Source organism: Candoia aspera, chromosome 8, assembly GCF_035149785.1.
Source record: "Candoia aspera isolate rCanAsp1 chromosome 8, rCanAsp1.hap2, whole genome shotgun sequence".
Taxonomy (NCBI): Eukaryota; Metazoa; Chordata; class Lepidosauria; order Squamata; family Boidae; genus Candoia; species Candoia aspera.
This window is the reverse complement of record NC_086160.1, coordinates 68,326,640-68,470,818: the sequence shown is the minus strand read 5'-3', so window position 1 is coordinate 68,470,818 and position 144,179 is coordinate 68,326,640. Positions and strand designations below refer to the sequence as shown.

The following is a 144,179-nucleotide window of genomic DNA, read 5'->3' as shown; positions in this document are numbered from 1 at the left end:
AGCTGGCTTTAGGCAGCCAAGTTGGTTCTGACCCCTCCAGAGAAAGGAACCACGCACTGAAATGACTCAGTTCCACTTGCAGCTTTCAAGGCAAACATCTGTGGGTTTCTTCCTACTTGTCCATCACATATCAACTTCCTGTATTTTTGCTTTCTGTGGTCTGCCTTACTCTGGCTTTTCCCCTTTTTGCTTTCCCTTCCCATTATTCATCTGCAGATGGGTGGTTTTTGCACTCTTTCTGCTAACTTCTAGGAGGGGGGAGGGGAGAAACCATAATCTTGAAGACACAGAAACCTTAGCCCTTCTGGTGTGTTCTTCAGCTGAGGAGGAGGAGGAGGAGGAGGAGGAGGAGGAGGAGGGACAGTACAGTAGTAATATCAACTGCCTTTCATAATCTCACACCAACTCTGTATGTGTATACATACTGCTTCTCCCCATGCACAAAATTTAAATAAAATGACTGGGCTTCTGATATACAATGGAAAACTGAAATAAAACAGTTATGGTTCAGTCCTGGAACACAAAATAGAATGAAAAATGGCATCTTGGCAATAGATTTGGCTTTCAAATATTTGAATTGGTTGTAGTAGGTATAAAGCCGGCTTATTGGACCAAATCTAGATGTAATACAAGCTACTGGAGTCTGTGGTGGGGAAGGGGGTTAAAAAAGGCAAGATAGCAATCATGGCAGCATCATCAAGGCTCCATGCCTTTGTGGTTGCATGTGACATCAACCCATGTTCAAAAAGGGTAGGGCTTTTAATGCCATCTTGCCTTTTTTTGGCCCCTCTGCCAATGTGGATGTGGCAACATTTCTTTGTTCATCAAAGAGAAAAGTGCCCTTTGAGGCTCGCCCTCTTCCAAAGCGAGAATCTTAAATGCCTTCCCTAACACCAAGGCAGAATTGTACCTTGATTTAATTTCCTCATTCTTCTGATTTTGGCTATTGATAGACACAGCTACTATGCAGGATGGAAAACTGATTTCTTCTTCCCCAAGCCCTACAGCAGTCTCCAGAAATGATGGACCACAACTTCCAGCATTCTCAGCCAGCATGCTAGCTAGGAATCCTGGAAACTGTAGTCCCTAAGGTGCTAGGCTGACAGAAGCTGTCCCAGAGTTTTCATAAATCATGAACTGTGCATAGCAGAGTGCCAACTGTTTCTGTTTTGAAGTGTTTTGAATTCAAATCACTCCCTGTTAAGTTTCAACCAGATATTTCAGGTGCACCCTCATCCCCCCTCAGGACAATATTTCTGGCTCCAGGTCTGGATTCCTCCTCAAGTCCCCTTGCATTTGGTATCCCATTGACCTCAGAGCTATTGATCGGGGCAGCTAAAAACAAAGGGATGTTCAGGAAAGCATAAGAAGTTAGCCAAGAAGCCCTTCCTGTTCTGTCACGTCAAGAGTTTAGCAAACAAAATAGGGACATTTTATTTGCTACTCAGGACAAAAAAAAAAATGTATTGTCTTCTTTTTCTCTGCAAAATAAGATGCTTCTTTTTCTGATTCTACGCAGATAGAATGAGCAGCGGGTGAACTGTAATCTCCTAGCTTGTAGGAGGTCTTGTAGGACCTTCTTCAAGAATTCCTGACTTCCAGTACTGTAAACTTTAAACTTGAGGGAGAATACCTTAAATTGCAAGGAAAAACGAAATCCCTCTCCCTAATTGCTTCGGATAGCTACTTATTTTTCAAGCTTAGTGTGGCTCATTTATAAAATAAAAGTATTAAATAGTTTCCTGCCCGCAACTCTGCTCCAGGGCTGCAACTAGGGGGGGGGCAATTAGGGCATGTGCCCTGGGCACCGTGTTGGGGGGGGCAAAATGGGCGTGGAATCCATGTTTGCCCCAGGTGACACAGACCCTAGTTGCGGCCCTGCTCTGCTCACCAGAGATCTAGAATCTATTTAGCTGGCCTCTGGTCTCTGGTTTTCTACACATCGATTTGTATTTTCAACTGTTTAAAATCCTGCTCTTCAGCCAAATATTTTCCGAGAGCAACTTGCAGAGAATCGCAAAAACAATACAGTTCCTGTCCAAGAGATTACAGTCAAAAAGTTTCGCAGCAAAGGAAAAACAGAATGGGAGGACAGCAAATAGGGATGGGAGGAAAGCCAACTCAGGAACCAGCTCATAAAACTAAACAGGAGTTCTCCAAATAGCCCATTAGAATAGAAATGTTTAAAGGAAAAGAAAAACATGATGAAACTGGTTTTTTTGGCAAAGATGATGGGCTGGAACTAATGCATATCTCAGCAGAAAGTTCATCATGGACTCCACCCTGAAGCACGATTTTGTGTCTGCCTCTCACTCAAATTGCCTTGCTCTTGACTTAGCACATTTGGGTGGGTGGGTGGGTGGGGGTTGCTCTTCTCTGGGTATTTGTTTTTTAATCTCTTTAACCGGTTTGTTGAGAGGAAAGCATTGGGAAGGAAAAGAACTGCAGGTCAATGCTGAAGCAGACAATCTGCTGTCCTTCAAATGCTTTGAACTTTGAATCCTGCTAGCTTTACAAGCCAAAGATTAGGGGGGAGGAGTCAAAAAAGTCAAGATGATGCCCATGCCTATGCAATCCAAGCCCCTGACCCTTTTTATGTGTGTTGTATGTGTGATGTACCTTAAAAAATGGATGGGCTTCAATCACACTGATACACTCTTGGCTTTTTTGACTTCCCACTGTGGACAACCCTGTGGACCACCCTGTCATGCTCACAGTTTTTACAAACTCAAAGTCTTCCCCATCTATACTACAGCTTCTTATATGTAGTGAAATTATACATCAGTCTTTTCTGATTTGCCTCCCATCACCCCTTAACTGGACCTACAGAGGATACGACTTTAAAAGTATACCATCATGATATTATTGCGGACCCCTATCCCATCTCTATTGTCTCTGCTCCCAGACACTGCCAGTCACCTGACTTCCATCCAAGGTAATAGAAGACAAACAGATTTTATATGCCTTGAAGCTGCCCTTGGATGGCGTCAGAATAAAGGGAAAACACAACATTGGTACAGCTAAGAATTGGAAGGAAAAAGAAGAAGATGACCAGCAGCAAGGTGGGATGGACTCAGTTACGGTGACAATGAGTGCACCATTGGAAAATCTGAAGGACCAGGTTGTGGACAAATTGTCGTTGAGAAAATCTATCTTTGTGGTTGCTAAGAGTCACTGCTGACTTGATGGAACATAATCAATCCATCAGTCACAGCAAAGAATGACTTGAGGCTGTCTCAGTCCTAGGGTGGGGACAGGACGAAAGCAATTCCTTGGTAAAACACCAAAAAGAGAGATGTGGTGAAAATCAGGTTCAAGTGGAGATGTGATCTATACTCACCCAACTGTACAAATTCAGGGCATTTATTTATGTATTCACATTTGTATGCTGCCCTTTAAGACAGAAGACATTTAGCCCCAGTATATTTGGAAGATGACTCTTATATGCATATTCAGACTTGACATTTGGCTTGTGGTTAGGGGGAAAAAGTGCATAAATTCTATGACTTCCCATTCCTTTTTAACCCAAATAGTATCAGCCGTGCAAAAGAGGCAGGCGTTGTCATGCCTGGGTGAACTCTGAGATGTGTGGTTTACAAAAGAATCTTCAGGAGAAACAAATGAAACAAACTGAAAAGTTGGACCCAACCCCTCCCCAATTATTCCATAAGGATGGAATATGCTCAGCTTTGCAAATAAATAAATGCAGGAAATAGGGGAAGAAGGAATAGAATGGAGCAGAGGAGGGTAGGGTAGGCTGGCATAGGATAGGGTAGCGAACTTGGTTAAAAACACTCATATTATGACATTTTGCTGCAGAACTCAACTGTATGCATGAATGGTGATCTTAGTTCTCTATGTGTAGTTGGTGTATAACTAGCCAGTTCTGATTTTGAACACCTGTGCATTTGCGGCTGAACATTGACACTCAGCTTGACTTGCCATCCTTGTAAGCAGGGAGGAAAATAGTTGTATGTGCTGCCTGTGCTTCTCACCTTACCTCCTGCAGCTATTCAAGAATCTGGCCACCCTGAAGGATGACCACACAGCCATAGTCCCCTTGTACCTTCTCTTAGAGAGCACGTAGGTTGCTACTGCAGAAGTAACCACATTTGCTGCATTGGCACTGGATCTCCAACTGCTGCCCTGCTTTCTTGTGCATCTTCCACCTTTCAGGTCTGCTGACACTCTTCTTTAGGACCCCTTTTCTTCCTGGCCAATTCCTTCTGATGGAAGGGCTGCTTTTTGCCCCATCACAAATGTGTCGGCATCAATGTCTCCAACAGCCAGCCAACATGATCACTGATTGGGACTATGAAATGCTGCCCTGGTTCTAGCTACCAGCACTATCTTCTATCCTGATGCTGCTGGGTTGCTTCAAGAACTCCAGAGTCTTCTCATGTTCCTGCTCAGGGTGATAGATCCCGATGGAGCCCACACCAAGGACAGCTGCTGTTCAGTAACAAGGGATGGCAGAATAGAAAAAGTCATCAGTTGTGGCAACAGGGAGCAACATTGTGACACACATACACACACATTGGACAGGGCAGCACCCCATTCTTGTTCAGGACTGAGGCTTTCCATCATAATCTCTGCAATTCAGTGTTGGGCAGCAGGAAAGCTGGTAACAAAGAGTCCAACAACCCAGCCTGGAGGAGGAACATCTAGGAGGTAAATTAAGAAGGGTTTTTTGTGCCTTCAAGTCAGCATTGACTTCTGATGACTGCCCAGACAAGTCCCTGCAGTTTTCTTGGCAAGGATTTTTTGAAGTGGTTTGCCCTTGCCTGCTTCCTAGGGCTAAGAGAGAGGGACTGGCCCAAGGTCGCCCATTTGGCTTGTGTTGAACTGCTGAGACTCTGTTTCGAAGTACAGGAAAAATATCCCATGATTGGAAATTATTTGATATCTGTGCCCTGCAAGGTAGAAAGACCTTGCTGAGTCTCATATGCCATTACCAATTTACAACTCATAATCCCTGCACTCATAGTTTGCATTCATCTTTTTGGTCAATCCGAGGAAAGATAGCCAGAAAATCATTTGGTAGAAATACTGCTGCTGAAATTATGCCTAATGTATCTGTACAAGGCATAGGGCTTTCTTCAGATTGCATCTACGATAACAATTGTGCAGCCAGAACGCTTCCATTATAGTTCCTGTTAGTACTGTGTACAGGCAGTGTTAACAGATACTTTTTAAAATATAGAAGAAAGAGAGAAAGAGAGAGGGAGGGAAGGAAAAGAAAGGACAGGAAAGGAAGGCAGAAACAGTCTCTTTTATACAGCTTCTAAAAGTTCAGCTGGTATACCTAAAAAAACAAAGTCCAAAACAACTGAAAAACACAAGATGGAGAAGGCTGAGCCACCCTGTGATCTTAAGCAGAACTGTTATTTTAAAAAGAGCACAAACTAAGCAATGCAGCAAAGGATGAAAGAAACGAGAAGTGTGCAGAACAATAACTATCCTGCCTGAGATTTGTGCACTTTATGAAGTTTGGGCCTCCTCGGTGACTTTTTGGTATTTTAAAAAGATTTTTCCATTCGCAGCATATTTCAGAATGATTTATACAGATGGTCTAAAGTCCTGGAGGCTGGCAGAGAATGCAATATTCTCCAGCCTTTGGAGATACTCAAGCACTTCCCTGGGCTGCATTAACTCAGACCTGCTTCTGGTTTGATGTTTCAAAGCTACTGAGCCCTTGTGATGCCAGAAGAAATCCAGGCTGCCAGAATTCACGAAAGATTGGGAAAAAACAAAATGCTCCGTTAGTCCTTTGCTTTTTGCTTTTTCTTGTTGGCATTACCGTGATAAGGTAAGGCCACATCAGTCACCCTTCAGCTTAGAGGAGAAACAGCATAGCCCACAGATAACAGGAAGGCTTTTGCATCTGTTTGGGTTCGCTCAACGGAAAGTACCGTGGGAGATAGGAAAAGAAAGGAAATTCATTGGAACAGCCCTGGGCGAATCATGTCCAGCATAACAGAATGTAAAAAACAGGCCTTTGTTCATTTTCTTTGGTTTTCCTTTGTTAACTCACTGTAGATCAGAACAGCCACACCACAAAAGAAGTGCTTGATAGAGGGAACCTGATCTCGCCAGCCCAATCTTCAAGGGCACAGACTCATGGTTTCCAAAAGCAATAATCAGAAAAGTAAGTGCTTGATTAAAACTGAAGCCAAATCACAGCCTGACTCTGAGAAGGACTGACTACTCTCATTTTACCACCCTTTCTGCTTCTGTATAAAGCTCTCGAGGGGACTGGCTGTGAGAAGGTGCTATGTGCACTAATCCATAGACTGAATTTGTACCTCACACAACCAGGGTTTCTCAACCAGGGTTCCGTGGCACCCTCGGGTTCCACGAGAGGTCACTAGGGGTTCCCTGGGAGATCACGATTTATTTAATAAATTACTTCAAATTCACATTCAAGAGGTAAGATTCATTCTTTATTTTGACTCTAAGAACACTGTGAATGCATATATACAGGCCTACCCATGAAATGAATATAATGATTTTGTAACTTCCAGCCTATATTTGAGCCTGAATGTGCAGGGATTCCCTGAGGCCTGAAAAATATTTCAAGGGTTCGTCCAGGGTCAAAAAGTGGAGAAAGGCTGCACTAAGCTATTATATAATTTGTTTGGTTCAGGCATAGAGTGTCATGAGAATCCAGCCATGGTAACTTATTAACCTAGTTGATGGCAGCCTTCTTCAACTTGGATACATTCCAAATGTGTGATGTTCAACCAGCCATTGTGGCCCTCACTACGAATCTCAGGAGTTGAAGACTATGCTCCTAGACAAAAGATGGTTTGGGGTAAACCCAACCATGGTTGCTTATCCAGCAAACTATGGCAAATCCCCAAAAAGATTAAATATAGTGCATGAACCAGGTCAGTGAAAGCTATGAGCCTGCAACTTTATTTTGATGTGATGGAAATCCTGTGGATGATATTTAATCTGTTCAGAAATGTGGTTTTAAAGTCAGTTCTTAATTTGGCTGTTGTTGTTTATTCATTTAGTCACTTCCAACTCTTTGTGACTTCATGGACCAGCCCACACCAGAGCTTCCTGTCGGTCATCAACACCCCCAGCTCCCCCAGGGACGAGTCCGTCACCTCTAGAATATCATCCATCCATCTTGCCCTTGGTCGGCCCCTCTTCCTTTTGCCTTCCACTCTCCCTAGCATCAGCATCTTCTCCAGGGTGTCCTGTCTTCTCATTATGTGGCCAAAGTATTTCAGTTTTGCCTTTAATATCATTCCCTCAAGTGAGCAGTCTGGCTTTATTTCCTGGAGGATGGACTGGTTTGACCTTCTTGCAGTCCAAGGCACTCTCAGAATTTTCCTCCAGCACCACAGTTCAAAAGCATCGATCTTCCTTCGCTCAGCCTGCCTTACGGTCCAGCTCTCGCAGCCATATGTTACTACGGGGAACACCATTGCTTTAACTATGCGGACCTTTGTTGTCAGTGTGATGTCTCTGCTCTTAACTATTTTATCGAGATTTGTCATTGCTCTTCTCCCAAGGATTAAGCGTCTTCTGATTTCCTGACTGCAGTCAGCATCTGCAGTAATCTTCCCACCTAGAAATACAACGTCTTTCACTGCTTCTACATTTTCTCCCTCTCTTTGCCAGTTATCAATCAAGCTGGTTGCCGTAATCTTGGTTTTTTTGAGGTTTAGCTGCAAGCCAGCTTTTGCACTTTCTTCTTTCACCTTCATCATAAGGCTCCTCAGTTCCTCTTCGCTTTCAGCCATCAAAGTGGTATCATCTGCATATCTGAGATTGTTAATGTTTCTTCCAGAGATTTTAACTCCAGCCTTGGATTCCTCAAGCCCAGCTTGTCGCATGATGTGTTCTGCATACAAGTTGAATAGGTAGGGTGAGAGTATACAGCCCTGCCGTACTCCTTTCCCAATCTTAAACCAGTCCGTTGTTCCATGGTCTGTTCTTACTGTTGGTACTTGGTCGTTATACAGATTCTTCAGGAGGCAGACAAGATGACTTGGTATCCCCATACCACTAAGAACTTGCCACAATTTGTTATGGTCTACACAGTCAAAGGCTTTAGAATAGTCAATAAAACAGAAATAGATGTTTTTCTGAAACTCCCTGGCCTTTTCCATTATCCATTGGATATTGGCAATTTGGTCCCTAGTTCCTCTGCCTTTTCTAAACCCAGCTTGTACATCTGGCAATTCTCGCTCCATGAATTGCTGAAGTCTGCCTTGCAGGATCTTGAGCATTACCTTACTGGCATGTGAAATGAGTGCCACTGTTCGATAGTTTGAACATTCTTTAGTGTTTCCCTTTTTTGGTATGGGGATATATGTTGATTTTTTCCAGTCTGATGGCCATTCTTGTGTTTTCCAAATTTGCTGGCATATAACATGCATTACCTTGACAGCATCATCTTGCAAGATTTTGAACAGTTCAGCTGGGATGCCGTCGTCTCCTGCTGCCTTGTTATTAGTGATGCTTCTTAAGGCCCATTCAACCTCACTCTTCAGGATGTCTGGCTCTAGCTCACTGACCACACCGTCAAAGCTATCCCCGATATTGTTATCCTTCCTATGCAGGTCTTCCGTATATTCTTGCCACCTTTTCTTGATCTCTTCTTCTTCTGTTAGGTCCTTGCCATCTTTGTTTTTGATCATACCCATTTTTGCCTGGAATTTACCTCTGATGTTTCTAATTTTCTGGAAGAGGTCTCTTGTCCTTCCTATTCTATTGTCTTCTTCCACTTCCATGCATTGCTTGTTTAAAAATAATTCCTTATCTCTTCTGGCTAACTTCTGGAATTTTGCATTTAACTGGGCATATCTCCCCCTATCACTGTTGTCTTTTGCTTTCCTTCTTTCTTGGGCTACTTCTAGTGTCTCAGCAGACAGCCATTTTGCCTTCTTGGTTTTCTCTTTCTTTGGGATGTATTTTGTTGCCGCCTCCTGAACAATGTTGCGAACTTCTGTCCAGAGTTCTTCCGGGACCCTATCTACTAAGTCCAGTCCCTTAAATCTATTCTTCACCTCCACTGCATATTCCTTAGGAATATTAGTGAGCTCATATCTAGCTGATCTGTGGGTCTTCCCTAATCTCTTTAGTCTGATCCTAAATTGTGCAAGAAGAAGTTCGTGATCGGAACTACAGTCAGCTCCGGGTCTTGTTTTTACTGATTGTATAGATGTCCGCCACCTTTGGCTGCAAGGGATGTAGTCAGTCTGATTTCAGTGTTGTCCATCTGGTGAAGTCCATGTATAAAGCCATCTCTTAGGTTGTTGGAAGAGAGTGTTTGTTATGCAGAGTGAGTTGTCTTGGCAAAATTCTATCAGTCTATGTCCTGCTTCGTTTTGTTCTCCCAGGCCATGCTTACCTGTAATTCCAGCTATCAGTTGACTGCCCACCTTAGCATTCCAGTCTCCCGTGATGAAAATAACATCTCTTTTAGGCGTGTTGTCCAGTAGGTGCTGCAGATCCTCATAGAACTGCTCTACTTCAGCTTCTTCAGCATCTGTGGTTGGGGCGTATATTTGGATCACTGTGATGTTAGATGGCTTGCCCTGAATTCAAATTGAGATCATTCTATCGTTTTTTGGATTGTATCCAAACACTGCTTTAGCCACTTTACTATTAATTATGAAGGCTACTCCATTTCTTCTGTGGTCCTCTTGTCCACAGTAGTAGATCTGGGGGTCATTTGATGTGAAGTGGCCCATTCCAGTCCATTTCAGTTCACTGACGCCCAAAATGTCTATCTTTAATCTTGACATCTCACCAATAACCACATCCAATTTGCCCTGGCTCATAGATCTTAAATTCCAGGTTCCAATGGTGTGTTGATCCTTAGAACATCGGATTCACTGTTCACCACCAGCACCGTCGGCCGCTAGCCATCCTTTCGGCTTTGAGCTAGCTGCGTTATCACGTCTGGGGCTAGTTGAACTCATCCTCTGTTCCTCCCCAGTAGCGTTTTGACCATCTTCCGACCTGGGGGTCTCATCTTCCAATGGTATACCGACATACCTCTGGTTGTACTGATCCATTTCATTTTCACGGCAAGAATACTGGGGAGGGTTGCCATTACCTTCCCCAGGGATCACATTTAGTCTGACCTCTCTGTCATGACCTTCCCGTCTTGGGTGGCCCTTCACGGTTTAGCTCATGGCATCAATGAGGTGCTGAAGCTCCAGCACCACGACAAGGTAATGATCCTTTGCTGACGAATCTGGCTGTACTTCTTCTATAATAGGGAAGAAGGTTCTATGGCCCAACAGATATTTCCAAACTGCATATCCCATGTTGTCTTGCCACTGGACCATCAGGTGGGAATTGTAGTTCATATGGAGGGAGAGCCAGTTTGGTGTAGTGGTTAAGGCACCAGGCTACAAACTGGGGCACTGTAAGTTCTAGTCCTGCCTTAGCCATGGAGCCATCTGGGTAATGGTCACTCTTTCTCAGCCTTAGAAAGAAGACAATGGGAAACCACTTCTGAAAATCTTGCCAAGAAAACTGCAGGGACTAGTCCAGACAATCTCCAGGAGTCAGGGCTGACTCAAAGGCCTGCACACACACAACATTTGGAGGACTGAACCAATATGTTCATCATCTGCATACTATCACTGATCTTGCTTTGTCCCTAGATACCCAAGCATTGTGCAAATCTCACCACTGTGGATTATAAACCATATTTTGAAGCCAGATGGTTGTGTGAACCAGCCAATTGTGTCTTAAGTAAATCATGGTTTGATGTGCATGAATGAGCTGGTGATGGCCTGCCTAATCCAAGTCCAATGTAAAGCTGAAGAACCAACTGCAGGGACAGAAGATGGCTTAAAGTGTCCATCAGCAGTGTTGCAATGGTCACAGTTTTCCCTGGAAAGTTGTATCATATTTAGCACCTGTTATTGTTTCTAAGTACCTGTATGTATAATTTAGCTTCTGCAAGGGATAGACGAATTGCATTCTTTAAGGATGTGGTTTCCTTCTTTCATGATGTGGTGAAGGCAGTGATTGGGCTATAACCTGCAGTGATATTGCAGGAAGTCTAACCCCCAGTGCCTCCACTTTCTTTCCAGCATTCCACAGTTCTCCTCTCCAAAACACCAGGAAGGACGCTGTAGCTGCCAGGTTAGTGCTTTAAACTCCAGTTCTAAGCTTCTGCAATATTCTCCAGAGGAACAGGATTTAGAATTTATTCTCTGAGCTGAGAATTGAAGAACCAGCTCTCTTCTTGGGAAGATGTTCTGGGAAAGAGTTTGTGTTGTTAAAAAGAAAGAAAACAAGAATCAGCATTCTTCTGTAATTTAGCTCAAAATAGCTGGCAGAGAGCAACCAGTTCAAAGCAAACTCCGAAACTGTTCTTTTTCTGCACATGAGAAATCCAGCAGCAGCAGAAAAGCAGAATAGATGGTTCCTAAAGATTTTTGCAAAAATGGGTCTCAAGTCGCCTAATTAAAAAGGGCAGGGAGGAAACCTGAGGGAGGGTTTTTAAAAGGAGAATTAAATTCATTTAAAAATGATTTTGTTATCCCTTAAAGTAACTCAGGAATAATAGTTTATTTGCAGCTGCAGGACACAAAAGGTGGGTTGCTCGTCATGCCACAATGTGATTTGTTTATTGCTTAGCATGTCACATGAACCCAATCATTGTGGTTTGTAAAACCTGGCTGATAACAGTGTGTTTGATCTGAACTATCCATCTGTGGTTTAGTCAAAACACCATGATGAATAAAACTATGATTTATTGGTAGACCCAGCAAAATAATTAATTTTTCACAGTTGGGGAATTCCTTCCTTCCTGCCTGCCTGCCTGCCTGCCTGCCTGCCTGCCTTCCTGTGTTTCTTTAGATTAAAATGACAGGGTATTGTCTAGTCCTGAATTTTTAATGGTAGATTCATTGGCTGGTTTGTATTTAAGTTAATAAACTGGATTAAGTCTACTTGAAAACATAAAAACATAAATGCAGCATTAAAGCAGGGAGAGGTAAATAGCAAGAGGAAAGCCAAATTATGAGGGAAAATACTATAAATTGAGTGAGGGAATGGAAAAACAATAACTTCACAGGGGCAGGAAAAAATGGTGCAATTCATTGAACCCTATTCAGAATAGTAGGTGAATGTTCTAGCCTAGATTTCTCTCTGTGTTGATTTAAAAACCTAAGAGACCCCAAATTAATGGTTCGTATTGGGGCTGATGGAACCTTCGACAGAATTCAAAGTTTCATGGGGAGGAGTTAATTGAATTCTGTGATTCGGAATTATTGAGGCTCCCATCTTGTCACACCTCTCTAATCTGCCAGAACAGTATACTGAATCTCACCAACCTGGTGCTCCCTAAGTATGTTGGACTATCTCCCAGAATTCCCAGGTAGCAGGCACATCAGGAATTCTGGGAGTTGAAACTCAGCACATCTAGAAGGCAGCTGTTGGGAGAAGTTGAGGATGTCACTGGTGGACATCAGATTTATAGTCTCTGGACCTCCTGTGGACTTTATAGCTGGACTGAACCTTGTCCACTAATAGTGGACTGAGCCAATCCTATCCGCCAGAGCCGCTCCAGGGGTCTACATTCTTGGCAACAAACATGCTCAGAGTCACTGAAAAAGTATCTGAAAATATCCTAGTTATTTCATGACATTCTTGGCTCTGTCAAGTTGACAAGATCATTTCCTTCTTCTGCAATTTCCTTCCTCCTTCACAAGAAATCACCATGTTTCAATCTAGAATTAGGACTTGGAGATTAGGTTGTTGGCTTTATTTTAAAGAGAGTTGAAAACGTTTTGATACTGAGGCTTTTGTGGTCTCATTCACACTACACTGTGGTCCTACAGCTGGACAAAGATCACCAGGCTTTAGTAGGCCTTCAAAATCTTACATAACCTTCTTGACAGGAGATAATGGTGCATCAAGGGAAGTCCTTGTGACTGGCACTGCTTTAGCATGCTATTGTATGAAGCATGCAAACAACAAGGACACAACCCTGTTCAGTATTTTATATTTTAATGTTCCTGCAAGATTTCCAGCCTGAGAAGGATCTCATTACACTGTCCATGCTTTAGTAACATCATAGCTGTATTGCTGCACTGCACACTGCACACTGCATCCATAGGGATGGGGAAGCACATCTAACTGACCCACACCATATAAGACCAACAGGTAGAAGACAAACAGAACATACCCACAAGTACCAACTACTAATCAAAAGACACAATGCTACATCACTAATCTCTCTCAACACAGACAACCTTTGCCTTCACTTCTACAATAGAAGTTTAAGAACAAGCCAGGCTGAAAATGCAAGAACATTCTTAGAATAACTTAGCTGTAAGCAATGGACATACAGACTTAACCCCTATCAATGGACCTATTAAAAGTTATAACCAGAAGGTAAATGGCATTCACATATAAATTAATGGGTACCCATGGAACACCCCCAGCCAAGGCTTCACGTAACTGACCTGAGAGATGATGCATCCCTTGCCAATCAACAGACCTTACTTCCTGTGAAGGAATGGAGACCTGGCCATGGGAATACATTAGGAATGAGTAAATTGTTAAGGGGGGACTTTCAGGAAAGACAATTCAGTCCTGAGAAAGCGGAAAGTGTGAGAAAGAAACTCAAAATAACCCCACCTTGATTTTGTTTGGTGCAAGATGGACAAAGAGAAACTCATACAGGTTTTTGAGATGCCTTTATTCTACTCTCCAACAATAAAGAGCATTTCTAGAATCCTTGCCATCCCTTTTTCTTCATCTGGCCAACCTGGAAAGGCTGACACTTCTCCCATCTCCTGCACCGATGATGTTCACTTGTATGATAATAAAAAGTTTGTAAACCACAAACTTAGCTCTGAGAACTCTAACAACACAATGCAACAACCCTGAGCTACACATATTCTCTATTAGTACATAATTTTTGATCTCTCAGTATGAGTGTCCTGGGGCATGTCCTTGTTCAAATGTTATAGGTACCTACTGAATAGCACCTGTGCCTTCACAAACAGCTGATATTCGGCTTCTTTCACACTTCCATCCCAGTGCTGGGATCATTTTTCCCTACATTTGAAAAGGAACTCCTAGTTTCTTTACTTCAAACAGACATGATTTTCCCAGATGGGTCTAGGAGGACAAAACACACAGAGGGCAAAGGAGAAAGTCTTCTGTTGTCATTGCATCTCAGTGATTGGTCAGTGGCATAAAGCTCTCCATAACGCTTTGGAGATTTCATTCTTTGCTAAAAATAGCACTGAGAAATGTGTCTCTCTGTGTGTGAGCAGCTGGTAGGTGGTTGTACACATATGTGGAGAATTCACATATGGGTTACACACAGAAGTGGGGAAGTAGAAAACCTATTTAAGCCGCTTGTTCCTCTTATTTTTCAGTACCCTTTAGGACTATTGGCTCAGAAAGCAACACAGATTTCTGAACTAACTCTGCCCGGAAAGCAGAACAAAGTTTATACCCAAATCCCTGCTTGTGCAAGAGGTAAACAGCCAAGCTTTACGTCATCCTTTGACACGGCCTTTTGCTGAATCAGCAGGCAAAGTCAATCTACCCAGATGATGATTCTTGCTCTGCAGTTGTTTTCCAACTATGAAAGTTCTGGCCAGCTGCCTCCTGATAATTAAATCTTGGGATTGGCATGGGTTGCTTATGGGCTCTTCTTGGTAGGGGCAGCAAGTAAGAAGAAGCAAGGGGTGGGGGAAGTTGCTCCCACACGTCATTCATGAGGAAGGGCATTGTGAAATGCGGAGATGGGAATCTTCCTGCAGAAAGTGCAGGGTGTAAACATATTTGGCCAACAGATGAAATCAAAGCTGGTGAAACAAGGGCTCTGGCAAAAAGGGACATTTGCAGAGGGGTATTGTAGGGGAAGAGCTGTGTTGGTCTATGGAGACAAAAACCAGTCTGGATAAACACGTTTCATTAAAAGGCACAAGCTCACAAAAGCTTATGCCTTTTAATAAAATGTATTCATTAGGAAAGGTGTCACCGAACTCCTTCAAATTTTTTTTTTGTCACGGAGTGGTGAACACCCTCATTTGCCAATATTCCAGCTAGTTTCGAAGTGATTTGTGGGTTGGCACTTTTAAAAAGAAGGCTGTGTTAAAATACAACAAGGAAGCAAAAAACACTAAAAGAAATGAAACACAACAACCAACGTTGTCCCCAGACTTAGACACTCAGCATGGTAGAGTGGTGAAGGTGTTGGACTAGGAGCAGGGAGAGCCCTCAGGCACAGAAATTCTTGAGTGACTGGGCCACTCACTTTCTCCTAGACCCACCTACCTCACAGGGCTGTTGCTGTGGGAAAAAATAGGAGGAAGGAGCAGTGCTTTGAGCTCCTGAAGGAAAGATATGATATAAATCGAAGAGAGGAAGGAAGGAAGGAAGGAAGGAAGGAAGGAAGGAAGGAAGGAAGGAAGGAAGGAAGGAAGGAAGGAAGGAAGGAAGGAAGGAAGGAGCTCAGCAGCCTAACTCCTTGGGTCTCCTTATCCTGAGTTGAATAAATGGCCTGAAATCATCTATCGTGCTGATGTTTTGCTTATCACAGGGATGTAGGTAGTTCATAATTCATACCACGAATGTCCCCTGAGCCCTCCCAGATTAGGCAAAGAGTTGAAAACAGTTGGCTTTTTCATTTGGAGGGATGGGGGGTGGGAATGAATGCTTTAAGCCTTGCTGAGCACCTTGAAAAATGGAGCCCTACCCATTAAGTGGAGGGAGCGGGAATTTCAGGCTGAAGAGAACCAGTGTGGTAAGGTGATGGAAGCACTGGGACTAGGACCAGGGAGACACCAATTCAAGACCATCCTTAACTCTAGAAACTCACTGAGTAACTTGATTCAGCCACTGTCTTAGCTCGAGTTTCCTCTCAGGATTTTCACTACAGCTTCATGTCAAAGACATGAATTGCACCTGGATTTCATCTGTCTTTTGAGCTGGGTCTCTCACTCCCTCCCTCCCTCCATATAGGAAAACCTTCCTACCCCTAAGGTTCTCCAGATGTATTGGGAGCATCACCCCAAGATTCCAAGCCAGGATGTTTGCAAGCCCAATGTGTCTGGAGGCTTTCAAATTGGGAAAAGCTAGTATAGAGACAGAGAGGAAAAAGGAATGTAAGGCACATCAGAACACAAAGCAAGAATTTAATAATTTACTTGCTACCATGAGATGGGTTGATTTGGGTTTTCCATCTCAGGTACCCATATTCTTAAGGCTAGGAGTCACCCAGAAACCTGAGCAAAGCACCATTTTTGTTGGCTTGGGATCATAGCACAAAGCTAGAAAAAGCAGAATTGTTGGCAATAGGGTAGGTTTGGTTATATAACAACTTCCTTGGAGGTGGAGCCCAATGGGTGGGAACATTTGGGACAATCTTTAATGATACTGCCATGGGCATAGATTAAAAACAAAACTTTTCCAAGGCTCTGGGACTGGCATTTGGAGTGATGTGGTAGCTGACGAAGATTGATCAGTCGGCCCAGGGATGGCTCCACTTAAACTGGTGTGACCTGTTAGTCAGCATGAATTTACAAGCCAAGCTGTCTGACCTTGTCTCAATTTGTAATGGCAACTCTGTCTGCCTTGGGCAGTCACTGGGGTAACCCTGACAATCCTTTTTGTGCCTTTTGTTGAGCCTGTTCTCAGCTCTCCAATTGTTAAATATATAAAGAATGCTGACAATTTACCTGCACCTGAACCTTTTATGTACTCAACAGCACCCTTCCTATCATTCTGTCTGCTTTCCACTTCCACTCCCACGGTGTTAAGTTCACACTTGGAGGATCAGCAGCCTCATAGCTCTTTGGTGGGTGGACAATTACAATGTGCCTTTACAACCAGGAACAAAGTGTAATTGTTGCTTTTGAAGTAAACACAAGGAGAACAAAGACTCTGCTGATGTGTGTGTGTGTTTCCAAGCAGCCCTAAACTTGGTGTACTTTATTGCCTCTTTGTATGGTGCATAATGGTTGTACTTGGTGCAAACAAACAGAAACAAAACAGGTCTGCACAGCTTGGAGAAGTGAAGGTGGTAGATGATCTTGTGATGGTGTGTCAGGAATTGCCCTCCCAAATGTAGGCAAGACCAGGAGAAAAATTGCATGTCCTTGACAGTAAGTTAAAATTAATTTAGGGTCTCCAATTACTCAATAAACTGAATACCTGATTTTACTTGTGACTTACAAATGGGTTGCTTGCAGGCAAAGACTACAATGATTATAATAAAACATGGTCATGAGATGCCAGCTCCCTCTCTTTCTCTTCACTCCATATATCTCTATCATTGTCTTTCCATTACAGGCTCTATAATGTCATGAATATCTATGCTAATATATGTGTTTTTTTCAGTTGGTAAACTGGAAAAAGTTGGAAAAGTGTGAATTTAAAATGATGATTAAACTTTGGTTGATGTGTTGGTTCAGAACTGCAAAATTTGGTAAGTTTTCATTCCTACAAGTTTCTTCTCCCGTTCCTATGACAAAATATCAAAATGGAAATTGCTTTTGTAGTTATGGCTAATGACGGATCTGTTTAGTGCGACAAACCTGGTTTTCCCCACCTGTACATGGCATGAAATGATTGTGAGGTGACCTCCTGGAACCCTAGCAGCAAGATTGGGGTTGTTTGTGGTCTGGGGGAACGTGCTCAGAGTTGTCTACTTCCACCAGCAGAAGTAACTTTGCAGAATTAATATCTTTGGAGGATATTAATCTTTGGAGTAGCACTATTCATGGGACCTGTTCTTCCTGTAGGCAGCTGCTGCTGCTGCTGCTGGAATATAGGCTTCCCTCCCACCCCACCACACCCCACCCCACCCCTCCCCTCCCCTGTTCTCCAGCCTTAAAGCCTGCAGAAAACTATATCAGCATGAACTTTCCTGTCCACAACTATATCAGCATGAACCATATCCTGCCTCTAGTTCTTTTGTTTCAGGTCCCTGCAAGGTCCCTTCCAAGTTAATGGGAGAGAAAGCCCAGCAGACCTGACACACCTTGGGGCTGCCCTGGGCTGCTGTTGGTGTAAGGGGAAGAGTACTACTTCAGTATAGCTAAGAAAGACTGATGGGCTTGGGGTGAGTGGACAGCAACATCATAGGGATGTGGTAGAAAAGAGAATTTTCCATGGCAAGCTGGTGCCCTGGCTGGGGACAATTATGCCACTGAAAGGCACAAATGCTCAGTGCAGTTTTGAGCCACTGCTGGTCTTGGCTGGCCATAGGAACACTGTGTCCTGAACCCGAGGGGCATTATGAACCTGGGGTGGGTGGAAAGGAGGAATCAGTTATTTGTAGACCAAGAGGGAGCATTTTCAAGTCAGCAGCTATTTTGCTGCACCCTTTTAGAAACATAAGGGAGAGTTTTCTTCAGGAAAGAAATTGCTTTAGGCAATCTGGAAAACAACTTGTTAAAATTTAATTGGGTAGAACTAAGGAAGTATCTGAAGAAGTAAAAGTTCCAACAAAAGCTGATAGGAGAACAGAGACCAATTAAAGAGGGGGGATGTGATGGCACTGTACAAGCACAAAGCCATCATGTGCAAGAAGGGGTGGATCTATTCTCCGTTAAGACTGAGGCAGGACAAGGGCTAATAGGATGAAATTAACATAAAAGAGATTAAAGCTAGATGGTAGGAAGAATGTGTCTGGTGGTAACAACTTTTAAGCAGTGGACAGCCTGATTTCCCCTCCCTAAGGTTTTCAAACTGGAAATATTTGGCCATGGATATCTGTAGGGGAGGCAAGTGACATCACCCGCATCACGATGTCATCACGCAAATGATACAAACTCCTATCCACAAAATGCACAAGTATGTAATTTGTGTGATGACATCACAATGCAAGCAATGTCCTTTATGAGATCCCTGTGCGGGTGGCCACCTGTCAGAGATGGGCTAGTGGGTTCCTGCAAAAGAGGGTTGGATTTATGTTCTTAAGATTCATTTCAACTCCTACATGTTTAGTCGAAAGAAAAGTCTTTCAGTGACAACTACTTTCTTAGGTGCCAATAAAGTAGAACTGCATAAGGATTTTTACTGTCTTCCAAAACTTGACAGAGCCAGTTTGGTGTAGTGGTTAAAGCATCAAGCTAGAAACCGGGAGACCATGAGTTCTAGTCCCACCTTGGGCACAAAGCCAGCTGGCTGACCCTGGGCCAGTCACTTTCTCTCAGCCCTAGGAAGGAGGCAATGGCAAACCACTTCTGAAAAACCTTGCCAAGAAAACTGCAGGGACTTGTCCAGGCAATCTCTGAGAATCAGACATGATTGAACAGATTTTTTTTAAAAACTTTTAAGAAGAAGGCTACATTAAAAAAATAAGAAAGCAAAAAACTCTAAAAGAAATGAAATGCAACAACAGGGTGGTCCCTAAACTTAGACCCTCAACGTGGTGGAGTAGTGAACATGTTGGACTAGGAGTGGGGAGACCGTTTCTAGTCCACCCTCAGGCACAGAAACTTGATTGAATGGATTAAAAAAAAACTTGACAGTTGCAAATTGCAAGTCTGTCTGTCTCTCCATCCATCCATCCATCCATTTATCCTGCTTGGAGTTCAAGGTTAGCAGTCATTGCACTCTTCCCTGTAACATCTTACCTGTGGGTAGGGTTGTACTGAGAGAGAGATTGACCCAAATTCATCCAGTAAGCTTCTGTGGCTGAAGATGAACTTGGACCAGGGTCTCCCCAGTATTGGTCTAGCAGCTTAAAACTCATCGACCACACTGACTGTCTCCTTCATCTCTGCATTCCCCTATGTCAGACTCTAAACACCTGGTCCTTAGTCACCAGGGCTACATTTTAGGGCCATAAGTTAAATTATTCTTTAGTAGTCATTCCTCCTACCTTTCCAGAAAACAGTGCCAATTATTACTCTGTGACTGGGGCAAGGGATCTCTTTCTTAAGTGGAGTTCTTGGTGTTCTCTGAGCTTGGCTGTTTTCTTGCAGATGCTTTGTTACCTGACCAGGTGACATCTTCATTGCTGCAGCTACAGATATTCTCTTCTATTGGTCTTTCTTAAGTTTTCAGCATGTTTGCTAAACTAACAACAATTTCCAGGGTTCTTTCTTTTTCAGTAGTGACAATTTTGCAGCCTGAGACGAAGATGAGCCATCCTTAGTTCTACATATGTCATGGACCAGACTGATATTTGAATTTTCTTCCAACCCTGGCCATGGGATAGAACACTCCATTATTACCCTGATCAGGAGCTATAAGTGTATATCCATTTATTTGGAATGCCCTTAACAGCCCTGCACGCTCTGCAAGGTATAGTAAATGTATCAGTAAAAATAACCATAAACACAGAAAGGATAAAGATTAGCATTAAAAGGCCTGGCAAGATAAATATATTTTCAGCCTCTTCCTGAACTGTATAACAGATGGGTTTGCTTCACTTCCTGTGAATTTATTGGAGAAAGTCAAATTAGTGATTGATGTGACACATAAACTGATACAGAACAAACATAAATTTGCAGCCTAGAAATGCCGTGCAATCACAACCAACACATAAACTGCCTTTCCGAATCACATCAGATCAGTTTCATTTCAGGGAGTGTTTTTCAACCTTGGCAACTTTAAGATGTGTGGACTTCAACTCCCAGAATTCTTCATGCTGGCTGGGAAATTCTGAGAACTGAAGTCCACACATCTTAAAGTTGCCAAGGTTGAGAAACACTGATTTAACACTAAGTGATCCTTTATTAACTTGAACCACTTCCAGAGAGGGTTTTCCCTCCCAACTGTCATTTCTCTGACTTCTGTTTTTCCTTCATATCTTTTTACATATCTGGGTTGAATGCCATAGTGAATGTTCATATCGCAAGTTCAAGAAGACAGGAAGGAGAATCTCTGGATTTTTTCCTCTTCCCCCAGCCCTTAGAAAAGGGCTTTTGCATCAAGGAAGATGTAAAGAAATTAAGGGCTTCATGAGAAAAATTAGAATGGACAGCAGAAAAGGAAGAAAGGGAGGTGGGGAGGAAAGCAGGATTTGGAGTTAATGGCAAACTAGTTTTCATTGTTTCCTAGCAACCTCTCACAAGTGTGCAAAAAAGCACAAAGGAGCTTGCTTGGAAGAGAATGCCCGTGTCCATTCCAAGGGGCAAAGGGGACATTTGTTATACATTTGCTGCAGATCTACCAGCTTATTAATAATGCTTCCTTCAAGCCCTTCTCTGCTGAGTCCAAAGTGCCGAAGTGCCAAAAGCAAAGGGGGTGTACTGGTGCCCCACAGAACTGCTGAATAAAAGCAGGCTGGTCTCCTTTCTCTTCAACATTTGCTGGCTGCCGCAGTTGCTGGAGAGAAAACAGGAACACTTCATTTAAGCTTCTAGTCCAATTGTCTATAGCCCTGACTTTCAAACTTTGCAGGAATGAAGCCCTCTAAAATGATACATGTGTGTGACTCTTGCCAGAGATAAAACTAATGATTTAATTGGCATGAGTTGGTCAAGAAATAAATATGCCATTTCTAATAATTACACACACACACACACACACACACACACACACACACTCTTATAGATAACTTTGCAGGACCATGACTGTCTATCATGGGCTTGTGCAGAGCATATGAGGAGCCTGGAGTGTTTGCAAGTTATGGTCAAAAAGGTTGGTGGCCACCAAGGAGTTATGAAGCTCTGCTGTTTTTTATGTGAATCACACAGAAAAAGAAGTTGAACATTGATTATACCATCATGGCCACCATCTTGACTTTTTTGACTATACCCTGTAGACCACTGTGTGAGGAGCTAAGCCCACAGGGTATTTTAACAAGCGTTTCCATTTTTTTAAAAAAAATATTTATTTACATTGGACTGGCAAGACAAATGAACAAATGTGAGATATTCTATGAGAACTTAGAAACTAGGAACTAAGAAAAGGAAGAAACTTGAAGATGTGCAGACTTCAACTCCCAGAATTCCCCAGCCAGCATGGGGAGCCAGCATGCTGGCTGGGGAATTCTGGATGTTGAAGTCCACACATCTTCAAGTTGCCAGGTTTGAAAAATACTGTCTTAGACTGTTTCCCTTCCAGACTGCTGACCCTGGGCTAAGAATTTTATTGGCTAGTCCACCACTATCTCACTTCAGCAATAATCAGGTATGATTCTTAAACTAAAAGGAACTGCTTTATATTGATTCAAATCCTGTTCTTGTCTGTACAGTAGTAGCTCTGGTTGAAAATAATTCTGCTGGATTTGAAGTAAAACCATTTTTATTACATACAACTTTTTTTTAACAAGGCACAAGAGATGTCATAAATCAAACCAATGATTGATTGATTATATGCCATCAAGTCATTTTTGACTCCTAGTGACCACATAGATAGATTTTCTCCATGATGATCTATCTGCAACCTTTTCTTTCAGGACTCCCAAGGATGCACTTATGGCCACTGTAACTGAGTCCCTCCACCTTGCTTCTGGTCACCCTCTTCTTCTCTTCCCTTCCACTTTTCCCAGCACTACAGCCTTCTCTAGGGAGCCAAGTCTTCAGATAATGTGTCTGAAGTAGGATAATTTGAGCCTGGTCATTTGTTCCTTGAGTGAGAACTTTGGGTTGATTTGTTCAGTGATCCATCAGTTTGTTTCCTTGGCTGTCCACAGTATTATCAGGAGCCTTCTCCAACACCAAAGTTCAAAGGCATCAATGCTCTTCCTATCCTGCTTCTTCAAAGTCTAACTTTAGGCTTACCAGAACTGAGCTGCAAAAATCTGGATAATCATTAAATGCCAGCAAAGAGATACTTTCTTTGAAACTGGTAGACAGTTCTTTGTTTACTGGTAGCCCTGTTTGTACCCAATCATCTCCCTTTGCTATGGGAGAGGTAGATGGTTTGATTATGTATATATATTTTATTGTGCCTTTCCCACCTCTAGGAATGCTCTTGTTCATGACTCCAGCCTAGAGTTGACACTTGTCAATCCAACCCCCATTTTTTTAAAAAAATGGGCCACCCAAAAGGAGACAAAATTTTGCAACTTGGCGGATTGCATTGTTCATTTATTTACACAACTGATATAGCAAGTTTCGTTTTTAAAAATGAAGGCAGTTCATTTTACAACATAAATGTAAATTTTAAGTTATTTTGGCTTTTACTTATTTAATTAAGCAAAGACAGAAAAGAAAGAAAAAGAGAAAAAATGTGAAAAAAGAGAGCAAAAGAACAAAAAATATATACTGTATACAAAGTGTGTGTATGTATATACGCTTTATATATAAACTGTGACCATATTTCATTATAATTGTGCATAATCTATATCTGTAAGCAAGTCAGAAGTAAATATGATAAAATACAAAAGTATAAAAATGGTAAAAATAATAAAACCAAGAATTAATCGATGAACATACGAGGGCATGTGGTGAAACAGTAGATGGGAAATCAAGGGAAGGTCTGGGCAAACAGATAGCTTTCATCTTTATGGTGGAAATATTCCACTGGAGGGAATCAGCTGCAGGGCATCCACAGGGGAGGGGGCAGGATAGCAGCTGTGATTCTGTGATTGAAGGCCTCTATCTGTTCTGTGATAAGCCAGGGCTTTGATCATGCAGTTGCAGCCTCCATCTTTACTGTTTTGGACCCCTGAGGACACCCCAATCATCCCTATGTGGAATGTCCATTCCATGAGGTGGGGTTCACAGCAGAAGACCGTGACCCATGCATGTTAGCTAAAGAAATATCAAAAGATTATGATATGGTCCAGAACACTGACATTGAACAGTTTCATAAAGGAACAGGCTGTTCCTCTAACTCAGTGTTTCTCAACCTCGGCAACTCTAAGATATGTGGACTTCAATTCCCAGAATTCCCCAGCCAGCATGACTGGCTGGGGAATACTGGGAGTTGAAGTCCACATATCTTAAAGTTGCCGAGGTTGAGAAACACTGCTGTTACTGAACCAAGAACCTGTTTTTTAAAAAGTTTATGACTCAGGTTTGTAGGATGGAAGATATATGGAGGGTCCTGGAGATGTAAAGGTGTCTCTCCTTCATCACTGACTAACTGAAACAAGCCCAGAGAGTTGTAAGGAAATGAGTAAAGTTTGGGTTTCTTTCTTTCTTTCTTTGGTAGAATGCCATCCCAAGCAGTGTTTCTCCTTGCATAAAGGAAACTCTGCTTTTTTCCTTTCTTTTTGCCCATGTCCCATTTTGATATTTCCTTATGAAAAGATTCATTTGGACTGCTTTAAATGCAGCCTTACAGCTTATTCTGTTCCTGCCCTGGTTCTTGCTTGTGTTCGGCTCTGCATCTAAGTAGTTACTGTCAGAAATTAGATCCCAAAACAGAACTTTTTTACTGTGGATTTTGGTTTTCTTAGCACCATTTCCAGTAAGTGCTGCATGTTCTGGCCTAGCCACCACAGTGGGATACAATTAGGCGGTATCTGTGAGTCAAGAACTATTTGGGAAATGATGGGAAACCCAGTGGCCTGGACAGGATGCAGTCCAGCAAACAGGATGAAGTGAAAGAAATGTGGCAGGAGAAACCTCACAAAGCTACTGAAATTTCACTTGAACAGCAATCACATACAGTAAAGGGGAATTCCATAAACAACACTGTCTGACAAATACAGGTAGTCCTCACTTAACAACCATTCGTTTAGTAATGGTTTGGACTTATGAAGGTGCTGAAAAACTGACTTATGACTGGTCCTCACACTTATGACCATTGTGGTGTCCCAGCAGTCACATGCTCACAATTTGGGTGCTTGGCAACCAGCTTGCATTTATGACCATTGCAGCATCCCGTGGTCACATGATTGCCATTTTTTTACCTTCCTGGCTGGCTTCTGGCAAGCAAAATCAATGGGGAACTGCATGATTCACTTAACAACCACATGGTTTACTTAATACCCATGGTGATTTGCTTAATGACCACTGCAAAAAAGGTCATGAGATTGGGTCAGATTTGCTTAATGACTGCTTTGCTTAGCAACTGAAATTCTGGTCCCAATTGTGTTTGTTAAGTACAGTTACCTGTACTGCAGGAAATTTCTCCCTTCAGTGTGGAGATTGGCAATGCCCAAGCCCCTTGCAATTTTTACTTAATGGTCACTAGACCATTTTCAAGGACCAAATTTAGTAATGTAAACTAGATTTGACAGAGGTGGATATTTGTTTCTTCTTACACTTCTGCCCAGTGATATAAAATTGGGTGGGTGGGGATTTCTGACAATAAAGAATCAGATAAGAAATGGGTGTTGCATTATCTCTTTTTCACACTTTGTTATTTGTTTACATGGGTGTCTCCTCTATATTTTCATCCCCCCGAAAACAACCCTGGGATATAAGTGGAATTGAGAGAGAATGACTGCCCAAGTCAGTCAGTAAATTCCATAGTCACCTGGGGACTTGTTGTCAGCCCTTTGAGGTAGTCCAGACAAGAAGCACCAACCATGAGTACTAACACTACTTTTATTGTAAGGTTACACTAACAGAATCTTGCAAACCTGAAAGTACCTCTCCCTCTCTTACTTTTACTCTCCTGAGTAATTAGGGGGGGTCCCTTCTCCACCCCCACCTCTCCTTCGGACTCAGATTTCATTTATCAGACCATTGTCTAGACTGCAGCTCTTCCTCCTGACTCCCAAGGTCATTCCCACATACCATTGCACTTGTATCTGGGTTCAAGTCCAACACTTTCCCTTTTCGATAATCTCTCCCTTCCTGTAACCAGAATTAAGGAAATGGTTGGAATGATAGATTGCTAAGCAGAAAAATGTGCTGAGTATAGTAGCAGAGTCTTGAAAGCCTGGCAGAGATTCTCTCTCCCTACTCTCATACCTAAGAGCATCAAGGCGGGACAATCTTGACTTTCTTTCTCACTTCTTCCTCCATTCCAGGGATAAGCTGGTGTTTATACTGTATAATGACCAAATATCTTCTTCAAGGTCATATTTGTACCCCTCTACAGGCACACAAGTAACTTCTGAAGTTGTGAAACTTTACAGAACTGGGGAGTAACATGTAGTGATGATTAAAAAATATATGAATATTTAATGTGTGGCAATAAAAATGAAAGACATTATGAGGCAGAGGGTTACAGAAGATAGGGTGGGCCTCTCCAAAAAGGGAAGTATGAGTATGGTACAAGGATGCCTGATGTTCATGCATGACCAAAAGTCATAGGTCAAGAGTGACATAATTTTGCTGGCCAAGAGTCAAACTTGGCCTTTAAATCAAGGGACTGTGTCCACCTTCCCTCGTGACTATTGAATTTACTGGCTGACTGGGGCAGTCGTTCTCTCTCAGACCATCTTGAGAGACGATTGTTTTTTATGAGGATGAAAATGTTTTTGTGAGGATGAAAACAGATGCCACCAACTACATTTGATTTGATGTCTTGGTCTAAATGTGGCCTTAGGGCTTCAAATTGCCCATTTCTAACACAAATTCACACTTAACATGTGTGAACCAGCTCAGGCTGTGCCAGAAGTGGGCATTACAAAGACATGCAACGGCCCACGCTTTCTGCCTGTGTCTTCACCCTTGTAATTTGCAGTCCTGAAGTGAAGGTGTTGTGACCCTTTTGCAGTTTTGTTCAACACATTGCACATGTGAAAAAGCTGAACTAAGAATCTAGGTGGGGGAGTAAAGGGTTATGGAGCACAGCAACCATAAAATGTAATTTTAGCAGAGAGAGTAAACCAAGACTTATATTTTGGAAACGTTCATTCCTCTCAGAGTGGAACTGATTCTCCCAGCTTTCTGATTAACAGCTGTCCCTGCCCACAATTTAAATTTTCAAGGGTGTTATTTTCAGAGCATGTTTTTCCCCCCTCCCTCCATGTCATGATGACAACTGACAGATACCTCAGACTATGAGGCCAGGAAAGGGTTGGTTTCCAGAACAGAAGAAAAGTAATATTTGAAACCATTAGCTGACTGCAACATTCTGGCTGGGGAAGAGGAAAAATGACTTCTGTTTTGCACTTTCTTTTGGTTTTTAGCGATGGCTAATGAAAGGGTATTGCTTAAACCACAACTACACACCAGCTGGTGCTTTCATGAGAATGCACATTCTGTTTCTGATGTGCTTATCTAAAGCATTTAAATATCATTAATGCAGCATGCTATGAAATAAGTGGCTCTTTTAAATTCAGATCTTCATCCCTAAAATTGCAGACAAAGAGCAGATAGTTTGTTTGGGTCTATGAAGCCTGGGGCATGAGCTGGGTCAGGAAAATAAGGCTTTCATTAGGGGTGTCTAATGCTTACAAAACTGCATGTGAAATTCAGAGAGGTGTTTAAAATTTGCATATGGGTTTGTGAACGTTGCTGGGCTCTACGAAATTAAGACGCTTAGTAACTTTATAAATTAAGGTTTTGAATTCAAATAGTATTTCTTTTGTAGAGGAATTTCAGGGATTCTGTGGATAGATATAAGATTCTGAAGATAAGCTTTTCTGGCTGCAATTTGGCTCTTCCTGCCATTAAAAAAAATGCAAAACAAGTTTTCCTCCATTAGCTAATGTTTAAAATGAAATTGAGAGTGTAGTCAAAGTTTGTAACTTCAGAAGAAAAAAGTTTAACTGTGTACAAACGTAATGAGAGACAATATGATGTCAAAATGCAGATGCAGAAGTTGCAAAATCTAATTAAGATAAGACATAAAAACTCTGGAATTTATAAGGGTTGGAAATCCCACAATTTCTGCTTTTAAAGCTCTGGTGCTGTCCTTGGATGTACACCCCCACGAGCATAAAGGGCTTAACTTTTTAATAAATTTGCACATGATTGTTCTAGACAAGATGATTCAGGTGCCTTATGCTAGAATCAAAAGTTCTGGAAGAAACTACACTTTTGTTAGTTTGTTTTGCAAATGATGGCTTGGTCCAGACTTTTTCTACTTTAAGTAGATCATCTAGATGATAGAAAAAGGTGGGCAGCGCTTGGTCCCACATGCCACACAGAGAGTGTCCAGGATCTGCTTGTCACCCATGGCTAATGGTTTGCTCACAGGTTTGCAAACAGCAGCCCTCCCCTCAAGAAGAGCCTGGATAGTAGGAAAGGCAGAGCCTTTTAATAGGATATCCATGATTTCAGAATGCCTGCCTGAGCAAAACTATATTAAAAGGTATTGGGGGGGGTCTGCAGGGGGGGGTCAAAAAAATCAAGATGGCAGCCCCCCCATGCAATCAAAGCCTGTCATTTGTGGACATCCCTGAAAGGCATCTTAAGAGTCATGATGGAAATGAATCACCTAAGGATTACGTATACAGGTAGTCCTCACTTAACAACCATTCATTTAGTGATGGTTCAGACTTACAGTGGTACTGAAAAAACTGACTTACAACCAGTGCTCACACTTACAACCACCACAGTGTCCCCACAGTCATGTGATCAGATTTGGGCACTTGGCAACCTGTTCACATTTATGACCGTCGCAGCATCCCATGGTCACGTGATTACCATTTTCAACTTTCCTGGCTGGCTTCTGGCAAGAAAAATCAATGGGGAACCATGTGATTCACTTAAAGACCATGTGATTCGCTTAATGCCAGTGGTGGTTCGCTTAATGACTGCTGCAAAAAAGCTTGTATAATTGGGTCAGATTTGCTTAATGACCGCTTCGCCTAGCAACCGAAATTCTGGTCCCAGTTGTGGTCATTAAGCAAGGACTACCTGTACTGCATAAGAAGGTAGAACAAAAGACTTCCCCCCCCTTTTCTAAGGAATGCTGAAATTGAAAACATAAAAACACTTAAAAAATATCCATTTGGTGCGTTGCATCATGTCTGATCTGCAAGCGCACCATCCCATTCTGCTGGGGACCCTCCTTCCTCAGCCTCCATCTTCTAGTCGGCTTCTTCTGAATGGCCCATATGGCTTTGAGAAATACTGCACCTTGTTGGCCTGTGGGGAGAAGCCCCATGCCAGCTCTGCCACATTGATGGATTTTGGCAAAGGAGCCCACAGGAGTTCTCTTGCCAAGAAACAAATCAGGGAGATTTCCAGAAACAAGGGGAAGTTTCCTTGTCCGTAGAATGAAAATCTCCACCCACAGGGCAAACTGCCAATGGATCTTTCGCCCTTACAGGGGGAGACAAATGGGAATCTATCATATTCAGAAGTCAGACAGCATCTGCCTGGAAAATGAAGCAGGAATGTCAGATGCTGGGCTCTGTGAAGTGTGAGATGATGAAATATATTCAGCTGTCCTTCTACATCAGGAGTGTTAAACCGACTTAGGCCAAAAGACACATTTTGTTGTGGAGGACCACGCGGAAGACCGCAATCCAGAGAGAACACTGAGCCAAGACAAAGAGGTGCAGGGAGCCATTTCAAAATCTAAACATGGATTTATATGCAATACAATTCCGATGATTATTCCCCATGCATTTAATAATTTCCCTATGCACTTTTTTTTTTAAATTACCCCATGGCACTATTAGGATTATGCCTTCTATTTCTCATCTGCCCAGGATTACCCACTGCAAAGTTACTTCAAACATTGAGCATACCTAAAAACGTGTTTTATTTTTTTAAAGAAATCAATATAAAATATAGTAAGATATTTAGGTAACTGTAGACTCTGGAAGAGTTTCAGTCCAGGAAAACATGCTGACAGATTTTGGGTACTATGTTGGCAACATTTTACCATGGTCTGACAGCTGTAGATTTGGCTAATGATGGGCACCATTGCTGTTGTTATTTTAAAAATCAGAATTTTATAGATCTTGGAGGAATGACAGTCAGAGGTTGTTTTCATAAGCAAGAATCAGTCGCATACCCTTGAGAACTGGAGTTCCAAGGCAGGACACATTGCAACGGAGTGGAAGGTGCTTCCCTTGGCTGGGTCCCGGTGTATGATCAAAGGAAAACACTGAATGGGCAGAGAATACAGCTTGCAAATATCTCTGTGTGGATGTCAGATTGAGAAGTAATAAGTCAAATTATAGCTGAAAGGTGCTGTAACATCTACTCAACGTGTACATTTGCAAGCAAGCAGTCTATGGGAAGGTCAAAATAAAGCTGGTCTTTATGCACATATCACTTTCCTGCAATTATAATACATCAGAGGTTTCTATTTCCTTGAATGGCAGAAGGCGGCATCTTACAATGCTCCATTCCTTGGAAAAATAAACTGTTGGAAGCTGTACGATCATAAATCTCTCCCTTTCCCTCCCATAGACTGCTTGCTTGCAAATGTACACGTTGAGTAGATGGGAGGCATTGTTGGAAATAGGGGTGCTGTAGTCTCAAAGCACCTTAGTCCAGTAGCCCAGCGTTTGGACAGGTTGCTTCTACAACCAGGAACATCACAGCATAGGGAAGCCTTAACGTACCCACCCGTCAGCTTTATATCTAGACAATACAGGAATTGATGATGCCCATCTGTTGATGGGAGCTATTTTTGATCCTGACACTCAAGTGGCTAGGTTCAGACATCCTACTAAGCTATCATGTGATTCCTTCGGTTCTGGTTTAATGTGCAGAAATTAATAGACCCAGAAGTTTATAAACTGTTGATTCACAGTGAGATTTGTCTTCAGATTGTTCAGCTCTATACTGGAATTTGGGAGGGAGTGGAAGGGAGATAAAGGGTCTTTGTTTCTTATTATCACAAACTTTTATGTAACTTTATTACATTTGGGGGCTTAAGGATCTTTCCTCCTTGCATAAAACCATGGCACAAACATGACATGGCAGCATCTATTTTTAGCCATGTCCCCATGACATTGCTTTCATCTTATCCTCAATCCCAAAATGAGACAGCCTTAAGTCATCCTCCACTGTAGTTTCCCCCTTTATTCCAGGACATCAAGATATATAAAATCTATTAGGCTTTTTCACCTGTTACCTTGAAAACAAATCAGGTGACTGTAATGATCTGAAACAGAACAATAGAACCAGGATAAACCTGGTAGATGCCCTTGACCCTTTGCAATAATTCTCCTTCTGGAACATGGCCCTTTCACAGGAAAACTAGACTTGATTTAGATATGAATATTTTATTACAATCAGACAACCTCAGAAAGATGAAGAGCTGTTTCTAATACACCAGGAATCTGATGATATTTATAATCATGCTCCCAAATTAAAATTCTTAGCTTCTTTCTCCTCTTCTTTTGTAAATATTTTTTTCTCATGCTGATCCTCCCTCTGGCATTTGTTCCATTCCCAGGATCCTTGTTTTCTGTCTGTCCAGCTCCATCTATTGCAGGATAGGGACTGGCAATGGGGACAGAACATTTAATGCTGGTATAGTTCTCTGCCAAGTTGGATAGAGAATACCAACTCTGAAGTGGGGACATCTCAGAGTTTGTGGTCACAGGGACTTCATTTTCATCTGCCCTATTCATCTCAACTCCAAACAATTCCGGTAATAAAGGCTAGAAACACAAATTGCAGGTTAAGAATTCAAGATGAGTCCACATGGGTTAGGTGAAAGGATCACCCAAACCAGCATTCAGAAAGGAAAGAGAAATTAATTTTTGCATGCTATTGATACCCTGGCATGGGAATGGGATATTGGAGAATCTTTTCATGATGTAAAGTTATTTATTTTAAAAAAGAATAGGTCAACAGCTGGAGAAAACTGCAGTTTTAGATCTACTTACTAGAAAGTAAATCTCACTGAACATGGTGAGATGTTTGAGTAAATATTCAAGGATTTTTATGGATATTTGCAATCTGATGCATATTTATTGGGGTGTAAACAACATTCAGTGCTAATCTTAATTCCAGATAATGACAAGACCCTTTAGCCAAATACAACTCAAGGTCAAAGATTTGTTCATGGGCAAGCTAAAAATGAAACACACGTACAGATAATAATTTTATTTTGTTTGCATGATATTCCTCAAATTCAAGGCCACAGTTTAAGAGTGAATGAGTTTTACAGCATTGTTTGACCTAGGTGCTGGCATCAGAAGAGTTTTGAAAGCCACATTTTCTTCTGCCCACTCTCAGTCAAAAATCAAATCTTGTTTGCTACAGAAAAAAGGAATGTGATAAGACCAAGAAAAGAACCAAAATCTTTGCTATTGCTACGGGGTATTTAAAGGGCCTTTTCAAGTGATTAGAAACTGTAGGTTATATGACATACATAGCGGATGGAAGTGGCTTCCTCTGCTCTCAGGTTTGATCTGAACAGAGTATATAAATATTTCCCTTGGCATCCATCAGCTGCCTGCCCTTCAGCTTTTAAAAAGTGCTTCTTTGGTTACAGTACTGCAAAACAAAGAGCCAACCTCCAATAGTATATTTATTTCTGATAATGCCTTAATGGGTAGTCTTAGAAAATAAGAATAATGGACAGCTACAATACAATACTTAGTTTGGAAATGTGCCTCCTACCAAGAATAAGATTAGTTGGTAAATGAGAGTTTTGTAACATGGCCGTGCCCATGATGCACCCACGTCACGCTCTCCAAATGTCAGAGTTATTCATTGATCAAAAAATATTGATGTTTACATCTGGATATGGATGTTGGAACAGTAGATATGACCTTGTTTCCCTTTTCACACATGGATTATCACACTTTTTAAAATGTTTCGGATTAATGACCATAGACATGATTTCTGGGTTGAAGTCTGGACATGCAACCTTCAGCTCCTAAGAGTAGAACTGTGCTGTCCTGTGTCAGGGTAGGAACGGGCTTAGGAACAGAAAAAGCATACTTGGTACAATGTTTTGAGGTCTAATTCCAAAAAAAGTTAGCAATAGCCAGAGATGGTAGCGTCACTCATGTGCTCCCAGGTTTGGCTTATGATCACTCGCTCACATGCTCACAGCCTGTTGAGGCACACGGATCTTGTCAGCTCCCCCTGCTTTCTACTTGGATTTTCCAGATAGGTGTGGCTTAAGCAGAGAAGACACACAGCCCTGGTCAACAGCGGGGAAATAATTAGGGACACACACAAATAACTTCCAACCAAACACTGAGGCACAACAGGTTCTTTGAAATACACGGAGACCCAGTGAATTTAAAGCAACAGCAAAACTTTACTGGTTACAAGGTACATTTGCTCTTTCTCTCAGACACACAGACACGCTCATCCACACCTACCCACGTCCTTCCCAACTAGGCTGCCAGGCACTAGCTAGAGGGATGGAAACCGCCAAGTCTGGATCCAAAGATGACTCAAGGAGTGGGTGGGCTTTGGGACACCTTTTATCCCCCAAATTCCTTGCTCTGTTGATTCACAAGACTGGCAGCTACTCTGGCCTTGTTAGTTTACAAGTCTGGTAGCTGTTGATGGGATTGGGGTGGGGGTTTCCATAACAAGACAATTTCCACATTAACCAGAGAGTTTCCACATTAAAAATAGAAAAAGGGAACTTGGATCACCAGAGACCAGAAAGAAAGCCTGTCAGGATGAGCAGTGGGTGATCCACCTTGTATGAGCTGGTGTGTGGAAAACAACTTCTGCATTTACACTTGTTGCTACCGTAACTGGACTGCAACAATCCAGATTACCACCAGAGAGGAGCAATGGGTTAGTGTTTGTATCTCTTTGTTGCCACTCAGTGGTCATCTGGGTTTTTGGTAGCCCTCTCTTGAGTACCTAAGTTAGAGTGGCCAGCAGTAGCACAGGAAACCATACTCATAGAAATGGGATCAGGTGATCAGGTTGTTTTGAAATATATGGGCTTCCTATCATTTGTAAAGTTTGGGGATACCCCCTGGTAGAGGGAAGATGAGGATGAAGGAAAGCTCTGTTCAGTTCTCCATTTCCTCACAGATAGAGAGACTGGTCTATCTTGGATCCTTCCAAATGTTAACTTCCAGCCTTTTTGGGGGGGATTGGTGGTGGGTGGGAGTAATTTTTGCCTGGAACTCTCGGGAAACTGAGATTGGATGGATTAACATCTATACAAATTAATATGTGTCCGTTTTTATTCTTAGACATCTCAGAACTTCCATCTTGAGAGAGAGGGTGTCTAGATCTATATGGCAGAACCTAGAATAGATACTACTCTACTGTAGTTTTATCCACTTTGATCTGCCTAAGGATAAGTTCTTCTCAGACTTGCATTTAACAAAGACTTAAGTAGCTACTGCTAAAATAAATATGCTTAGTTGTTAAGATCATATCATTAGGAAGCTCATTAGGATTTGTTATACAACAGATTCCAACACTTACTGTTAATTGCAGGGACTTGCCAATAAGACTCCTTGTTCTCTTGTTTTGTCTCCTTGTCTCTCCCTTTCCCATTTATCAGAAGCAGCAGAAATGATTTATTAGCCTCTCTCTTTCTTTTAGTTTTCTTATCATCTGAAGCCTGAGGTTTAGCTGGTAACATATCCCCCCCTCCAGCAGTGTTTTGGTCCCAAAATGACTTTGGAAGCAGAATGCCACATGACGCTGAATGTACAGCATATATGTCATGGAAATGATGTCTGCTTCAAGCTGAGTGGACCTTCTGGTGGCATAGCCATGCAGTGTTCTTGGCAATAGAAGTGCGATTTGCCATGGCCTTCTTCAAGATTTCTTGAAGTTTTCCAGTTTCCCAGACTCCCTTCCAAGTACTAGCCAGACCTAATCCTGGTTTGTTCAGAGTCCAGAAACAAACCAGGCTCCATCATCTTCCGAGAGAGGTTAAACACATAAGATAGGCTGGCAGTTATCAACCCTTTCCCCATTCCTTCTAAGTCACCATTACATAATCTAATATGAATACTCCCAAAGAAACAAAAAAGGTTTTCCAAATTTCTTTGAAAAAAAAAATTCATTTTATTTGGGGGATTGGAACTATGTCAATCCCTGGCAATCTAACTGATGCCAGGGTATTTTTGGGAGCTGTATTATCGACCTCTGTTGTATGTTATGAAATATTTAGAAATATTTTTCCAGTCAGACCTATAGCCTAGAGGTAAACCAAACTATTTTTCAGGAATTCAGAGGAATGAGATATAAAGAATGTAACTATCTCCATCACACAGAGAGCCCTGACATGCAAGTCTACATGTACAAACCATTGGCACATAAGGATAGTCTTTGGTGTAGTCAGATTGTGCCATGATGTGATTGGGCTTTATACTGTATAACACAATGGTGAACAATGTTTGAATAAAAGAGTTAAAAAATAAGCGTTGCATCTGTAAGCTTGTCATAGAACAAATCGATCTAGACTCAAGGTACGAATTATCATATTTTGAATGCATTGTGTGAAGATCTAGCTCTCTTGAGAAATCTATAAAGCTGGGAAAGGTGGAAGGAAAGAGAAGAAAAGGGTGACCAGCAGCAAGGTGGGTTGTCTCAATTACAGCAGTGATGGGTGCACATTTGAAAAATCTGAAGGATCAGGATAAGGACAGATTGCCATGGAGAAAATCCCTATGCAGTCACTAAGAGTTGACACTGACTGATGGCACATAATCCATCAGTTTCTAAGCTTGAATGAAAAGCACTAGTTTTATAAAACCAGAATATACTGTTTGTATTCCAGTCAAGATATAGTTGTAACACGAGATGAAAATCTTGATTAGAAAGATGGGCTTTAACCAGCAACTAATACTGTACATGCTGGATATTTAGGTGTACAAAGTAGAAATTGAAGGAGGTAACAATCAGTGGACCAAACCAGTTTGATGACTTCAGGTCAAATCACCTTCTTCCCAAACCCAGACTTTACCTCCCGCAAATCGGTCTTACATAATGTCTTGCCTAATGAAGAAATCTTGAACACTTACAAATCTTCAAATTGCCCGAGTTAAAGAGTACCTTATAATAGATTTTGAATTGTTTTTCCTTATAGCCAACATATCTTTTAATGACCATTAGCATATTTTTAGATAGCGATCAGACCTCAAGGAGGGAGTAACTCTTCCTTCTGGGCTCTGGATTGATCAGCGTGTAAGGGATCACAATTCAGCAGATAGAACCTTTCCCCAAACATATGAGTTAATGTCAGTGAAGTATGTGAGTATGTTACATTATTGATGTAGACGGGGGCCAAATGGGCATGATCAAATATGACTTCACCTCTGCCCAAAGTAGTGTGAGGAAATCAAACATTCCTCACTGGTTGAAGATATTGCCTTTTTAAATATATGTGTCCATTTATTCTTCTGTGCATAGAATGGCCAGGTTGTCCAATGTACTGCAAAGGGTAGGGAGATGTTGCTAAAGGCGTACACTGCATAGGAGGATGAGCAGATGAATGGTTTCCTGGTCCTGCAGAAGGATGTTGAGGAATCAACAGGTATGAGGCAAATGTCAATCATTGCAATGAAGTCTTGTTCCTCCATTACAACAGGTTTGACTGTTAATTAAGAGTTAAAGCTTGCTTTAATGAGCTTTTTACAAGAACAATATAACTTTCATGGGAATTATAACCATAGTTCCTTTGCATTCACATGCCCATTGCATTTTATCCTCATGAGAACCTTGTGAATAGGCAAGAATATCCCAGTTCTTTTATTACTGAAGAGGGAAATTAAATTTGTTACATTCTCTAGCCTAGTCTGGTGTGCTCTGGTTATGTTGGAGGGGATAATGGGAGGGGCTGAATAACACATCTGGAGGTCAGTAAATTGGGGAAGCCTCAATGATGTGAGGTTTATGTTCTCTCTGGTCTTTTTGATTAATAGACTTCTGTGAGTGCAAGTGTGCTGTGTGTGTGTACGTGAGAGTTACATGTTTTAAGCATCTTGTTATTTTCCCAGTACCTTCCAGATGACTTATTCTTTATTCTCTTCCCTTTCTATCTGCTTGAGGCCACAGCCAAAATATTTGCTTAACTGCAAATAAATCCCAGTGAAATCAGTGCAGCTCCCTTAAGAAATCACCTTGTGTTTCTTTCTACTCTTCTCAAACCCACCCATGCACCCAGATGTTCTGCATTTCCAGATGTGATCAAAGCATCATTCCACCCCTATGTTGCTACATATCTTCCCATGTGAGGCATAGGTAAGTTGGCTTTTGAGTAGCAAAAAGTAGGCAGGGTGAGAACATGGAAGAATGTGGGAGCTAGGACAAAAATTACTTTTCAAGTACTTGAATTTACAATTCATTAAATTAAGGACTGTTTATACCATTATTTCCAATGTATGTAATAATGGTCCCCTTCTGTTGTGCTAAGCATTACAATTTGATGGTAACCTTTGGAGGGAATTCAAAGGACTGGATTCAAATGTTTGTGAAAATTTGGTTCTAAGCTTAGTGCCTATCATTTACCTTTCTTTATTTTAGTTTAATAAACATAAAACAGTCATATCCAGATGAATTTTTCCCAATGCCCCACATCTTCAGATAAAAACACAAACCCTTAAGAATTTTGCCTAACACTCAACCTACTTTACACTTAACTTACTGTGTTCGGTTTCTTAAAATAGTTTTTAAAATAAAGTAGTAGGATAGAAGGCAGATTCTAGGTTTGTAAAATCTACTTTTTTTTTTTTTACTGCAACCCTGGGATCCATTAAGTAGAGCAAGACATTTGGGATGTGGATCCATAGTAGAGCACAAGGAAAACACTTTACCTGAGCTATAGAGAAGAACCCCTAAAGGGAAGACTTATGTTCTGCCTATACCAAAATGCCAGGCTGTTTTTTTTAATACTTCCTGTTTTGTGATATTTGTTTGTTTATAGATGAGTTGCCATTCTAGCTTTACTGTCTTCAAAGCTTACTCATAGTGATAATAGCTTCATTTCCTTGTCACGAAGACACCTTTAGTTTCCAAACATTACTGTATATACAAATTGTTTTTTTTTTAAATAATCTTTTTTAAAGTGGATATTTTTGGCAGGGTGAGATGCCCTGATGGACATGGGATGATGTCATGGTCTCAAGGTTAGGGTTTTTCTCTGTGCCAGTATCAGGACTAATGTCCCAGAGCACTGAGAAGCTTTGTGGCTAATTAAAATGCCTGGATGTAGGCATGTTAACCTTATATGAAAATATATAAAAGGCAGTGGTGTTAAGCAATGGAGAGGGAGGTTGTTGGACAGTCATGAAGTTGGTTTTGCGTGGTGTGACTTGGAGACACCTGTGTATCAAGGTGGAGGGAGAATCTGAGTTGAAGACCATGCAGGACCCAAGGGAGGGAGCCTCTGAGCAGAGAGGGCTCCAACACTGGGAGGGTATTGAAGATACCCTGACAGAGGTGCAGAATCCAAAATGCCCAGGAAAGAGTTATTTTTCCCTCTTCCTATCCCTTCCCCCAGCTCTGAGTGACCCCAAAAATGAGAGAACTGAGAGAAGCTGCATGAGTCAAGGAGGGAGGAAGTGACACAGATAAAAAGACTCTAAAAAGCTTCATTTGGAATTGTCTATGTAGAACTCTCTATGTATAGTTCGTTAAGCCACTCTATCTATTGGAAATAGGTTGCATTATTTACCTAAAAGCACCTCATCAATAATCATTGTAATCTCAAGGGCAGCATGCATGTGTCTGGCCAGTTTCTGTCCTCACCCCCCAACCCCAACAATATTGCTTTTTTTTGGTTAATGCCTCCATTAGGTCCACCACAGAAAGAAAGGAAGGAAGGAAGGGGGAAGGGGGAAGGGGGAAGGAAGGTTCTTTCCAAATATTCAGTTTCTATATTAAGTGGGCAGCATTCCTGATGTGTCACCTTTCAACATTTCAAGTGCCCACAGATTAATAATAGTGATACAACTCTTCCAGTTCAGACTCTTCATTCTGATTAGAAAAAAACCCCACAGCAATCCGCAGAATCCTCAGTTCACACGCTTTCTCTGATTGGTGAGACCTGTTTTAGCAGGATGTACAGGGGCCTGGAAAGCCCAGATGTTTACACAATCACCTATTCTGTTTATCGTTTCTAAGGAGACAATCATGAAGTTAATGGGCTAAGTAAGAAGAAATTCTCAGGTGGCCTTTGGCCAAGGTTGCTGTATAAAGATAGAAACAGTGTGAGAATTGCAAATTAAACAAGTTTGTGAATGCAATTCAGTCCGCTCTGTGCAAGGCAGAAGCAAGCAACCTTTCAGCTATTGAGGGCCCTCAAGGGTGATCTGTTGGGGGCTGCATGGTGGATACTGTTAAAGCAAAGAGTGGACCAGACCCATTCTCTTTCTGGCCATTTCCTTACTAGTGATTTATGGCATCTTTTGGCATCACCCAGCCATCTTAGAAGCAAAATACTGTAAAGCCTGTCCTTCTTAAAGCTCAGTTGGAATAATTATGGTTGGGTGATGCTAGAAGATGCTATCAATCACCAGGGAAGAGATGGCCACAGAGATCCTTTTCTCTTTTTCTCTCTTTCTCAAGAAACAAGTCGAGAAAAGAGAAAGAGGCTTATAGCAAAGATCTGAATGGATCTCATGAAGGCACGAATTAAGCAGAGGCGATGTGCAGTTAGAAGCTGAGGGCTTCATGTACCCGTAGGAACCACTATGCCCGCTTCTGAGTATGAACTCTTCTGGGGGACCCAATGCATTCATGTCCTCTGCCAGGTCTCTACACAGACTACTCACAACATTTTGCTGCCTAAGGCAAAGGGCAAAGTTATTTTCTTTCTCTTCCATGGACAGATCTGAATTGGACGGGCAGTTGAATTCTCTGAATTTATCCAGGTGAGGCAGAAGACTAATTGAGGAGATGCCAAGGAGGAACTAGAGAAACAGGGAGGCAGCCACTGCTGTCTTCTACCAATTATCAACCAAGAATTTGCACCACTTTTCCTAGTGGTAGGCTATCCCATCTACAAAAATGAAAACTTTCCACATTTTTGAAGTTGGTGCACAGGGCACTGAAGTATTCTGCTTTATCTGGGAAGTGCATGGATATACCTGTGCATGCATCATCTTATTCTTCCTTTTTCAAGGACACAGCTGAAACTACTACATTTGATGACTATAGATGGCTTTAAAGATAAATGGGGCTGTGTGATGTGTTTGGTAGCATTATTTAGCTGATACTTGTTTTAACCAGCGGTGACGTGGGCCACAGATGACTTCTTGGGAGCCGCTGAAAGCTGATGACTCGGGAAAGGATAGCAAAATTGCTGCCATTTTAAAGAAAAACGGGGCAAATTGATGATGAAATCCTTTGTATATTTATATTGGTGATGACCTTTCTGGATGGCTTTCAAATGCAAGCGCAGAACTAATTCTTCAAGTTAAGTACATCTAGACAGTATCTGAAACTGAACTGAATTCTCTACGCAGACTTTAATACCTGGACTTTGAGCATTTCCACTAGTTTGCTCAGATTTCCCTGGATAATTATCTAGCCTAGAAGTGTTTTCACTGATTCCCTCAAATCTCTCTTACGATTGTTTGAACCCACGATGGCTTAGATTTTAGTTTTTATATAAATCTGATTTCCTACTGTGGCAGAGAAGATACATGTGCCAACTGGTGGATTATGGGAGCTGAAGTCCAATGCATCTGGAGGGAACTGGAATGCAGAATTAGCTATCTTGGTTAATGGTTGCTCTCACAGATTTCAAAGAAGGGCCTCCCTCAGACAGCTAATCATGATTTGTTTGACTAGAGATGACAACAACATTGGAGCTTAGGATTTTCTTGGTACAATACATGTGTTTTACTCTGCTTGATTTTTTTCTCAGACTTAACTCTTGGTCTGCAAATTCTTTTCAAATTTGACTTACCTTCAGTGCTGCTAGGTCATCCTTTCTAAAAAACTATTAGAAGATTTTTTTTTTCTAGAAAAACTGTTGCTAGAACTAAGTTGGTTCTGATCTCATCCTACCTAGTACTGGCCCTCTGACTTTGTTTCCAACATAATAGGTGGTGAAGAATTTATATACCTTGTGGCTGTCATTGGATGCTCTTAAGGAGAAAAAAATCCCTCTACTGTCGTATTCTTACACTAAAAGATGACTTAAGCATTCGTGGGCTGGAGCAGGGAAAAGGCCCTTTAGTTTGCCAACAGTGAAGAAGCTGCATTGTGTAGAGACAGTACAGATAGTCCTTGTTTAGTGATCACAGTTGGGACTGGCAACCCAGTTGTTAAGTGAAGTGGGTGCTAAGTGAAACCGTTACTGTTCTTATGATCTGACTTCAGCTTTCCTTTGCTTTACAGACCTGTGAGGGTTGTCAGTGTGAGGATTGGTTGCAAAGTTACTTCTTCATCGCCATTGTAACTCCAAATCGTCGCTGTACGAGGCAGTCACTAAACAAGGACTACCTGTAAGGGCAATTCCACACTGCAGCCTAAGATGCATGCCTCCCGTATTGCTTTTGGCTTTTTCTTCAGCCAACTTCAGAAATTCCAGATTGCAGTGGGTTGGCAGCAAGACTAGGCTGGAGCTCAGTCCAGATCAGTGTTGGCTGGGGAATTCTGGGAGTTGAAGTCCACCCTTCTTCAAGCTGTCAAGACTGTGAAACCCTGGTCCAGATTATGGTCATGGCAAGACCTGACTGTTTGTTCCCCTGCTTCTTGCCTTTCCCATCTGTGCAGGGAGGGCAAGCCGGTTCCAACTGGATCTATTTCCACAGATAGATGCCTTCACCCCACCACATCCTTCCCGCATTATCTCCTCTGACACTACCAGAGACCCTTAAAATGAGGCATACGTACCAATATCTGGCAACATGTATTGTTTCCTCCTACGGCAGTGACTCCAAGGGTTCTGCTAACCGTCAGTCCCTAAGCAAGCATCCACTTTGAGTCTCTATCCTCCTACAGGAATGAGGCTGAGAAATGGCACTGTCCTGTCCTTACTGCGGGCCAAATTCAGGCAAGGAGATAATGGATTTCCTGGCTTGTTCCCCTTCCCACCACATGCCCACAGCTGCTCTCCTTAGAAAGATGTTTAGGATGATGGATTTAGGCATCTGTCAAGTAACCACTTGGATTTTATTCTTATTTGTTTTTATATTTATTTATTAAGAGTAAAGATCTATTTATGTATTGTATTTATCTTTTATGCTCACTGTTTTAATTGATTATTTTATTGTAAACCATCCAGAGTCCCCCGATGGGAGGAGATGGGCGGGGACATATTTAATAAACAAACAAACAAACCTGGCCAACATGGCCTGAGAAACGTGGCTTGAGAAACCATGAGGTGATGCTCATGCAACTCTTCCCTACACCCATTAAGGCTATTTCTGAACATGATAATTGTCTTCTGAAAGAGTGTGATGCCTGTGTTTGAAAACAGCTCAGCTGACAGATAACAGGGACAGCGGGGAGGACTGGGGAAGCAGATGGGAGTTCTCCTGAGGCTCCGGGCAACCCTTCCGCTATCTGCCCATCAGGCTGTTCTGAAAAGTGGCATAGCATTGCCTTGAAACATGGGTGGCGGGGTGAATCCTTATTGCTACTTTCCTTGCTGGTTCATATTTAGGAAAACGCTAGAACTGTCTTCTGCCAAGGAATGGAGAAGGAAGGTGCTCCAAAGACATAGCTGATAACAAACACCATCTCAACTAGTGCTGCAACGGAAGGGAAGAATGCTAAAGCCGTGTTTATAAGACATCACGTAATAACTAACAAGCCCTATCAGAACCTCTAACAAGCCCCATTCAGAACCTCTCCCTACTTGCTCCTAAGCACAGCATGAAGATGTGATGGCAACCTGTTCTTTGGCCACGTTTTCTTTGGCATCAGGCAATATGCAGGCAGATGCTTCTGTGGAAAGTAAGGGTCCACTCCCTTTTGAAGCCCAGGGAAAAATGGCCATAGGGGGCAGTGCCCAGTGACTATTTGTGTGGGAAGGACGTGCCTCCAGCAGCCTAAAGTAGACAATAAGATTTGGGAGGATTCCAGCTGTTGACTATATCAGCAGCCCAAAGGTCAGCGAGGCATCCCAGATCATATCCGCAGCAAAAATAGCGTTGGGGTAAGAGGGAAACACTATTTTAAAATGAAACAGCTAAGAATATATTCAAGTGGCCTCAGGGCCGGAGATGAGAGGACGGCGACAGCATGAAAACGTGGCCAAAGAACAGGTTGCCATCACATCTTCATGCTGTGCTTAGGAGCAAGTAGGGAGAGGTTCTGAATGACCTTCCCTTGGTTTCAATTTGTTTGCCAGGACAAATTGGGGGGGAGATGTCTGTCTTTTTAGGCTTGTACATTTGGAAACCAGAGACTGAAGCTGGAGCAGACCGATTTGGAACACCGTTTTTAAAAGAAGTGTTGATCTTATTGCTATTTTTCAGTCCAGATACCTTAACATCCAAACAGCTTTATATTATATACACCATGGGATCTCTCTGCATTCTTAAATTAATTAGATAACCTCTAATAACTAAGAAGTGTTTTTAAATGGCAATCTCAAGCTGAGTTAAAGAGGTAAAAATAGTTAAGAATATAGCTTTTAATAGTCCAAATCTACTCTTATAGGTTATCAACACAGGACTAGATAAGTGATAGACATTGACTGATCCATAGAGTATGAAAAATGTGTAAAAATCTGAGTGGCTATTCAACGCCTAGTTTTGAATGAAAATTAATGTGGATCAACTCCTTGTGACTTCATGTTCATCTCTATCTTCAATAAATTGATTATTTTACCTAGAATTTTTTTAATAGGGCCTCCAGGATGTGTTTTAACTCAGCTCATGTTTACCAAACTCTGTAAGTATTTTGCCTTGGTTTTAATTCCCTGACCATTAGTATTATTCTGTATGCTTATTTCAAAGAATGAAATGGACCCAGGTTCTGAAATAATGTAGGGATAGAAATGAATAAAACTTACAACCTCAATTAAAGGAGTAGCTGCAATGGCATCAAAACTCAAACTTCTTCCATGTATTAAAACTCCTGATAACTTTTGCTAAAACGAAGTGGTTTCAGTTAGCTAAATATGTTTCTCTGAGCATATGCTAGCCTCCAGATGACAGAACTGCACTTTGCTTTTTCTGGGAAGTATGAGCAGATGAATTTTCAGTATCTTTAACACCTATATCATTCACCTTTTGTTTCCTGAGTTACAGGAAACATCCTCCAGTTAACTCATCATTCACAGAAAGCCAGCAAACTGGACTGAGTTAACCAGAGTTAAGTATCAAATAGGGTATTGGACAAGCACTGAATGTCATTTTGGTAATTAAGACATGCATTGACCCACACACTTAACAGTTTTTCAGTCTGAATCACAAATGTTAGGTTCACGCAATAAGGTGGTTTCAAAGGACTTCTATAATACCATGAATCACCCTTGTATTATTGGATATTATCTATAAAATCCTCTTTCCTGCTATTCCAACTTTTATGAGAGACTTTTGAAGCAACTTAGCGTTTGCCTGGGATCATAAAGATGCAGGTAACAGGTTCAGATAACATGGCTCTAGTTTATTTATGGCAAGGATGCCCAACATTTCAGTGGGCTAAATTAAAATATTTAAATTTGATGGTTTATCCAAAATGTCATGTCAGAGAAAATCTGCACAGAAACAGGCCTTTCTGATTGGCTATTCCATGTTTTGTATGTACCTCTGCCTAGTTCTGTATGATTCATGCATGAAGTTTTTTTGAAAAAGAATCCTTGGGCCAGTGAGTTCTGCAAATCTACTTTGCATGCACATAAAGTGTAGCTTAATCAACAATTTGGCACTAAAACCCAAACAGATGTTGCACAAATCCTGCCTCAAGAAAGCCAGAGTCTTTTCCAACTTGATGCTTGCAGAAGCATGGAGCATCCGTGCTTTATTAATTTAGTGTCTTGAGCCAAGGCAACACGTATAAATCTCGTCTTCGTCTTGTCCCCTCAAGAGCCCTGAGAGGCAGGTTGGACTCAGGGTCCCACACCACGCAGTAACCCAAGGATAGACTTGAACCGGGTTTCCCCCAGGAAACAGCCCAACACTTCAAGGCATTACATCCCAGTGGGGAAGATGATGGGAACTGAAGTGGGAGAGCTCCAGCCGACATCGAGATAAACCCCAACCCCCAGAAGCGCAACAACCGCGCGCAACTCCCGCAGTAACGGAGGGAGCGTCTCTGGGCACGCCAACCTCACTTCCGGCAGCGGGAGGAGGAGGAGGAGGAGGAGGAGGGGGCGACGAGGGAGGTTGGCGGGGAGGGAGAGTCAGCAGCGCGCTTGCGCGAGCCATGCCCCCCTCTCTCTCACACCCCTCCTCACACAAAGACACGCCCCTCCCTCCTGGCCCCACCCCCTAGCCTCTCCGGAGAGCGTGCCAGTCTGAGACCCGAGGCGAAGCTCCGCTCTCGCGCTGTGCAGTGCGCACGCGCTCAGCGGAACGCCGAAGCCCCGTCCGCTGTGGCGCGGCTGTGCGGGTGGGGGAGGAGCCTCTTTCCCTCAGCGCCGCGAGCGACCGTGAGGCGGCCCGGGCGGGAGGCGGCGCTGCTGCTGCTGCGAGCGGGGGCGGCCGCCGCCGAGCTTGGCTCGGCTTCCCTCCCAGGGACCTTCCGCTCGGAATGTGAGGCAAGGGGGAGCTGGGCGGCTCCAGGCTGCAAGAGGGGCGGCGGTCGCCTCGGGCTTCCCAGCGCGGGGACGGGCGCGCGAACCCCGCCGCGCTCCCAGCCCCTCGGGGAAGGGCGGGCGGCCCCTTGGGCGGCGCCTCCTCCCCTCCGTCGCTTCCTCCCGAGTCGACACGCTTCTCGCCCGCCATGAAGAAGTTTTCTCGGATGCCCAAGTCTGACGGCACCGGCGGTGGCAACGGCGGCATCGGCGGCGCGGCATCGGCGGCGGCGGGCGGCGCGGGCTCCCTGGCGGTGGGCAGCAGCAGGGTCTTCGCCGTGGGGCGCTTCCAGGTCACGGTGGAGGAGGTGCTGGCGGAAGGTGAGCGGGTAGCGGGATGAGGAGGACCGCCCTGGCCACGGGCACCCCCGCGGGGCCTGGACCCGCCTGGCGCCGCTCCCCGTCTTTGCTGGAGCGACCCCGCGTTTCTGCAGACCCGAATGAACTCCTGCTCCTGAGAAACGGGGCGGGGTCCTTGTCCTTACCCCGTTTCTAGAGCGGTGCTTGGTCTCCGTGAACGAAACGCAGAAGTTGCCGACGTGGGCTTCCCGTCCGACTTCTGCTTTTCTCCCCGGCGCTGCTCTGGGAAAACCCGGGGCTGCCGTGCACGAGCCTTGGTTTCCCCCAAAGCGTTGGCCAGAGGAGGGTGGCTCCCCGGGAATCGAGCAAGCCAGCCCATGCATTGGGGGTCGATGTGGGTTGTGGGTTAAAGGACCGTTGGGGTCATTCCCAAAGGGGAGATGTCAGCTGAATCAAATCAAATCTTTATTACGGTCCTAGAGCAGCATAGATGTAAACTGAAATATTGGTTATTGTAGTAATACTGAGGTCTCTGGGCTTACTGCAGCAATATTGGTTGGTGATGGGACTCCAAAACATCCTGAGAATGTGAGAGTAAAGATGCTCATTTGGAGGGGAGGAAGGGTAAAGGAGAAGAAAAATTTACTATTATTATATTTTATACCACTTTTTATATATATAACACAAGGTGGTGAACATACCTAATACTCCTGCCTCCTATTTTTCCCACAACAAAAACCCTGTCTGGTGGGTTGGGCTGAGAGGGACTGGCCCAAAGTCACCCTAGTCATCCTGTATGCCTGTCAATCAAATAAAAGCTTGTCAGGGTCCACTTTAATGATTTCCATTGGTCATGTGAGCCTGTGTACATTAGGGTTAGGGATGTTGTAAATCTATTTGTAATCAGCTCAAGACTCTGGATGCATAATTATTGTTGAGGGTGGTTATAAGTGAGTATAGGGTTTGTCTCCCAGAATGGCATACAGAGATGGAGATACAAGGTAGCAAATTAAGCACTTAAGATAGGTGCATGAAAATATAGTGAGAAAAATGACTGTGAATCTTGTCAGTTGTTTGCATTCTACAGTTAAGAAATTCATTTTCAGCATTCTTTTAAAGGCCGGTCATTAAGTAGTCAAACATGGAATAACAGCAGAAAGATTAGGGTTATGGGCCTATCGCTTCCAAAAATGTCCCTGTCATATTTATATGTATAAACAATTTTATTTAGAGGCAAGCAGAGTCAGTGTAAAGGTCTCTACAGGGATGGTATCATAGGCACAAACCATTTACTAACAACACTATGAACTTGGCCTGAAAGCAGGTTTGTAACTAATAGGATTAGTACAGAAGAAGTGTTACATGTTCAGATTTCCCAGCCTCTGGGTGGTCACATGTTGCACCAATTTAAATTTCCAAGCCATCTTCAAAGGCAAATGTACATAAAGTACATTATAATTGTCCTGTTTGGCTGAAAGTGATTCCTACTGTTAAACTTTTGGTAAGCATGTTTAAAATAAAATTACATATTCGGGGGAAGGGGGACCCCTGCAGTAAGTTAAAGTGGTATTCAAAACAAATATTCACAGTATTTTTTTTAAAGGAACAGCAAGACTATATATGGTGTAGTTTAAGTACTTGAATGCAAAGGAGAAATATATTCCATATTTATGAGTTTCACTCATGAATGTTTTCTAGTCACATTTGTAATTAAAATAACGAAAGGATTTACCCTGGAAGAATGGCTTACCAGAGTGTTCCTATGAATAAAAACACGATAGAATGCCTTCAATTTGTAGCATGACTGTTATAAATGTAAAATAAATCAGGAGTGTTAAGGCATTGTAAAGACTTAACAGCTCCAAATTTGATACTCTTCAGTGTCTCAAAATACCTGTATTTTTGTTTTTGCTGAAACAGACTAAGGTAGCTATCACTTTGGAAACTTTTGCATATGTGATTTCAGACGTAAAATTGGCAGTGTGATTTTTTGGGGAAAAAGGTGTACTAGCTGGTTTGTGGGCATAGGTTATTAGAGAGAGAGAGAATGTGTCCTGTAGTCAGAAACAGTGTGCTTGGATTTGTTTCTCCTATTTAGAAGTTTACAGATGTATTTGATTAGATTATTGTTAGAACTCATTGGTTAGTTTATGCATGCTGAAAACCTGTGTGTTTTTGTTTTTCTTCTGAAGATTTAGGAATATATTATGATTCTTATGGAACTGGTATCCCCCCTTCCCCATGACTGGGTTATAAGGTAAATTATAAGTATGATCCTTTTCTCCTTAACTGTGTAAAATAACCAAAATAATGCTGTCATTAAAAATCGCATCTTGCAGAGATTTATCTTATTGTATCCTCCCTTAGATGTTCAAGGCTCTTTATAAACACTCATTTATCTGGAGCATAAATTCATTATTAGATAACTTCTAATACTTACTATGATCTAGAGGTCATACTTAGAATTTTGAAGTGATACTGAAATTGCTGTTGCAAAATGGTTGCTGGGAGGCATTGCCTATTCATAATGTAGATGCCATGGAGGTCAGAATGGGATACGAAGCACTAATTTACTAGAATGTTATTGCCACCTTTTTTCTACTCCTCTTGTTTACTCTTGTCCCTTTTCAGAGGAAGGGGGTATAATAAAAAGAAATAACTAGGTTATAGCCATCCCATAAACTTACGTGGGTCCATGAGGGGACTAGAGGCATTCTTGGGAATAAAGATGATGTTGGAGGCTAGCACTTCACTTGGCAGCATGGCAAACCCTTCTATAATTTAAATAATTATACTGTACATACATACTCATCCTGCTATTCCCTTTCAGGGTAAGAGGTGTTATGCAAAGTGTAGAATATGAGTGAGAAGTCATGGTTTTGGTTAATCAGGGCTTTCACATAGCACTTTTGTGTAAGATAAAGAATGGACTAGATGACAAGCTTAGTTCTGCTCAGTCTGAATGCAGCATTCCATGCTGCTAGTAGGAGCCCAATACCAATCAGTTTTTGGTATAGTTTAGCCAGTATGCCACAAGCAGAACCAAAACCCAGTTTACCCCAAGCATGCTTGCAGTATTTGAGACAAGCTAGGTGTTGCCTACATCCTGCTAACAAGGAGGTATGTGCAGTGTACCTGATACACCTGAATATTCATTTAGAAAGTCTGATAGAGGCTGTCTGTGAGGCCCTTGGTGTGCTTGGACTTGTTGAAATTTCATAATCTTAATTTTTTTTTAATGAATATGTCATCTTAGGTAGCCTGCTCCAACTTTGAACTGTGTGTGTGTGTGTGTCCGTCCGTCCGTCCGTCCCCTTTGAGTCAGTATTGACTCCTGGCGACTGCCTGGAGAAGTCCCTGCAGTTTTCTTGGTAAGATTTTAGAAGTGGTTTGCCCTGGCCTCCTCCTTCCTAGAGCTGGGAGAGAGGGACTGACCCAAGGTCACCCAGTTGGCTTCATGCCTAAGGTGGGACTAGAACTCACAGTCTCCCAGTTTCTAGGCTGATGCCTTAACCACTACACCACACTGGCTGAAGAACGCTTTGGAAGTGCTGAATTAATGTTGGGCCAATCCCATTCTCTCAGCCCTACCTATCCCAAGGGTGGTAGTTGTGGGAAAAAAAATGAAAGAGGGAACACAGTACATAGTGTCATGAGCTCCTGGAGGAAAGGCAAGATATAAATTTCTGCAATCTGTAAGTAGTCATCCAGTACATTTGAAAAGGCATATGTTTAGAAAAGGTCTGTAGGTGCTCATTTAGGGATACAAGAAGGCAGTTGTTGCTAGAGAATGGTCTTTAAGCTAATGGCCTCCTCAGCTTTCTCAGGCTTGCTGTTTGGGAAAAAAAACATGTATTACTGACCTGAGCTACAGGGAATTGAATGACTGAGAAGCATAGCATTAGTGCCTTTTAGAGCATGTATTTGCCAAGTTGGAATGTAATAGGCCAGGCTAAACTGATTCAGCATATGTATGAATTTAGTTATCTAAATGATAAGACAAATTTTCAAGTAAATATGCTGGATGGAAGAAGTTTAGCTATATGTGACAGTAAATACCCAGTTGAGACAACTTTGCAAACCCTTAAGTGACAAATATCATTTGCACAGAAGAAAGTACTTCCATGTAAGTACACATCAATGATTTCCCTATTTCACGCTACACAGTTTTGTTGTTGCATTAGTGAGTTTATTGTTATCAGTCATGGGAAACAGAAAGCTGCCCATAACTACTGTATGTGGCTTTCAGTCCTAAAGGCAGGGGTTCTCAAGCTTTATGGTATTGTGTCTCCCTAAAATAATACATTTGTGTGACCCATGAACAGTGCTGCTGCTGATACAATAATAATAGTTGTTGAAAGAAAGAATGAACATTTCTCCTATTGTGTGGGACTTTTTTGCTCTGCACTCTTGAAGCTCAAGTTGCTGCCTCCAATCATCCCTAATCAGCTGGTTAGGATTATGGGATTTCTGCTCTTCCCTGCCCCTGGAAGCAAATTGATTGGGAGAACTGCTGCTGCTGAAACCTGGGTCTTGTGGAGACCAGTTTGAGGCTGCCCCGGAGAAATGGTGTACTTCATGTTCTTGTGCCTCACTGAGTGAAAATGCCCTGAGGGGCAGTTGGCTGGCTCCCCATCTTCCTGGGCTCAGTTCCCTTTCACCAAGTTTCTGCTAAGCAACTTTGGGATTACTGTAGCAAGACTCTTTGAAGCAGGGAGGGGAAGGCAGGAGGATGGGGCAAGCATCTTGAAGGGAAAGAGATGAAGGAGTGAGAGAAAAGTCAAAAGAAGACAGGGGGAAGAGGCTACTCTGGAAGGTGAGAATTTGCCACTTGCTTTCCTGTGGGATTTTCTTGCAATATAGATCCCCTAGTTAGTCCTACTAGTTTCAGTTTATGGTGACCAGTGGCTTTGGCAATCCTCCTAATATAAAATGAATTTTAGGATAGCCCTTCTAATCCTGGGGGGCAAGTTTATGGAGTCTGCCATGGTGGGGGGGGAAGTACCTCTTGAATCAGGGTTTCGATGCCCTTTGCCATAGGAAGAAAGTAGCGGTGTCAGTTGTTGGTGCTTCAAAGCCACTTGAAGAGTGTGATAACTTGTACGGCTAGCAGAGGGAAATGACAGAGCAGTGCCTGACTGTAGACAGCCACAGAGATGACTTTGGAGAAACTATGTGGCAACAGTTAATAGAAATATAATAGAGTCCAGCATTCTGGTAGAATCTGTTTCCTGACCTGCCTACCTCAAAGGGCTGTCACTCATTGGAAGAAGAGATTGAGGTGCCATGGCAGGAGGGAAGTGCAGTGGCTCTGTAGCAGGTGCTTCCAGGTGCCATGAGCCCTTTTGTTGGCAGCATTAGCTGCCAAGCAGTAGTGGTAGTAACAGCCAAATGAACATGCCATTTTTACCAGTAGCTATCCATAGTGATGTGCTTGGCACCATGCTTCTCAGGTGCCTTTGAGAAGGCACACTTGCCTGGACCCAGTTCTGGGCCTCTCTAGCTTGTCACATGTCTTCCTTCCTGGGTTCTCTGCGAGTTAGAACTCCTGTGCTCCCTGCCCACTCATCCTTGAACCTTCTGGCCCCCCAGAAATTTTGCTACAACACCCAGGATGTGATGACCCATTGTTCTCAGCATGAAACTGAATATAAATGTGACCCATCTAAAAAGGATTTTTAGCGGTATCAGTAAAAGAGAATAAAAGCAATAGCAATAAATGGCCTTTCCTAAAATAATAGTGTATTTGAATTTCAGTTTTTTTTTCTCACATTGCTCTGTGCTTATAAAAGGGAATTTTTGGATCCAAAACATTGCACCACGCATACCTTCTGTTTGGATGAATTAAGTGGTCAGGCTGTGCATTCCTTTATGTGAGCAAAGGAAGTTTGTCATTTTGGATGGGATTTAATCTTTGCAAAAATCACAGATATGGATACGTTTCTTGGTCATTCCAGGAACTAAACATAAATCCTGGAATGAAAAAATTCCTAAGTGGTAGATAGGAAACTCAGATATGAAGGGTAGAAGTAGACTGACAAAATCAGGAATTCAGGGATTATGGGGATTGAAGTTCAGTGCTTCTGGAAGACAGTGCTGCCAGGCCTGCTGTAGCTTTTCAGCCTGCATAAGGAGGAATTCTGCTAATGTTGGCTGCTACTGTCACTGCAGTTTCTTTAACCTGTCAGTAACATGACCTGATACAAATAGTGAAAGCTAAGCAGCACTGCATTTCATATTGATCTGGCTGGAAGCTGATACTCATAGATATTTAGACAAAATATTTAGACAGGCTTATTGATATGTTGATGATATTTGCATACTGCAGTTGAGTAAGTTATTTGGGGTATAAAGGGTAGGTAAGGATTAGTTTCATATTCTAAAAATTAACACTCAAAATACAGTATGGATGTAAATGCAACATTGGATATATGTACTTCTTTAAGATCAAAGCAGCTCTTTGTATGTATTTAGTTGGGGAAAGAGGTTTAAAACTTCCCCAGGGTGCTGTACCTTTTAAATTTGCTTCATGGTCTACTACTTTTAGGAGGGCATTACAGGCATAATACCTATTTTCCCTGTCACGTGATAGATAAATTTATGTAGGGCAATTTTAAATTTGAAAAGAAATGGCATCCCTAATGCATTTACCCCTATCCCTTGCAATTGTTTATTTGAAAAAAGAAAATGACGGTTTCGCAATATAAAATATTACATTTATCAAGGAAAAAATAGTTCTTAATGGAAAGTGTCTATTTGACATGACTGTATTATTCCAAGGCATTAGCTCTGTTTGATATTGTTTCTCATGATTTAAAAAAAAAAAAGACTGGGATAATTTTGGCTTATTTGCTCAATCTCCTTTCCTCCCTGGGAAATGTATTTATTTGTTTTACAATATTTACATGCTGTCCATACTTTGGGCAACTCAAAATAATAAAACGTCACTAACATAATATGAATAAAAATTATTGTACCAATTAAATTTTTAGTCCTGTCTGGATGATTTAGCATTAAGCATGAATTAAACAGTTAATCCCAACTGTGGTTTGCTTCAGTGGCGCCAATGTCGTAGTCTTTGCTTGAAAGTTGATTTCCACATTTGAGCTTAGGTGAAATGACTGTCTGGAGCTAATGAAAAGCAGCCCACAGCTGAATTCTCTGCAGTGTGACGGAGGAGGATAGGGATGGGGAGTTCAAGGCTGTGGCTGTCTTATATTTGTGCCCATCTCATGGCTTGTTCTGATGATTTGCATATTATTTATTTATTAATCACATTTATATGGTTGCCCATCTCACAAAAAGCAACTCTGGGCAGCATACAGCTATCAATAAAACAAGAAATATATAAAAACAGTTATAAAAATATAAAAATGAAAAACATAATAAAAATTAAATATACAAACCACATGGAAATGCAGATCATGCAGACAGGGCATGTTGCGGACCCCGTCTGTAAGAGTATTCCATTTGGCGGGGTCCAGGAAGCGGGCCTTCTCTGCAGCAGCTCTCGCCCTCTGGAACATTCTCCTCCCGAGGTGAGGCCAGCTGAATCAGTCATGACCTTTCAGAAGAACCTGAAGACCTGGCTCTGCCACCGTGCTTGGGGTGGGGAGGAGAGTCGTCATTCCGGGGGATGGCTGGCGCCTCAGAGTGCTCCTCACATACATACGAATTGAACTCAATCTTTTACTGCCATCTGGATTTTATTTTTTTATATTATATTTATATGTTGTATTTGTATCTAGATTTTATATACTATTTATGACTGATGTTTTTAACTTGTTAGCTTTATTGTAAACCGCCCAGAGTCCCTCTTCTGGGGGGAGATGGACAGTGGCAAAAATTTGAAAAATAAACGAACAAATAAATAATAAAAAAAGATCAGCCACAGTGGAGCCATCCAAGAATGCCTCCGGTTCTCTGGGACCCCCAGGCCTGGTGACATAACCAGGTCTTGAGGGACTTCTGGAATGATAGCAGGGATGGAGCTAACCTGACTTCGGGGGTGGGGGGGAATGTTCCATGGGGCGGGTGCCACAGCAGAGAAGGCCCGCCTCCTGGGACCCACCAAATGTTGGTCCCTGGCAGATGGTATCCACAACATGCCTTCTCTGCCAGATCTAATGGGACGGTAATCGGGGAGGGTGATTTACTATTATGGTTCAGATATTGATATAATGAAACACTTTCCAGTTGTGAGTCATTGCAATCAGTTTGCCTCAATTGGCTGGTTAACTTAATTAAGCAATGTACTCTGTGTTCATGAATATGCTATGGCCTGTCACTTATTTATTACTGATTTAATATATTTTTATAACAGAACCTGTGTTAAACTATTTATATTTTTAAAATTTATTCAATTTTTGATGCTGCCCCACTCAAACTGAGCCTGGGTTGCTCACAGAATAAACAACACAAAACAAGTAAATAAGAGTACAATAAACAATCCAAAAAGAATTACAAAACAGTTACAACACACCAATCTGAATTGGCGAGGATCTGTTTACCGTATCCCAAGGCCAGAGAGAATAGTTTGGAATGCCGTCAGGGTAGGAGCCACCTAAATCTCGGGGGACGAGACCTCATTCCAGAGGCTAGTGCCTTTGTAGTGACAAAGAAGGCATGCTTCCTGGGTACTGATAGATTACACTGTTTAATCAAGGGGCCTTGAAGCATGCCCACTCTTCTGGCTGGGCATATCTTGAATCAGTGTGTCTAAAATAGAATTTAAAGGAGGAAAAACCATTGCATTAGTCAATATTAAAACATTATGTATAAATTAAAAGGCAGGTGGAAGAAGACCCCCCCCCCCATCATGCAGGGAAGGCTTAGGTGAAGACATCATAATATTGATTGTATCAAAGTATCACTCTAATTTTGTTTTAACTTGTTTGGGCTTAAGAGGGCATGTTTGCACTGAATAGCTGAGTAAACATCTGCAGGTGTCTTTGGTGCGTCGTTTCCTTGAGTGGCCTGGCTGGAAACCACAGTATGTTAAAGGTTGACTTGCCATAGTGATCTTTTCTAGCCAGAAAAAGAACAGGAGGAATTGACAACCACCCCTCTAAAATTTAACTACCTTTCTGGCTTCTTCAGGCTAGAAGAAGACATCGCACTGACTTTATGTGCTTTCCAGGGAAGAGCTGCTACTGTGCATGTGGAAAGGACATGTTAATACTCCTACTATATATGTTCTATCTATGTAAGTACTTGTTCTTTTAGTGCAGTGTTTCTCAATTGCCAAGGTTGAGAAACACTGTTCTAGTGAATCAAATATAGATTCAGTTCAAAGCAGTAATTGAGATTTACAGACTTGTTATTGTATCTAATTCATTCATATGAGTGCTTTAATGAAAATGCTTCTTAGCCTTGAAGTAAATTAAAGTTGATTTTTACTTGGATTCTATACAATGTTTTGAAAATTTACAAAAACTTAATTTAGGAAATTGTGAGCAGTTGTTTTCTTAGATACTTGTAGAGGAAAGGCAATTGCTGACTGTTATTAGGCATCAGGAAAACTATCCTGAAAATGATAACATGATTCTTTTGGATGCACTGCTTACTTCAAGGAGGTTATCTTATAAAACATGGAGGAAATAATTTATTCTACTAAATGATTTTTATGCTCTGGAAAGGATGACCCAATGAGGATGTTGGGAGATTTATGAAATAAAAGATGGAGGAGTTAAGGAGGGGCTGTTCTTGAGAATGGTAAAGAGGAATCTCCTAGAAGTGAGATAAATCTTTGGAAATTGGTTGAATTCATAACATAACTTTATTACTATATTTGTGCAGAACCAAGCCATTTGAAATATAAGAGTATTTTGGAACTGTCAAGGAATTTTGCAGTACAGTACTCCTTGCTTAACAACCACAATTGAGACCACAATTTTGGTTGCTAAGTGAAGCAGTCATTAAGCAAATCTAACTCGATTTTACCACCTTTTTTGCAGTGGTCATTAAGTGAATCACTGCAGTCATTAGGTGAACTATGTCATTAAGCAAATTATGTAGTTCCCCATTGATTTTGCTTGCCAGAAGCTGGCTGAGAAGGTTGAAAATGGCGATCATGTAACCACGGGATGCTGTGATGGTCATAAATGTGGACCAGTTGCCAAGCGCCCAAATTGTGATCATGTAACCGTGGGGATACTGCAATGGTCATAAGTGTGAGAACTGGTCGTAAGTAATTTTTTCCAGCACCGTTGTAAGACTGAACCATCACTAAATGAATGGTTGTTAAGCAAGGACTACTTGTAAAGAGCATTTTTAGAATCCTTGTCAGTATTAATAAGATTTGTGGACTTCAACTCCCAGAATTCTGGGAATTGAAGTCCACACATCTTAAAGTTGCCAAGGTTGAGAAATGCTGATCTATGAGGTACCACTCTGTATGTCCTCATGCCCTCTCCTTAAGATCTGTGGTGCTTTTAGAATATGAATACTATACCCTGAAACAACCTTTCTATGTCATGGTGAAATACTAATTACCAGGGTTCAAATTAAGTGATCTTTACTGAAAAGTCAAACTGAGAGTCATGTGGTTGTGGTGGGATAAAAATTGAATTAATAAATCTGTGAGACAAAGAACACACAGACTTAATTTGAAATATACTGCTTAATATACTGAACGCTCTGTTCAGTTACAAAACAAAATGCTTTGTTATAGAAATCAGTGGACATGCTTGTTCAGTAAATTTGTGAATTAAAGAAAGGAAAACTTGTTTTATGTTAGTATTTTTTGGGGTGGTGATTTTGAATCAGTTCTCCTATGCTGATTTCACATAGCCAGGACTTGTTATGTCCTTTTTACATTATACATTATTAATTGCTCTAGGAAATTAAACATTTATGCAGTTTTGTGAATCAAGTAATAGTTTAAATTATATTTTCTTTTTAAAAAATCTATAGAAGCCTAATTTACTCAAATATTTTGCCCTGCCTCTTGACAGTTGTTTTCAAAACTGCTGTATTAGTGAAACTTACGCATGGTGTTTTAGTACCTAAAATCTTTTTCAGTCTGACAAAATAATACTTGAATAAAATACCTGTACACAGGCTGTTGTTTATTCAAACAAACTGATTTTTGCTTGGAGAAATGAATGGTTTTTCAGACTGCTTTGTTTAATGATATACCTGTGGTTTCTTCTTGCCTCTTTGTTATGGATACATTTCTGTTTACGTAGTTTGAGATTGTTGACAGGATTCTTAGTTGTTTGAGACCAATGTGTCCATGTATCATCCGTGCTGTTTCTGACTGATAAGGTAGGAGAGGCCTGACTGAGAGGGTATATGGAGGCAGGAATTTAAGTCACATAATAACAATGCAAGGACTGGGAAACTTTTAATGAAAAAGATAATGAGATCCAAAAATATTGGAAAGTTTTTCAGCAGCCTTCAATTTATTATTCTTGGGCAAAGTGCTTTAGCTTTTGATGGCATCTCAGCTCAGATTCTTGGATGAGGTTATCTGGATTCATTTTAATTTAGCTTCAGACTTGGATTTGGATCAGAAATAGTTTTTATTGTAGTGGTTAATTATTTATGCAGGAAATTGGGAGTGTTCCTTGAAGATCAACAATGCTGGTGACCTCCTTTTAGACTAGTATAGATCATTCATGTTTCGCATGCTATTTTACACTTAAGTGGAATCAATGAAAGAGCTATTCATGGGATTTGTAGTATGTTATCGTAACTATAATTTCTCTTTTTCATCTATGATCAGGGTGTTGAAAATGTTGTGAATTGGTAGAACACTTTCCAGCAGTAGTGGCATGGATGAGTGCTAACCTAAAACTTCATCCAGACAAGACAGAATTGCTTGTGGTTAAAAAGTAGGCAAACTCCGAAATTTGGTTTCTTCAAAATTATTCTTCCTGAAACAAGTTCACAATCCAGGATGCTTCTGGATTCAGTTTTGCACTTGGAAGCTTTAATGGTAATGGTAGCCAGCAGTGCTTTTGCTCAATTTAAGCTGATGTTCCTGTTCCACCTATACTTATTAAAACTGTTCTGGCCATATTGACTCATTTCTTCATTATGTCTAAATTGGATTGTTTCAACACATGCTACTTGGGAGTATCTTTGAAGAGTCTTTGGAAATTATAATTAGTTCAGACTGTAGCAATGAGAATGTTGATGGATTCTCAGTGGCAGGACCACTGTTATGGAGATTGCGGTGAGGAAGGAGGGGGCACCTTCCAGGGGGAAAAACGCACTCACAGTGTAGAAGACCTTGGGCGCCCGGCCAAGAAGGTCAGGGAGGACCCGCCTTAGAGTTTCTGGAGTTTTTCCCTTAGAGCCTGCTAGTTTTGCTCGGTTTGACAAGATTTTGTTTGTATGGTAGAAACAATAAAAGACTAGAGCTTCATTCCTGGCTTAGTGTAGATTCTTCGCTTTAACCCTGACAGCCACTCTGCACTGGGCCTGCAAGGATTGTATTTGTTACCAGTTTGTTTCCAGCACAGTTCAGAGGGTTGTTGATGACCAAGATATTGTAGAGTGTCAAGGTAGTCCAGATCAAGAAACAGATACTGCTTAGGCCTAAAACTACTTTTATTAGAATGGCTATACAGCAGTAACAGAATCTTGCAAGTCTGAATGTGCTTCCCTTTGTCCCTCTTTTGTCTTTATGTGAATTACGGAGGTGTCTGTCTTAGGCATTTTTGTGAATCTCTATCTTTGTATGGAGTTAATCTAAGTTTATCTGATCATTGCCTTGGTAGCGGATCTTCACTCTCTCCATTAAGGCCGTCTTCTGTACTCTATACTCCAGCCTTTTCAACTTTTTGACCCTGTAGGAACCTTTGAAATATTTTTCAGGCCTCAGGAAACCCTGTACATTCAGGCTCAACTATGGACCAGAAGTTACAAAATTACTATCTTCGTTTCATAGGTAGGCCTGTCTATATGCATTAACAGTGTTCTTAAACTAAAAAATAAAGAATGAAACTTATCTCTTTAATGTGAAGTTGCCTGAATTTGAAATAATGTTTTAAATAAATTGTGATCTCCCAGGGAACCCCTAGTCTCGTTCCAAGGGTTCCTCCAGGGTGAAAAGGTAGAGAAAGGCTGCTCTAAATATACTGTACTGTATAGTAGGATCTAGTTTGGATTCCAAAAAATGTTTTGAAATACATGAATATAACTTCTATCTGCAACTCTTTAAAGCTGCATTGTTTCTAGGATTGCATGATAGTTGTGCCATTTCAGAAGGAGATGCATCTGCTTTGAAGGGTTGCAGATAGGTGCTTCATTCACATTCCAGTCTGCTCCAGAGCAATCTTTTGGAATCTCGTCTGAAGTATTATACAACCTTACCGTGAAGAGCAGGTGTTCAAACCATTTTAGGCTGTGGAAACTGCTTGTTAAAAAAAAAATCCAGAACCCCTGCTTAAGAGGGATGGCATTTCTGACAAGCCGTGCCCTTCCTGCTGTATCTAAGAAAAATTGCTATGGCTGTCCTTGGAGAGCAGTGTTGAGGTGGGAACAGACGGCTGAATGCATTCAAGAAAATGCAGAGAAACTCTCTGAAGGGACTAAGAGAAGAAGAATACAGTATAAAACTCAATACACTCAGACACCTTCAATCTTCACTAAGGGTGTCCTTAACAATTTTATTATGCAAAGATTTTTTCCCCTTAGTTTTAAAAAAACTCTCTGCAAGGGACTAAAGGTGGGTGGATGGGGGGACCTCTCCACAAGGTAGTATGGGGAAAAAAAATCCTCTCTGCAAGGGAGTATGGGGGAAAATTCCTCTCTGCAAGGGACTAAGGGAAGAAAATAACTGTCCACAAGGGACTATGGCTTTTTTCCCCCTCTTAGTTCCTTACAGAGAGTTTTTCCCCCCCTTAGTTCTTTCTGTAGAACCCAGAAAGTCCTTGCAGAATCCTAGGTTTCTGTGGAATGCAGTTTCAAAACTCAGCTGCAGAGGATGTGGTTTTTAAAATTTGTTTGCTAGGGCCACTCTAACTGGACCAGTTTTAGTTATCCCCCTGAAGCTTCCTTTAATTGGAATAGGAATAAAACTTACAGGTCTTTGGTACTTTGTTTTTGTCCATTTGTAGGGCTGTGCAGCACAAAATACTCCTTGGATTGACTGGAATGTAGCATCAGTCTGCAACTCTTTAAAGCAGATGATTCCCTGCCCCCCGCCCCAGGATCACACTTCTACTTGTACATGATTATAGAAAAACATGAATTTGATTTAAGGAGTTTCAGAGAGGTGGAACGTTTGAATCCCCAGATGCACTGAAGCACCCTTTTGCCTCTAAAGCTGAAGTTCTGCAAAGCCCTATTTGTTACTGGAAATATATTTAACAAAAAAAATCTTTAAGAGCTTTAAATAGCATAGCACTACCGTCTTGTGTCTCAGAATTTGTTATGGATGAAGCAGTACTTCGAAATTTGTAGCTTGGGACAGGGCTGCATACTCTGTGCGTACAATATTTGGACCAATGTTTTAAGTGGACAAAGGGTGGATATGTGGTTTCTACATAAAACATGGCATTTGTCAAGTTCTATAGTGAGAAAGGATTTAGGGATATGAACATGCCCACAGATACTTAGTGAGGATTTTTGTTGACTAGAAGACTTTCAAGTCTTATTCTCACATTTTGCTTTATAATTATCCAGTCAACAACTTTTTTTATATAATTCTATAAATAGTTGGTCTGTTAATAATAATAAAAATATCTTGAGCAAACAAGATGTTGGAAGTAATCGAGAGTCAATACACTGACACATTTCAGGGTACTACAGTTTTCTATCTAAAATTGTGATAGGTTTAAAAAGTGTTGGTGTTAGGATATGTTGCCACCTTATGGCAGAAGAATGCTTGTTTGGACCTGTGCTTCAGTAGTTTCAGACTTTGTTTGGTAGAATCTTGCTGGTTTCTCAGTGATGGTGAAAATAGTGATCCCTAGCTTTGCTCTGGTTTTGATTCTAGCTGTCATCTCTTCCAGTCCATTAAAAAAAATATACAGTATTGGCTGTTTAAATTGAACAGTTATGGGGAGAATATGCATCCTTGTCTCATTCAATTCTCTGTTCTGGACTACTCTTTTTTACAGAGTCAGCTATTGCTTATTGTAAAGGTTCTTTTGAAGAATAATTTGGTATTTTAGCATATATATTAGCGTTAATATAGTCTGCATTCTGACATGTTCCACAAAATGAGAGCCAGTTTGCTGTAGCGGTTAAGGTGCTGGCCTAGAAACCAGACCAGGCTTCCCTTAGGCATGAAAGCCGGCTGGGTGACTTTGGGCCAGTCGCTCTCTCTCAGCCCAACCCACCTCACAGGGTTGTTGTTGTGGGGAAAATAGGAGGAGGAAGGAGTATTAGGTATGTTTGCTGCCTTGAGTTGTATATAAAAAAGGCGAGATAAAAATATAACAACAACAACAATGTATAGTCAGTAAAGCAAAGGTGAGCTGCCACCTTAGATACTTTTTCAGTCCTTGTTACCTGTCTTAGGTTAGTCAGCTGATCGTTCATTCCTTTGCCTTTTGTTAAACCTGCCTGTTCATATCTTGTTTCTCTCTCCTTGTATGGCTATATTCTTCTTTGTACAGACTTAAGCAATACTTTGCTTGCATGAGGAATTAGGGTAATGGTTTGGGAATTTGCACATTTTATTATATCTTTGTTCAGTAGAACTATGTGCACCAGTTGTTTCCAATCTATGCAGCACCTCTTTTGTATTAATTATTGCATTAATGCCTTTTTTAGGCTTCTGTGTGAGCCTGAAAAAAAAGATGCTGTAGCTTTAATGAACCACATCATTAGTGCATCTGTGTTTGTATGAAGTCAAAAAGATTTCCTCCAAAATAAGGCTTTCTTTTTCAGCAAGGGTTTTGGAGCTGTGCTAATAATAATTCTAGTTGTTCTTATTATTTAAAATTATTTAGATTTATTTTAAATTGCTCGCTGGCCTAAATCCTGTGAGTAGAAAGGTACATACACATGAAATATAAATAATAACTAAGCCATGATAAGCCAAGGGTTGTTAACCATGATATATTAAATAAACCTCAAGAGGCTGGCTTCACATACCATGTTCAGCCACAAACTGTTTTATCAATCATGTACCTAAGATGTGTCTCTGATCGCAGACTGTTTTGTTTGTGGAACTTCTTAATCATTTAGACTTTGATAGTAGGAAGGAAGTCCATGAGGCAAGTCAGTGCAGAGAAGATATTTAAATTATGAATAGTTACACTCCGCTTTTTATGGACAGTTCCTCAACTACTGGGTATAGACATAAACTATTCATTTTTAGTATATGTATTGCTTCACATTTTGATTTGCTGAACTTGTGATACGGTACCTCAGGAACATATATTCAGAAAATGTTTTGTTCTTGATGGCGAGAAAACCAAATGAAAGATTTAAAAGGCAGTTTACAAGGCAATACTGAACTTGATAAATATCAAAACGGGTACTTGTATAAAAGCTGTGCGATGGAACAAAACTTTGAAACTTGCAGTGTTCGGGTGTGTGGCATTAGGATTTCAGACTGAAGTTTGAGACTGTTCTTCTCGTTTGTACTAACTTCAACTGTGTTATTAAATGTTTCTAAAACTAGAAACATTTTATTGTAAACTGCCCAGAGTCCCCCCTGTTGGGAGAGATGGGCGGTAATAGAAATTCGAAAAATAAAATAAAATAAATAAACTATTTTCAAGAATTTCTGTTTGCCTATCTATAAATCTTTCTGTGAAGCAAAGATTTGACATTTCATAGGATGTGTGCAAAAGTTTCTTTTGGGCTTCAGAGTTATTGGGTGCCCACAAATATTAGCTGGTTTAGTAGTTGCTTTCTGAATAAAATTTCCTTCTTCCCCGATTATTCTGATATACCGGCTTCCCAGGTTTGGATTCAATAGACTGTTTGAATCTAATTCCTTCTCCCCCAATAAATGAATTTCTGAAATGTGAAAATAATAGGCATTTGTCCTTTACTGCATAATTCCTAGCAGATTTTCACATAACTCAGATGATTAAATGGAAACATTCAAGAGTATTAAGTCATTTAATTATTTTTTAAGAAATAAAACTTTTGTTTCTTAAATTAAAAAGATGAATTTGTTCATAGCTCTGTTGTTCTTGTAGGTGGCTTTTCCACAGTACTCCTGGTGCGTACTCATGGTGGAGTCCGGTGTGCATTGAAAAGAATGTATGTAAACAATTTGCCTGACCTCAATATCTGCAAAAGGGAAATAACAATAATGGTAAGTATATATAATATAAATATATAATATAAAATATAAATTTTGTGTTGTGTGTGTGTGTGTGTGTATGTGAGTGTGTGTATAGTTTAGGAAGCATGCATTAGTTTGTGATATAACGTTTGAATCTGGTTTCATTGTTTGTGAATGGTTAAATATGGTTCTTTGAGATGAGGAAATCTCTGTGGATAAATTGTGAAAAATGTATTGTGAAAAAATACAGTTTATTTGTGGGTTGTAGGTATTCCTCATTTCAGTTCAACAGTTATTTCTGTCTAAGAGGGTTGAACAATTTGCAGATATGGATGCTCCAAGTGCTTTCTAAGCTGTGTAATAAATAGTTAAGTTGTGTTAATAGAAGCAAGAATTAAAAATGGTCATAGTATTCACAGACATAAAGTTCCCAGCTTCTATTCCAAAAGGCTACTTCATGGAAGCACAGGGGAAAAAAGTGCTAATGTAACATCTGCAACTCTTTAAAGCACCTGCACCTTTTCCTGGGATTTCATGGCTGCACTCTACTGATGCTGCACTGTCCTGGGACAAGATGCAACTGGTTTAATGAGTTGAAGATAGGTGCTCTGTTTCTGCTTGCATGTACTTTGAAACACCTTATTGGAGTCAATTTTGAAATGCTGTACATTCCTTATTCTCAGAGTGCTTTCAGAGAGAATATAGGAAATACAGTTTAATGTGTATAAAATTGTAAAAATTTACATATTTATGCAGCTTGTTCCCCCTTCAACCTGGCTTTCTATTTAAAATCTCAAATTCAAGTTTTGTTGAGTTGCTAGAACATCTTGGATAAGCTTCAAGTAATTTGATGATTCTTAGCCAATGATAGAGAGCCAGTTTGGTGTAGCGGTTAAGGAGGCCATGAGTTCTAGTCCAGCCTTAGGCACAAAGCCAACTGGGTGACTTTGGGCCAGTCATTCTCTCTCAGCCCTAGGAAAAAGGCAGTGGCGAACCCCTTCTGAAAATCTTGCCAAGAAAACTGCAGGGATTTGTCTAGGCAGTCTCAGAGAATTGGACATGATTGAACGGATAAAAAAAAAGCCGATAATAAATAACACAGAGAGAGTTTGACAGATTCATTTAGGAGAGATAATCTATTAGCTTAGTTTTAGATGGTCACATTTGTCAGATTCTGTATTCACGGTGATAACAAGAAACATGCTTATATAATGTCCAATACATCATCAGATAATTAACTGATGATTGATAGTTTGTACTGTAGTTATTTTTGTTTTTGATCTTAAAACTTAACATACTCTTTTTTTCTTTAAACTTAAGAATGTTTCTCTTTTTATAGAAAGAACTGTCTGGGCACAAGAACATTGTAGGGTATTTGGATTGTGCTGTCAACTCCGTTAGTGATAATGTGTGGGAGGTGCTCATCTTAATGGAATACTGCCGTGGTAATCACATTTTTTTGGTCATTTTTTAATGAAAAATAAATTGTTGGCTAGCATGCAGTTTTTTGTGCAGAACTACAACAGCTTTGGATATAAATATTCCAGGGTGAAACAGACTTTCCACAGCCTATGTTACTTGTTATTGTTCCTCCATTGTGTTGCTTCTTCTTGTCAAAAAGCAAAAAGGGTACAAAAATGACAGTGATCCCTTATATGTAGGCTGACCATACATCCCATTTTGAACGGGACAGTCCTGTTTATTTAATATTTCCAGACCATCCCGTCATTTTAATATAAATGTCCATTTGGTCCCATTTTCTTAAAAATGTGAAAGTTCCTGTGAACCTGTCAGAATGCGGTCTGACTTTGAGTGGAAGGAGGGGGAGCTCAGCAGAGATGGCGGGAAAAAAGCCGCAGAGTTCAACCCAGCGGGGAACCTAAAGAGAAAAAAACAGGATCAGCTGATAGGCGGTGATCAAAGGGTGAGCCGATTGGCTCCTGCCTTGAAACGGTGGGAAGAAAACGTAGACGCACAGTCAGAGGAGGAACGGCTTGTTGGGGACAACCGTTCACTGGACTCTCCAGCCCAGCCTCGCCTTTTGCAAATGAAGGAATCTGAAGATTCCCAGCCCGAGAAAACCGGAGACGTTCCTGCCTGCTGATCCAGCCTGTCGCCCAGCCCTGCCCCGTTTTGCCATCCCAATGTGTTTTTGTCTCAAGGAAATATGGTCAGCCTACTTAAATGTATGAAATATTTGGAGCAGTATTTTGAGTTGATCTGCAGAAGGCACTTTCTCTGATGTGGCAGATTACATGTTGTTATTTCTGGTTGGACTGCAGTTTACTGTCCATAAATTGTTACCAACTGGGACTTATTTTTATCAGGCTAATTTGACTATAAATGACTGTTTAAAGTTAAACATAAGGTGCTATGATTCAGTTTGTTATTGTGAGATGCCTATGTGAACAATATTCTCATTCATTCATTCATTCATTTCAGTCTCTCACATAAAATCTAACCTCTTACTTTGAAAAGCAACACTGCTTTAAATGTTTTAGAGTTTTGAATATTTAATGTTTCCAATCTTACAAAATTGCATCCAATCTGTTAAAACCCTCTCTAAAGCATCATTTTTTAAATTCTTTGTAGCGGGGCAAATAGTGAATCAGATGAACCAGAGATTACAGACGGGCTTTACTGAATCAGAAGTGCTGAGGATTTTTTGTGATGCCTGTGAAGCGGTTGCTAGGCTGCATCAATGCAAAACTCCCATTGTTCATAGAGATTTGAAGGTGAGAGAAATTGTGACTGAAATTCATGCTATTTCTGTCTATGAATAAATAATTGTACGATTTAGTTTATCCATTATCAAAGTCTTAATCAAGTTTAGATAAGGTGCCTTAAAAAACCTCTGTTATCATTGCATCAATTGTGGATGCTGTGATCTGAGAATGTGCTCAGCTTGCTTGAAGAGATCTAACTAATTATCTAAATAATTAGCTGTTTTTTATCTTGGCTCCTTATGCTGAGCTGAAAGTTTAGTTGAATGAAGGTGGAACATAGTGACCAAACGTATTGAAAAAATTAATGTCTTGCTGAAAGAAAGAATAGTTTGGACTGCTGTTTTGAAACAGGTAGTAATGAGATTATTAATTAGGAAAGTCTTCTGGACTTGAAGGATTGTAATCATTATTATCTACTTGTTCTCAGGTATGTCCTTTTTTGTGTAACGTGTTTAAAACTTTTGGGTTTACTTTAATTGATTACTTTTGTCAAGAGTGACTTGAGGTAAGACTTTATTGGTAGTTCTTTAGCTGTCAGCAGATTTTAATCTCAATCCTGATGTTTTTCTTGAGTGGTTTAATAGATTGGGGGCCATGTTGATAAATTTGGTCTGATTTTATTTGCAGAGTCGGTGTTAAAAGTAGTATTCAGAGATACTGCTGGTTTGTGAGATAGCTATATTTATGTTATATTTTAACCATGTCAGGTTCTGGGAATTTGGAGTAATGTATCCTTAGAATGCTGATGATATCCAGTCTTGGTTTTCAGTTTTGTATCAACTGAGTGAAAGTACACAGTGCTGAGCATTGTCTAATTAAGTAATGGAATAAACTAAAGACAGTAAGATGAAGCCATATTTTGGCAAGAAGCTGGATAGTTTCTGGTCTGGGAAGTTGATGCTTAGTCTGTTCTAGTCCAGATAGCTCTCCCTTTGAAGAAATAGTCTGGAATTGTTTTGGATCCAGTGTTTTCTAGATACACAAATGGTTTTGGCAACATAGGACACTTTTACCAGCACTGATCTTTCTTGAACAGGACTCACCTAATCAGAGCAGAGGAATCCATTCTTTAATAATATCTAGATTAGTTTATAGGTAGTCCTTGACTTAATGACCACAATTGGGACTGGAAATTCCATTGTAAGTCATTTCGGTCGTAAGTAGAGTCCCCCTGTGACTGGACCCAATTTTACAACCATTTTATGGTGGCTGCTAAGCGAATCACCATGGTCGTTAAGAGAATCCAGATTCCTCAATGGGCAGAAAACGGTAAAAAAGTCACAAAATGTGATTGTGTGACTGCGGGATGCTGCAACCGGTCATAAATGCGAGTCCATTGCCAACACCCAAAATGTGATCATGTGACCATGGGGGGTGGTGCAGTGTTTTGTGACTCTCGGAAGTGCTTTACAGGCCATTCCGAGGCCATCATAACTTTGGACTGTCATTAAACAAATGGTTGTATGTCAAGGACTACCTGTACTGTAATGTAGGAGTTGACAATCTAGGCAATCTTCAGGTGTTTGGGTATTGAAAAGCCATAATTCTTGATTAGATACCATGGAGGCTGTGGTTTACATACATGGTGGACTCTAAAACATGTAAGTTGTCCTTCAAAATAGTTTGAAGCTTCTACTAGTTTAGAATTTGACTGGCAGGACTTTTACTAGTTTGCATCAAATTACATGCGTTCTAAAGTTGTTAGTTTATTCCTGTTCACTTCAAAATGTTGGTGATTATTTGTCAATTAACAATCTGTTACAATACAATACATGCTGTATTACAGTACAGTACATATTTGTAGGTTTGTGGCTTATAATCAACTTTGCTGTCACTAAGAAGTATTTTTGTGTATCTGCAGAACATTTATCAAGTAGTATACGATTTCCTTATTTTTTTTTCTTGTTGGATTTGAAATGGAAATTAGGTTTAAAATTTTGTTAGTGTTATCTTCCATAGGAGGAGGAATATTTGAGATATTTTTTAAGTGACAACAAAATCATGATGTCCCACTTGCTGTCATGTATTTACTTTAAAAATCAACAGCTGCTAGCATAGGGTCTTCTAGTTTTAAAAGCTACTTGTCTTTAAGATTGGGGAAAAATTATTAAAGCTTCATGTGCTAGCAGCTTAAATGGAAAGATTTGGAGGAGAGTATATATTGTTATTAGTAGACTGCAAGAAAAAGCAGCAACAATTAATCTTTATTGTGGTTTAAAGCAGGAATTGGAGCCTCTGTTTTTGTCCTAATCAAGACCTGCCTTATATTTAGGAAATCTCTGGAGTGATACTAACTTGGACAGGGTCCGAGTTACTTCTTTTCTCCCACCCCTTTTTATTATATCTTTCATTTGCCACTAAGATTTAAGTGCATTTTAGTCATAAGACTCTAAGCAGCTTACACAATCCAATACAGTACAATCTAAATATAAAATGTTATAAAATATAATCAACCAAATAAGTACATCAATAAATAGCCAAATAATCTTAACTCTAGGCTAATACAGTACCCTCCTTTTGTTTACCAAAACATTCTCATAATTAATAAACCTCATCCATTTAGCTCCAAAAACTCTGTGGAAAAGCAGTTTTTAGCCAGTTTTGTTTCCTTTGCTTGTCCTATTTCGTGCCCTTCCATCTCACTTAACAAGGCTCCTGTAGAAGTGATGAGTGGTTCTTGCCAGAGATCTCCAGAAGGCTTCACCTCATGCTTAAAATGTTCATAGAATTACAAGATGTTAGGGTTGGAAGGGACTGTAGAGATCATCTAATCCAGCAAGAAAATACTACTAAAGCTATGGCATCCTGCCCTTTTTTAAAAACACTTCCGGTGAAATTCACTTTCTGGGGCAGTCTGTTTCAAGACCTCTTACTGTTAGCAAATTCTTCCATATGTACTGTGGTGGTATAAAATATATAATAATCCTTTAGAGAGCTTCAAAGTCACTTGGAAAGCTCCACAGTTAACAGGGATAAAAGAACATACACAGATGTGCACATGTACTTCTAAACTCTGCAAATACTTAATAACATAGCTTTTAATCTCAAAATCTCTATACTGATTTGCTTTGATTTGGTTGGCTCTTCTGGAGTTTTTGACTTTGAGATCATTTGAAAAGCAAAGACTAAGTTATTTTGCTTGCTGTGATTTTATTTTATTTATTTTTTGGTGTTGTACAGTCATCATCGCACTCTGGACTTAATTCTCTTGTGCCCTTTTGTTTGTGTAGATCTCAGTGCATTTAAAAATGCAAAAATAGCACATACTGTTTGGGCGGCTAAACTTAGATATAACACTTGGTTGCACTGTCTTTGGTAAGGAGGTGGAGAGTTTATATGTAGGGACAGACAATCTGTTTCAAGACTGATTAATAAATAATAGAAGTAAGCAAACTTGTGCTTTCTAAAGCACGGCCACAGGCTGGCTGTGGTTCATGGAAATTGCTATTTGATATATGTTTATTTTATTTCATAGAATAATAAATTTGGAATGGACCTTGGAGGTCCTCTAATCCAGCCCTCTGCCCAGGGCAGGAATCCTTATATCATCCCATACTGCCCAACGTATGTATGTATGTATGTATGTATGTATGTATGTGTGTGTGTGTGTGTGTGTGTGTGTGTGTGTGTATCTATCTATCTATCTATCTATCTATCTATCTATCTATCTATCTATCTATCTATCTATCTTGTCACTGCCCATCTCATCCCACCAGAGGGACTCTGGGCAGTTTACAACAAAAGTAGTCAATTAAAACAGTAAATATAAAATACAAATACAATATATGAAAATATAAATACCATTAATAAATAGATATAAAAATAAGAGTAAAATCCAAGTGGCAAGACGTAATTCAGTCCATGTGTGTGAGGAGCACTCTAAGGTGCCAGCCATCCCCACACGGAGCTACTCCCTTCTTTGCTCCAAGCAAGACGGCAGAGCCAAGTCTTCAGGTTCCCCCGGAAGGCCAGGAGCGATGGGGCTAAGCTCACCTCCAAGGGCTTGAATTTGCTTGAAAACCTCCAGTAATGGAGCATCCATGACTCCAGGAGGCAGGCTATTCCACTGGTTAATAGCTCTCATAGTCAGGAGATTCTCCTTACTTCAAGTTTGAATCTACCTGTGCACTTCCCTAATTTTATTTATACATTTTATAAACTGCCCAAATCTGACTGACTGTGGGTAGTGTGCGTCTCACTAGTTGAATGGTACAATAGTTTAAGTAAATCAGAATTATGATGATACTAGGTGGACAGCCCAATCATCGTAGGCCCAGAAGAGAAAGGATAGCTTCTTAAGTGAGAGTAGGGTAGAAGGCAATCACATTTCCAGGAGCAGTGTGTTCTGCAATGCAGGGGCTTCTACTGAAGAAGGTCTGCCTCCTGAGCCAGCCCCTCTTCATTTCTTCTGGGGACAGAATCCTTAGCAGGCTTACTGAGAGCAGCTTGTTAGCTCTGTTATATGGAGCTTTTGCTCTCGAGGGGCAAGGCTTAGCACATGTAATAACACCTTTGCAATGCCTTAATCCTTACTTGCGGCACTAAAGTTACAATATTTAGTTCTTGATGCTCGCTCAAACAGGTAAGTGAAAGTGCTTGAAAATTATTAGTGTATTCAGTGTTTGTGTGTACTTGTTGTAAAATTATTTATTCTTTTTTAAGGTTGAAAACCTTTTATTGAACGACAGTGGGAACTATGTCCTTTGTGACTTCGGCAGTGCCACTAATAAATTCCTTAATCCTCAGAAAGATGGAGTCAGCGGAGTTGAGGAAGAAATTAAAAAGTAAGTTGCATAACTTAAGGCAATAGTTTTCTGCATCCTAACCATAATAAAATACATCCTTAAAATGTTTGGAATTGTCAGTGCCTGCTTCAGTACCACAAAACTGTTTTAAAAATAAATAATATGTCCAAATGCCCAATTCTTTAGTTGGATGAATTTCTACATTTAGAAATCTATTACAGGTAGTTCTTGCTTAATGACCATTAGTTCAGCGACTGTTCGAAGTTATGATGGTGCTGAATGGATGGTAGTTACTAGTCCTTGAAGTTATGGCCGTTGCAGCGCCCCTGTGGTCATGTAATCAAAATTTGGGTGCTTGGCAGCCCGTCTGCATTTACGATTGCAGGGCGCACTTCAACTCCCCTCACCTGCCTCTCTTTACCTCATCTCTGCCCTTTTGGCCACCCTGCACTCTGGTATCTGTTAATAGCAAAAAGTAAGGCCAAAAGCATGGATAATCAAGTTTTATGTGTATATCCAAGTGTCTCTTTATCAACCATGGATATCTGAAACTAGAATTATACAAACTTACTCTGCCACTCCAGCATTGATCTGATGAAAAAGCTTGTTTTAACAGAAAGTTGGTTTTTTTTCTTTACTAATTTTTAAGGTGGTTGTTTTCTTGCATTCTGAGGAACCCTGGTTTCAAAGTAAGTATTAAAAAATAATATGCCTGACAGTAGTACTGTCAAGAGACACCTTGAGAAAATCTGGTTTAGAAGGGTGCCATACAAAATTTTAAAATAAAATAAATAATGCCCCACATCAAAGTACCTTTATTAGTGCGATACTTATATATTTTGGGTTTGTAAAACAGACTAGCCATATATGTGTTTGATTAACTTATATTCTAATTATTTGCCTTAAGGTATACCACATTGTCATATAGAGCTCCTGAAATGATCAATCTTTATGGAGGGAAACCAATTACAACCAAGGCAGATATCTGGGTAAGATAAACTGGTTAATTTTGTAGGAGTTAAAATAAGAAAGGAACTAATCAAATCAATATATTGGAGAATTCCAGATACAGCCAGACTCAGATTTATTGTAATCCTTCTTAATTTCAGTGAGTCTGCTGCAAGTATAACTTTCTAGATCCAACTCATATTTATAGAAGCTTTATAAAAAATGAAATGGGTGGCATACATTTTTTAATCTGCCAAATTCAGTGTAATACGTAATTTAACAAGAATCATATTTATTCGTTTTTGTTCTAGTGACTAAATTTATGAAAACAATTGATTGGATTTAATCCAATACATTTGGAAAGTATTTACCATGAAAGCACTCTTACTAGGAGACCCGTATTTTGAAAATGTGGAAGTTAAATAAATGACCATCAGAATAAATTTTCAGTATGCCACAAAGCAGCAAAAAAATCAAGAAAAGTATAGTGAGGAATGCAAATTTGACAGAATTACAGTTTAGCAGTGTCACTGCTAAATAGTACTAAATGATCTAAGTAGCACAACATGTTTTAACAGTTTTATAATTATTCATGTCTATCTTGTAATTGTTCAAACACTTTCCCTTAATTAGTGTAACACTGATAACAAAACTTATTGCAACTTTTAAAATATAGTCTGCTGCTGTTTTTATAGTTCAGTTACTACTATTTTGTTTACCCATTGAAACTTCTAACAATATGCTTTTTTAAATAGGCACTTGGATGCTTGCTGTATAAACTTTGTTTTTTCACACTTCCCTTTGGTGAGAGTCAGGTTGCTATTTGTGATGGAAGCTTTACCATCCCAGACCATTCACGTTACTCTCACAGTATGCATTGCTTGATGAGTAAGTAATTGGTATACCTTACCAACTAAACTTTCTGTGTGAAGCTAAATTCTTACATGTAGGTATAACTAAAACTGATTACCTTGGTTATTGCATATTTCATTACATAGACTTATTTCCAATGTATCCATAGAAATAATGTCTCTTTAGGCTTGTAATATTATACAAATATTGGAGTAAATACAATATTATTTATGAATTGGAATAATATTTTGGGAACATGAATTTTATGTACAGTTCAGGAGTTTTTTTCACCAAAATTTTACATTACCGTTTCTTTTATTACAACTAATACACAGTAGCTTTTTTTCAACATAAGAAAATAATATAAAGACTTGCCCTTTCCCTGTCTTTTTTATTAACTACTTTGTATTGTCTCTATGACAAAATGATATTTTAAAAAATTCCAGTATATTGGGATGCAATTCAGGTGTATACTAGAGGATGACTTCCTTTAAATACAAATTAGTATCGCTGTATGAATAATCATTTTGGATATCAAGGTTAAATATTTCTTTTGGGTCATTCTGTATCCTGCTTTATTATTTGAACAATAAAGACTACACTTGGGCATAGAGCTCACTGGTGACTTTAGGCCAAATGCTTTCTATCATCCCAGCCTACTTGACAGTACCTGTGGCGATAAAATGAGGGGAGAACCCATAATGCCTTGAGCTCTCAAGAGTAAAGGTAGATTGTAAAAGCAACAATGAAAAAGGTAGATAGTCTGCCTACCTACCTGTCGTCTGAACAACCTGAAATACTTTTCCATTGATAGTAACTGATAATGATCTGATGTTGATTTTCCTTTTCAGAATCCAGTTTGTTCCTTACTTTCAAAGAACCTAAGTTTTCCATGTAGAGTACAAAAGCATGGCATACAGTTTATCATGGGATTTTATTCTGGTTCTGTCTAAGTATTTGGAATGACTGTCTTATTTTACATCACAGAAAATTGATTTCTTATATGTATAAACACACGGCCAGTATAGGAGCCCATGATAAAAATGCTTTTAACTTTTCTCATAAAATTAGATCAAGTCCAAGTGCTTAGTCCATTTTCCCTGAGATATATAAAATCTCTTTAATTTTTTTTTATGTGGAAAGCAAATCATAAGGCATAATGGGAGACTCATTTGGATCTTAAGTTTCCCCATTTCTATAAAATATCGTTTGAAGATTCTTCCACAGCAGACTACTGTATATCTGTAATGGTATGTGGGAATGACCTTGGGAGATGGGTGGAAGAGCTGCAGATTAGACAACGGTCAGACAGGTGGCAGCTTAGCCCGGAGAAGGAATGTGGGCGTGGCAAACATCTCAGAAGAGACTCTCCCTAGTTTCTTGGGCTGTAAAAGCAGTGGGGGGGGGGGAAATCTGCTTTCAGATTTGCAAGATTCTGTTAATGTAACCTTACAATAAAGTAGAATTAGTTCATCGGGGTACACTTCCTTTCAGGACTAACTCATAAAGCTGACATCAGTCTTGCCAGTCTGAAGGGGAGGGGAATAAGTTATTTATGTGTAGTAAAGCTGATAGTTGTAGAAAACAGAGAGGAAAACTATCCAGTTTCTCTTCTTCCTCAGCATTTCTGTGGAGGGGGTGTTAAACTTAAGATGTGCTTTTATTCTTATTCAGGATACTCATTCAGAGCTAACAGGCCTTATTATATAAAATTCTGCCTCCCAACTTCCTGCTTTGTCCCCTTCATTCTTATCCTTACATGATCTGTCTTAAGTTACTATTAATTGTAGACTTCAGTAGCTATTTGTCTATAACCTAACTTCTGGTTCCTGTTAATACCTTCTTTTCTCTTCACCCTCCCTTTCTAGGGAAAGCTATTGCTGCTAGTAGGGGTACAAATAAAATTATAGATTTGTTATTTTATCTATGTTGGGATGGCAGTGCTCTTTTGGTTCTGTAAATTTTACTTTCACATTGTATGAATATGTTGCTAATTCTGAACAACAGCTTAGTGCGGTGCTTCCCAAATGTTTTCCTTCATTACCCGGAACTGCTTATCAGAAAGTCCTTTTTACCCAATGTAGGTAAAACACTTTCAGTCAATTTAAATGTCCCTGTTGTGATTGGGTAATGGGTTCGTGTGTCGTTACCCAAAGAAAAACCACTTTTACCCAATCTGGGGTAATTTACCCAGGTTTGGGAAGCACTGGCTTAGTTAGTGTAATCCTTTGTGTGTGATCGATGGCCACCCATAAAATAAGTTTAGGAAGTTCTCAGGTTCTTACCAGGCCACTTTTCCCAAAAACCTCCATTAATTTATAAACTGAAAAAAATACAAAACATATGGAAAGTGATACTTCACTTTTGTGCGGGCTCACTTTGCTTTCAAACTAAAAGATATTCAACTACTGGGGTATTTATAGAGGGAATGAAACTAAATTTTTTGATTGTCGAAAACTCTAGCTCATCTAGCCTGGCCAGTACAGATGAGACTCTTTTCAGCAGTTTAAAAAGGTAATAGGGTTAAGCAGTAGAGAATCTCAGAGAAAGTTGCTTCATTATCATGCAGTCATCAAACATACGTTGTGATGATTTTCCAGATAGAATTGATGCGAAGTTTTATTTGCCTGAGAATGATACAATAGGGAGAAGGCGTTCAAGAGTACCTAGCCCAAGTAGTTTAAGGGTCTGGTAGCTTAAAGTCAGTACCTTAAATTAGACCTGAAAGACAGTGTACAGCCAGCTCAGCTGCAGAAATGGTGATGAGACTTAAGATAAACTTTTTGAAGCAGTTTAGAATAATTTGGTGTTTTAAGTTATGAAGGCATGAATGTCCACAGCCCAATCTAATTTAAAAAGAAAAAAAATGTAGCTTTGTTTCCAGATAAAATTGGTACAAAGTTCATACTACAACTTGTGGATGGATGTAAGGATAGTGTAATGACAATTAAGAGGACTCAATCCCAGTCACCCTATTCCATAGCACCCATACCTGGCTATAGTGCCTCTTAATCTGTAGAAAAAAATGTAAACAGCACTCAGAGGTAACTATAAAATCAATTTGTGAACCACTCTTAGTAAACTTGGTTGTCTTAATATAGACTTCTCACGTTTATGTTAAGAACTTAATTTGCTGTAATCAACAGGATACATGCTTGAACCAGATCAAGAGCGAAGACCTGATATCTTTCAAGTATCTTATTTTGCCTTTAAACTTGCCAAAAAGGACTGTCCGATATTAAACATGAATGTAAGTAGATTTGTATTTGAGCCTGCCTTGACACAGTAAATCTTGTTCTGGATAATAAATAGGAGTGGCAGTCAGTATTTATTTTAAAAAATACAACTCATCTCTCTCTGTTGAAAAAACTCAAATAGCTTTTAATGGATTTAGGAATTGCAGGTATCCTTAGTATTGATAATATTGTTAAAACAGAAGAGTCTGTTTTCAAAAGGTACTGAATAAGATAATGTATGCTTGTACTGATCATAGCAAAAATGATATACATTTTTTATGAATGACACATTATTCCCTGGCCTCATTTCCAAGATATGCCGATATTATTAAATAATTGATCAAGTTAATAGCTATTTGGCCTTGTTTCTTACAACAAATACAACATAGATAAAAAGGCAGAGTACTACTGTATAGGTAGTCCTGGAATTATAACGGTAATTGGGATTGGAATTTCCATCACTAAGCAATGTGGTTGTAAAGCGTGATGTCATGTGACTGCATCGCTTGGCAATGGTAGTCCTGACAGTTCCTGTTGCTGTTGTTAACTGAATCCAACTGGTCGATAGGCAAGGACCCACCCCAATCCAAGCCATTCTTGTCTTGGTCCCTCCCAGCTGCAAGCCTTGGTAAGGTAGGGGACTGCCTCCTCTGCCTCCTCTTCATCTACACCCACCTGCCTGTCTGACCCCCCCCCCCCATCTCCTTTGGCTTCCCTGCACAGTGGCACTTGGCAGTGGCACTGGGGCTGCTGCTGCTGTAGAATGCTGCTCTGCAGGGTGGCCAAAGGGTAGAGATAGGGGGAGATAGGTGGGAGGAGTTGAAACTCCCTTGTGGTTGTAAGTGCAGGCAGGTTACCAAGTGCCCAAATTTTGATCATGTGACCATGGAGGTGCTGCAACAGTCATAACTTCAGGGACCGGGCCTAAGTACCATTCGTTCAGCACCACCATAACTTTGAATGGTCGTTGAATGAACAGTCATTAAGTGAGGACTACCTGTAGCTCCATTCTAGAGAATTGCACAATTAACTGCATGCTCAGCATGAACTATTGCTCCCCCTCCCCTCAGGTAACAGGGAAGTTTCAAAATTGTGTGGGCTGCTTTTAATGAGGTCCTCTATATTATGGCTTGAAGGTTAGATCCAGACTTCACTGTACTTGGATGTCCACTGAAAGCATCGGGGCCCAAGTTAGTTGTGACTAGTTTAAATTATCATAACTTATCATAAGATCACTGGTACCTAACAAGTAATTATTGTTTACATCTGTATTTCTCAGAACACTATGCTTGGGTAGAATAAAGGCTTTTCAGTCTATTAGAGGCAATATTAACATTCACGTTTAGGCCAATTCACAAATACTCTAAAACTTAGAATTTTCTCTGTCTGATACCCAGGATTTCTGAAAATAAGTGGATGTGACTGTTGCAATGTGCGGAGTTGTTTTAGTTTGTGATGTCACCAATTTTACCCTCTTCCATGATATTTCAGTTTTCTTCCATACCCACAACCTTCAGTGAGAATTCCATGATCAGTGGATAACCTCTGGTCCTCTACTTCTATAGGTTTCCCCCCCCCCCCCCAAGGTTGTACTTTTACAAACTTTGGGTTTCACCTGCTTGCATGAATGAATGAAATCATATTTGTGTGTGTCTATATGAATGGATTATACATGGTTTGATGTTTATAGTTCAAGTTGGTATGAGATAGAACTTTTCTATTATTACCTTTATTTCCAAGAAGCTACTTAATAACATATGCTCACTTATTTTCCCAAGAATTCTCCTCTCCCTTCAACTCTTCCTGAGCCCTTGACAGCTAGTGAGGCTGCTGCTAAGAAAAGCCAAATAAAAGCTAGGTGAGTGTAATAATTTAATTTTGTATATTGTTGAACTCCATTATGCAGAGCTTTGTTCTGTGGCAACAGATGCACCCTCCTGGACACAGCTTCCACTTGCTGGAGCTGTGAGTCCAGGAAGACTCCTAGGTTGTGAGCCTGCTCTCCACGTGGAACACAGTTCAGCTGAGAGTCAGAGTTGGCACAAACCCATGGTCAGCCGGCTTCTGAATTAATAGCCACTTGGTCTTGCTTGGGTGGAATCTGAGCCTGCTTCTCCACATATGATCCCTAACAACCTTCCAACACCAGTTCAGGACTTCTACTGCATCTTCCCCTGGCTTCTGAGCCCTCGAATACCCCATAATGGGTTGACCTCTCTCATCTATGACTGTTGACTAGACCTGCCCACGCAGGAACAGAGTTGTCCTTGTGCAGTGCTTCTAGTCCTTTCAGGTAGCCCTGAAGGATACTGGAGCTGACAGTATCAAAGGCCACCAAAAGATCCAATGGAATGAGGGTGGCCATGCTCCCTCCATCTTGGCCTGAATCCAGACTGCCATAGGGCTCGATAATCTGTTTCTTCCAGTGCTCCACCACTTTCTCTACCACTTTCTCCCCAATGCGAAAGTTGGGAATAGGATGAAATGTTAATATCCATAAATATGTCTAATATTAATGGATTTAGAACAGATCTCTTAAGAGGGGGATAGACAAGCCTCTCTTAAGGCTGCTGGAATTCCCCCCTCTCACAGAAAGACATTGACAGTTCCTTGAACAAGTTCCTGTTCCTTTTTTTGGCACTTGAACCTGGCAGGAGGGGGTAGGGATCAAACCTACAAATGGAAGAGGCAAAACCACAAGGAACCCTACCCGTTTCTTTGAAATCCACTGGTTTTTGAACTTTCCAGGTAATGTTACCAGATTGTTCTCCTGTAATTTGATGAAATCTTGGCCGCCAAGCTTCCAACTCAGAGTGAATACGACTAATTTTATTTACAGAACTACTTGTACTCATTTCTGCTCTATTGCTTTAATGTAGAAGCCCTGAGTTCACCTAGCTGACGTTCTGCAGATGCAATAAGGGAAGAAAATAAATGTCTGCTTCACTGCCCTTTTCATCACAGAGTACCAGGCTTGCATTTAAGCTTATCCCTATGTCCAGTCATGCTCTCTCCTCATTTTCTACCAGTACAGTATTGCTCCAGGTGTCTTGGAGCTGTCCGGGATTGGTGGGTGAGGAGAGGCTGCTCAGGAGCAATCTAGACCAGTTCTCTGTTTCAGCTTTATGGAATAGAAGCTATGAGATCACATCTCATACATTCCGAGTTGAAGACCGGGTCTAATGTGCGGCCAACTATGTGGGTTGGACTAATCAGAATATGGGTAGTCCTTGTTTGACCGCCACTTGCTCAGCAACCGTTCAAAGTTATGACAGTGCTGAACGTGTGGTACGTACAACCAGTCCTTGAAGTTCCGGCCGTTCCAGCACCCCCACAGTCACATGATCACGATCTGGGCACTTAATGATAGTTGCAAGCAAAGTCAATGGGGAAGCTGGCAGGGGAGGCCACAAGTCACTCTGGTGAGTCGCTTGCACCCTCCCCTGCACGGCAGCAGCCACCCCTGGCCACGCTGTGCTTGCACCACGCCTCGCACTGCACCTTATCTGCCTGCTGGCCTGCTTGCGAGGCACCCGGAACTTGTTTAACAACCTGCGATCCTTGCTTAACCATGGCAACAGGGATTGCTGGGATTGATAGGTCATGCGATGTTGCACTTCATGACTGCATCTCTTAGTGATGGAAAGTCCGGTCCCAATTTCCGTAGTTAACCAAGGACTACCTGTACAACCATACGTACACTCAGATCGAAAGAACTCATCACACAGAGGCATAGTTACAGCAGCCCTGCCTGCAAAGCTTGTTGGAACAAGCCAAATATTTACAGACTTTCTGAAACTCAGGAGAAAAGGGGCTATGTTGAGTTCTGGGAATATTATTCTGGAAGAGGGGACAGTGACCGAAAAGGCATGCTTCTATGGCCCCTGTAGAAGACAGGCTCTGATCCAGGGACATGGAGAGAACCCACCGTGTTGGATCTAATTGGGTGGGGAGATGTTATGGGAGAAGGTGGTCCTGCAGATGTCCAGGCCCTGAACCATTATCTGAAATCCAGCCGAACCAACCTCACTGACAGTTACACCACCGTGCTTGTCCAGACAGGTCTTGGTGGTGAAGGCCATAGTCAAGGTTAGATTTATTACAGACAGAGGTCACTTGAGGTGCCCAGGAATCCCGATGCCTGGTTTAAACTGAGATTGAGAAGCCAAATGTTGTAGCTCTCTTCTGCTGGAACAATTCACCTCTGCCATATTTTCCCCTACCTTTCACTGTTGTTCTCCTGCATTGTGTTGTTGTGCAGTAAGGCAAAGATTGTCCATTTTAAGAGAATAATCCAGTATATTCATAAGATCAGGTATTTGCTCTTGAATGGTTTTTGTATCATTCATGATCTGTTTTTCATTTTTTTCCTGCAGTGGTTTATTTTTGCAAAAGCTCTGTATATTTTCACACACTAGGGTACATTTGAAGATAGACTGAGTGGCACAATAAGGATTTGAAATCATTACTGAATGTTTCTTTCAGGAAAAAAAATGTTATGCAGGTGCCCTCTTGTGATAATTGTGGATATTGGGAATGCACGCGCGTGCGCGCACAGACACACAATTTCAAAGGCATAGAAGAAATATAAAGATGTTTATATATCACATAATTTAGCCTAATTAAGCCCAGATGGTTTCTAACCTTTTAATGGTTTTTACGCATAATAAGGACTGGTGATAGAAGCCAGAACACTTTTTTCTTTTCATAAGCTGTTCTGAGTAAAAAGCTCAAGATAGTTGGGTTTTTTTTTTAAAAAAAAGTAGTAAAGAGTGTTCTCTGTCTCCTCCCTCAGCATCCTGTTATATTAATGTGCATCACGTCTGGTTAAGAAGCATAGCCGAACATTGGTATGCTTCTTAACCAGATGTGATGCACATTAATATAACAGGATGCTGAAGGAGACAGAGATGAAATAATCCATACTTTCACTGCCAGCCTTTCTGGTGACTAGGATTATTTTACTCCTTCAATTGTAGCATGTTGTTATGGTCCAGCCCTGAGATAAAACAGGCTGGTTATGGGGTGAAGGGACACTATTTCCGTTCATGATCTCTTGTTTCATTGATGGGAAAAGGGAAAGATGGTTTTATTTTTATTTATTTGAAATTTATAAGCTGCCTCAATCATCACAGAAACTGTAGGCAGTGTTCAACAATCTATTAAATGCACACTGAAAACAACTGCAAAAAGCACTAGCAAAAATCATTAAGAACCCACCTTAGAGAACAGCGTAATGATTAGATAATCTACAAGGCATCAGTCCATTATCAAAAGTGGGATCACAAATCACCTTGTCCCAGGACCCGCTGAAAAGGTCAGGTCTTCATGGCTTTCCTAAAGCACAACAAGGTTGAGGCGCGTGGACTTTAGAGAAACGCACTTCCAGCAGATAGGGTGGCCACAGAGAAGGCCCTCTCTGAGCTACCATGAGCTACTGTTGCTTTAGCAATGGGACCTGGTGCATGCTGATGCTGCTGGGTCTTACCGGATGGGTAGAGAGAATCAGAGAAAGGTGATCCTTTAGAGACCCAAGCCCTGAGCCGAGCAGGACTTTATAGATAGTGAATTGAATCACACCCAGTAGCAAGCAAACTAGCAATCGGTGAAGTTTGTGTAGTGTGGGTGTTTGTTTTCACCACAAGGAACAGTGATGAAAACAAACAGTGCAGTTTGCGTAGTATAGGTGTCACATGGATGAAAACAACTCACCCCTTGTCTTCTGGACCAACACTGGTTTTTGGGTGGTCTTTAAGGGAAGCCCCATGTTCAGCACATTGCAGTAGTCCAAATGAGATGTGACTGCCTACTTAAAATAGAAATATTGTGAATTGGGGAGCTATCTGTCTTTTGGCAGTTCAGTAATCTTTGTGAAATTCCTAGACATCTTTACCAACCATATTATTCTGTACATCAGTAAAAAATATAATAAAGTTCCTTCTTAATTTTTTTTGTTAGAATAACAGATGCCATTGGACCAACAGAGACCTCAATAGCACCACGTCAGAGACCAAAGGCCAATACAAGCACTGCTGCTTCTAGTGTGCTTGCAATTCAGAGCTCAGCCACACCAGTAAAAGTGCCAGTTCCTGGTGATTTTAACAATGAACACAAAGGTAATTTCTCAGGCTAATGCAGTGAGCTGCAAGAAGCTTCTTTTAATAATGAGTAAAAATCAGTGTTACAGTATTCCAGAATTAGAACATGCTGGCAGTTGTAAAGGTGTAAGAATCAAACCATTTCGGATTTTTCCTGTGCTAGAATGGCTTTCAGCAGTATAAGGATAATTGCTACCACAGAGTTGTGGTAACAAGTTATTGTTTGAAAAAGCAGTCTGCATCTACTTAAAAATTTCCTTCTAGCAAATTGTTCACTCACTCAAAATAAGCGTAGGGATTGATACATATTTCAGGAGGTAATACACTTCAAATAATTTTGTGAATTTCTTAGTGTGCAACAACAGGGTTACATTTACAGGAAATATTTAATATTTGGTATTAATTGAAATGTAAAATTTACTAGGAAAGGACAGTTGAAAATTGTACCTATACCCCAAAATATGGGTATTTTGTTAGTGTCTGTCATGGCTTAGCTGAAGGGGAAACTAAGCATGGAAAATACTGCAGAGAAATGTAGCAGGAAGGGTTTGCTATTCCTATGTTAACTGTACTGTGGAGTTTGCAGGGGGGGGGAGTTATTAGGAAAACATATGATTGGACTTGATAAATTCATCGATGTGCATTTTAATGTGTCCTAGGCGCCTCAAAGGTTGGAAATGGTCAAGAGAGTGTATTATCACCGGGAACCCCACAGCAAAACAGAGTATTGCAACAACTACAGCAAGGTGACTGGAGGCTGCAGCAGTTGCATCATTTACATCAGCAACAGCAGCAGCAGCAACAGCAACAATTGCTCCACGATTCATACCTGCAGCAGGTACCATTGTGATTTGGCTGTAATATAACCCAGCTTTAATTTTGCCTCTTCTAATTGCTTTAAAACCTAAACGACGTAACCTGCCTGTCTTTCTCACCATTTTGCAGAATGCGTTTTGGTTTGTAATGCTGTGAACTTGGGATGTGTCTGTATTGGCTATTTCTAGCATGCTTATGTGGGGTGCAGGGTGGAGAGAATATGGAAGTCCGAGCAGGACACCCCCCCCACCCTCCCAATAACTGGTTTACCTTTAGTCTGTTTTGTTCATAACAAAGATTAAGCAATTATTAGAAAATTCCTCTGTGGCTTCCTCATAATTTTTTTTTCAAGATGCCAAAAACACTTTTGTTTGTGTGTAATTTCACTTGACTGAGCAGCATTTGTGATTTATGCAAATATTTTCTTTTTCAATTACAGTATCAGCAAGCCATGCAGCAGCATGTCGTTCAACAGCAGCTTTTGATACGCTCTGTGTACCAGCAGCAACCATCCCCTTCTCCGTATCCTGCTATGGTAAATTACTTTGGGAAACCAGTAAAACCCTCCTAGATAAGAAAGGGACGCTTGGACTATAAAATAGTTTGATCGTGCTAGTTAACTTCATCTAATTTATTGGGTTTTACTTAACAAATATTTTGTAGAACCATTTCTTGTTTACTGTAGCAAACCAATGAGCTGAGAGTGAATCTAACAGTATTATGTAAATAAATAAAACCCAGAATATATAAATTTGGTGGCTGTTAATGGAGCCTGGTCCTAAAGAGATTGATTAGTTAATGCATCCTCATCTATCTTAATTTTCTAAATTAAGGATGCATTAAATTAAGTATCTTAATTTAATGCATCCTTAATTTAGTAAAATTAAGTATCTTAATTTCCTGTACTGCCATTTTTATCTTGGCTTATGAAACAGTGAATATCTATGAAGAAAATGACATGCCTTCTTCAGTTTTCAACTACTTCCATATTATTTAATTCCCATAATATTTAATCATAAAAGTAAAACTTTCCTTCCTGAACAACAAATAGTCTGTAAGGGTTTTTTTTGGTCAAAATAAATAATATTCAGATAAGAGAATAATACCATCAGTGGCTATCTGTAATGATTGTAATACATTATTTCCAGTGTTGAAGACAAAGTCTTTACATGCTATTGGTTAATAACACAAGTAGAAGCTTTCTATTTTATTCATATTTATGGGAGCACCCCAAAGGCATCTGCTTAGTTATTGAGGAACAGAATACTAGATGTGAGGGGACTTGTTTGGAGTGTTGAATTAGATAGGATTCATCAGGCTGTTATTGTCTTAATTTGCCTACAATATAGTAATTTGTTTTTCAAAAGTATACTTTCTGTTCTGCGTTAAATACATTAAACATGAATATAATAAGTTATATTAACTGCTCAGAGTCCCTCTGGGGAGGGAGATGGGTGGTAGTATAAATTTGAGAAATAAATAAATAAATATAATAATTTCATTCAGTATTGTAAGTTTTGGGTGAAGATTTTTTTCCCCCTAAGAATATCCTACTACATCATTTTATGTTCATGATAACATGCAGCTAGATGGATAGATAGCATAATTTAATTATGCTAATTATGCAATTATTAATTAACTGGTATCTTTCCCTGCCATCTAACTCATTTTAATTGCTTGTTCATTTTATTGCTTAATACCAGCATGGGTTCCAGATGTTTGTGTTTTTGCTTTGATTCAGTTAAGATGTTCAGTTTCTGTACAAGGTGAGATTGGGAGTATTTGTTTAAGTCTTATGGGAAGTATAGTTTTGCAGTTCTGACATTTTTCTCCTTCTCCTTTGAGATGCAGCAGTACCAACAAGCTCTTCTACAGCAACAGGTCCTTGGGAATCAGTTGCCACCACCGAAACGTTCTCCTGAATTTCTTGCCTCTCCTCAGGAGTTTTCACCAGCCTTAATCTCTCATTCTAAATCCTTTCCAGCTCATGTTGGTGCAGCTCTGGATGTTCCTTATTCTACAAATAGGCAAGCCTTCTCATTTCATATTATTAGTAACTATGTAGGCATGCTTTTATGGTTGCATTTCTTCCATGTTATTTATAAGGTATTACTTTGTTTTTTATGGGATTTCTTGATTTATTCTAGAATAAAATATTTTCTAATACTTCTTCATATTCACAAGGGGCATGTTCTGCATTATTTAATGTGAATTAAAATAATATTAAGAGTACCTTAAGTCATTTCCTCAATCCATTCCTACAGATCATCTTCCTCTGACACAGAGTCTGTTTCCAGCTACCCAAAACAAAACATCAGCAATCCCCCCGATATGTCTGGGTGGAACCCATTTGGAGAAGACAATTTCTCCAACCTAACAGAGGAGGAGCTGTTGGACAGGGAGTTTGACCTTCTGAGATCAAGTAAGGGACGCTTGAAGGCTTATTTCGCTTCACAATAAATAAAAGCTCTTTAGGTACAACTGACAGTGCTGGAGACTATTTTGTTCAAGGGCCACACAGTCTGTTGTAGAGAGAACTCTTTCTGAGCATTTGAGGGCAGACTAGGCCTGCTGTATGACTTGTCCTTCTGTCACAAAAATGTGTGCAATAGAAATAATTTAACATTTTGTAAAACCACAGAAAATGTCAGGGTCAGCTCTTGAATAATTACTTGAGTGTTAAATGCAAATGCAAAAAAAAGATTGTGTAACCCTGCAGAATACGAGTCAAGCAGCGTGCATTGCTTCACTTTGCAGTTTTGTTCTTTTGCACACCAGAAGAGGAGATTCTGTGGGTCTGAAATGCTTTTTGAAAGTGCCTGGAAGAGGGAAAATGACCCAGTACATTATGTTAATGTTTGTAATGTATTTTGAGTAGCTTAATGTTAAAGGCTGCTTTATTGTTCTGAAATAACAATAGTTGAATAAACTGTCTTCAAGTCAAAAAGCCAGTGTGTTTACTTGAAATTGCTTCCCCTTACTTTTGCTTATGTTGTTCATATATAATTTTCATGGAGATGAAATTGTGGAGAAAGTGCAAGATGCTGGGGAGGATATAGGTTCTAAAAGGCAAATCTCAACCTAACTAAATATAGGTGATGAAACTAATGATGCATCTTGCTGGTCCACTTTAGACATACCATCCCATAATTTATTACAGTTTTGAAGTGATGTTCTCTCCTACACCCTTCACATATGAAGTAAGAAGGTTAAATCTGGGCTTCTTTTGTATGTGGCTAAAATATTTGATAATGTCATTGGTTGTCAATTAAACAACCATCCTGTGAACTGTAGTTTTGATAGGCTTATTAGTAACTTGATGGGCTGATTCCTGAAAGATCACAATTAAACTGAATCCTGAAATGTTAACACGTTTAATTCATACTGCCAACTGTCTTATTTTATTCTCCATTTGGCATTCTGTTAAAATATAAAATCTACTGTATTGCTATATCCTTAACACATGTAACTAAATTCAGGTATGCTAAAGAAAAACTGTTATGGGACCTTTGATAGATGCCAGTATTAAATGAATGTCCAGCTTTACTTGGTTTACCAAACAATTATTTGATTAAAAATGAATCATTTATAATATGAATTCACCTTTCTCAAAGTTATATTATAAAATCCCAAGGAGTAAAGCTTTATTCTTTAAACAACTTGATAAATTGTTTCAGAAAATAATTTCATATGATAAAATACTCACATGAGGATCAACAATAGGAACTTAAATTTCTTTGTGTTTTTATGGCTGATTTTTTCAAATGTTTAATATCTTGTAGATTTAAAGGGAAATTTTAATGTTTTCCAAAAGAACAGGATAGTCAAAGAGAAAGCTTTAAACATTTAGTAATTTATTTAAAATTTATGTATAAAATTGAAGGCAGTAGTTTTATAATTCATAGTTTTGCACTGTTCCGCAGTTTATTTAGAATGTATTTATTGTGTAAATTTTCAAAATGCTTTCCTTCGAAGTGAAAGCAACTTTTCACTTGCTTTCCCTCTTCTCTGAAGAAATGCTTCACATCTCCTCAAATGCTTTTCATTATGTACTGGAATGTTCTTTTCATAGCATGAGAAAATTATACACGTTTTGTTATCTGTTTTGGAGCTGGTTACATGAAGAGCATGCAATAAAAATACAGTATTACTAATAAAGCATTTAATCACTCTGGAAGAAACATGTGATAAATGTGTAATAGGGATTTAGTTAATATGTAGGAGTAGAAAGGAGTTTCTTGGTTCTGAAACCACAGTTAGATCTAGAGTTATTTTCTGAGCCCTAGTTATTTATAATAACTGAAGATTATTCCCCAAAACTGTATTTCAGCCAGTATATAAATATTGGAAGTTGTGTTGCTGGTAACTGAATTGCAGTCCTGAACTGAAGCAAGAATGGGATTTAAAATAGACCCAGTAGATTTACAGCGTTCTTGTTGTACTTTGTACAGTCACAGCAATCTCCGAAGTAAATTATGAATCCGTGTAAAAGGGGAGAACTGATAAAGAACATAATAATTATTAGTGTCAGTAGTATGGGAAAACCTGAGTTTTTTCTTCCAGATTTCTTTTTCTTCCCCATTAGATTTAATTATCTAAGTGGCTGGAGAAAATGAATGCAATGTATTCCATTTTGATAAACAAGTGAACTGAATTACTATTTGAAAAATGCTGGACTATGGCCAATATAAGGGTCTGAAGTTTCCCATAGTTACAGGCTTGAAACATATAATCATAACGTTTTTCTTTAATCATGAGAACATTGTCAGTGTCTTCCAAACTCACTTTTTGTACCCATACCTGAAATACATCTCTAAAATTACTTTTGTATAAGTAGTAGATTCAACTAAAAATGCAGAATAAACAACCTGGTTGAATGTTTTGTTGATCCATTCTTGCATTGTATAGTCCCGACCGAAAGATAATAGTTATGATTTAGTTACTATACTGTTAAGTTTTTAAAATCTGTATGTAGCAGAGAAACATTTCTGTACTGAACATAAACTTTTTGAATATGCCAATTCTTCTACAGTTTCCTTTCTTGTAGAAAAGGAAAGGTAATACCAAAGGACATTTACATATAATCCACTTTTCCAAGACTTGGCTTAGGTATAAACTGAAATAAAGTCTTCACTGACGAATATTCATTTGGTGTGATTAAAGTTTGAAAGTTAAATTTTGTATTATTCTTTATAATGTGCATTATAATTACAGTTATCTTTTGCTTTCTTCGTCACTACATGCTATTGATTCTCAGAATAGAGTAGACTCTCAGTTAACCAGAATTCAAGCAACTGGCACTCTCAAGCAACCAGCAGAAAAATCGAACCAGAAAAAAAAAAGCACTCTCAAGCAACCGGGAAAAAAAACACCGGTACTCTCAAGCAACTGGCAGAAAAATCTGTATCTCTCTGCTGCCACCTAGCGGGTATTAGGGTTTAACAGTAACTCAAGCAACCAGAAACTACATTTATCCGGCATCTACCAATCCCGATGGGTGCCGGTTAACTGACAGTCTACTGTATTTTTATTTTTTACTGGGACATTTACCAAAGAAAAACTATGTTGTTTTTAAGTTGCTTTAAAAACTGATACAGTTGTGTTCTTTGATGACTTTTTATATGGGAAGTTACAAATTAATTCTAAAGGCAATGGATTGAGTCCAGTGTACTCTTCAGTGAAATTTCTTTCACAGAGGGATCCTGTTAGAGAAAAAAAAGTAATTACTCCTTTGCTGTTTGAAAAGTTGGGCTTTAGAGTGTAGCATAGAGAAAACTGCTACCCCACAGAAGGAGCTTCTGTTAGTTTTCAGTTGTTTCAGAAAGAAATGGATCTCTTTAGTTTGTAGAAGAGATGATCTGAATCCAGCTAATGGCTCGGATCTAAATAGGAAAGAAATTCTCACATTTGGGCTCTTCTGAAAAATGATTCTTGCACTTTGAGAGATGGGCAGGCTGTAGCAAGGGAGGAAATCTGGTATAAATTTGGGCAGAGGCAGCTTGAACATGCTGGAGTTAAGCCTCAAGAATGGCTTTTGGGAACCAGAGTGGAATATCCCGTTCTTGGCAGCTTTACACTTAATTGGAGCAGAACTGTACTGAATTGTTAAGAATGCCTTATTTCAAAAATCATATAGATTTCTGAAAAAGAGTTGGAGAAGTAGATGCAATGAAAAGCAGCCTTCATATACAATGAGTTGCATAGACTTTCCATAAGCTAAACAGCTGCTGTATGCATGCATTTTGCATGTGCTTTATATTTCATATCGGCAGGAGTTTCTTACGCATTGCTAGAACAGTAGTTCTAGCAAAATGATGAAAGGTAGCTAAGCCATCATTTTTAAATTACAGAAATATGGGACACTACAGAATTCTAAATTAATATGAAAAACAACAGTGTCTTTTCATGTAGAACCTAGTCTTTAAAGTGTTTGATCCAGACTGATGAGTAATCCTATAAAAAACTCAGAGATTAAACTATGATTATTTTGATTTCTTTAATTTCTATACCCTTTATTAATGCATGTTCTCCTGTGGTTGCTGCATACTTGTGAGGTCTCCTTGGCTTGGATATTTGTTAAATTCTGGACAATTCCTGGAAGCAGTATTAAACTTGTTCCCTAGTTCAGCTGAATATTTGGGTTAAAATTGAGGTCTTCCGTTTTTTCTTTCTGTTTTATACACTTCTGCAACGTATACCTCAGAAGGGTTGCAGGAAGAATTTTTGGATATTATATCCATGAGTAAGAAGAGATTTTATTAAATATATCTTTAACTGGGTTAAAAGTTGCCATTTTTGTTTTACTTTTGTTTTGTTCTGTTTCGTTTTTATTTTTGCAGATAGGCTCGTGGAGCGGAGAACTTCCTTAGATAAACAGGTGGAGTCACATTCTGCTCCACCGACCCATCCTCCAGAAGATCCCTTTGGTTCTGTACCTTTCATTTCTCGTGCAGGCAAGTTACATAGCGTAACGTAACTTATTTTCATGTAAATATATCTTGATAGAAAGGAAATGGGACTGGTTCAATGGTATAGGTTCTTCCCTGTAATCAGTTAGAGAACCAAATTGATTACTCCCACTGTTTTCTTTCTGAGCATACTCGATAGATTTTTTTTTTTGCTGCTGCTTTAATGGGCTTGTCATAAAATTATGAAATAATAGAGATTCTTTATCAGAGGTGCCAAACACGTGCATTCTGAAAGGGTTGGGTATGGAATCCCAAGGCCTCCAAAGCTGTACAGTTATCATTCTGTAATTTGAATGGAACATAAAAAATTACGCTTCTCCAATAATTATACATACATACCTTTATGCTGTTCCTTTTTGGGGGTTATGCAAACGTTGGGGGTTATGCAAACATTATGCAAAATGCCTAAAGGGAGCAGGAAGTAGTAAGCTAAGGAAGTTAAAGGTACAAGATTAAAAAAGGAAATAACTACTAACATTCACTGTAGTTCCAATCGAAGCAAATAACTTGTAGCTCAGGGTTGAACTGTAGAGTCCTTGGTGCTCTCTGAGCCTTGTTGTTTTCTCGCAGACGTTTCATTGCCAGACTAGGCAACATCTTCAATGCAAAGAGGGAGTGGGCCTTGCTCTCAGTTTATATACTGTCTGTATATAAACTGAGAGCAAGGCCCACTCCCTCTTTGCATGAAGATGTTGCCTAGTCTGGCAATGAAACGCCTGCAAGAAAACAACAAGGCTCAGAGAGCACCAAGGACTCCACAATTCACTGTAGTTCCCTGTATCTTTCCATGCCTGCAAACCATCCTTATTTCCACCATCCATGTATTGCTTCATACATTGCCCTTTTGTTCTTTAAACTTCTCACCTCTTTTTTTGGGAGGATATCATTAATTCCATTCAGCCGCAACTTTGTTTGTCTTCCTTTTCTTCTGGGCTCATTGACTCTTTTATGTATGTGTTTTGTAATTCAATCCTTGTTCATTCCCACTATATGATAAAACCACATCAATATACTGCTTTCATACTGGTCTCTCACTTTTATATTCAGTCCACATTGGTTCAGCACCCATTCATTCTTGATCCTATTTCTTCTTGTTTTACAGCATACTGTACAGGTAGTCCTTGAGTTATGATGGTAATTGGGACCAGAATTCCCATTGCTAAGCGATGCAGTTGTAAAGCACAATGTCACGTGACTGCATTGCTTAGCGACAGCAATCCTGCCACTCCCCGTTGCTGTTGTTAACTGAATCCCACTGGTCATTAGCCGAGGACCCACCCCAATCCAAACTGTTCCAGCTTGGTCCCTCCCAATCCCGAGCCTTGGTTCTTGCAAGGTAAGGGACTGCCTTCCCTTCAGTTCCCCCCAACTGCCTATTCTCCCCATCTCTGCCCTTTTGGCTGCCCTGTACCCTGCCTGGCGGGCAGCAAGCAGCCCCAGAGCCTGCCGCAGGCACCCTGGAAGCCTCCGCTGTCCCTGCCCAGCCCAGCAGCACGGCACGAAGCCTCACCCACCCCAGGAAGCTGCAGCTGCCCCAGTCCAGTCCCAGCCGCTACCCTGCACTCCGAGGCCTCTGCTGCCGCAGCTGACCTTTGCTGTCTTCTTACTCCTGCTGCTAATGAGGTGTGCCTGGCCTGGCCTTTCCCGGGGCATCTGTTGGCCACGTGAGGCCCTCTTCCCCAGGTCTCACTGGGTCGTCCTTTCATGCCGGCACAGCTGAGTCCTTCCTTCACATGCCTGCCTTCCAAATCCTCGTGAGAAGGCCGCACGTGGTTTAGACAAGGCCTCATTGATTTAGACAAGGGGTGGGCATGGCCTCTGGAAGGCCTACCGTGGCCAGCAGCTGCTTCGCAAAGGACTAGGCTGGGTGTGCCTCGTCAGCAGTGGCAGGAAGAAGATGGCGAAGGTCAGCTGGGGGTGGCAGGGGTGGCAGAGCCAGTGAGCAGAGGGTGGCAAGGCCTACGGGGCCAGTGAGCACAGGGGGCCAAAGGGGCATAGATGGGTGGGGGAGTTGAAGCGCCCCTGCAGTCATAACTGCAGGTGGGCTGCCAAGTGCCTAAATTTTGATCATGTAGGCACTGTAACGGTCGTAACTTGAAATAAATAAATTTTGCATATATATTGGAGCTGTAATACCCAGATTTCACTGCAAAAGAAATGGACAAATGTCAGGAGTGGTGGGGATGGGGTGTTGAGGTTCCAATAGAGCAACTATTTTTATTGCCCCACCCCAACTGCTCACATCCAAAAGCAAATCAGGCCTTGCTCTTAGGTAAAAGAATACAAAAAGAAAGGGAAATGGAAAAATAATGTACATCATTGTGAGGTATAAACAACCATTTATATCCAGATGGGCTCCACTGATGGAGAAGTTGTAACTGACCCAGTAACCTGGTAGCAAAGTTCAAAATGTGTTGACTTTTCAGTCCAAGGTTAAGCAAGCTCCCAGTAATTGTGTGCTCTCTGTCCAATGAATTGGCCCTTCTTTTGCTCTGATGTACATCTTGGGAGGCAGCTAGTAGTTTCCCAGGATCTCTTCAGTACCTTGTCCAGTGGTAAAGGCCCAACTATGCATTGCTGTAGATTTCCCAGTTGAAAAGGAAGTCTCTAACATGGTATCTGAATAAATGATATATAACAAAATTATATTTCTTGTGAAATTAACTACCTCCTGACAAAACAGACCCCAAACAAAACAGTTTTGCTTGTTCCTTTGTATGCTAATCTGTCTCTAATTTAATATCAGTTTGATAATGCATTGAAATTTGAGTTTATTACTTTAAAGTGGGATTACAGGTAGTCCTCTTTTAGCAGCACTCTCATTTAGCAACTGTTGCAGTTATGACGGTGATGAAGAAGTAACTTTGCGACCAATCCTCACATTTACGACCTTAACAGGTCTGTAAAGCTGAAGTAAGATCATAAACACTGCCGTGGTTTCACTTAGTGACCACTTCGCTTGATGACTGAGTTGCCGGTCCCAATTGTGATTGCTAAATGGGGGCTTCCTGTACTTTTTCTTGAGTATTTTTACTCCTCTTTATGCAAAAAGAATACAAGGCAAAGAGAAAAGAAAAATCTAAAAATCACAGTGCAAAACGAAAATGTTACAGTTCTAAAATAAATATAAGACAATTCTTAAAATTACATAGTTCTTACAGATCAACTGAATAGGAACAGAGGAGGAGCCAGACCAAACAATGTCAGTGTACCTGACAGAATAACCTGGTTTTCATCTTTCCCTCTTCTAGCGTTCTGAGAACAACCTGGGTTCTTGCAGGGGTCAAATGAATAAATCCATTACAATGTGCAGTACTACACAGGAAGGATAGCCAAAATGTGAGACGTTCCTATTGATGCTCTTGACATGTTTTTCCGGTGGCTTCTCTTGCGGATGGGGAGATGCTGCCCTCTTGCTGTGAGACTGGAGGGTGAAGAAAGCGGCAAACCTATTTTCCTTGTTTTGTGTAGAAAAACAAGTATAAATGCAGGGAGTTTGCATAAGCAGCCTAGGACAAGTTGAACAAAGGATAGCTTTCTTCATTCACGAGCACCAATGGTGAAATGAGGTTTTATACTACATGGAAATTTGTACAACTGCACAAATAATATTATGAACACTTTTTCCAAATATTAATTGACTTGATTACTTTCTGTAAATCTGCATTTAAAATATGTGGCTTATTAACTGACTGAAGCCTATATGTCCTCACAGTAAGCTTCAAACCCAAACATTATCTAAATTTTTAGAACAATAAGATGAAATACCTATTGAATACTGTGTGTAACTGAAACATCCCACAAAGCACTTTAAATCGCTTACATGACAGTTGGATTTCAAAAGAAGGAAGTCCATTAATCACCAAAATATAATGTAGGCCAGATTCTACTTCCTCTGCCAAACAATCATTCTTTTCATTCTTGAACATTACTACCAAGCACTGAGAAAATTGAAAAAAAGCTTGCTGTTTTCTTTTTAAAAAGTTAATGATTGGGGAATGTGTCTAAAAAAGCCTCTCTTCCCAGTCTGAAATTAGAGTTCAGGCCTCTGAACTTGTGCAATCTGTCCCATAATAAGTAATGCTTGGCTAGTAATATCAACCTTTATGAGCCATTTAGAAATTAGTGAGGTCAAGTATTATCAAACACCAACTAGAGAGCATTTATAGTATGAGATAAGCCGAAGGTTCTTAGACATCAGGTTGGGGTTACTGATTATTCTTTTATATAGAGTTCATCTTGAGAGGGATTTTTCCTTTAAAGGCAGCTCTGAAATGCTTCAAATAAATATGTGTGCCTAATACACAGATTTGTCATTTGAAGTCCATTCCCTGGACTCACTACTGTTTGAAAGAGAAGTAATTTTCTCAAATTATTTCATCCTGATGATAAACAATTATTGAGACTGAGAACTCGTAATTCAAAAGATTCCATAGTATAAATATTGCAGCAAGTATAAAGAAAGCAGATGTATGGGATGAAGGAAATGCTGTTTGTCTGTCCCGTAAGCTAAGCAACCACTAAATCTGACAGCACTCAACATCTGCCTTTCTGTGTGTTGTTGAAGAAGACTGCAGATTTAGTTGACATCTCCGCAGTCCTTGAACTAACATGTGGCAGATTGCTGTGGAATGATGATGGCAGTATGTTACCAATTCAGGAGGAGCTGTGGGTATGCCCTTGATTTCTCCCCGTTTCTGAAAGGTTGAACAAGCAGAAGGCATGTAATTACTCCTCTTGTTACAAGCCATTCATCCTCGTATAATCGGATGTCTAGAAAACAAACATAGGAACAGAATTTTTTTTCTTGAGGATTGGGATCTTATGATTAAAGATGTTCTACCTGCACTGGATTTGAGGGCAGAATTACAGCCTTGTACAAGAGGCAGACCTGATTAGAAGTGATATAATCTGTACATTTTCTTGTGAACAGATGTTACGCTGCACAGTTCTTAGCTGTTAATAAATTCAGATTTGAAATGTCCATTGGAGCAGTTTTGAGATTACTTCAAGCAAATCTTTTTCTACATGTTGTGTATTACAACATTATTATGGCATTAATTTAAAAGTGAATTTGAAATTTCCCCCTCTTGGGCTTCTGATAAATGTAACAATATTCAGTATTAAATGTGTGTGGGTTTGTTTTTTTTTAGATAGGAAGTTGAATTGGGTTAAGATGTAGATTTAGTACCTCTTGTGTGCATATATTCAAAAATGGCATTGTGCTAGAAGTACTGTTGAATTAATATTTGGACTCATTTGGACTTACTCTGCTTTTTCCTGTAAACTGAATATTCAAGACAGAGAACTTTTTTTAGAGTAGTTTATGAGTTACTTGATTTATATGTTAACCAACCAAGCAAATTTTACATGTTACGAATTATCTTTCTGATACAAAGAGAAAGTATGTCATCTTCTAAAATAAGCATTTATATATATGCACTTAGCTGTTTCTGTTTATACATGTAGATGTTCATATTGCCAACAGTTTTAAAATTGGTGTTTAAACAAAAATAATTAAGGAATGGTTTGAAAAGAATAAGCTTTTAATTTGAAAGAATAATTATTTCTGTAAGCAATTTTAGCATATAAGGATACACTGAAATTGATCTCTAAAAGTTCTTTATTATGACAGTTACTTTGGGAAAACTACATCACATCAAGAAAGCAAACCTACATATTAATTTGACTATAAAAACCAATACATTAAATGTAGCACAATCTAATACTAGTATTACACTTGAAAACAGTTGTTTACTTTCTTCTAGTTTTTAAAAACAGGTGTTTTTTTCTGAATTCTTTTTATAACGGTATTTGTAGTATTGGGTTATTATGATAGCAGTATGCCCTGATTCCTTCCTCCCTGTTTCTGTTGATCACTTCCTGAGTTTTGGATATTGGTGACGTGCAACATTTTGAATATTACTAATACATTAGTATTAATTTGTTGTCAGTAAAAGTCTTAGTGCCTGTCAGGGAGATGAAAGAAACTAAGTTCTGCTTCAGATAAAATAGCTGGAATGTTGTAAGAGTAGATTTTTTTTCTTTTAAGTTAAAGCAGAACAATTGTAGCAGAAAGGAAAACTGGCAGAAACATGCTTGCTTTCTGAACCACCCTTGATTAAAAAACACATTCCCTTGATCATTCACTGGGTGGAGTGAACTCTAATCCCTCTCTTCAGTATTTTATGAACAATATTTTATTGCTAGGTTTTTTTCTTTGCCCTTTTCTCTCAGAAGGCTCCCCTCGTAGTGGATTACAAAGATCAATAATTGCCGGGCTTCCAAAATATGCAATGCAAAAAAGAAGAACAAAAAATGGGAAAGCAGAAGAATGAAAAATGAATATAAACACTGTTTCTTACAGTTCATGGGCTGGAAGGAATGGTTGGAATGATCTGCATTGAAAATTGATAAGTGATCAATGGCTTACAGGCATGAATAAGGCAGGCTGTAACCACATCAAAGACAGCAGCTAAGGGTTAAATGTGTACGGTATATGTTTAATATTTCTGTGGTACAATAGGGTTTTAGATTTGAAAAAAGTATCTGACAAATTCTTTTTAAAAATCATTTTTTGTTGTTGTTTATTCGTTTAGTCGCTTCCGACTCTTCGTGACTTCATGGACTAGCCCACGCCAGAGCTTCCTGTCGGTCGTCAACACCCCCAGCTCCCCCAGGGACGAGTCCGTCACCTCTAGAATATCATCCATCCATCTTGCCCTTGGTCGGCCCCTCTTCCTTTTGCCTTCCACTCTCCCTAGCATCAGCATCTTCTCCGGGGTGTCCTGTCTTCTCATTATGTGGCCAAAGTATTTCAGTTTTGCCTTTAATATTCCCTCAAGTGAGCAGTCTGGCTTTATTTCCTGGAGGATGGACTGGTTGGATCTTCTTGCAGTCCAAGGCACTCTCAGAATTTTCCTCCAACACCACAGTTCAAAAGCATCGATCTTCCTTCGCTCAGCCTTCCTTATGGTCCAGCTCTCGCAGCCATATGTTACTACAGGGAACACCATTGCTTTAACTATGCGGGCCTTTGTTGTCAGTGTGATGTCTCTGCTCTTAACTATTTTATCGAGATTTGTCATTGCTCTTCTCCCAAGGATTAAGCGTCTTCTGATTTCCTGACTGCAGTCAGCATCTGCAGTAATCTTTGCACCTAGGAATACAAAGTCTTTCACTGCTTCTACATTTTCTCCCTCTATTTGCCAGTTATCAATCAAGCTGGTTGCCATAATCTTGGTTTTTTTGAGGTTTAGCTGCAAGCCAGCTTTTGCACTTTCTTCTTTCACCTTCATCATAAGGCTCCTCAGTTCCTCTTCACTTTCAGCCATCAAAGTGGTATCATCTGCATATCTGAGATTGTTAATGTTTCTTCCAGCGATTTTAACTCCAGCCTTGGATTCCTCAAGGCCAGCTTGTCGCATGATGTGTTCTGCATACAAGTTGAATAGGTAGGGTGAGAGTATACAGCCCTGCCGTACTCCTTTCCCAATCTTAAACCAGTCTGTTGTTCCGTGGTCTGTTCTTACTGTTGCTACTTGGTCGTTATACAGATTCTTCAGGAGGCATACAAGATGACTTGGTATCCCCATACCACTAAGAACTTGCCACAATTTGTTATGGTCCACACAGTCAAAGGCTTTAGAATAGTCAATAAAACAGAAATAGATGTTTTTCTGAAACTCCCTGGCTTTTTCCATTATCCAGCGGATATTGGCAATTTGGTCTCTAGTTCCTCTGCCTTTTCTAAACCCAGCTTGTACATCTGGCAATTCTCGCTCCATGAACTGCTGAAGTCTACCTTGCAGGATCTTGAGCATTACCTTACTGGCATGTGAAATGAGTGCCATTGTTCGATAGTTTGAACATTCTTTAGTGTTTCCCTTTTTTGGTATGGGGATATAAGTTGATTTTTTCCAGTCTGATGGCCATTCTTGTGTTTTCCAAATTTGCTGGCATATAGCATGCATTACCTTGACAGCATCATCTTGCAAGATTTTGAACAGTTCAGCTGGGATGCCGTCGTCTCCTGTTGCCTTGTTATTAGCAATGCTTCTTAAGGCCCACTCAACCTCACTCTTCAGGATGTCTGGCTCTAGCTCACCGACCACACCGTCAAAGCTATCCCCGATATTGTTATCCTTCCTATACAGGTTTTCTGTATATTCTTGCCACCTTTTCTTGATCTCTTCTGCTTCTGTTAGGTCCTTGCCATCTTTGTTTTTGATCATACCCATTTTGGCCTGGAATTTACCTCCAATGTTTCTAATTTTCTGGAAGAGGTCTCTTGTCCTTCCTATTCTATTGTCTTCTTCCACTTCCGCGCATTGCTTGTTTAAAAATAATTCCTTATCTCTTCTGGCTAACCTCTGGAATTTTGCATTTAATTGGGCATATCTCCCCCTATCACTGTTGCCTTTTGCTTTCCTTCTTTCTTGGGCTACTTCTAGTGTCTCAGCAGACAGCCATTTTGCCTTCTTGGTTTTCTCTTTCTTTGGGATGTATTTTGTTGCCGCCTCCTGAACAATGCTGCCAACTTCTGTCCAGAGTTCTTCCGGGACCCTATCTACTAAGTCCAGTCCCTTAAATCTATTCTTCACCTCCACTGCATATTCCTTAGGAATATTAGTGAGCTCATATCTAGCTGATCTGTGGGTCTTCCCTAATCTCTTTAGTCTGATCCTAAATTGTGCAAGAAGAAGTTCGTGATCTGAACTACAGTCAGCTCCAGGCCTTGTTTTTACCGACTGTACAGATGTCCGCCACCTTTGGCTGCAAAGGATGTAGTCAATCTGATTTCGGTGTTGTCCATCTGGTGAAGTCCATGTATAAAGCCGTCTCTTAGGTTGTTGGAAGAGAGTGTTTGTTATGCAGAGTGAATTGTCTTGGCAAAATTCTATCAGCCTGTGTCCTGCTTCGTTTTGTTCTCCCAGGCCATACTTACCTGTAATTCGAGGTGTCATTTGACTGCCCACCTTAGCATTCCAGTCTCCTGTGATGAAAATAACATCTCTTTTAGGCGTGTTGTCCAGTAGGTGCTGCAGATCCTCATAGAAATGCTCTACTTCAGCTTCTTCAGCATTTGTGGTTGGGGCGTATATTTGGATCACTGTGATGTTAGATGGCTTGCCCTGAATTCGAATTGAGATCATTCTATCGTTTTTTGGGTTGTATCCAAGCACTGCTTTAGCCACTTGACTATTAATTATGAAGGCTACTCCATTTCTTCTGTGGTCCTCTTGTCCACAGTAGTAGATCTGGTGGTCATTTGATGTGAAGTGGCCCATTCCAGTCCATTTCAGTTCACTGACGTCCAGAATGTCTATCTTTAATCTTGACATCTCACCAATAACCACATCCAATTTGCCCTGGCTCATAGATCTTACATTCCAGGTTCCGATGGTGTGTTGATCCTTAGAACATTGGATTCGCCGTTCACCACCAGCACCGTCGGCCGCTAGCCGTCCTTTCGGCTTTGAGCTAGCTGCGTCATCACGTCTGGGACTAGTTGAGCTCATCCTCTGTTCCTCCCCAGTAGCATTTTGACCATCTTCCGACCTGGGGGTCTCATCTTCCGATGGTATACCGACATATCTCTGGTTGTACTGATCCATTTAGTTTTCACGGCAAGAATACTGAGGTGGGTTGCCATTACCTTCCCCAGGGATCGCATTTAGTCTGACCTCTCTGTCATGACCTTCCCGTCTTGGGTGGCCCTTCACGGTTTAGCTCATGGCATCATTGAGGTGCTCAAGCTCCAGCACCACGACAAGGTAACGATCCTTTGCTGAAGTTAAAAATCATACAGCAAGAATAATGGGCAATTTTCACAAAGAAAAATGGATATGCTACAGAAGAAAAAGGATGAATGGATGCCTGGTGTCTTCCTTGCTACAGTGCCCTTGAGAAAGGCTGGTTGTAGACTTGGTCAGTGGCTGGGCCCAAGTGTACTACTCTGTAGCTATTCAGACTCAAAAAGCGGTCACAGCAATTAATCCAAGAGTCCATTATGTTATGAAACTAATAACTGGGAAGTACAGTTTAAGTACAAAGATACAGTTTTCCTCATTGTAAGGAAATGGTTTCTCCTAAGTAACTCTTTGGTGGGTTAGATGAGACAGAAAGTGTCACTTGATGTAGGTTGGGATTGATAATGCTAGCTTCCCATGTAAACCGATAAAAGCTAAATTGGCCACTAATGCCCTAGGAAAGAATCATAGTTGACTCAAGTGAAAATAGCCTAGTATACTCTGTGGGAATCTGAAGAGGGCAAATAAAATATTAAATTGTTTTTTTAGTAGGAGTTAGGAGTTGATTATAAATTGATATATTTTATGGATATATTTTATGATTTAGAGGAAAACTGAAACATGTTTGCTAGCTATTAACCCTATGGACCACTGTGGGAATTCTTAATAAACAGTTATGGGGCTGTACTGCTAGAATACTGCATGTGGGCTTTTCCCTAATTAGCTCAAAAGGAGTGTGTTTTTGGGACAGAAAAGAGTATGGAAAGGACAACAGGACTAGTAGAGGGTAAAATATATCAAGAAAATGTAAGCTTGGGACTGTTTAGCTTCAGTGTGTGAAACTAAGTGGCACTGGGATGTGGGACAATCCAAACCGGAAAAATCATCTAGTAATTAGATAGAATGCTTCTAAAACATCTGATCATGAATGGCATTACAAACATAATTAAGTACTATAGTACATTTCTTCTCAAAACAGTAGAACTTCATGTAAACAGGAAGGTAAAGAATGTGCTGACCTGCATATTAAAGCCTCCATGTCTACTCAAAGGATGCAGAATAATTGTTGGTGGGAAGATATCTGCTGAAGGTTTGGCAGAGTTGTTGCCGTTTAGGGTGAATGTACTAATACTCAGATACACCTTTCCTGGCTGTAAGGCTGAAGATGAAGACTCTAGTGCCTACCTTTTGTGAGTCTAAGAATCAAAGTTTGCCCCATGGTATAATGAAAAAGAATTTAATATGCATGTATGTTTGTGGAAGTGTGAAACATTGATGTGAAATTGAAGTTCTTCTGCCTGTTCTTCATCCTTGCAGGCTCTCCAGGAAATGAAATTAATAACACAGCCAGCAAAGTAGAAAACACGTTAGAGAGTCTTTCTAAGTATGAAAGGTCAAGCCAGGTGGTTAAGGACCAGGATGCTGGAAAGAAGGTCACAGAAGCACATATTAAAAAAGGAAATGATGAATCGGAGAGTGATTTTGAATCAGATCCCCCTTCTCCAAAGAGTAGTGAGGAAGAGGAAGAGCAAGAGGATGAAGAGGTCTTGCAAGGTGAGTCTGGAGACTTTGTTGATGACAATGATACGGAACCAGAAAACTTAGGCCAGCACCCGCTTCTCATGGATTCTGAAGAAGATGTAGAAGATGATGACAAACAAAGTTCTGACTCGGATTCTAGCCATTTTAGGCCTGTAGAAGAGGTACCTTGCAATAGATACGAAGAAGGGACTGGCAGCATAGAAGGTAGAGAGATTATTGTACCCTGCCCTTCAGCGACTGAGTTCCCCGGTGCAGGCTCCAGTTTGAGCCCCAAACAAGAATTTGATGTCTTTGGAGCAGTTCCGTTCTTTGTTTTGCCGCCTCAAGAACAAAAAGACATTTCTCCCCAGGTTGCCCATCCTGAGCAAGATCAGGATGACTTTGACGTCTTTACCAAAGCCCCATTCAGCAGAAGAATATCTCAGCAAGACGATTTGATGTCAGGCTCTGAAACTCAGACTTCTCCCATATCCCCCAAAAGCGTGGATGTTTTTGGCTGCATCCCGTTCCAGCCGGTTTCCATCCAAAGGCATAATGAGAGTAAAGAGGATCTGTTTGGGCTCATCCCGTTTGAGGAGATAGCAGGGAGCCAGCAGCAGCAGAAAGTGAAGCAGCAGCAACGGAATCTGCAGAAACTCTCTTCTCGTCAGAGGCGCATGAAGCAGGAAGGGTCCAAGAGCAACGGCAAGCGCCATCACGGAACACCCACAAACGCAAAGAAGACTTTGAAGCCTAGTTATCGTACACCAGAGAGAGCCCGGAGGCACAAAAAAGCGGGCCGTCGAGACTCCCAAAGCAGCAATGAGTTTCTGACAATTTTCGATTCCAAGGAAAACATCAGTATTGCCCTGTCAGATAGCAAGGACAGAGTCAATCCTCTGCAGGCTGAGGAGAATCTCCTGGATCCCTTTGGAGCCAAGCCTTTCCATCCTGCCGAATTGTTGCGTCTCCCCCAGCACCAAGGACTGGGTGATAATCGTGGGGATCATAACGCAGCAGTGCCTGGTAGACCTAGACAGAGTTCGTTACTTGGTGGCATTCATGCTGGTGACGTTGTAAAATTAACAGATGATTTTGGAGCAGTTCCTTTCACTGAACTTGTGCCAAGTGTGATGTCTCAACCGAGCCAGCAGCAACAGGCAGTAGAGTTAGATCCATTTGGAGCAGCTCCCTTTCCTTCCAAACAGTAGACTCTTTCAGGAACATCGGGATTTTTTTTAAAACTTGGATTTAATATACCACTGTAATCCATTTGCTTCGGTTGAGAAGAAAATGTGTTGTTTTTTTTAAAGTACAACGTGCTTATTCCCTGCTGTGACTTGATGAGATTTTAAAATCTGCAACGTTAAAGATGCAAGATTGAGATAATGAAATGGCTGGAAGTTTTGAATTGAGAGAAGATTTCCAAAAGTTAGATCAGAAGCTAGCTATCACTGAGGATATTGGCTATGACGACATTGCTCAGAACTGTATCCTAAGTAGAGTGCAATTACACTTGAGCACAGAGATGGAAGGATTTGACTGGGTGTACCATAACTGACTAATGAAATAGGATCTATCAGTTAAAAAAAAAGCCCGGTTTATCTAGAACTGCTTCATTTTACTTGTTCTAAAGGGTTTTTTTTAAAAAAAACTTTCCTCTTAAATCTCTGAAAATCAGAGTTTGCTGTCTTGATACTGGTTCCTAAACTTATATGAAGAAACCCAAATCTTTCTATATGTGTCTGCCTGAACTGTGCTTTTTCACAGTAAGTGCCATTAATATAAAACAGGGAAAGTTGTAATTCTTAGGATTTCAAGAACTTAGCGGGGATGTTGGAAGCGGGAATGGAATGAGGAAGCAGCAGCACTAACAGCTTCTGCAGCACTTTGAAGATTGCCATTTCGGAAGAGAGCTTGGTTTACTTGCATACCATACCAACATATATCATTTTTGAGAAGATGGGGGAAAACAGCCAGAAAATTGTAGCAAATCAAACCTATAAAGAGTTTAATCAGAGTTTTCACCCCACGCCTGCTCACTTTACTGGGGTTTTGTATTTCATCTAAACTATATAACCTGAAAGGTTTTTAATCCTCTAAAGTGGTTCTCACCTAATTTTTGAACGCTTTCTGTATCACATGATTGTACTTTTCTAAGACTTTGTACAAAATACACTGAGCGGTTTCCAACAAAAGGAGGTTTAGAATTGAAGGCTTAAAAATGATGCTGATTGGAATCTCTTACCATTACTGCATAGTAAAACCAGCAATGCCTTACAGCTAGGACCACGTCCTGATAAAAATTTACCTCTGAGCCAATTGGTGCCCTTGAGACACAGATTGTAAAATTTGGAGCACTGAGGTGGGTAGACGGTACATTTTTGAACTTTCAATCCAGGCAAAGGTATTCCTAATGTCTTCATTGGCTTTTGATCATTTTAGATCAGGTAGGTTTGTTCAAAATAGCAATTTGATGTCCTGCAGGATCATTGGTTCCTACACTTTCAGTTAAATGTTTTTGTGAAAATGGATGTCTGTGAAAAGGACCTAGTAAACAGTTTTGTCACAAAGAATTGCCAGGATCCAGAGAACATGGCAGTATGTTTTTGGTGTACATGTGTGTGTGTGAATGAGAAATGCTAAACGTACAACAGAAACTGATGCTTGCTCCCATGACATACAGCAAACCATTTTTAAAAGTGAAAAGTTTCAGAAGATGTTTCTGTCATTAAGTGAATGCAGGCTTGACATCTTTGGATCCTTGCATTCACATTTATGTGAATTTGAACTGTAGAAGCTACATGACCTTAACTATGAATATGTCTGGGTACCATTTACATAGTTTGAATATCATCTTGAAAAAATGAAAATTCCAGTGGGGTGGGGGGATTGAATGAATATTCTTAAAAGATACCAAGTGGTGGTTTTTGCCATCCAGCTGCTGTATTAAAACAGAAGAAAATAGAATGACTTTTGGATAATTTGCAAACATAATGAATTTGAAAAGATAAAGGATCAAGGCCCTTAAAACATATTTCAAAGTTGGTTTTTGAAAAAAAAATAGGTGTTTTTAGTCATTTTTAAAAGATATAATTTCAAGTTCTTGCTATTTGTGCTTCTAGATGTGCAGCCCATCTTTCTCTATGATATGACACCCAAAGCCCAAAACAGATGTCTATCTTGTTACACTAATTATTTTGTAAAGTTCATAGCTAAAAATCAGCTGTGCATGTGCCTCAGAATGCCTGCTCCTTTATTCTTGTGCCAAAGCCTCAGACATAATACGAGTGTTGAAAAATAACATGCTTTCCAAAGGCCACTTCAGCCATGTCAGATTTCCTAGCAAGAAGGGTAATAAGTAGTCCAGAATGAAGTCATTAAGGGTCTAATTAAATGTACTATATTTGGCTTTCATGTTGGAAGGCTTTCTGTGTAGGAAATATGTCAGTGTGAGTTGGAGTTCCCGAGTGAATGGAGATCTGATTTTAATTCTGGTCTCCATGTGATAACCTCTTTTTATTTGAAAAGATGTATGTGCTTCAGGTGGTACAAAAGGAATGCAGTAGTTTTGATTCCTCACCCCAAAGTTGTCATGTTGCCACTCACTAAAATTAAAGGGACAAAAAGTAAATCACAGCTAATATGCCTAATTAGTTTGATAATGTATTTTTCTGCCTCAGAATATCTGCATGATTACATCTGACATCTGATTTTTTATATCTCAATTAAAACCCTTTTCATCAGAAAATCCTGATGAAATCAGATTGCTGTAAGTTGTTTCCAGTAAGCAGTTAAGATGATATATGCCATCAGAAACATCTAATATTTAGAATAATCAGGTCGCTCCTGATTTTCTGCCTTCGGGATCCTAAATTGTGGCTTCCGTTTGCCAGAAGGATATCCTTTGTACCCAGTTATTGATTGATAGTTCTATTCTGTACATTTGTGTGGACACATGAACTTACACTGTATGGATATATGAATTACTTTACTTAATGACCAAAAATGGCATCAATCTATTTAGTGGTGGGAAGGACTGAAATAGCACAACTTCATGATTTGCATCTGTTTATGTATATCTCAGATAACTCTCCCCAAAACTGCTCTGTGTTAGAAAATGTGTAAGGTTGTTCTGGCCATCATCTCTGGCTGCTAAGACAGATTTTCCATTGGAGAATCTTGGGGTACACCTGCATGGCTCCAGATATGTAATTAGTAAATATGGATGAACAGATGAAATGAAAGATGTACAGAGCTTTGCAGGATTGAGGCCGAGAATAACATTTTGTAGTTTGTGGCCATTCATAGTATCGCCAACATTTTTTGCTTTTGAATCAGATCTTTCATCGTGCTTTCTGCACTTTTGATCAGTCAGACTTTTTAAAGAATTTCATTTTCTAGATAATTGTAAATGAGAATTGTACACTTACTTTCTTGTGTCTTTGGTGGCTGAACTGGGTGAGGTATTTGCAGTTCCCACAAAGCTGATTTCTACTTAATTGCTTTGCAAGAGCTGCGGAAAGTAAGTTTAATAATTCAGTTCTGTGCTTCACCGAGAAAGATGTTTATTTTCTTTGGGGGATGGAATATCCTTGCTTGTTTGATGGATGTATTTATCCATATATCTGAAGTTCACTCTGTTTTGGTCTTTCCTGTAATAGTAAGAAGATTGAGAGGTGTTGATTCAAAACTGGAGATGGTTATCCAGTTTTCATTTTCATGAAATGATTAGACTTTCTTGTTACTGTATAGGGGAATCTGAGCCTACCTTTACTAATCAGCTGTGTACTTCATCTTGGGGGCTATATAACTCTTGACACGATAATTTACTGGTAAAATTATGGTACTGTTTATATTTAATTTGAAAACATAATTTCTATCTGTGATGTCGAAGACAGAAATCAAGGTGCTCCTGGGGAAATATCACTTACCCCCTTATGATGACTGCATTTGTTACCTAAATGTATTCACAAGGTACAATGTTTGAGCTTCGTAGCTGAGATTGAATCTCCTGCCACAAATCTTGTAGATTCAAATATCAATTTGGGGCTACATCCCTGGTGTATTCTGCCCAGATACACTCTTCGAAGATGATCCTGCAAAGAGTGAAATTCAGTAGCAAGCACCCTTCTTGTGGTAGGGCTGTCCAGAACTCCTCTGTTTTCTCCTAACTATAAGAAAAATCTACTGTGAGAATAAAAGGAGATAGCTACTACTGTGAGAATAGCAATTAGTGTTTATCAGAATATTTTTTTACACAATAATGTATTTTTATAGAGAGATGTATATAAAGCATACACACGCACACATCACATAATCTCTTGGGAGTCTGTGATTGAATCACAATCATTTTCATGGCACTGGAAAAACAAATGGAGCCAAAAGCTGCTAAAAGAGTAACAAGAAAATACAAAACAGTGTCTGCCTGGTTATTTTTCTAGAGCGCTTCTTTGAAAACAATATAGCAATCCTTTGCCAAGATTAGTTTCTGCGATAAAAACATCACTTAAGAATAAAACAACGTTACATTCTAATTGCTGGCAAACAGCGTCAAGTGCACTTTTCAAAATTACACTTCCATTTCTTGTTAGACTTGAAATTTCTAAAGCGTTGTGCGTGTGTATGTGTGCATGTATGTGTATGGGTAATCACTAATACAGACCTTTTTGTGCAAATATGTACATAAAACTTTTGGTTGTTAATAAGCCAGATACCATGTTTCTGTAACACCAACCACTGTGTGAATTTGCAACGGAGGCTGGGATGTTACAAGTAAGACTTGTCATTCCGGTATGAAGGTTTTCCTATGTATAAGATCTCATTTACATCTCCTTTAACTTAATCTTGTTCCATCCAATGCCAGTTGTTATAATAAAGTCTTATTGTACCTTTTTCAGAGATAGCATGTTTACTGAGATGTGTTAATAGCAGTGGAGCCAAATTTCAACGATGTCTAGCTGTTTTAAGAGAGTTTCAAAAAAAAAATTAGCATCCATCTTTTTCTTGCTTTGTGAAAAAACCAAAAACAATTGGAACATGTGCTTTAAATCAGGGGTGGGCAAATTTGGAAGGGTCAGGAGCCACAACTCAACCTGGCCTCTTGAGTGCTTGAAGAATGTTGGTGAATTTTTTCAGCCCATTTTGGGTGGGTGGCTTTTGAGAGGCTTAAAGCTTCCTATTACCTTGCTGCAACCAATGCCAAATGTGAAGAACAGTGTGAAATCACACCATGGAAATGTATTTTTCTGTTAAATTTTGGCAGCCCAATCTCTGGGTGGTGGTTGGCTGCAAATGAACTGAAATCTCTCCCCCCACCCCCCACCCCTGGTCAAACTTTAATGGCATTTTTTGGTAGCGAAACTCTTACTTGACTTCAGTTATGAATCCAAGAATTAACAATAATTATTTTGGTAGTTCTAATTAGTTTGGGCCAAACTCTCTCCTTATCTGTAAATATACTATTCATAAGATTATTTCTCATGGAATACTGGGAGGTAAATGTTTCATGATGCTTGAAAGTTTTATGAAATTTATTTTTAGAATTGGACCTCTGTATTTTCAGATGGTGTTTGACCGTGGCAACACAGAAATTCTACATAGGAACTGAATAGGTTCTCCGTAATTGGTTGAAATAAGCTGCACCCTAAGGAACACTGCCACAATCCTTGGTTTCTGCCAAACCTTTTACAATGAGGATAGCCACCACTAAGGCTAAGTTATTGTCATATTAAGCCATAATGTGGCATGTTTGTTCGGGCTTAAGGAGTTGTGTGAACCCAGCCAGCCACTCTCTTAGTAACATGATATGGTAGGCAAAGCCACAACTTACAAAGACTGTGTTCTGCAGTGAGAACATTCTCTGAGAGCAGGACAGGTTTGGCCTTTCCTCAACAGTACAGCTAGTTGTTTCAAACTAGTTTGGTTTATAACTATCTGCTGAAAGCCTCACATTCCAATACACGTCTTAAAACCTTACAACGTTTAATAAGGAATAAAGGAATGTAGAGCTGCTCGTTGCTTCTCACACCATCCTCTTGGGATTGCTAGTACCCCACAAGAATACTTAGGATTTTCTTTAATGTGCTTTTGATCATGCGAAGTAATGACAAGATGCTGGATATCTCAAACCTGCCATCCGAAGCCGCACCCGTACCTTTTCCCATGCTGGGTTTTCCAGGTCTCCTTGCCCAACACTTGCTCCTGTACAGCACACCAAATCATCCATTTTGGCAAACCTTTTATTGAAGCATTATTTACATAACATATACAGTGCAACCTGATAAAATTGCATTTATACTTGAGTGCAAACAATTTTAGTGACTTTCCTGTGTAGTTGAAAATGTACAGATGAAGACGTAAAACAAAAGCTGTGATACCTTGACATATATCACCTGTAGTTAGCTGTGAATGTACAGTTAAGGATCCTACAGATTTCTGTAATGGTTGTCCCAGGCTAGAGGAAAAAATCTGAAAAAAGTTGTAGCTTTCAGTTTCAGGCAAATATCAGGCAAACAACACAATGAGCATTTAACAAGTGGAAGGCATGGGAGAGGGATAAAGGTGTTGGAGAGGAATCCATTGACACAATTGGTTGCATTCATGATAAAGTGTAAGCTGTACTTGTCTCTTCCAAAGGTATCTGATGACTTCTCTATAGCCATGCTCGCAGCTCCTACAGTGGATCTTGGCACATGTTAACTTTGCTGATAGTCCAAGGGAGGTTACTGACTTCAGAGGTGGCAAATTGGTATTACTGTATGTTGCATATAGTTTCCTGAAAGTGTCCAAAAAAGTCTAGTTGGAGCAGCAAAAATGCCTTTAAAAATAAAAGCAACACAGAGAGCTATCACTGGAATTCAGTCAATCCATTCAGAAAAAGTATCTGCTTCCATTTCAATCAGATTTTTCTTTAAAACATCCTATTTCAACTGAACTGATATAAATTGGAGCGAGCAGGGAGAACCACAATTTATAGAGAAATTCTTCAGTACTTAAAATTTTGCTCCTAGTAACGTATCTCTGATAAGATTCTCCATAATTTCAGTGAATTAAATGTCAGCTGAGTTTAACTTAAATCTACTTCTTAAATGGAAGAGGCATTTATTTGAGGAACCTACTGCTACAAGCACATCTTGAAGAGGCTGCTTGAGAGCAAGCTCTTTAACTGTCTCTAGTATCTGCGTTTTCTAAACCTGTCATTTCTCTGCACAAGAATCCCTACTTGGTTTTCCATTTGCTAAAAAGCCATAGAAAAGGATAGGCTTGCTGCTTCTACATTCTGTGTGTAGGTTAATATGGCACATTTGTGGCAAACAAAATGTGCGCTTATGTGGAGAAACTAAGCAATGGTTTTCAAGCGTGCAAAACAGTGCTAGAGTCACGCTATCTGGATAGCCAAATGGACTTTTATGGAGGTTCATTTCCACCCTGGCATTAGTTGCAGGGTTCTCTATCACACACGTGCACGTACACTCAGCTTGTTACATTATCCCTGCATGTTGTTATCACATGCAGGGTGTGTTAGGAAGAGATAATAGGGGCCATGAGACACTATTAGCATTTACAATAAAACCATTAATGCCATTCTTGTTCAATGTTAATGTAACTTGACAGTCTAAGTTGTAAGGCAAAAATAAACATCAAGGCTCCCATTCCAGTTTTTAAAGGATAAAGCCTGGAAATCAAAGGCAAAGTTTGATCTCTCACACTCAGAAGACACAATGAATTTGTTTACAGGACATTTTACACTGGCCAATAGGGAACTCTCATCCTGCCTTCTTATTGAACAATGTATGCTTTGCATTCTGTCCATGTTTCTATTACTTTGGTTTATAACAGCCAGGGCACATAGATTGTTTTAGCCAGGCAAGCAAAGCCAAACCCAGGGAATTTTGCATCTTCACGATTTACAGATATTTTCTCTTGAATGAAGACTCAAGTACAGTGTGTAAATGCCTAGACAAACCCAACTGCATTAATAAATTCCCTGCACACTGATAGACCTAGCCTTCCAAGGACTAGATGCTCTACAATCTTTTAATGGTGAGTCATCTCCTGTCCATTTCCCCCTTATTTCCTCTCCTGTCTAACTGTATCCCTCTCCAGTTCCATCACTATCCAGCAATAAAGCCTTTTTAAAAAAAATGCATCTCTAGAGCAGTGTTTCTCAACCATGGCAACTTCAAGCTGTGTGGACTTCAACTCCCGAAATTCCCCACCCAGCCAGCCATGCTGTGAGAAGACTATTAATTTTACCCTCTCCAATTACAACCTTTTGGGGGAAATTACCAGTAGTCATTAGGTTTCACTGGCAGCTTAAGTCTAACAGCTATAGGATTGGGACGTTCTGCAATACACAGCATTCCCATTCATGTCCTAAAGGTGGAGGGTAGGTATGTGTGAACTGGCCAGAATCTAGGCTTTTCCCATTAGTTGTTTCATTTCCCCTGAAAGTTAATGTGCATCGTGACACAATTTTCAAAATTGAAGGAACTAATCAAAAGGACCTTGTAAGCACACACAAAAGCAGTTTCCCCAAACACCTAACACAAACCACATTGAAACTGGAATTACATGTTTTTTGAAACTCCCCGTGGCAAGATCAGACAGTATTTTCAGAAAATACTGAAAATATTGCAGGCAGGGAGTTGCAGGCAGGGAGAACAGCGTTGTATTACTCAAGGGGCTTTTTAAGATTTTTAATATGCTATAGTAACCATTCTATTGGACCTTAATGTTATTCTTTCCATCCCTCCCCCAATTCTGTATCAGTGTTTGCAAGCAACAGGCTGGAACTCAAGCTAAGAGAACTCATAAATGCCTCTTACCTCCTCATTCGTCTCTGTAAATCCCCCTTCAGCACCAGATTGTGAAGATGTGGCTGCTGGGATCTGAAAATGTGAGATGGCCACGCTGCTAGCCAGATACTAATCTTTTCTGGATTGACTGAATTTACCTCTTCCCTCAAAATTTCCAAGGCAGCAGGGAAGTGCTGTCAAGGCACAAGCAGGTACTTTGCGTTTAGCATTAAGCAGGCACTATCCTGAAAAACAGCTCAGAACAATTCCACTTACCCAAATAGTAGCAAGCATGTCAAATTTTGTGGAGTGTTACTTGTAGTAATTGGTAGTAAGTCTAAAACCTTTGACCCATATCACATGTTTGACCCATTGACTGCAACCTCCCAAGATTAGGGACAAACAATTTAAATTCTAAATTGACTAACAGGTTCAACTCTTTGTTTGAAGATAAAATTACCCTGCAATAATCTATGGCAGACTCTCTTTTATTGAAAGGAAAAGGAAATCCAATAAAAATCTGTATTATATTTGAAGTTTTTCAAATGAAACATCAGTGCAAGGACACAGAGCACATTAAAAGGGTACAGTTAACAACATGGATTTTCAAGTGAGATCCCAGCATGCAAATTTGTCACAAGAACTTCATATGCATGCATTTTAGAGAACTTTTCTTGTTTATAGCATAAATAGTCTCCACATACAAGTCTCATTATAATTTATATATCAGTAGTTCAAAGAAAAGTGACTTTTTTGACCCAAATATCTGCAGCTCTTTCGCTGTCCTCAGTGAACAAATAGTCATTCAGCTGACAGAGATCAGTGATCTCAGGAATGCCTTTTAACATACTACTCCTAAAAGAAAGAGGATTCAAAGTGAACTGCTGCTTGGCTGTTGCTCCTGAACTCAGCATGAAATGCAGACATTCAATGTCAGAACTTCGATACAATGATGAAATTCTGGAAACAGAACAAAACTCATTTTAAATTATTGCAAGCAGAACCCAGTGAGCTACTTCTGCTAAGGGAGCCTTCCTAAAACAACCAGTGGTGGGGAGGTTGCCATTTCCAGGTTCACAAAATAAAAAAGATGGCTGTCCCTCAACACAAAGGGATGCAATATCCCCCCGTTATTGTCCTCCCTGGTTACAAAACCAGCAATACGTCAGTACCTCCTCTCTAGTCACAAAGGCAGCATATCAACACACAGACTTTTCCCTCTGCAGCAGCCATCTGACTTCCAGCAATTGCAAACCAATAAGCTTAGGGCACAAGTTGTGGAATCAGTTCCAAATCTTTAGCTGCTAGAAGAATGTCATGTTTGAATAGTTGGCCTGGCAGGAATTACAAGGATGGAGGGATGCAGGTTCCACTCTACCCTTAGGCCAAGAAGCTCTTAGTCATTTCACTGGCTCAGCCAACCAACCACCCGGGTGTGTGTGTGTGTGTGTGGGGGGGGGGGGGGGGGGACAGAAAAGAGCACCATATACGCTCCCTCAGGCTCCTGAAATATAGCCAGGATATAAATCTAATGAATAAAAACTTACAGAAGGCCTACAAGAGGAAAAGGCATCATAAAGGCTTTACTTCTATATCCTGCCTTTTCTTATGGGATTCAAGCCCTCTCCCCTCCTTTTATCCTCACAATCACCCTGGGAAATAGGTTGGCCTAAAAGAAAGTGAATGGCCTAAACTCCCCTGGCAAACTCCACAATCATGCGGGGAGCTGAACCTGGGTATCCCCAGCCCCATTCTGAAACAGTAACTATTACACTGGCTCTCTTGTTCATTTCAGGGGCATGGGGAAAAAATCAATCTGAAATCAAGGAGACACCTTGCAGTCAATGCCGGTAATCCTGACTTGGAATAATGAGCAGAAAAGCATTGCAGGACAACAGGAGAAACCTACCGATTTATTGAAACAATTAATCTGAAGGATCCGGGATTTACTGTGAAGGGAAATCTCAGGCTGGGAGTAGAGCCGTTCCTCTCCAATACAGTGAACCCACTGTAGTCTCTGAGCACGGTGTTCCGCAGTGGGAAAAGAAGGGATTCCCCACCCCAGCACAGGCTGGGCGGTCTTCAGTTCCTCTGGCGGCGGGAGTGCCTTACCTTGATGCACCTGGGTGCGCTGCTCTAGTCGAGGCAAGGCTTGCTGTGTCTGTACTGCATGATGTACATGGTAGACTGGTGCCACCAATACAACATCACCACAGCAAGAACGTGCCAGAGTTGGTGGCTAGAGCCGAGGTAGTTTAACTGCCCTGTTGAAGGAGAGAACGCCAATGTACTTAGTCAGAAGGGAGTAAAGATCATGCTGTTTGGTCATCCAGATGGAAGATGCGCACACAGGGACAGCCACTCAAATTAATCTTTCTCCGGCTGAGAGGGAAACGAAGGATCTTTTCATCCCCGAAAGTTAGAATATTGCATTTTCCTAAGTAAATATTTCTGGGACAGGAAAGGACAGCCATCTCACTTATGCCTGGCCATTGAACTTCAAGGTATGGCTGGCTGGCTGGCTACTGCTGGAAAAATAAATGTTGACCTACATGGATCTTTCAGGCTAATCTATCTATCTGGTGTTGTGCAGATACTTAAAAAAAATCATGTGCAGCAATGTTCATGCTATCCTCCTTTTTCAAGTTACAGGAAGGCATACTGTGTTACGATGCATACTGTGCTAAATACTCTCGTAACACTGAATACTGCCCTATGCCTCTGTAGATTTAAAGGCAACATCTGCCTTTAGACACAATGCTTTATAATTTAGGGGCACAGCCAGGGAGATTTCTACATTTCCTCTAATATTCACTCTGAGGACAAGATCCAACAGTAACCAAAACTTCAGGGTGTGCCTTTCATCCAGCTTGCAAAGGATCATGAATTCATCTTTACCTGGAAAATATCTTTCTGGGACTTTAGAAATATAGAAGAGAAATGCTATGATGGCTATTAAGTACATCACAATCACACGGGGGGCAAACTCCTGAAAAATAAAAATAAAACAGCTGTAATCATTGCAAGCACCAAGTTTCAGATCTCTGACACTTAAGAAAGAAAATGGTAGTTGTTTTCAACAGATTTCAAGTACTGTAAACCAAAAAAGCTGTGTGACTTGCAAAATCTACTGAGTTCACTTTCTTGTATGTGTTTTATGCATGTCATTAAATGCAGGGGACTTACAGCATGGGTTACTGGGTTTTCCCTAAACAAAAACATTTTCAAAGGAGGAAAAAGACCTGATTTTGCAGGAAATAGCTATTGGTTTGCAGTAGCACCCTGGTAACAAATGTTTTATTTTTTACACTCATGCAGTTAATATTCACTCACAACTTTGTTAATTGTTAAGGTAATAAGGAAAATGAATATTGCCACGTTCCCCAGAAATCATCATTTCAATACAATGCAAAAGAATTAGGCTGTAAAAATGGAAGGCAAGTCCTGAACGTCCTCATGCTTGAAGTTTCAACTAATAATATCCACCCTTTCTGTAAAAGGAATTGTAAAATAAAAGATGCCCTTATGCCCAGCTCAACTGACAACTGCATCAGTGTGGTTGTACTATTAGGAAAAAAAATGGTGCTCTCCCACAGATTGTTTTTTACAGATTTAATAATTTGTATTGGTTTTTTTTTAATGACTGTAGCAGTTATATTTTTGGGTAGTTGTTTTTTGGGGGTTTTTTTCCTGGTATTTTTAACTTTGTAAGCTGCCTAGAACCATGGAAGTGAGATGGGCGGCTATAAAAAATCAATCAATCAATCAATGCAGTTTCTTGGCAGCATTTTGGAAGTAACTTCCCATTGTTGTTTTCCAAGACTTTTTTTTTCTCAATTTCCCAGTTTAGCCAATAGCCCTGGAATTCCCAAATGGTTCCCCACCCAAGTACTAACCAAGGCCAACCCTGCTTAGTCTCCAAGATCAACCAAGGCTGGCTAGATGCTAAGCACATTCCTAAACCAGTAATTGGAAACAAGTCTCAGTAAGGTCAATAGAACTGTCTTTGAAGCAAATATAGCAAAGCAGGTAACTTCTAAATTTACCTGCACAATAGATGCTGTGACACCTCCATTAAGCCAAATCCAGTGGATGGTAGGAATGATTCCATAGCCTGACACAGAGCAGAAAATGACCGAACGCAGTCTGTGCCATTGCTGAGTGAGGTAATTGGGGTGAATCTGAGCAAAGAATACTGCCAAGATCATAGCAAGCACAGTGATCAAGTACACTTGACGCCAGTACTAGAATGGAAAAAGAAAAGTGTGTGTGTGAAGAAACCTGGGTACTCACATGGCAATTCCTATGAATGTTGGAATATCCATTTTAGCTACTTTTCCAAAACATGGGGAAGAACTATAAAAATGAGGGCAGTACCATTTGCATATCCAAATATTGACAGAATTTTAACAGCTTGTATCCCAGTTTTAATTGTTCAACAGTGAGCTACTTCGTTTGATATACTGTAATATATGTGGAAGCAGCTTTCTCAAAATCTGCACTAGTTATACACATACCAGTCCCTGCTGCTAAGAAAGGTGGACTTCTGTATTTTCTTTATCCAAGACAAAGCTGGGATTACACACGCACCAATGCACCACCCTACCTTTCCCTACTCTTAACCTTTGTATATTTTGCTGAATGTATTTAGAAGTTTCTGTGGATTGGCAACTCTAATCAGGTGTGATTCCCAATCAGAAGAAGCCTGTTCTGCTTTAAGCCTGTTCAGCTTTATGTATTTAGAGCAACTTTCCCTAATCTGGAATGCTACAGATGAGTTGGGAATGCAATTCCCAAGCCTTCCTGGCTGCCATGGATTTCCCAGCCAGAATTCTCAGCGCTACCTGGAAAAAGCTACTTAAGATCACAGTGCTGAATATATGAAAGCTGGAACAGAGCTGGCCCAACGAGGAACAAAATTAGCAGTTTGTGTGAAGGCTTCCTTCCCAGTTTATGCTCACCCACATGGATCCAACATTCTCAGGGGGCTAATATTGAAGACTCAGATGAAAGATGCACTGACCATTTTTAGAGAGCATTATCCTTAGTTACGTTTGTTAAATTATTGAGGCAAGCAAGTCCTTTAAGTGAGCTGACCTGTTCAATAACAGGTTATCCTTGGACTCTGAGAAATTATCATTAAATAATAAAGGTTTATTCAGGACTCAGTTCTGTTTAGATGGAACAGCAGATTGGATTTTGAATCAGCTTCTTTTAAAGGATTATGCTACAGACTGGAATTCTGAATAAATGAACAGAAATATTTATTTGGGAGAAGGCAAAGCAACCCCAGCAGAAACAAAGCTATACAACAACTAACATTAGGGCCAACTTACATTACTACAGTAAAAGGCATAAAAAACTCCTGACACATAACAGCCTAGGATACCAATGGAAATTCCTGCATAATCCAATGCCATCCATCTTCGACTAGTCTTTTCTGAGCGATGACAACAGAAGAGGTGATACCCAACTGAGCACAACATACACACCTATAAAAACATTGAAAAAAATTCCGTATTAATTTAACGCAACTCTATTCTTTTTCAGATCCTGTATGCAGCACTCTAAGGAGCTTGTGCTTTTCTAGTTGGAATTATAAAATGACCAGAACAGAAATATCTGGCTTTACTATAGTCAACCTGCTTATAATATGCAAAGAGATAGGAACATTTTTATTTAATACACTACCACCATCCAATATAAGGGGACCCTATAAGGAGGCTAACAGTTAGCAACAACCATAGGAAAATACTGACAGCAGAAAAGTTGAATTAGGATTTACGTGATCCTCTAAAACTAGTCTAGCTAGTAAAATTCCTAATGAAATACAAATGCTTTGACTATGTGGGAAGGAAGGAAGGAAGAAAAATCAACAGGAGATGCTACCTTAATTTCAGAATAAGATCTCAACATTGTTCCATGCAATCTACAAGGAAATGAAGTAAATTATCATGGCATTTAGATTAAAATAAATAAAGGAAAGGAAGCAAAAGCCTCATCATGGAAGAGAATGCAAGCTTTACTCTCTATCAGCCCCTCTCACATACCCATCCTTTATAAAGTCTGGTTGCCACATATAAAGGAACTTACCTGAAAGCAGAAAAGACAAACAGAACAGATAACAAAATCTTCTCTAGAGGCATTCGCTGAAGGCAACACAGAAGTCATATCATATATGCCCAAAGTGAAGAAGAGAAAGAAGCCGAGTAAATGACTCCAGATATTGACTGTCTCATTGGACAAAACGAATAGGCTGGGGGGAAAAAAGAGAAACACAGTAACGTCTGACTTGCTTTAACTGACTAATTTTGACTAATGGCAGCCTGAGTATGTAGTTCAACTCAGGTAACTAGTAGTGCATTTTTTCCATGCAAACTAGTCAGCATTCTATCCTTGAATATATCAGAAAGGGGCACTTTATGCTAAATGTGGATTAGCATTAGTAGCATATACTCTGGATTTCCTCAGTAAGAATACGAGATGGAAATAAATTGAGTATTTCCCCGTTCTGTATTCAGAAATCTTATTTCTTTTCTCGTTTGTAGTATTGTTATTGCAGCCATGTACGCATGAAAATGGTTCCCTTGACAATCTATAACTTTGTTTTCTGTTAAGATTTTTGTTTTGGAGAACAGTGATGCATGGGTCTAATCAGGGGTTCCAGTTCTAGGATGATGGACAGCATGCAAATTAGTCTCACTAGTCATAGATCACTTATTAGGAGATCCACTTACTTCTGCTGTTGCATGGATACACTAAACCTGAGAAACTGCATGGTGGAGTTTGTCTGTTTAGATTCCTTGCATTAGAAAAGAGGATTGACACAGGGGCTTGTGCCTCAAAATTTCAACAGATAATCAGTAAGACAAAATGAAGTAGTATTTCACACACAGAAAAGAACATTTAAATTAAGTCAATGCACCTTGCTTCATTGGTTGCTTTGATTATAATTTGCAGAAAGGCAGGATATAAATATAAATAAACCAAGCAGTTTCAAAATAAACACTTTCACTGTTTCTTATAGGCACTGCTTCAATCCAGGCTAGTTGATTAATTTCACTTTGAACCATTTCGATCAACTCCAAACCTTTTTAAACACAGCCTGGAAGGCAGGTATGCTCTGTAGCCATCAGTGATGTAAGGATTATCCTTAAGGAACACAGGAATCTGTTCATAGGTGTACAGACGAATTCCTCGAGGAATGAGAACGGGCCAATACTGATAACTTCCCAGCTCAATGTAATGAGCGCTCTTCGAGAGTTTCTGATGCATCTCAGTAGTGTTTCAGTCATCAGCCAAGGCAAGAGTACACATGTAGCAATACACAAGGCATCTGACTTCTGTTATAAGTTATCTGCAAAATATTAAGACAAAGTACTCAGAGGCTTACGATCTAAAACAGGACAGATACAGAACACCCAAGCTTTCTCTTCCTTCGCTTGTCACAAAGTAATCTGTGTTTTTCTATATATGAAAAACACAACTCACATTTTGAAAATGTAGCAGCAGCAGCAGCAGCAGCAGCAAAAAAAAAAAAAGTATCAACAGCAAACACTTTAAGGCTAATAATTAGCAATGTAGGGCAAGAAGTGGTCCAAACCACCTCTGCGCAAATAAAGAAATTGCACACTACAGAGAAAACCCAGTCTTGCTCAGTCTTCTTTCCCTTTTTGTAGGACAGCTTTCCAAAAGGCAGACCTCTCAAATTCTTTCCTCTTAAAGAAAGCTTTATCAGCGGTATCGGTTGACTAGAGAAACGGGCCTAAAGGCAGCCCTCCCAGAAAATGCTCCCTGTTACTGTGACAGCCTTAAAAGATGTGCTCTGTGTAGACTCCATATAAGGAATCCCTAGTAATTTCTTCCTTTCCCTTGTTCTCATCCAGGCTGGTTTTCTCTACCAATGTTGTTTCATGTTTCTTGTAGTGTTACTTGTTATAATGCTTTTAACAATCTGTAAACTGCCCAGAGTCGCTGGGAGTTTGTTTGTTTTCTATCCCATCTTTATTATTTTTTATAAATAACTCAAGGCGGTGAACATACCTAATACTGCTTCCTCCTCCAAGTTTCCCCACAACAGCCCTGAGAGGTGGGTTGGGCTGAGAGGGAGTGACTGGCCCAAGGTCACCCAGCCAGCTTTCATGTCTAAGGCGGGACTAGAATTCTCCTACCATGCCTGATTGGCTCTTGGGCTGAGAGAGAGGGACTGGCCCAAGGTCACCCAGCTAGCTTCACACCTAAGGTGGGACTAGAACTCTGTCTCCTGGTTTCTAGCCCGTTGCCTTATTATTAAAATGTACAATTATTATTATTTAAATGTATGAGTTGGGTGGCATATATATTTCATTATTACAATGTACATATTATTAAATTGTGTAATTTTGTTGTTATTATTAATGTATATGTATATGCCTCCCAGGCGACTCTAAAAAGGCAGCTGGAGGTTTTCACATAGGACTTTAATGATGATGATGATCTGTGTGAAAACCTTCAGCTGCCTCTCTCCCACCCACCTCCCCCGGACGCGCCCAGAAGCAAAACCAGGGCTAGGGGCATCCCGCGCCCAGAGAAAGCGAGTCCAGGGTCCATGGCCTCAGCTCCCGCGGGCCTTCAGGCAATTGGCTGCGGCTGAGAGACCCGACAATGCAGGCGGCGACCTCCGCCCTAGCTCACCCCGGCCGCTGCTGCTGCTGCCGCCGCCACCTAAGCAGCTGAAGCCGCCTCAGCCCTTCGCGCATCCTGGCGGCAGAGGAGCTCCCTTCCGCCTTTCTCCTCCTTCTCCTCCTCTTCGCCAGAGAAAAACCGCTTTCTCCTCCAACGGCCCTAAACTGCCATCACGCTGCTCCTTGTTGCCGCTCCCCGGCCAGGCCCGCTCGGATGACGCTACGCCGCGCGACGGTCGCGCAGGGGGGCGTCAAGGCGAGAAGCCGACAGCGCACCAATAGGACGTCACGGCTCCCCCTTCCCTTCCTCACCAAAGGGGCACGTGCTGAGGGCGTGGCTGACGTGCACCTTAGACCCGTGTTGCTCAACCTTGGCCACTTTAAGATGCGTGGACTTCAACTCCCAGAATTCCCCGGCCAGCATGCATAGTGTTCTTGTTGCTATGAGAATAAAATGATAGGTGATCCTATGGAAGAATTCTTCCGATGGAAGAATTTTAATTATATTCTCCTTTTCCTGGAGGAAAGGGAGAATATAATTAATAACCCGTAAATTAAATCCAGAACTGGCAATAGTAACGTTTTCTGAAGGGAACATCCTTTTTCTTTTTATTCTCATAGCGACAAGAATCCTTTGCTGGAGTCATCCAGTGAGTCTCTGTATCACACTCATCCTCTACATAGCAAAGAAGGGTGACAATCGAAGAGAATCTCTGTAGCTCAGGGTTGAACTGTGGAGTCCTTGGTGCTCTCTGAGCTTGGCTATTTGCTTTCCCAACTAGGCAAAAAAAGTTGCTTTCCCAACTAGGCAACATTTTCAGTGCAAAAAAACAAAAAGCAAGGCTCGGAGAGCACCAAGGACTTCACAAAGAAGGGTAAGTATCTCAACTTGATAGACTAGCTTCTGCCAATCCTCTTAGTTACAATTTCAAATGATCAAAAAAAAAACCCATATAAAAAAGACACTCTCCAGCAAAAGATCTTCCGCCACCCCCATCCCACCTCTTCATTCTATTTATGTCTAGGGAAGAGTTTCTCAACCTTGGCAACTTTAAGATGCATGAACTTTTTAATGCAACCCTCCCTGCTCTGTTGGGTATCCTGAAGAGAAGAGAAGAGAAGAGAAAAGAGGACATCCATGCTCTGTCAGTCAAAATGCATTATGGAGCTCTTCCACTGTTTCCTTCTCAACATACATTTTTGAGAAGTTTTGAGAAAGCAAAGGAAGATTAGAAATTGGATGTGCTGACATGCAGGCCACCCCATAAAATTTTGCATTAGGAGCTGGGTGGCCAGAATTCAAGTTCATCTAAACGTACTCAGAGAAACATGGCTTGTCCTTCAAACCTGGTTGTGGAGTATCAGCTACTTATGGAATAGGGCCCCTGCCCGGTCTACCAACTTGTATTTTTCTGGTGATTAAACTGACCAGAACATTCTCATCAGTGCAATTGCTTCTGTGTCCATAGTCTAATCCCCAAATAGTTAATCTGATTTCTATGAGGCTCTGTACCAGAATATATATCTCACTGAGTGTTTATGAAGAAACTTGACGATTTTTCAATGGAAGCAATGCAAAACTTTTAAAATTTCTTCCTGTCCCCTATGAGGAGAAATGTGGACTATGAACTAAAAAGATGGAAACCCAGCTGCCAAGGGCCAGATGCTGTGGCATTAGAAATTGCAATGAAATTATCCCGACAGCTGTGCTGGGTAACTCACCCAATTTTATATTCTGACATGGAGTATCATTTGATGCCACTGTTCTTTCAAATCCAGTCTCATACAGGCAGCTTTCAGATATTTCTAGCAATCAATCATGCACTCTAGATTTTTAAAATATGAATGTTAGAAAGTATTCTTTTATATATCTCCCTTGCTGGTACCATTTTCACAGGTCATTATTTGCAACTATGGCTTTCTGGATCATGTTCCTTTGGGAAGCATCCCACATTCACCATGCCAGTTCACTCTAAACCAGTGTTTCTCAACCGTGGCAACTTTAAGATGTGTGGACTTCAACTCCCAGAATTCCTCAGCCAGCCATGTTATGAGTGGAAGTTCCCACATCTTAAAGTTGACAAGGCTGAGAAACACTGCTCTAAACCATACCTGTGCATTTCAGTAAAAGCAGTCCTAGCATGTAAGCCTCACAGAAATCAATGGGATGTATTCTGTGTAAATATGCATTGATTGGGTTGTCCGTGTAGAAGCAGAGAGTGAACTGGCAACATAATTTTACATGCTGGGTGTAAGGAGATAATAATAATAATAATAATAATAAAAAGAACATCTGCCTATCCTAGGTCATTGGGAAGGACTCGATAGGTGGACAAAAATGCCAAATCCAGTCCAAACTGTGTGTGTGGTTGACTGTGTGATCAACCATAATTTATATGCCACTCGACTCTCAACATCTTTCAGTGCCACCTCCATCATGATTTAGATGTGCCTAAAATATAAAAACTATGTTCACAGTATTTTTTTTTAACGGGCTCAAAAAATGTTTTTAGGTTGCTTCATTTGGAATGCAGAAAAAATGGTAGAGCATGGAGGGATGGGGGCAAGAATGGAGAAAAGTTAGCTGTGTGTTGCTTTGCCATAGAAATAATATAGCATGTCCACCATGAGGATTCTGTTAAATCCATGAAGTCTAAAAATACTTAGGAGAAGCATGGATTTTACTAGCTGCTTAGAAGACTGGATCCTCATTAAGCAGAGGACCAGGCAAGGATGGAGGGTGGTGCGGGAGGATTGATTTGGTGTTTTTCATTGACTTAAGGCTTCCAGATGGAATCTTTTTCCAAATCAAAGGTGTGATTCAACTGTTCAGGCCATTGAACTGATCGTTCAGATTAGCTCAAATTTAGCATTCAAAACAAATCTTACATGATTCTTACAGCCCCGTGGATCAGTTGAAAATCCTACCTTTCCAACTTCCACCAGATGTCACTCCACCACTGTTATTTCTCCTTGACACAAATCATCTTCACCCTGTTTTGTTTTTGTAACAAGTCTTACCAAGGCTTTTGCTGTGATACCTTGAGTTCTAACAGCCTTCTGGTGATGGAAGCATTTAAAACTAATCCACTGGCAACAGAGCACTTCTGCCCCACCAGAGGTTCTGTTCCCCAATTCTGCAACAGTGGTTTGAAGAGGATCTGTGTCATGTTCGCCGTTTCAATGTCTTTGATGCATCGTAACGTTTCGCATGTCATTAATTGGATGCGTGTTTCATCTTTCTCGGGAGGATGGGAACGGTTATCTTTTGGCTTTGCTTTGGAATGTATTTGTATTATCTACTGCGCTCAAGGTTACTTTCCCAGGCTAGCAACTCTGACGATTGCTAGCACCTGTGCCGGGCGGGGCTGTTACGAGGGAGGCGGGATACGTTTGTACCAAGGGTTTAAGTTTGTATTTGGCGCGCTTTTGCTCATTCTCAGCTTTCTCTGTATCTGCCTTTAGTACTCTAAATAAATCAGATTTCATTTAGCAGCCTCTTGTGAGTCTGAGTATTTGGGGCTAGGGCAACCATTACATAAAGCTGAGAATCTAAGTTCCTAACTCCGCTGGCCCCTGTCCAGGAAAGACAAGCGTCTAACCCTGTGAGGGAGAGAGCCCGCGATGACTGAACCCGACATCCTGATGATGGAGGAAGGGGAACCGGACTCGACCGTGAGGCAGTCCGGCCGACCGTCCCAAGGTGGGGAGCTGTCAGCCATCCGAGAGGAGGCGAGCTCCGAGTCGGAGGGTGAAGCCGGGGGGCTGAAAACGGCCCCAGAGACCACCGTAAATTCTCCGGGCGAGCTGCTCACCTGGGATACGACCCAAGGAGATGCCACGGCAGCGGGGGGTCCCTCCTGGAGGCAGAGATACCCATTGTCCCCCAACGTGGTGCAGGTGCAGCCAACGGAGGGCTCACCCACTCCGGATCGGATCCGAGTGTTGGAGTCCAAAATGGATTCGTTGGAGGCTATATTGAAACAGCTGAGCTTGGATGTGACCTCGTTGCGAGAGGTCCGGGAAGAATCAAGCCAAAGGCATTCAACCCCCTCTTCCCAGGGGCTGTCCCCGGAACGGCGACGGGCGGTGCGGAGGCGCGAAGGGGACCAGTCGGTCCGGATGGAAATCGCAGCATCGCCAGGGCGATCGCCCCGGGGCCCCGTGCCGCCCCAAGCTAGGGGAACACAAGCCGCGGCAGCACCGGTGGTGGGGCGCAGCGCGGCGGGAGGCGGCATGCGAGACTTCCCTGTCAAGTTTGATGGGGACCCGACCAAACTCTCGTTCTTCCTGACGAACGCGAAAGCCTATATGGAAGAATGGGGGGCGTTTTTCCAATCGGAAAAGGCAAGGATCATCACCATTGCCACCAAACTGAAGGGGAGGGCGGCAGACTGGTATGTCCAGATGTGCCAGTCGGAGGCGCCCGAACTGGACAGTCTCGAAGAGTTCCTCTGGGCGTTGAAGCAACACTTCGAGGACCCCTTAGCAAAGGAGAGAGCAAAGCGAGCCCTGAAGGAACTCAGGCAGGGGTTCAGATCAGTGGCCGATTATGCTTTGGAGTTTAAAGCGCTAGCTGGGAAGGTGGATGACTGGTCCCAAGCCACCATTATCGAGCTCTTCAAGGATGGCTTGAATACAGAGGTGCTGCGCTGGTCCCTGGGGAGGGACGACCCATACACGCTATATGAGTGGATCCTGCTGGCGGGGAGGGCTGAACATGCACAGGAGATCTTTGCCCAGCGGAGGACCGCCAAGTCGGGGCGGGAGGTGAAGCCCAGCCGTCCATCGACCACCGGGGGGAAACCGGGACAACGACCCTGGGACGAGGAGCGGGAGAAGCGGTACGCAAAAGGCTTGTGCCTGAGATGTGGTAAGGAGGGGCATAGAGTGGCAGCATGCCCGAAGGCAAAGGTGGAGGAACGGCCCGGAAAACCGCCAGCAAAGTCCCCTGCATTGCCTAGGAAGCAAAAAGCTGCGGTGGCTGAAACCGAAGGAGACGATGTGATGTTCTTCGAAATTGAGGGGGAGACCGAAATCCCGCAGCCGGCGGGAAACGCCAGCCACCTGCTCTAAAGGGCGCCGCTGGGCAGGTGGTAGAGGATGGGCGCGAGCCTCCATCGGTGAGTGGCACTTACCGCATACTCATGGTGAAATTGAAATTGGGCTCCCAATCCAAGACTGTGGAAGTATGGGCCATGATTGATTCGGGGTGTTCCCGCTGTCTTATGCACCCCGACGTGGTGGCGGCTTTGGAGCTCCCCACGTTCCCTTTACAGCGACCCATCGCTTTTACTCAGCTGGATGGGTCCGTGGCAGGGGGCCAACCGGTCACCCATTTTACAGGGCGTGTAGCCTTGCAACTGGGCAGTCACCAGGAAAAGCTGTCTTTTGTGGTGGCTCCGGTTGGGGGGCCACTGGTGGTGTTGGGGGTACCCTGGTTGGTGCAGCAAAACCCCCACATAAACTGGGTCTACCGAACTATCACGTTTAGGGATGGGTTTTATCAAGCGGCCGAGGGGAAGGGTGCCCCAGAGGAGATGGTGGGGGTTGCGGCAGCTGCGACTCCGCCTTACCCGGCCTCTCCTCTGGAAGGCTTGCCGGCCGAGTACTGGATGTTTGCTGATGTATTCGGTGAAAAGGAAGCCGATCAGTTGCCCCCCCATCGAAAGACGGACTGTGCCATAGAACTGTTGCCCAACACCCAATTGCCTAAACCAAAAATTTATTCCATGACTCAGAAGGAACTAACTCTGTTGAGGGAATTTGTGGACAAAAACCTGGCGCGCGGATTTATTGAGCCGGCAAATTCACCCGTGGGGGCGCCGGTTCTTTTTCGCCCAAAAAAGGACGGGACATTGAGACTTTGTACGGATTTCCGCGGATTAAATGCCGTCTCAATTTCCAACAAATATCCCTTGCCATTGATAAAGGACATGTTGTCACATCTGGCCAGGGGCAAGATCTTCTCTAAACTGGATTTAAGAGAAGCCTACTATCGTGTACGGATCAAGGAGGGGGATGAGTGGAAAACCGCATTCAATTGCCCGTTGGGAGCTTTCCAGTATAAGGTGTTGCCGTTTGGGTTGGCTGGGGCCCCTGAGGTATTTATGCAATTAATCAATGAGGTTTTGCATGAACATCTGTTCAAAGGTGTACTTGTGTATTTGGATGATGTATTGATTTATACTGAAACCATGAAAGAGCATGTGGCTCTGGTAAAGCAAGTATTGTGTAAACTCAGATCGGCTGAATTGTATGCTAAGCTGTCGAAATGTGCCTTTCATCAGACCCAAATTGACTACTTGGGGTATAGAATTTCTGATAAAGGCATAGAAATGGATCCTGCCAAGGTGCAGGCTATCATGGACTGGGAAAGTCCCCGCACCCGCAGGCAACTTCAAAGTTTCTTGGGGTTCAGCAACTATTACAGATTGTTCATAAGGGGATTCGCTGAGATTGCCTTGCCCCTAACTGAGCTGCTGCGAACCAAAGGGGTGGGAGATACTAGGAGAGTCAAGAATCCCGGAGCGCTGTTGAGGTGGACGCCTGCTTGTCAAACGGCGTTTGAGCGCCTGAAAGCAGCTTTTGTCAAAGAGCCAATTTTACAGCATCCTGATCCCTCCAAGCCGTTTGTTGTACAGGCAGATGCTTCCGATTATTCTATTGGGGCATTGTTGATGCAAAAGGATGAGGCAGGATGCCTCAAGCCCTGTGCCTACTTATCCCGCAAATTCTCTGAGACTGAAAGGCGTTGGCATGTTTGGGAGAAGGAGGCATTTGCAGTAAAAGCTGCATTAGAAGCTTGGAGGCATCTGTTAGAAGGGGCAAATCATCCCTTTGAAGTATGGACTGACCATAAAAACTTGGAGGCGCTTAGTACCCCTCGAAAACTGAGCCCCAAACAAGTTCGTTGGGCTCAATTTTTCAACCGATTCAATTTTCAGTTTAAATTTATTCCAGGGAAAAAGAACTTCTTGGCTGATGCCTTGTCAAGGCAACCTCAGGACTCTGGGGCAGCGCCAGAGGTGGTAAGCACCCTATGGACGGCGCCCCAATTGGGCATGCAGGCTGTGACGCGAAGCCAGACGCGCGCGCAGCAGCCGCCCACTACAAGCGCTGTTCAGCCAAGTCCTTTGTCAATTCCCTCCCAGTTGCAACAAAAGTTTCTAAAAGAACTGAAAACGGATACTTGGTTGCTTGCAAATAAAGACAATGTTACTTTTGACAGAGGCTTTGCTTGGAAATCCGACCGCCTCTACGTCCCTGAAAGCCTCAGAAAAGATGTCTTACTCCGTTCACACGATGACAAACTTGCAGGTCACTTCGGGTTTGTAAAAACCTTGCACCTCGTTCGGAGGCAATTCTGGTGGCCCACATTACGTAAAGATGTCAAAGACTACATTGCCTCCTGCACTGTTTGTGCAATGTCCAAGCGCAAGGTGGGCAAGCCCCAAGGACTGCTGCAACCGGTGGCAGCCCCTTCTTCCCCTTGGGAGGAAATCTCCATGGACTTTATTGTCGAGCTCCCGCCCAGCCAACGCAAAACGGTCATTTGGGTGGTCAAAGACTATTTCTCCAAACAGGCTCACTTCATCCCTTGCGTGTCCATTCCGTCGGCCCGTCAATTGGCTCGCCTATTCCTTGTACACGTGTACAGGTTACACGGATGTCCCTCCCGCTTAATTTCGGACAGAGGTACACAATTTACCTCGCAATTTTGGCGGGCGTTTCTCAAGCTGTTGGGCACGAAACAAGCCCTATCCACGGCTTGGCATCCTCAGACGGACGGGGCCACTGAGGCGCTTAACTCGACTCTAGAACAGTACCTTCGAGCTTTTGTGAATTACCAGCAGGACAATTGGGTAGACCTCCTACCATTTGCTGAAGTGGCTTACAACAATGCAGTGCATCAAAGCACTGGCCAAACCCCCTTTCGGGTTGCCCTGGGTAAAGACTTTGTACCTATCTCTGATCTACCACAACCTCCGGCTGGTGCAGTCACTCCAGATGACTGGACAACACAACTGGCTGACTCCTGGCCAATGATTCAAAAGGCATTGGCAGATGCACAAGCAGATTATAAACTATATGCTGATCGGAAGCGGGCCCCCCAACCGGCATTCCAAGTGGGGGACTCTGTGTACCTTTCAACAAAGTTTATCAAGTCATCCCAACCTTCAAAGAAACTTGCACCTAAGTTTGTGGGTCCTTTCCCGATTATCGCTCAGATTAACCCTGTGACTTTTAAACTTGACTTGCCTCATAACCTTAAACGCTTACACCCTGTTTTTCATTGCAGCTTACTCAAACCGACTATTCCTTCTGACCGATGGCATCGTCAACCTCCACCTCCCACCCCCATCATGATTGATGGTCAGCAACACTTCGAAGTTAAAGAAATTCTAGACTCTAGACGCCTTCGCAATTCTTTGCAATATTTAGTTCGTTGGAAACATTTCCCTCATCCTGAGTGGGTCGCTGCACCAGATGTGGCTTCCCCTGTTTTGGTAGCCCGCTTCCACTCTGCTTATCCCACAAAACCGGGTCCCTAAGGGTATTTTTAGGAGGGCGGTATGTCATGTTCGCCGTTTCAATGTCTTTGATGCATCGTAACGTTTCGCATGTCATTAATTGGATGCGTGTTTCATCTTTCTCGGGAGGATGGGAACGGTTATCTTTTGGCTTTGCTTTGGAATGTATTTGTATTATCTACTGCGCTCAAGGTTACTTTCCCAGGCTAGCAACTCTGACGATTGCTAGCACCTGTGCCGGGCGGGGCTGTTACGAGGGAGGCGGGATACGTTTGTACCAAGGGTTTAAGTTTGTATTTGGCGCGCTTTTGCTCATTCTCAGCTTTCTCTGTATCTGCCTTTAGTACTCTAAATAAATCAGATTTCATTTAGCAGCCTCTTGTGAGTCTGAGTATTTGGGGCTAGGGCAACCATTACAATCTGGAAGGGTTTGTTAGATTTATCTCACACATTCCTTCCATGTGCTCATGACCTTCCTTCCTTCAGCTTCCCCCTATCACAGCTATGTGAGAGGGACTAGCCAAAAGTCATTCACTGAAGGTGGATTTGGATGTGGGTCTCCTGTGCTGTCTAATACCTTAAGCACATTGTGGGCATTGTTGTGGCACTGGGATGGCTTCTCCTCTTGTTAATACAAAGTCATTAGGAGAGGGAGCTTTCTTTAGGTGCTATTGATGCATTCACCTTGCCAGACCAGCACCCTTTGCAGCTGTAGGGGTAGTCTATAATACTTGTTAAGGACCTTTCCATCTAGGTTTCAAACAGGTTTCAGCAATAGCAGCAACAACATCAGTGATGATGGTGGTGATGTATGGCAGTGAGAGGTATGCTTGGAAAATCTCATGCAGCTTTACATGATCTATCTGCTCCAGGATCTACTAAGAAAGAAGCTGGTTCTCCTCACACCTCCAATGTACTGTATGCATAGGGGGAAAGTTCCATTAATGGCTTTTTGCTGTACCACACCCCCAGGGCACCCTCATGTTTAAGCGGTAAGTGGAGAAGGAAAGGCAGGGAATAGACAGAGTGACAGCTGAGTTAGCAACAGTGGGGAAAATAGGACTAACAACCTGCTTTATTGCACCCAAGTCTTGAACTAATCTCCAAGCAGGAGTATCAGAGCCTGGTTTTTGATAGGGGCATAGTCATAATGATGTAGACAGCAAAGAGTGGAGTGATCCTATGGTGGAGATTGGTGATTGAGTGTTCGTCCAGATACTCCAGTGGAAAACCACCACAACCACTTCTGCTGACCTTGTAAGGATGGGGGAAGAACAATGAGCAAAGGATTACTGTCCTACCAAAGCTGCTGTCACTTCTGAACAAACAGGACCTCCCTTTTCTACACCCCATGCACTGTGAAAACAAAATAAATTGCTCACATTTTTCTGGCCACCCAAACCCTCCCTTCAAGCTGTGCTATATGCAGAAACATCCAACTAGTTCAAATGAGGTTTCTATTGTGCAGTCACGACCACCATTTTGACTTTTTTTACCTCTGCTCCCATGGACTTCAGAGCACCTTGAGTTTGCCCCAAACAATAACCTCTAACTCTGTAGACGTTGTTCACTATCAGTTCTAATGATGCTCAGCACCATTTTTTTTTCTTTTGTAAAGTTCGGCTGCATTTCTTCACATACTTTCAAAAGAGAGAGATCCAACTGAAAACAGTGGGATTTGTTTATTAGATTTGTATGTGGGTTTGCACTTCAAATCTTGCAAATCTCAGTATTTTGTACAGACTGATCTTATCAAGAGGAGTCTGGTAGCACCTTTTCTAACTAACAAATGTTATTAAATGACATGCATTTTCATGGCCCTTTTCATAAAATTTGTTAGTCAGAAAAAGTGCTACCAAATCTCTTCACAATAGAAAAATGATGCTTTGTAACATTTGGAGATCTCATGAGACTTGGACATTTAAAATTTTATTTTTGATTCTCTGTGTGGCTGTTCCCTCTCTGGTACCTTTGGCCAGAAGCTCTTCCCTCTCTCCCAAAGCATCAGGCTGGGACTGCATCCTCCTGAGCCCTCTAGCATCCTAATTCAGGACAGATATACCTTCAATTCCCCCTCTCTTCCAATTTTCTCTCCATTCAGATAGCAGATTTAAGTTTTCCCCTCAAATATCAGTGTAGGAGGGAAGTCATAGTCTACAGTGGCAAAAAATCAAAAGGCGTCTGGTACTAACCTTTCCAGTTAACAAATTTTGTTAGTAAAGTTTGTCAGTCAGAAAAGGTGCTGCAGAACGCCTTCTGATTTTTTGCTCTCAAGCATCAGGAATATGTCAGTATATTACATGTGCCTCCTACTTGGCGGGATGCAGAAAACAGAATGTTGGTTTGCAAGGCAGCGTCTAGCGTAGGAATCAAAGCTTGGATAGAATACTGAGATCATACCTAGGACAAAATATGGACTTTGGTTGTAACTGGTATATTGGCCAAAATTTAATTTCCAGGGTGTGCAGACACCATCTGATGGATCTCCCATGCTGTGTATGAGAAATGCTTCATAACTGGTCAGAGGTGTCTTTAGGAATGGGGAAGGGGTGGGGGTGGGGAATCACAGGCACGTGCTGACATCATCATGTAAATCTACAGCTTACTAAGTGTACTTGCATCAGAAAACAGTAATGGAAGCAAATAATAATTTCTATCTAATCTCTGTTGGGGAGATAACATCTTAAATTCATGGTTGGCTTCTTTTTCTGAGAAATGCATAACATTTCCATAACTGTGGTGTTGGATCTCAAGCCTGGCTGGAAATCAAACTTTTGACGTGAACTCTTCTTAAATGCAGAGATGAAAGCATATGAAATGGGCACTCTGCACATGCTCAAGTACACTACAGCCTCTAAGGCTGAGTCCTGGCAAGTCCTGTGTGCCACTAACCCATACTTTTGTTTCTAAATCTTACTGCTTTTAAAAAAATAAAAAGTAGGGCTAGTCCCTTACAACAAGGGCAGCTGGAATGACAGTCATAACCTCTAATGATGGAGAGAAAGTTGTGTTATAAAATCCACAGCTGGGTAGCTACATGGCTCAAGGCAATCCCCTTCTTCCTTTTCTTTCCTTTTTTTTAAAAAGGCAATGTTATAATAACAGGTGAATAGATGTTTATTAAACATTCTGCCCATTAAAAATATATTATTCTTCATTGGTCATTCCATGTGAAGTGGTGCCAGGCTGTTTATCACATTCTCCACCTGGGATGGTGTGTGAAAAATCTGGCAACTGTGTTTGACAAGCCCACAGCCTCATAATCCAGCAGGCCATCAAACAATAAATACATTTCAACAGGCAGAAATTAAATCACCCAGGTCCCCTGGCCAGTGGGCCTGTGCATAACATTGTGGGGAGGGGTGTCTGCTGCAATAGCTCAGCAGGCTTTCTCTGCTGTCCATCAAACCTTGCAATGAGGCTGATGCTCCAAAAAGTCGTAATTGCTTCTTGTTTGCCTCATGTCTGAATTTGTACAGATGAATAATAATGATGCTGTTCTTTCAAGAGACAGAGGAGGAGGGAGATGGGAAGGAAGCCTGATTAATTATTCTGGTGCTGTTTCCTAGCTCAGCAGCATTCGGCAGCCTTCCCCAACCAGATGCCCTCCAGATGGGTTAGCCATGGTGAATGGATTTATTGATTCTGTAGCCCTTGCGCACATGGAGGACACCAGCTTGGGAAAGGTGTGGTACAGGGCTTCAATCAGCCTCCCCTAATGCTGCCTGGGAACTTGGATGGTTGCAACCCTGTTCATCAGGAGGACGCCAAGCTGGAGATGGCAGAGCATCAGTGAGATGTGAAACCAGGAACAGGGACTGGAGAGCAGGCTTACAGCTCAAAAACAGAAAATGCATCACCAACAGAGAGGACAAATGATGACAATGAGGTGCGTTGAAAGGAGCATGGAGCATGTGCTGATTAACATCTATAGTGCCAATTTAGGAATAATGCCTGTGATTTAAATAGAGATACATCTCACCAGAATTGAGAAGAGAGTGACCATCTGTGTCCCTGCTTTGCTTACTTTCCAGGTGCTATGGTTTATTGGCGGGCCACTTCAAGACTCCTTGAAGATCTCTTGTCTTAGAGTTTATCAGCTTTATATTGCATTCATTGGGAATCAGGTGACATATCAATTTAAAATCATCATCATCAACATCATCATCATCATCAGTCCTTGGGAAGAACTCGATAGGTGGGCAAAAATGCCAATTCCGGTCAAACATCTGGCTGACTGTGTGATCAAGCATAATAATAGCAAATGCCGTCTCTGCAAAGAAGCTGAAGAAACAGTGGACCAGTTAGCTGCTGTGAGAAGATCGCACAGACTGACTACAAACAATGGCATGACAAAGTAGCAACACTGGTGCATTGGAATATCTGCAAGAAATACCCCTTGCCTGCAAGCAAGAACTGGTGGGACCACAGCATAGACAAAGTAATAGAAAATGAAGAAGCCAAAGTGCTCTGGGACTTTAGAATTCAAACAGACAAGCATCTGCCACACAACACCCCAGACTTAACAACTGTTGATAAGAAAGACAAAAAGATCTGGATAGTGCAATCCCTGGAGACAGCAGAATAGAAGAGAAAGAACTGGAGAAAATCACAAAATATAAAGACCTGCAAATAGAAGTAAAACGACTGTGGCAAAAGAAAGCAAAGGCAGTACCAATAGTAATAGGCGCCTTGGGTGCAATTCCAAAACATCTGGAGCACCACTTGAACACCATTGGCACTGACAAAATCACCAGCAGGCAATTGCAAAAGGCAGCTTTACTGAGAACAGCTTACGTCTTGCGACTGTAGTAAAGGTAAAGGTTTCCTTTGACGTAAAGTCCAGTCGAATCCGACTCTAGGGGGCGGTGCTCATCTCCGTTTCTAAGCCTTGGAGCCGGCGTTGTCATAGACACTTCCGGGTCATGTGGCCAGCATGACGACTCGGAACGCCGTTACCTTCCCGCCGAAGCGGTGCCTATTGATCTACTCACATTTGCATGTTTTCGAACTGCTAGGTGAGCAGGAGCTGGGATTAACAACGAGAGCTCACCCCGCCGCGCGGTTTTGAACCACCGACCTTCCGATCGACAGCTCAGCGGTTTAACCCGCAGCGCCACCGCGTCCCTTGCGACTGTACACTTGCGACTGTAGTTTTCATATTATTAAACAACATCTGCCTATCCCAGGTCCTTGGGAAGGACTCGCTAGGTGGACAGAAATGCCAAATCCATCTAAACAACTGGCTGGCTATGCGATCAACCATAATAATAAACAGCTCTTCCAACAGGGTGTGTGCTTTGTAAAGGTTATGGAAGAGGAGAAGGCAATAAAGGGAGAACAAGGTCAGTGGACCTCAAGAGATCCTGTTAGTGCTCAGGAAGTCAGAAATGGGTACAGCAGGTTAACTGAAGAGTGCATTTCATCCTTCCTATCCTACAATTTGTCTCTGCACAGATTCCTCTCCATGTAATTTTCTGTAAACCGAGATTTCTTTTATAAAATCTGGTGGACCCTACGCTTGTGGGAAAAACGCTAGAAAGCAAAAAAAGAAAAAGAAAAAAGAAGCACTCTGAAGTTAATACCATGCACTCGAGAAAGCTGTTCTGCCTCACATCCCGTAACTGTGCCTCCTACACCCTGTGTTGAAACAGAATATTGGAAAATCCAGCTGCCCCTTGAAACATCATAGAGTAGGGATTTTTTTCCCCTCCTTTCCCTGTCTATCTCTTTCAGAAGATAAGTTATGTTGAAAAAATAGAGAGAAAGAGAAAAGAAAGAAAGTAGAAAAAAGAATATTTAAAGAAATGACTCCCAATCTTCCTTGCAACAGGGGCAGACAAATTTAGTATTTCCCCCCGCCCTCCCATAAAATTATATACATAATTCACTTCTTCCCATAACGCCCCCCCATCCATTCACAAATCCAAAAATGGTTGTCATTTCTGTCCAAGTTTCAGCAAAAAGTCCATAAAGGGTTTCCAGAATTTTATAGAAGTATTTATTTTAACCCTGATCAAACAAGTCAACTTTATATTTCTTTCTTTTGCTTCTGACAATCTTGATCTTTAATTCATCAAGTTGCTGTTGTAGGACTGAATCTCCATTCAAACTTTCTTTTTCCCTTCTCAGGAATTACTTCAAGGCTTTAGAAACCTTCTTTTGTAAATCCAATGATAAGTCCTTGCTCAGGTCATTTTTCATCTCTTGGCTTATCATTTGTATTTATACTTTGGCTGTCATCTCTGTTTTATAATCCACAATTTCTTTATTTTCCAATGTTTCTACATCAACTGGAATTTGTTTCACCTCTTCATCCTGTTGGTCTATACATTCTTCCATGTTATTTTCTTTCCCATCTTTCATTTCTTCTTTAGAATCTTCTTCAAAAATGTATTAGCAGGTACAGTAATTATTGCTGTCAGTTTAACTATACGTTTCTCTCCCAATTCTTCAAAAATCCTTTGAAATGCTTCAAGTGTCATAGCTTAATCTGTCATTTTATATATTTCACTGGTCCTCTTTTGACCCCAAAATAAAAGACAGGTCTCTCTCTCTCCCGCCCTTTTTTTTTCTTTTTCCTGCTCCCCTCTAATATCTTGTTTCTATAATCACAAATTTATTTGTTTCTTTATTTTCAAAGTTCAACCAATCATCTCTTTCTTAATAGACTAAACAATTTGTGTTCCCACAAAGATGTTTTGTTTATTTAGTTATTTCAAAAGTCTGAGCAAAAGTCCTAATATTCCAAATTCTTCTGGTCCCTTAATTAGTTTAAAACATTCTTGAATTAACTTCTTATTTAGCTTTTTGCCATTTATTTTGTTGTTGTTTATTCGTTCACTCGCTTCCGACTCTTAGTGACTTCATGGACCAGCCCATGCCAGAGCTTCCTGTCGGCCTTCAACACCCCCAGCTCCCCCAGGGACGAGTCCGTCACCTCTAGAATATCATCCATCCACCTTGCCCTTGGTCGGCCCCTCTTCCTTTTACCCTCCACTCTCCCTAGCATCAGCATCTTCTCCAGGGTGTCCTGTCTTCTCATTATGAGGCCAAAGTATTTCAGTTTTGCCTTGAATATCATTCCCTCAAGTGAGCAGTCTGGCTTTATTTCCTGGAGGATGGACTGGTTTGATCTTCTGGCAGTCCAAGGCACTCTCAGAATTTTCCTCCAACACCACAGTTCAAAGGCATCTATCTTCCTTCTCTCAGCCTTCCTTATGGTCCAGCTCTTGCAGCCATATGTTACTACGGGGAACACCGTTGCTTTAACTATGCGGACCTTTGTTGTCAGTATGATGTCTCTGCTCTTAACTATTTTATCGAGATTTGTCATTGCTCTTCTCCCAAGGATTAAGCGTCTTCTGATTTCCTGACTGCAGTCAGCATCTGCAGTAATCTTCGCACCTAGAAATACAAAGTCTTTCACTGCCTCTACGTTTTCTCCCTCTATTTGCCAGTTATCAATCAAGCTGGCTGCCATAATCTTGGTTTTTTTGAGGTTTAGCTGCAAGCCAGCTTTTGCACTTTCTTCTTTCACCTTCATCATAAGGCTCCTCAGTTCCTCTTCGCTTTCAGCCATCAAAGTGGTATCATCTGCATATCTGAGATTGTTAATGTTTCTTCCAGCGATTTTAACTCCAGCCTTGGATTCCTCAAGCCCAGCATGTCGCATGATGTGTTCTGCGTACAAGTCCAATGGTGGAGTTCTTGGTGCTCTCTAAGTGTGATTATTTGCTTGCAGACGTTTCATTGCCCAACTAGGTAACATCATCAGTAGCTTGCCCTGCCATTTTTGGTGGGGGTGTAGTTTCCTCCCTGGTGGTTCCCTGATTAGAGTGTAACACCCAGCTCTAGCCCTGCCTATTCTAAACTGCTCCAGAATTGCTAGCCAGGATGAACTGTGCAGAGCTGTAGAGAGTCTGCATTCTCCACCAGTGTCTGCACTGGAAAAACTTCTGCATCTTTCTATCTGAATGAGCAGCTTATGTGTGGTCAAGCAGTGGCCATATCTTCTGAAGTCTATTTTCAACCTGATAAGGACTAGGATTTCATTGTACCATTCCCTGGTATTTACATATATTTAATTTCAAGTATAATTTTTAAATTTCACTTTTCATTAAAAGAATCCCAAAGGGAAGAATTTGCTAAATTACAAAAGTCAAAACCATAAAACAGCATGGTATCAGGGTTAGTGTCACGATAAACCACAATATAAAATGAGTTGCAGCTGTTAAAAAACTCAGAATGAATAAGTAATGGTATCTGTGCGGCTACATTTTTAATAACTCTCTTGTACTGCTGATCCTACCAGATATGGATGGTGATTTACCAGGACATCCATAGATCTTGTCATTAACTCAGATTTGTGAAGTGAGATTTGTTTGTAAAGCCTGAGTAAGCTGGAAGGTCACCTGTTTCAAACTGCCTATATGGTAACTAGGTGATGTTTTCAGTGGCAAAGAAATAGATATGGAACATTATAGTAGGAAACTTAAAAAGTTGATCATGGGCAGAGGGTATCTTGAATAAAAGCAGTTTTCATATTGAGGACAAGAGGGTCCCATGAATAAGCAATTATGATAAAAGGATTGTCTACATGTCTACAGACAACACCTAACCTGGTCCCTTGATTCCAATCAACTTCAGCACACCTATTTCAGACTCAGATAGTGGTCAATCTGCACCCTGGGATACCAAATGGGTGAGTGAAAGGTGAACCTGAAAGAGGACTGGCTCCAAATGACAATATTCATTTCAAAACTGTCTCACTCACATTGAAGGGGTTGTTGCGGTTCACTGAGATATCAAAGTTGACTAAATATGATTAACAAATCATCTTGCCTAATTCCAAACGAGAGCCAATTTGGCATAGTGTTTAAGGCATCAGGAGAAACCATGGGACTGGGAGTTCGAGTCCTGCCTTAGGCATGAAGCCAGCTGGGTGACCTTGGGCCAGTCCCTCTCTCTCAGTCCTAGGAAGGAGGCTGTCCTGACTCCCAGGAAACACTCTGAGACAAGGAACTGTTCTCTAATGTTTATTGCTAGTACATAACAGTAATCCTAACAAACTGAACAAGCGTGGGAAAAACCCAGCCATATAAACCCCGCAGGTTAAGGCGGTCCCAATCTGTGCCTCTTGGAATGGCTCACCAATTCCTCAGTGCTGCGCATGCGCTTAACAGTCTGGAAGGGAGCCCCCTGCTCGCCATCCTTACTCATGACAGAGGCAGTGGCAAACCACTTCTGAAAAACTTTGCCAAGAAAACTGCAGGGATTGTCCAGGTAGTCGCCAGGAGTCAACACTAACTTGAAGTTACAAATTATCCATCCATCAATCCATCCATCCAATCTACCCCAAAACCCCCCCCCCCCACCTTAAAATCATAACATATTTGTATTCATGGATGGTTGGGGAAAGGCACATGGGAGACTTCCACTGTATCCCTAGGGAAGTCTAATTAAACCCATTGATTAGGGGTTATCGTAACTTGTCCTGCTTTGGGTCACTGGTTTGGTTCACATTGTGGTAACTGTGGTTTATTATAGCATACAGTTGGCTGAGTCCACATAAGCACATATCCTACAGTAAGCTGCTGATGTCCCTGGAAGGAATGGGGCAGCTTTTTCATGGCCTTTTTTAGGCTTTTGAGTGAGTTTAAGAATTGGAATAGGAACAAGAAATATCCAGGAGGCCTCATTTTCACCCATAAACCCCTTCAACTCCAAAAGCAACTTGACATTGTTCTGCTGAATTGGGGCGGTGTGTTTGAAGAGTTGGAGTAAGGGTTTAAAAGTGGAAATGGGACCACTTTGCTCCCAAGAGGCCTCCTATCTGTCTGTCAATCATTGCTGAAAATTGGCCATTTTCAACTTGTGTTGTTGGGGTGTTTAGTGTCACCAATGGGGTGCTAGGCCCAAGTGTTGCCTTTTGTTTGTGTGCTCCTATGTTAGGGCCTACACTTTACTTCATTTTTGATTTCGGTAGAAATAACTTGCACCTAAAAGGGAAGCAAAATGAGTTGGAGAAGAAATTTGGGGTGAGGCCATTTCATAATACCGGGTTCTCTGTGACCTGCTGGTTTGACTGAATGGCTGATTTTTCTCCCTGGTTCTAGCGTGAATCAATTAAGCCGAGCTATCCTGGTTGGAGTAATGGGATGCAACCTTAGCTTTCTGCTTTTCTAAGGGAGTTATTTGCACACATGTGTCTAAATCACAGTGCTATGTTTTAACTCGGAAGCAAATGTCATATTTTCATTTCCACAATATTTACACCACCAACAAGCACTTTTGGTGAAGTCACAAAAGACTTGGTGGATTATAAAATTCCCAAGATGTGCTGAGCTTTTCTTTTTAACCTTTCATAAAACGTTGTGATCTTTATGGACTGTATCATATTGTGCTGTAATGTGCTTTATTGTCCACAGAATAAGCTTTTCTTAAAGATAATTGGAAAGCTGGAAATGGCTGCTATCAGATTATTTTTTTAAAACCCACATTATTTCTGAAATGGGGCTGGTGTGTAATAATGACCCTATCTGTTCAAGATTTAAGATTTGTCTTGGCAGAGAAAATTGATCCATTTCACCTTTGTCTAATGGAAAATTTTATCTTGGATTATCTGTTTATGTAAATGAATGTTCCTATGAAAAGAGAACTTGAGAGGATTGTAAATCTCTCTGACACTTCAGTTTAATAGGGGGGAAATTGGAAGGGAGGCAAGTATTTATCTGTCTGAAATTGGTTATAAAAACAAAATTATTTGCATGTACTTCAGCATCTGATCTTCTCTAGAATTTCATTATGCTTTTGAATCATGCAGGGTTACAATATGAACTGGAAGCATCCCTTCTCTTTTCATAGGTTACAAATTCTTGGGGTTTTGTTGCCAGGACACTCTATAGAGCCAACAGGTTTAAAGTTGATCTGATGTCAAACGTGTACCTTCCATGACTGCTGATAGCAGCTTGTCTGACTTCCCCCTCCCTCTAGCTAAGAGGTTTCCCATACTGTGACGTCATGGCATTGTGGTCTCCTTGCCCTTGATATGCAGAAGAATTATAGAAGGTCTTGGTATCATGGCATGAATAAGTTATGCTTGATACTCCCAGGGGCAGGGGGAGAATCCAGACAAGAGATGGCAGCAGAGCGTTTGTAAAATGCATCGGTTCATCAACATCCATGCAAACTTTTAGTGCAAACTGGGGCAAAATCCACCCAAACTTGACATATTTTTCAAAAATTAGAAGTCGAGAGAAACAGAACTTGACATACTGGCAGAGAGAGAGAGAGAGAGAGAGAGAGAGAGAAAGTGAGAGACCAACATGGACAAGAGCTGCTGATCCTTAGTGCAGCATCTGAAGCTACTGGTCCATTTCTCTACAAATGGGGATTTTGTAGGTAGGTTAGCTCCATGCAAATAATTAAATGATTCTGACCTCCACTGCCATGCTGCATAACTGTCTAGTTATTTGCAAAAATGAAAGAGAGAAACTGATTCATTGTTTCTCAGGCCAAGCACAGTGGGAGAAGAGAATATAGTATGCGTCAATATTTTTGATTTGCAACATTGGCATTAAGCTTGAATGCTATTTCTGGGCAAATTTCTGATGAATGTGGTGGATTAAACTGATGAAAGCCATTATGGGATTTTCACAGTGCCCTCCTATATTTAATTATTTAAAGCATACCTATTTAACTCCTGTTTATTTGGCTTTCGACTTAAAAATGCTCAGATCAGCTAACCAATTATCTAAATTTAAAACCACAGTGAAAGAAAGTGTGTATGTATTTGTCCAGAAGAAAGAGCTGCTGAGTTGTGAGGTTTATTGAGTTGGACTGCAATGTCCCTTATGGTAACTTTTGAACTGCGTGCAGGAGCACATTTTTCAGCATGGTATGAAAAAGAAAGAAAGTCCTGGCTCTTGTGAAACCAAATCATCCCTTTTGCACAGTCACCCATGTCCATTCTCTGTCTATACAATTCTCATTTTCTACCTTTCTGAATCACCAAATATAAGGAGGAAGGATGAAAGCTTTTCAGTGGTGGCCCCAATATTTTGATGTCCTTCTCTAGAAAGTGCAAGGTGCCCAGTGCTTAGATCAATGGGACAAATGAAAGACAGTGTCATAGGCAGCTTATTATAGCATTTGTCTATGGCCAAAATGGGAGATCTGGGAATGGAAGAAGCATATTCCAGGCCAAAGATGTTCCCTGCTAATTTCACAAACAGGTTTGTCAGTAGCTGCAGAGACTCTGCAGTACTTCAAGGAAGGATGCTGAGCTACCTGCTCATGGTGCATAATTTCAGTAGACCTCCTTTATAGCATTTCAGCCTGGTAGTATAATCAATTTGGGAGTCTCCAGATGTGTTGGCCACGGTGGCTGTGAATTATGGGAGCTATAACTGGACACATCCTAAGGACATCAAACTGGGAAGGATGATTGACCTCAGAAATAACACAGAACCAGCTGAGTATGGTGGCTTCTGGTGATATTTCTTTCTGGTGGTCAAGAGCCAGTTTGGTCTAGTGGTGAAGGTGCTGGGCTAGAAACCAGGAGAGTGAGAGTTCTAGTCCTGCCTCAGGCATGAAAGCTGGTTGGGTGACCTTGGGCCAGTCACTCTCTCTCAGCCCAAGCCACCTCACAGGGTTGTTGTTGTGGGGAAAATAGGAGGAGGAAGGAGTATTAGGTATGTTCACGGCCTTGAGTTATTTATAAAAAAATAATAATAAAGGTGGGATAGAAAACAAACAAACAAACAAACAAATAAATTCAATGCCTTCCTTTTACCACTCAATTAGGGCTATCAGAGCTGGGTGGCAAAAATAGCATTGGCCATTAGATGGCAGCAAAGAGATACAAAACTCTCTTTCCTACCCTCTAGGGGTCATCTTATTGTTGTATTGCTTTTCTCTGATTATGCTTGCTTGTTCATTATTCTTTCACAAGTGTTTTATCTTTTCTAGTTTCTGTTTTATTAAATAAATAAAGGCAAAGCCAAGCAAACAAACAAACAAACTGCCATAGGTGGCCATCACCCACAATTTCTTTCTGCCTGTTTGTTATTTTTGCTTGGTGTCTTTTTTAAAAGCTGGTCTCCTGTTGATATGATTTCTTCTAATTGTTACATTTATTTAAAAAAAGCTAGCTGTCTTGTTTTTGAAATGGAAAGGCTTGATATAAATAGTGAATGCCAACAACAATATCCAGCTTCCAGAACATATGTTCTGAACTGATTTGTTTTCCATAGCTATTTATTGCAAAGCAGTGGTGTGAATTGCTGGCCTTGTAGATAGTATTAAAGCCCATTTCTCAGCAGCCACAGCTAGCATGGTCAGTGGAAAAGGATTTGGGTGGGTGCATGTTCAGCATCATCTGGAGGTGAGAGGTTTCTTACCCTTGTCAGAGAAGATAAATGGTAGAACAGTTTTTAAATTTCAGGTTGTTAATGATTCTTATTGTATATAGTGAGTAATTCACAGCACAGGTCTTGCCTTTATTTCAAATTTGGGCAGCACCAAGTGCAATATTTGATCCTAGATGAATGCATAAGCATACATTATATTGTATATATATATATTTTAATCTGTTCAATTGTGTCCGATTCTTGGAGACTGCCTGGACAAGTCCCTGCAGTTTTCTTGGCAAGGTTTTTCAGAAGTGGTTTGCCATTGCCTGCTTCCTAGGGCTGAGAGGGAGTGACTGGCCCAGGGTCATCCAGCTGGCTTTGTGTCCAAGGTGGACTAGAACTCACAGTCTCCCAGTTTCTAGCCTGATGCCTTAACCACTACACCAAACTGGCTCTCTTATTGCATAAAGTACTGATATTTTATAAACAATAATCATCATTCTGACTAGTTCCCACATACCTGGGAGGTAATAGGGAAATAGAATAACTGGCATTTTGCACTGAAAACAACCCCCTCCTTTTTTTCTCTTTTAAGTTGTTTGCTCTGATAGAAATGAGAGTAGAATTTTTGTTGTTTATTCATTCAGTCGCTTCCGACTCTTCGTGACTTCATGGACCAGCCCACGCCAGAGCTTCTTGTCTGTCGTCAACACCCCCAGCTCCCCCAGGGACGAGTCCATCACCTCTAGAATATCATCCATCCACCTTGCCCTTGGTCGGCCCCTCTTCCTTTTGCCCTCCACTCTCCCTAGCATCAGCATCTTCTCCAGGGTGTCCTGTCTTCTCATTACGTGGCCAAAGTATTTCAGTTTGGCCTTTAATATTCCCTCAAGTGAGCAGTCTGGCTTAATTTCCTGGAGGATGGACTGGTTTGATCTTCTTGCAGTCCAAGGCACTCTCAGAATTTTCCTCCAGCACCACAGTTCAAAAGCATCGATCTTCCTTCTCTCAGCCTTCCTTATGGTCCAGCTCGCGCAGCCATATGTTACTATGGGGAACACCATTGCTTTAACTATGCAGACCTTTGTTGTCAGCATGATGTCTCTGCTCTTAACTATTTTATCGAGATTTGTCATTGCTCTTCTCCCAAGGATTAAATGTCTTCTGATTTCCTGACTGCAGTCAGCATCTGCAGTAATCTTTGCACCTAGAAACACAAAGTCTTTCACTGCCTCTATGTTTTCTCCCTCTATTTGCCAGTTATCAATCAAGCTGGTTGCCATAATCTTGGTTTTTTTGAGGTTTAGCTGCAGGCCAGCTTTTGCACTTTCTTCTTTCACCTTCATCATAAGGCTCCTCAGTTCCTCTTCGCTTTCAGCCATCAAAGTGGTATCATCTGCATATCTGAGATTGTTAATGTTTCTTCCAGAGATTTTAACTCCAGCCTTGGATTCCTCAAGCCCAGCACGTCGCATGATGTGTTCTGCGTACAAGTTGAATAGGTCGGGTGAGAGTATACAGCCCTGCCGTACTCCTTTCCCAATCTTAAACCAGTCCGTTGTACCGCTAAGAACTTGCCACAATTTGTTATGGTCCACACAGTCAAAGGCTTTAGAATAGTCAATAAAACAGAAATAGATGTTTTTCTGAAACTCCCTGGCTTTTTCCATTATCCAGCGGATATTGGCAATTTGGGCCCTAGTTCCTCTGCCTTTTCTAAACCCAGCTTGTACATCTGGCAATTCTCGCTCCATGAGTTGCTGAAGTCTACCTTGCAGGATCTTGAGCATTACCTTACTGGCATGTGAAATGAGTGCCACTGTTCGATAGTTTGAACATTCTTTAGTGTTTCCCTTTTTTGATATGGGGATATAAGTTGATTTTTTCCAATCTGATGGCCATTGTTGTGTTTTCCAAATATGCTGGCATATAGCATGCATTACCTTGACAGCATCATCTTGCAAGATTTTGAACAGTTCAGCTGGGATACCATCGTCTCCTGCTGCCTTGTTATTAGCAATGCTTCTCAAGGCCCATTCAACCTCACTCTTCAGGATGTCTGGCTCTAGCTCACTGACCACACCGTCAAAGCTATCCCCAATATTGTTATCCTTCCTATACAGGTCTTCCGTATATTCTTGCCACCTTTTCTTGACCTCTTCTTCTTCTGTTAGGTCCTTGCCATCTTTGTTTTTGATGATACCCATTTTGGCCTGGAATTTACCTCTGATGTTTCTAATTTTCTGGAAGAGGTCTCTTGTCCTTCCTATTCTATTGTCTTCTTCCACTTCCACGCATTGCTTGTTTAAAAATAATTCCTTATCTCTTCTGGCTAACCTCTGGAATTTTGCATTTAATTGGGCATATCTCCCCCTATCACTGTTGCCTTTTGCTTTCCTTCTTTCTTGGGCTACTTCTAGCGTCTCAGCAGACAGCCATTTTGCCTTCTTGGTTTTCTCTTTCTTTGGGATGTATTTTGTTGCCGCCTCCTGAACAATGTTGCGAACTTCTGTCCAGAGTTCTTCTGGGACCCTATCTACTAAGTCCAGTCCCTTATATCTATTCTTCAGCTCCACTGCATATTCCTTAGGAATATTAGTGAGCTCATATCTAGCTGATCTGTGGGTCTTCCCTAATCTCTTTAGTCTGATCCTAAATTGTGCAAGAAGAAGTTTGTGATCTGAACTACAGTCAGCTCTGGGTCTTGTTTTTACCAACTGTATAGATGTCTGCCACCTTTGGCTGCAAAGGATGTAGTCAATCTGGTTTCGGTGTTGTCCATCTGGTGAAGTCCATGTATAAAGCCGTCTCTTAGGTTGTTGGAAGAGAGTGTTTGTTATGCAGAGTGAGTTGTCTTGGCAAAATTCTGTCAGCCTATGTCCTGCTTCGTTTTGTTCTCCTAGGCCATGCTTACCTGTAATTCCAGGTGTCATTTGACTGCCCACTTTAGCATTCCAGTCTCCCATGATGAAAATAACATCTCTTTTAGGCGTGTTGTCCAGTAGGTGCTGCAGATCCTCATAGAACTGCTCTACTTCAGCTTCTTCAGCATCTGTGGTTGGAGCGTATATTTGGATCACTGTGATGTTAGATGGCTTGCCCTGAATTCGAATTGAGATCATTCTATCATTTTTTGGATTGTATCCAAACACTGCTTTAGCCACTTTACTATTAATTATGAAGGCTACTCCATTTCTTCTGTGGTCCTCTTGTCCACAGAAGTAGATCTGGTGGTCATTTGATGTGAAGTGGCCCATTCCAATCCATTTCAGTTCACTGACGCCCAGAATGTCTATCTTTAATCTTGACATCTCACCAATAACCACATCCAATTTGCCCTGGCTCAT

General features: G+C 41.0%; 2 protein-coding genes across 4 annotated transcripts; one reads left to right on the top strand and one right to left on the bottom strand.

Annotated features, from left to right (window-relative positions):
• Nucleotides 1–45,179: 45,179 nt before the first annotated feature.
• On the top strand, nucleotides 45,180–106,379 carry BMP2K (BMP2 inducible kinase). 3 transcript variants are annotated; one of them, XM_063310045.1, is made up of 16 exons: nucleotides 45,180–45,636; nucleotides 62,730–62,848; nucleotides 64,158–64,263; nucleotides 65,411–65,553; nucleotides 70,207–70,328; nucleotides 71,197–71,278; nucleotides 71,993–72,125; nucleotides 75,236–75,339; nucleotides 77,104–77,183; nucleotides 81,284–81,441; nucleotides 82,083–82,261; nucleotides 82,679–82,774; nucleotides 84,085–84,266; nucleotides 84,504–84,661; nucleotides 89,079–89,192; nucleotides 100,277–106,379. In XM_063310045.1, exons 1-16 carry the CDS (start codon nucleotides 45,465–45,467, stop codon nucleotides 101,689–101,691), a joined length of 3,363 nt encoding a protein of 1,120 aa, XP_063166115.1. In that variant the 5' UTR covers nucleotides 45,180–45,464; the 3' UTR covers nucleotides 101,692–106,379. The 3 variants fall into 3 exon arrangements, with proteins under 3 accessions (XP_063166115.1, XP_063166114.1, XP_063166113.1); XM_063310044.1 differs by lacking the exon at nucleotides 89,079–89,192 and having other exon boundaries at nucleotides 45,181–45,636; nucleotides 84,091–84,266; XM_063310043.1 differs by lacking the exon at nucleotides 89,079–89,192 and having other exon boundaries at nucleotides 45,181–45,636.
• A 4,373-nt stretch (nucleotides 106,380–110,752) lies between these two features.
• PAQR3 (progestin and adipoQ receptor family member 3) lies at nucleotides 110,753–119,160 on the bottom strand. Its single transcript, XM_063310046.1, has 8 exons — nucleotides 118,954–119,160; nucleotides 117,371–117,637; nucleotides 116,374–116,536; nucleotides 115,617–115,772; nucleotides 114,327–114,524; nucleotides 113,179–113,269; nucleotides 112,393–112,544; nucleotides 110,753–111,240 (listed from the first exon to the last, which is right to left on the bottom strand). The coding sequence occupies exons 2-7, from the start codon at nucleotides 117,553–117,555 to the stop codon at nucleotides 112,417–112,419; spliced, it is 921 nt and encodes a 306-aa protein (XP_063166116.1). The 5' UTR covers nucleotides 117,556–117,637; nucleotides 118,954–119,160; the 3' UTR covers nucleotides 110,753–111,240; nucleotides 112,393–112,416.
• Between the last annotated feature and the right edge of the window lie 25,019 nt (nucleotides 119,161–144,179).

Excerpts from the sequence above, each read along its gene's own strand:
- PAQR3 (XM_063310046.1), bottom strand. The coding sequence starts at position 117,555 with ATGCATCAGAAACTCTCGAAGAGCGCTCATTACATTGAGCTGGGAAGT. Across the intron at positions 114,525-115,616 it reads ATGCCTTTTACTGTAGTAAT|TACTGGCGTCAAGTGTACTT; the intron begins GTAAGTTGGCCC and ends TTTCCATTCTAG. Across the intron at positions 113,270-114,326 it reads TCACAGCATCTATTGTGCAG|GAGTTTGCCCCCCGTGTGAT; the intron begins GTAAATTTAGAA and ends TTTATTTTTCAG.
- BMP2K (XM_063310045.1), top strand. The coding sequence starts at position 45,465 with ATGAAGAAGTTTTCTCGGATGCCCAAGTCTGACGGCACCGGCGGTGGC. Across the intron at positions 77,184-81,283 it reads AAAAGCCAAATAAAAGCTAG|AATAACAGATGCCATTGGAC; the intron begins GTGAGTGTAATA and ends TTTTTTTGTTAG. Across the intron at positions 81,442-82,082 it reads TTTTAACAATGAACACAAAG|GCGCCTCAAAGGTTGGAAAT; the intron begins GTAATTTCTCAG and ends AATGTGTCCTAG.